This window comes from Crotalus tigris, unplaced genomic scaffold, assembly GCF_016545835.1.
Source record: "Crotalus tigris isolate CLP2741 ecotype Arizona unplaced genomic scaffold, ASM1654583v1 scf7180000023746.1698619, whole genome shotgun sequence".
NCBI lineage: Eukaryota > Metazoa > Chordata > Lepidosauria > Squamata > Viperidae > Crotalus > Crotalus tigris.
The window spans coordinates 485671-589545 of NW_024100155.1; the positions used below are offsets into that span (position 1 = coordinate 485671).

Sequence of the window (103875 nt, forward strand, 5' to 3'; positions counted from 1 at the left end):
AGCAAATGAAATAAAGAAACTTGGGAAAAATGGAAGGAAGGAAGGAAGGAAGAAAGGAAGGAAGGAAGGAAGGAAGGAAGGAAGGAAAGAAGGAAGGAAGGAAAGAAAAAAAATGGAAATTATCCCAGATGTTAATTAGGGAGGGAAGGAAAGAAAGAGGAAGGAAAATGAGAATGAGAATGAGGAAGGAAGGAAGGAAGGAAGGAAGGAAGGAAGGAAGGAAGGAAGGAAGGAAGGAAGGAAAAAATGGAAATTATCCTAGGTGTTAATTAGGGAGGGAAGGAAGGAAGGAAGATGAGAATGAGGAAAGAAGGAAGGAAGGAAGGAAGGAAAAAATAGAAATTACCCTAGGTGTTAATTAGGGAGGGAGGGAAGGAAGGAAGGAAGGAAGGAAGGAAGGAAGGAAGGAAGGAAGGAAGGAAGGAAGGAAGGAAGGGAGGGAGGAAAAAATGGAAATTATCCTAGGTGTTAATTAGGGAGGGAAGGAAGGACGGAAGATGAGAATGAGGAAGGAAGGAAGGAAGGAAGGAAGGAAGGAAGGAAGGAAGGAAGGAAGGAAGGAAGGAAAAAATAGAAATTATCCTAGGTGTTAATTAGGGAGGGAGGGAAGGAAGGAAGGAAGGAAGGAAGGAAGGAAGGAAGGAAGGAAGGAAGGAAGGAAAAAATGGAAATTATCCTAGATGTTACTTAGGAAAGGAAGGAAGGAAGGAAGGAAGGAAGGAAGGAAGGAAGGAAGGCTGAGAATCAGATCCAGAAATTCTGAAATAATTGAAAGTTAGAAGTTATTGGTTCACTTAACAAATTCAACGATCCACTTAGCAACTGTGGCAAAAAAGATCATAAAATCAAATATGGCTTGCTTAACAGCCATCTTGTTGAGCCACTGAAATGCTGGTCCCCGTTGTGTTCGTTAAGTGGAGAATGAGAGCAAGAGGAGAGAGAGAGAGAAGAGAGAAAGGAGACAGAGTGAGTGAGAGAGAGAGAGAATGAGAGAGAGAGAGAGAGAGAACAAGAGGGACAGCAAGAGAGAATGAGAGAGAGAAGAGAGAAAGAATGAGAGAGGAGAGAGAGAACAAGAGGGACAATAAAAGACAGAGAGAGAGAGAGAGAGAGAGAGAGAGAGAGAGAACGGGGGGGGCTTCCTGCCAAGCCTTTGAGCCCTCAGATTTTTTTCCCCCCAACTTTCTTCAAGAGCAATCACATGCTGGCATGCATTCCTTCACATTAATGCTTCCTTTGGGACTCCTGACTTCATGGAAATTTGAGAACGGAGCGGATTTGCAGGGGACTTTTGGAGAAAGCTAGCTGTGTGTTTCCTTGTCCACGGAAAAGCAGAGGCTTTTTTTTTTTTTAAAAAAAAATTCTTTGAAAGATACAACTGATTCCTGGACACCTTTGAGGCTAATTTTACATCTTCCTTTCACCAGTCGGCGAGCATTTTGTTCCTAGCCGAAAGTCAGAAAAAGAGACCACCACCCCCCCCCAGCACCAGCCTTTTTCAAGATCTGATTTGCTAATGAGAAAATAAAATAAAATAAATCCAGGTTTTAAAAAGGGCGGCTTCAGAATGGAGCCGCTTGGGCCATTGCAAAGGAATTTCCAAAGTGGGAAGTGAAAATTTTGAACCTATTGGCCACCAGAAAAATGGGCACATGGTAAATTCTCTTTGAATTATTTCTGGAGGCTTGTTGGTCACGTTCCTGTATTCTCTGAAGAACACATTTTGTGACCTATGGGGGATATTTTTTCAACTATGTCCCTTCTAAGCACTAATCCAACCTTAAGGATCCTTGGCTTTTCAAGATCAGCCGGAGTTTACACATTGGTTGCGTATTGGGGGGAGGGAGTTGGAAGAAAAGTCTTCGTCATGGTTCAGTCCAAGCCGGGGATAAACAACCTGGCAACTGCTTTAGAAAGAAGATTGCAGTTTATTGGCGAGGAGAGTCAGACAGAAAGATGGCTATGGAAGAAAAGAGAGAGTGAGCACATGTAGGGAGTGGGTTTTGATACCCTCTGGAGCCTGTTGTTTGGAGTTGTTCCTGTGGCATGAACTTTGACCTGACTCTGAGTGTGGCCTTTGGTATCTCTGTGTTAATCCTATTATGTCCTGTTTTAAGAGTTTGGGTGGGGTATGTAGATTTTAGGAGTGTTTGTCTTTCTAAGCTTCTAGCTTCAACCTTCCAATCAGGAAGGGATTATCACCATTGCAAAACTTGGGTCTCTCTTATGAAGGAGACATGAATTTCAGAATGACGTTTTCTATCTCTCGTAACAAACTTTAGAGATTACTAATGTGGCCATTGAAAAGTGATTAGCACTCAACCTTCCGGTTTTTTCCAAAAGCGACTGCAGAAAACATCTTTTTTTTTAAAGGTTTTATTGAGTTTTATAGGGTTAGGGATAAAACAGGGTCGGGATAGGAATTGAGGTTTAGGTTTTGGATCAGGATTGGGATTATCCCCCAGTAACATTTTCAATATTTAGCAAACAGACTATTGTCCGGGTACGTATGTTCAGCTAACAATAGTCGATATAGTAATGGACAACTGTAGTAAGTATGATAAACAGTAATCATAAACAGCATTAATTAACCAATGCATATCATTCTTCTTACTGGCATGTATTCAAAATAACATATCACGTTCATTTTCCTAACCATTGATAAAAGTTATCCCATGTTCTAAAATAAACTGAATCTTTTTTCTCTTTCATCTCTAAAGTCAATCTATCCATTTCTGCACATTCTAAGATTTTCTTAATTAAAACCTCTTCAGTTGGTAAGTTTGTATTTTTCCGGTATTGGGCAAATACTATTCTCGCTGCTGTCAATACACGCAATATTAAATATTCATTCTCCTGCTCATGATTAGGTCCTAATATTCCTAGCAAAAACAATTCTGGTTTGAATTCTATCTGTTTTTTAATCATCTTTTCAACCATGTATGTATCTTACATGGGCACGTCCACCAGACAGAGAAAGTGCTTTATTGATGCAATTGTGTTGCATGTTTCTTTCTTCAAATTTCTCTGTTTTTTTTTTTTTTTAAGCATGGGCTAACTTTAAAGTTTCATCATGTCGGTGCTTCCACACTCTTATTAATTAATGCTGTATTCGCTCTAAGGCAGTGGTTCTCAACCTGTGGGTCGGGACCCCATTTGGGGTCGAACAACTATTTCACGGGGGTCGCCAAACAACGCAGTCCGCCATTTCCCCCCCCCCTTTTCCTTAGCTGTGCTACTCCCTTTTATTCTATTGGCTTTTGAAAGCCAATAGAATAGACTCTCTTGAATAGAGTCTAATTCGATTGGCTTTCAAAAGCCAATAGGAATGGTCCAGGCTGTCTCTGCCCTGCTGAGCCCGCCAAAAGTTCCATTCTGCAAACGGTGCTGCACCCGTTGAGTAGTCCTCGACTTACGACCGGTTGAGTAGTCCTCGACTTACGACCGGTTGGGGGTCGCGGCATTAAAAAGGTTGAGAACCACTGCTCTAAGGAAATATCCAGGAGACAATGGAGGGCAGGAGGGCCTGGCCTGCTACGAAGTCATGAAGAGTTGGATACAACTTGGACAACAAGAAATATCAATTTTGACGTGATGCTCTGCTTTGCCACAATGACAAAAAACCAGCGTTCCTTGAGCTGGAGTTGATGGCTCCCTTACCGTTCACAGGGAGCGCACCAGCCATAAACCGTGGTTTACAAAAATCTCAGCGGCTTGTCAGCAGATTCAAACCCAAACAAAGGATATTATGACTTAGCGTGAATGCTTAATGCAGTAATTGCAGGAGGGTTAATGTGTGTGCATTTCCCAGCTCAGTCACTCTACAATTAGCAGGAGATCAACCGGAATGCAGAAATTACATGCCTCTTTCTTTCTAATGAATACTGATTCAAAGATTGTGGTTGCATGAGCTAAGCTTTCTTCCCGTTTTCCTACGGCAGGCCGGGCACGGAAACCAAACAGGATTAATTTTGCACTGTTAGGGTGCCACCCAAACCTGCCAGATCACCGATAGAGCTGCAAAAAAATCCTTCCGAGTTCCAGAAGGGTTTTTGCCTTGTTATAATAATAATAATAATCTTTATTGATTAGCCCGTGGGCCATATCAACATGCAGCGTTCCAAACACACGTTCCACTAAAACGCAGTAAAAACAATTTAGAATATAACTAGCTAAGATATAAAATAGTAATAAAATACAATTGAAAACGAAATTGGGATAAGGCACATCTTTGAAAGGAAATTAGAATCAAAGGCGGCAGTTGAAGATGTCGATAGATAAAATATGACAAAATTATATTTCACTAACAGCCCACCAATGTATCCTAATCAGTCTCACATATGCCGATTTCAGCTGAACCATTTTGCTGTGTTAAATGTAATTTTCAAATTCTGGCCGCACGTAAGGTAAGTTATTTTGATATGGGGGGGTCCCCAATGGGTCGTTTGTTTAATGCAGGGATAGGCCACCTTGGCTCTTTTATGACTCGTGGACTTCAACTCCCAGAATTCCTGAGCCAGCCATGCTGAGGGGAAAGGTAGAGGTTTCCAAGCTGAGCCGTGCTGGCTCAGGAATTCTGGGAGTTGAAGTCCACCATTCATAAAGCAGCCTAGGCCTAGGCCAGAGTAGGCAACCTTGGCTCTTTTATGACTGGTGGACTTCAACTCCCAGAATTCCTGAGTCAGCCATGCTGAGAGGAAAGGGAGAGGTTTCCAAGCTGAGCCATGCTGGCTCAGGAATTCTGGGAGTTGAAGTCCACGAGTCAAAAAAGAGCCAAGGTTGCCTACCCCTGGTTTAGTGTATAGGCCAAGGTTCCTCTCTCTCACCCTCTTATGCAGGCAGCAGATGCAGGGACGTCCATTATACTTATAGGGTATAGAGTGGAAACTCCCATATTTAACCATTGTGTCCAGCTGTTCAAATCTCGCTCGCGTGAATATTTCCCTAAGATGTTTGGGCAGTTGCAACTTCAAATAGCTGTCTGCTTGAAAAGTGCCTTTGTATTGCTCAGCCATTTCAAGTTACCCACCTTATTAAAGATGGCCCTGTTGGTTTTGTGCTTCAGTATCCTTAATTCTTTGGGCAGGTTTTTTTTTAGATCGTTCCCCTGTTACGCAAGAGACACAGGGAGGCCACAGCTTCTGACCAAATCTGTCAATTTAGTGAACCAGGAAGTTTGTGATTGAACCAGGAAGTTTGTGATTGACTTTCTTTTGTGGACAATTGATTGCCCAGCCACCACGTTGTTTCTTAAGCACTTGTTTGTAAAATGAAAAAAACAATAAAACTTGTTTTGTTTTGTTTTTAAAAAGGGAGACAGAAGTCAGTGTTATCACCCCATAAATAGCACAAAATAGGAGATGATGTTCGGTATGATGGTATTACCCATCATTATGCACCTGAAGACAGTAACAATGCATGAACATCTTCTAAGTCAGTGGTTTTCAACCGTAGTTCGCAGACCCCTGGGGTAGGGGCCATGATGTCATCACGGAGGGTACCCCAAGGCTGGAAGACACATTTAGGATTTAAATCTTAGTTGAGTCTTTGGGGGTCTGTGGCCACAAAAGGTATTTAAAGGGGGTCTGCAGTGAAGAGAAAGTTGGGTGATAGTCATTTTGTAATGGAAGAGGAATAGGAAAAAAGAAGAAATGATATTAATAAATGTTTATTGAATATGTTAAGGGAAAAGGCTATGGGGAGACTCCCGAACTTTGACTAGGTATTTAGATTAGAAATATGGAATATAGCAAGCGAAATAGTCAAACTTAACACAGGATCTAGATTTGTGGATTTGTTTAGATCAGTGGTTCTCAACCTGTGGGTCGGGACCCCATTTGGGGTCGAACAACCATTTCATGTGGGTCGCCAAACAACGCAGTCCGCCATTTCCCCCCCCCTTTTCCTTAGCTGTGCTACTCCCTTTTATTCTATTGGCTTTTGAAAGCCAACAGAATAGACTCTCTTGAATAGAGTCTAATTCTATTGCCTTTCAAAAGCCAATAGGAATTGTCCAGGCTGTCTCTGCCCTGCTGAGCCCGCCAAAAGTCCCAGTCTGCAAACGGTGCTGCACCAGCTGAGTAGTCCTCGACTTACGACCGGTTGAGTAGTCCTCGACTTACGACCGGTTGGGGGTCGCGGCATTAAAAAGGTTGAGAACCACTGGTTTAGATGAAAGATTATTGAGGATTGTTATGATGGACTTAGTTGTATTGAAATAGATCCATTCGAATATAATATGTCATTAGAGGGAAAAGAGAGGAGGTTTTTAATGACTTAATCTGAACTTTATGAGTATGACTTTGTTTTGTGGACAATTGATTGCCCAGCCACCACGTTGTTTCTTAAGCACTTGTTTGTAAAATGAAAAAACCAATAAAACTTGTTTTGTTTTGTTTTTTTTTTTTTTAAAAAGAGGAAGTTGGGAACCAGCGTCCTAAACTTATTTGGAAACTCTTGGGCCCAGCCTGCAGGATTGCAGTCCCAATAATGGGAATAAGAATAAGAATTACTGGCTTTGGGCAAAGCGCAAAACCAAACCAAACCAAACCCAAAACGCTACCACGAATCCATCCAACAACACACACACACACACACACACACAGACAAAGTGTCCGTCTTCAAAGTTTCCGAAATCTTTTCGGAAGTCTCAAAAGGCTACATTTTTGTTGCGGCAGCCAAACAAACACAAACACACACTCCAAAGAGATACTTCTGTTGCTTATCGTTGCCCAAACTTCCTCCGGAGCGCAAAACCTTCCGCCCTTTACGCACCGAGGTTCAGGGGCGCAGCGGGGAGGGGGCGCCTCGCCAGGAGCGGGGGCTCGCCTCGGAGACCCTCCCCCTCCTCCCCCCCCGGCAGGACACCCCCCCCAAGAGCTCCGGGGCTGCTCCTCCCGGACAGGAGGGCCACCCCCCCACCGAGGAGAGCCCCGCGAGACCCCGGCCAGTTTTGGAGAGGGTGGAAAGCACCGTGCCGCAGCCACGGATCGGCTGGAGAGTGGGAAGGAAGGAAGGGGGGGGGGGACGCGCGCGCCCGGCACCAACGGCGCGGGAGCGCGCGCGCACGGCTCCTCCTCCTCCTCCTCCTCCCCCCCCAGCCTGGCGCGGGCGCGCTCGTCCCCGTGGAAAGCTGCAGCGGCGGCCTGCGTGGCAGCTGGGGGGGGGGCCGCCCGGAGAGGCGTCGGGGGCGCGCGTGGCGCGGCCTGCCACCCCGAGGCTCCCTCCCTCCCCCCCCCTCGGCGGGTGCGGGGGCGGGAGCGCGCGGCCGGCGCGACGGACGGAGCAGCAGCAGCAGCAGGAGGAGGAGGAGGCAGCCAGCGCGGGGACGCGCGCGGCAGTGGGGCCAACTCGCGCCCGACTCCCGCTGGAGCGACCCGGCCGGAGCCACAGCCGCCGGAGCGGACGCGCGGGGCCGGGGGCCAGCCGCCCCACCGGCGAAAGAGGCCCGAGGGCGCCCGCTTGGCAGGTAAGCCCGGGACGGGAGACGCGGGGGGGGGGCGCCCGGGTCCGAGGGGGGGGGAAGCACCCGGAGGCGGGCGGGGGCCGGCCACGCCCCCTCCCCGCCATCCACCCCCCCCGGGGGGGAAAGAACACCCCACTTTCCCTTCTTCCAACTCTTGCCCCCCCCCTCCCCAAAGACCCCCGTTGGCGGAGCTCCCGGAGCGAACGTTAACTGCCCCCGCGGGGCTCCGCGCGGCCCTCGGCGCGGGTGGGCGAGCCGCGGGACACCGGCCGGGCTGTTTCCTACCCCCCCCCCCACGAAGCAGCCTCCCCCTCCCCAAATCACGCCTCTCCTGCTTCTGCCCTCTCCACGAAACGCGCGTGGCTCGCTCTCTCTCTCTCTCTCCAGCCTTTGGTTGCCCCGTGGGATTTGCTGCTTTGGTTTGACGGGGGGGGGTCGGCTGGCTGCACCCCCTCCTTCCCCCCCCTAAATCGCTCGGGGGTCCTGGAGAAGGGAGAATGGCCCTGGGGGGGTTTCGTGGGTTTTTTTTTTTTTTTTTTTTTTTTTGGCAAGGCTGCCGTTGGTCCTGCCTGCCCCCCGCTTCCTGAGCCAGGTTCCCCCCCCCCAGCCAGGCCCGATTCAGGTCTCGGCCGAGGAAAGGAGCCCCCCCCCCGACTCAAAATATTTCACCAATTTGCACCTTGGAGTGGAGGATAGGAAGAACAGCGCAGCAGCTGGCTGGCTTGGGGGACCCTGGTTTAGCATAGCCCCCCCCCGCAGCCCATATGGGATATTTTGATGGTGGAGGGGGGTCATCCCTGCCCCCCCTGCAGCCCAGTTCCTCCTGTTCCTCTCCCAGCTTCTCATAGGTAGAGGCGGGGGGGGGTCAGCAAGCAGGAAGGGTGCTCAGGTGAGTGGGCTGCCTCCTCCAAAGCAGGTGGCCTGCTCTCCAGAGCTGAGCCAGGTGAGCCCCCCCTGCTGCATTTGGTTATGGCAATGTTATAATGCTACAGGACCTGCATGTTTTGTGAGCCCCCCCACCCCCGGCCTCACCTGCAGGGCTTTTTTTTTCTCTCTTCTTGTTGGGACAGGTTTCTCTTCATTCCTGTCATCCAAGGTTGGGGTAGGATACCTTTCCTGGGTCTGGATTTATGTACATATGACAGAGCTGTGTTTACACACCTATTTTTTCTGGAGGAGCTTCATGGCGGAAGAAAATCTTCTGATTAGATTGCTATAAACATTGTGTGTCACTCTGTCTGTCTCTGTAATCTCTTATCTCTAGATCTCTGTCTGTTTTCTCTCTATCTAATCTCTCTCTCTCCTTCTGTCTCTCTGTAATCTCGTGTATCTATGTCTTCTATCTAATCTCTCTGTGTGTCTGTATCTATCTATCTATCTATCTATCTATCTATCTATCTATCTATCTATCTATCTATCTATCTATCTATCTATCTCTAATCTCTCTCTATCTAATCTCTTATCTCCAGATCTCTGTCTGTCTTCTCTCTATCTAATCTCTCTCTCTCCTTCTGTCTCTCTGTAATCTCTTGTATCTGTGTCTTCTATCTAATCTCTGTGTGTCTCTATCTATCTATCTATCTATCTATCTATCTATCTATCTATCTATCTATCTATCTCTAATCTCTCTCTATCTAATCTCTTATCTCCAGATCTCTGTCTGTCTTCTCTCTATCTAATCTCTCTCTCTCCTTCTGTCTCTCTGTAATCTCTTGTATCTGTGTCTTCTATCTAATCTCTCTGTGTGTCTCTATCTATCTATCTATCTATCTATCTATCTATCTATCTATCTATCTATCTATCTCTAATCTCTCTCTATCTAATCTCTTATCTCCAGATCTCTGTCTGTCTTCTCTATCTAATCTTTTCTATCTGTGTCTTCTATCTAATCTCTCTCTGTCTATCTATCTATCTATCTATCTATCTATCTATCTATCTATCTATCTCTGTCTATATCTGTCTTCTATCTAATCTCTCTAATCTCTTGTATCTGTGTCTTCTATCTAATCTCTGTGTCTATCTAATCTATCATCGTTCTAATATCTTATATCTTTCTGTCTTTGATCTAATTATATATCTATCTATCTTATCTATCTATTTATGTCTGTCTATATCTGTCTTCTATCTAATCTCTCTGTGTCTATCTAATCTATCTATCATCGTTCTAATAATTTATATCTTTCTCTCTTATCTATGTATCTAATCTATCATCCATCGAATCTCTTGCATCTATCTGTCTGTCTTCTGTCTCTCTAATCTCTATCTTATCTCCCTCCCTCTGTTTGTGTGTGTCTCTCTCTGTCTTATCTATCATGTCCTGACTGTCCACACAGGCCTTTGCTGACTAGCACTATTTCTCTGGAACTTGCTGAAACCTCATACTTCCTAACAATAAACTTCAGCTTAATGTGAGGTTTTAGGAATGTGGTTACTCTTAACCACCCTTCTGGAATTTTTATGCCAACCTCCCTGTGTGGATTGCGCCAGCAGTATGATCATTTTAAACCAGAAATGATAGGTGGAAGTAAGCAAATGGGCCTCCATAGAGGAGTAGGCAATTCACTCTGGAGTTTACATAAAATCATTTAAATGCAATAAGAGCCACCTCTGTGCACCAGGAGTTCTTTCCCAGTGAGGGAGGTTAAAATAGGCTTGCAGGAACCCATCTTCATAATAATTATTTTCACTTCGGATAACAGCAGGAATACTGTATTTATTCTCCTTCTGTATGCTCTTTAAATAGATAAATATCTATTGCACGTACCTTTATGGTTTATCTCCACATAGTATAAACCTTACTCAGGGTGATTCCTTTTTAATCCTAGGCTAAAATGGAAATGACATGTTATCATTTAAGAGATAATTTTGCAAATCTGAAGATAGCTGGCTGTAGTGGTGGGCCATTGGATACTGTACCGCCATCTCCAGCAAGTTTATTTATTTATGTTCTTCTGTAGAATAGAATAGAATTATAGAATTGGAATAGAATTATAGAATTAGAATAGAGTTATAGAATGAATAGAATAGAATAGAATTATAGGATTATAGAAAGAATAGAATAGAATTATAGAATAGGATAGAATAGAATAGAATTGTAGAAACAATAGAATAGAATAAAACAATAGAATAGAATACAACAATGGAATAGAATTATAGAATTAGAATAGAATTATAGAAAGAATAGAATAGAATAGAATAGAATAGAATAGAATAGAATAGAATAGAATAGAATAGAGCTGGAAGGGACCTTGGAGGTCTTCTAGTCCAACCCCCTGCTCAGGCAGGAAACCCTATCCCATTTCAGACAAATGACTGTCCAATCTCTTCTTAAAAACCTCCAGTGATGAAGCACCCACAACTTCTGGTTGCAAGCTGTTCCACTGGTTAATTGTTCTCCCTGTCAGGAAATTTCTCCTTATTTCTAGTTTGTTTCTCTCCTTGATGAGTTTCCATCCGTTGCTTCTTGTCCTGCCTTCAGGTGCTTTGGAGAATAGCTTGACCCCCTCTTCTTTGGGGCAGCCCCTCAAATGTTGGAAGACTGTTTATCATGTCCTTCTTTCCATTAAATCAGACATACCCAATTCCAGCAACCCTTCTTCGTATGTTTTAGCGTCCAGTTTCTAGGAATTAAATGCTGACAGAGTCAGACCTCAGAGCTTTGCTTCCAAAAATTTCTCATTCTGGAAAAGGCCCTGAATCCTCTTAAGCATCTTTGCTGTGTCCTAGGCAGGTCGAATTCTGCTCTGCAAAAATAGACAAGAAATCTTAAGAACCGAGAAAGGCATTGATGGATGTTGTAAAGGGGTGCTTTCCAAGTAAACTTCCCCAAACTGAGTAGAAGTATTTTTTCCTCTCCCCGCCCCCTCCTTTGGGTAACCACACGGGCATCCATAACCCAATCGCAACAGGAAGTTTCTGATAAGTGATTTTGACAAACGAAGCGAAACATTTAGGGAAATACAGGCAGCGTGTCTCAATTTCGCCATTTCTCTTGCGAAGCGGGACGTTGGTTTTGCCCCGTTTTACGACCTTGTTGTTAAGTGAATCACCACGGTTGATAAGTTAAGGAACGCGGCTGCTAAGTGGATCTGGCTTCCCCCGCTGAGGTGGCAAAACGGCGATCACGTGACTGTGGGACACAGCGGCCATCATAAATACGAGCCAGTTGGCCCAGCGTCTGAATTTCAATCACGTGACCACGGGGAAGGCCGCAATGGTCGTAAGTGTGAAAAAGGGTCCTAAGTCGTTTTTTTCCCAGCGGCGTTGCAACTTGGAACGGTCACTAAATGAACTTCTGCAAGTGGTGCAGATAGGTCTTCACTTACATCCATTGGTTTAGTGCAGGGGTAGGCAACCTTGGCTCTTTTATGACTCGTGGACTTCAACTCCCAGAATTCCTCAGCCAGCGTGGGGGAACTATGGCCCCCTCATGATTCGTGGACTTCAACTCCCAGAATTCCTGAGCCAGCACGGGGGAACTATGGCCCCTTCATGACTTGTGGACTTCAACTCCCAGAATTCCTGAGCCAGCATGGGGGAACTATGGCCTCTTCATGACTGGTGGACTTCAACTCCCAGAATTCCTGAGCCAGCATGGGGGAACTATGGCCCCCTCATGATTCATGGACTTCAACTCCCAGAATTCCTGAGCCAGCATTGGGGAACTATGGCCCCTTTGTGACTTGTGGACTTCAACTCCCAGAATTCCTCAGCCAGGCATGCTGGCTGAGAAATTCTGGGAGTTGAAGTCCACAAGTCATGAAGGGGGCCAAGTTTGAAGACCCCTGCTGTAAATAGTTACGGTATTCAGCCTGGACTTTCCGATCAACGTGTTCATTATTAAACTTTTGAGAGAGATTAGCTGAAAACAGAATGAGGCAAGAAAAAAAGGCCAGCTAACTCGGAGGTGACTTCGGCCAGATCCACTTTAAAAAAATAAAGTATGTGTATGTGTATATATATAGGTTTTTGGTTATTCGGGTTTTCTCCCGCGTAAAATTGGAAGTGTCTTGGCGACGTTTCGACGAAGTCCCATTCGTCATCTTCATGCTGGTGTTTTCGGCTTCGTGCTTCTAGGAGCAAATATATAATATATATATATATATATATTACAAATTGAGTCAGATCCAACAGAAGGATTCTGGGCATTTTGAGCTAAGCATTCTCTCCTCCAGATTCCAAAATACACAAGTGGAAAACCGGATTTTGAATTAGTTTGGCTCATGGATTCGAATTGCTGAAGGGTGAGGGCCATAAAAGGAAACTTTGATGGTTTTGACCCCTAAACTGGGCGCCAGAAACCTCGGTTTAGTGATGGCTAATTATTTATTCCCCTTCCAACAGGTTTTGAGCTACCTTGCAGCTTAATGGATTAGCCCAGGCCAAGCCGGGCTGTGTCTGGGAGAAGCTGTCAATATTTTTTTTTATCCCTCTAATGCTCTTTGTCAGGACACGGAAAGCCATGGATCTCATTGTCCTGAATTCTTTGATTAACGGCTGAAGGAAAGAGATTGCTCTCAACAAGAAGGCGATTTTTTTCATTGCTGTTTGTGGTCGGAGCTGTTGCAAGATTCGATAAGATAACTTTTATTTTCTCCTGTGGGCGCAATGGCACGCATTAAAAATGGAAGTTTAGCTGCTTCCTCTCGAAGTGTACACATACATAACACACATTTAAAACATACTGCCTTCAAACTTGGCCCTTTTGTGACTTGTGGACTTCAGCTCCCAGAATTCCTCAGCCAGGCTGAGGAATTCTGGGAGTCGAAGTCCACAAGTCATAAAAGGGCCAAGTTTGAAGACCCCTGGTATAAACATACGTATAGACCTACACCCTTACATATAAGTAACATATAAAAAGACCAGAGCGTGCTTGAAATTTCGCTAACCTTTGCTCACCAACTCGTGTGGTTTTGTATCAGTGCATTACTTTTATTTTTATTTTTATTTTGATGGAATTGGTGCCTCTTTTTCCATTTACGAATGACCTCAAAATGGAAGAAGTAGAGCTTTTAGATCTTCCGGCGTGTTTTCGATCCCTCTGTCTTAATTTTCCAGCTAAGGGGAATCTAGGGACCCTGTAGCATGTCTGTGCCTGGCTGTCATGTCTTTGGTTGTGATCCCTGGGAGTCAGTCCCTCTTGCTCTCCTTAGCTGCCCCATGGATAGGATTAGGGTCGGATTTGGGTGTGGGTACAAGGAGAGGAAAACAGCCTGTCCTGGATTTGACTGAAGTGCATTGATGATGTTACCTAGTTTGGTAATGAAACGTCTGCAAGAAAACAACCATATTCAGAGAGCACCAATCCTTCTTGTTTTCTTCCTCCTGCTCCTCCTCCTCCTCCTCCTCCTCCTCCCCTCTGCAAACCTCACTCCCTTCTAGCACTGATGATGTTACTTAGTTGGGTAAGGAAACATCTACAAGAAACAACCAAACTCGGAGAGCATTAAGGACCCTTCATTTCAACCCTGAGCTAAGAATGTTCTCTTCCTTGCACTTATTATTCTCCTTGCACTTCTAGACGTGTGTGGAAGCACTAAGGAAGCCCCCTTATCTTCAGCTCCAAGGCCTGGACTGTTTGTTCAGTCTTCTTTCAGAAAGCCCAGCTGTGTTTAGTTGGGCCTGTGTTGAAACCTCTAGTTCCAGTCCAGTTGGAAGAATCACCTTTGGGGTGTGTGTGCAGAGTTGCGCAAGGCCAGAGGTTTCATCTCCTTCATCTTCCAGGGTGAAAAGCCACCCAGGCATCTGTGTGCCTCTTCCTGGAAAGCAGCGATCCAACCGGCCACGGTTGTTCGGAACGCACACAGGCTCAAAACACAAAGGATCCTCTCTTTGTGAATGTTTTTAGTTTCCAGTCTTCCCATCAGCCGTAGAAGGAGCCTCTCCTGAGTATTGGTGGGGAGCCCAGGGATAAGCGTGCAAGCCCTGTGTTGTAATTACTTGTTGTGAAAAGAACCTCTGGAGATAACAGTTCACTTCATATTTACTTCTCAGCCTTCCCCATAGCAGCGGGAGAAGCGAAGCGTGCATGTAAAATTTTGCGCTTTCTTGCAGGCCACACACACACACAAAAAAAAAATGTTTCCCAGATTCTGTGGGCTAAGCCATTTGATCGGGCAGATTCCTGCCAGTGAAATATATATATATATATTTGTTTTCTGAGGTTTTCGCGGGTATTTGTATATAGGTCTTTGGTTGTTCGGGTTTTCTCCCGCGTAAAATTGAAGATGACGAATGTGACTTCGTCGAAACGTTGCCAAGACACTTCCAATTTTACGCGGGAGAAAACCCGAACAACCAAAGACCTATATATATAAAAAAAAAATATATATATATATATATATATATAATGTTTTCTGAGGTTTTCGCGGGTATTTGTATGTAGGTCTTTGGTTGTTCGGGTTTTCTCCCACGTAAAATTGGAAGTGGGAGAAAACACTTCCAATTTTACGTGGGAGAAAACCCGAACAACCAAAGACCTACATATATATATATATATATATATATATATATATATATATATATATATATATATATACACACACACACACACACACACACACACACACACACACACACACACACGGGGTGGTGGTGGATAGCACAGAAGAGAGAAGTACTGTTTTAACAAGAACACACACACACCCTTGCAAAATGGCAAGACTTTATTATTTCTCACACACCCCTTTTTCATGACGAAGAGTGGCTTTGATTTTGTACACAATCAGTTCATTTCTGGAAGATATTTCTCCTCCAGGTCCATTTTTTTTTTTTTTGTTTCCTCTTGGAAAATAACCTTTTTCAGCCTTCTAAACTGACAATGAAACATTAACACGTGACACAACACGAGACATAACAACTATTCTGGAATCGAGAGACTTTGGGTCTCTTTCTAGCTTCTACTTTAAAGCATCCATTTCTCAACTGCGGCTAACTCTGCTAAACGGGGCATTTGCGGGTACCTCGTGATTTAAAATCCTCGTGATTTAAAAACCCCTCCAGTTAGATTTTTCTCAAGCCATTTTATTTAAATGAACCTACTAATTTCCTGTTCCTGCTTATTATAATAGAATAACAGAGTTGGAAGGGACCTTGGAGGTCATCTAGTCCAACCCCCTGCTCAGGCAGGAAACCCTGTACCATTTCGGACAAATGGCTGTCCAGTCTCTTCTTAAAAACTTCCAGCGTTGGAGCATTCACATCTTCTGGAGGCAGGTTGTTCCACTGGTGAATTGTTCTCACTGTTAGGAAATTTCTTCTAAGTTCCAGGTTGCTTCTCTCCTTGGTTAGTTTCCATCCGCTGCTTCTTGTCCTGCCTTCAGGCGCTTTGGAGAATAGCTTGACTGCTTCTTCTTTGGGGCAGCCCCATAGATATTGGAACACCGCTATCATGTCCCCCCTGGTCCTTCTCTTCATTAAACTAGACATACCCAATTCCAGCAACTGTTCTTTATATGTTTTAGCCTCCAGTCCCCTGATCCTCTTTGTTGCTCTTCTCTGCACTCTTTCCAGAGTCTCAAATCTGAATAATGGCTAGCTCTTTCTTTCGTCCTAATTGTCGATCTTCAGAGCTGATCTAAAATCCGTTTTATTGAAATGGGGGGGACGTCTAGGCAGCTCAGCCTGTTGATGCTGTGAGGAAACCCAGATGGTCGAATCCTGCTTCTTATTTTGATAGGAAACTCCCAGAAAGTGTATACCGAAGGGGGCTTTGAACTTCAAAACTCCCTTTGACCAGTGCAGGAAAAGGAAAGAAATGGTTCTTTTTTTCAGGACTTTCTAGGTTTTTTTTGGAAGACATTTCTCATCCAAGAAGCTTCTTTACCTCTGACTGGAGAGTGGGGTAATTTAACAACGTGGAAGGAGGGGCTTCCTTCTCTGAATCCTAAAAGATCTGCTGGTGTGGTTCTGTGTGGCATAGGAAAGGATCAGCGGATAAGATGTGACCTCTTTTTTTTAACCTCATATTCCTTTTTTTATTCGTTTATCGAAATATAAAGTACTGAAATGCAAAAACTAATGGGAAAAGAGGGGAGGAAAGGGGGAAGGGGAAAAAGTGTAAGGTAAAGGAGAGAAGGAAAAAAAAAAGCATTTGCTTTCCGACTCCTTTTGGCGCCGTAGCATAAGGTAACAATGTCCAAGCTCAGTTTTTTTTTTTTTACTTTTACATTATAATATATGCTGGCCATTTCTGTAACAACAGACCTACTTCATCAGTAAAAACCCAAGTTTTTTTTTTTTTTCCTGCCTTAGGCACAAAGTCCAAGAGCGGTTTCCAAGTAGAAACAAAATGAATTGTATTCTTTTCTTTAATCCTGGCTGTCGATTTAGCCGTCTCTGCTAACTCCATTGGCGTTTGCAGCCATTTGTGCATTGTGGGATTCCAGATAGGATGTGAACTCTTGGGCCCAGCCTGGGGGAGGGGGCTGGGGGGTCAGGTAAAAGCCCCACCCACCACAAGGGCTGCAGAGGGTCCGTTTCCCAGAAGGCTGTGCTGCTGACTAGTCTCTTAATTATTTTTAATTATTTTTCATCTCTTGGTTTGTTTCATGAGAAATGTCGGTCAGCTGCTGGAACAGCCAGCCCTTGTGCAGTTCCAGGAAATAAGTTGGTTGAATTGCTCAGGCCATTGTGCATCCAAAGCCTTTTCCTGGGATGTGCGGAAGACAGGAACAAACGGAGGCACTTCTGCTTGTCGGGGCTTGTCTCTGAGTCAGAAGCCTCCCGCTGGCTCCAGTGAGTGGGCGGGGGATTGCTCAAGTTGTGAATTTCCCCGCAGCCGTTGCTGCCCGGATTTGTATCAAAGAGGGACTCTGAGCACGCCAAGAGTACCTGCTTGCCAAGTGGAAGGAGCATTTAAAAAGAAAGGCAGGTGTTACAGGAAAGAAAAGAAAGAGAGAGAGAGAGAGAAGAAAGAAAGAGAAAGAGAGAAAGGAAAAAGAAAGAGAAAGAAAGAAAGAAGAAGGTAGGAAGGAAGGAAAAGAAAAAGAAAGAAAGAAGGAAGGAAGGAAGGAAGGAAGGAGAGGAGAAAGGGGAAGGAAGGGAGGAGGGAAGAAGGAAGAAGTTGGGAATTAGAGGAAGAAAGAAAAAGAGAAGGAAGAGAGAAAGAAAAAGAGAAAGAAAGAAAAAGGAAGGAAGGAAAAGAAAGAAAAGAGAAAGAAAGAAAAAAAGGAAGGAAGGAGAGGAGAAAGAGGGAGGGAGGAAGGAAGGAAGAAGTTGGGAATTAGAGGAAGGAAGGGAAGGAAAGGAAGAAGGAGGAAAGCATTTAAGAGAAGAGTCTGTAAAGTGGAGAAGAAACAGGAGGACAACATTTTAAACTGTTAGCGCTCTCTCTCTCTCTCTCTCTCTCTCTCTCTATATATATATATATATATATATATTTGTTTTCTGAGGTTTTCGCGGGTGTTTGTATGTAGGTCTTTGGTTGTTCGGGTTTTCTCCCGCGTAAAATTGGAAGTGTCTTGGCGACATTTCGAAGAAGTCCCATTCGTCATCTTCAGGCTGGTGCTTTCAGCTTCGTGCTTCGAGGAGCAAATTGCTTTTATCGTTTGTATCTGTTAAGCCACCGGGAGTCGCTCAAGATAGTGAGATGGGCGGGGTCTAAACTTGATAAACACATTAAATCATTAAATAAAAATCCTCGCCCCCCCTCCCCCTCCGAAGTGCCCAGGGCGGTCTTTATAATGAATTAGGCTTTGGAGAAAAAAAAAATGCAGCGGATGGATATGTAAAAACATATTTGATGTTTGAATTCAGTTCAAACGGTGTCGTAGCTCCCACCCCCCCAGCCGCTGATCTATTATTTTTTCCCTCGCTCAGCAATCTGCTTTAATATCTTCTTTCCTTTGCAACTGATATTAAAACAGACTGCTGAACAGTGTGTGTGGGGGGGATCTTTTTCTTGGAATTGGGCTGGGGCCTGGGATCCCCCACGCAGATTTATCTAGCTCTCTTTCTCCTCCAGATGTTTGCGGCCCACCCAGTGCAAAGATAGGACAGCAGTGCAGGAATCACTGAACCAGACCCCTAAATTTATAGCAAAAGCTTCTTACTTATTGGCTGGCTTTATGAGAGTGAAAGTTGACTCAGCCTCCCATCCTTCCGAGGTTGGTAAAATGAGGGCAATATGCTGACTCTGTAAACTGCTTAGAGAGGGCTGTAAAGCACTGTGAAGCGGTGTATAAGTCTAAGGGCTATTGCTTCTTGCCTGCCTGCCTGCCCATCTATCTATTTCTCTAGTCTGCCTATTTCAATCTGTCTGTCTGTCTGTCTGTCTATCTATCTATCTATCTATCTATCTATCTATCTATCTATCTATCTATCTATCTATCTATTTCTCTAGTCTGCCTATTTCAATCTATCTATCTATCTATCTATCATTTCTCTACTTGTCTGCCTATTTCAGTCTATATCTATCTATCTATCTATCTATCTATCTATCTATCTATCTATCTATCTATCTATCTATCTATCTAATCCTCGTCTGCCTATTTCAGTCTGTCTGTCTGTCTATCTATCTATCTATCTATCTATCTATCTATCTATCTATCTATCTATCTATTTCTCTAGTCTGCCTATTTCAATCTATCTATCTATCTATCTATCTATCTATCTATCTATCTGTCTATCTATCATTTCTCTACTTGTCTGCCTATTTCAGTCTATATCTATCTATCTATCTATCTATCTATCTATCTATCTATCTATCTATCTATCTAATTCTCGTCTGCCTATTTCAGTCTGTCTGTCTGTCTATCTACTCTACTTGTCTGTCTGTCTATCTATCTATCTATCTACCTACCTACCTACCTACCTACCTACCTACCTACCTACCTACCTACCTACCTACCTACCTACCTATCTATCTGCCATGGTAGCTCAGTGGTTAGAATGCAGTATTGCAGTCTAACTCTGCCAACTCCCAGGAATTTGATCCTGACCAGCTCAAGGTTGACTCAGCCTCCCATCCTTCCGAGGTCAGTAAAATAAGGACCCTGATCACTGGGGGGGGGGGGGAAGAGGCTGACTCTGTAAACCGCTTAGAGAGGGCTGTAAAGCGCTGTGAAGCGGCATATAAGTCTGAGTGCTGGTGCTATTGCCCAACGTTCTTGTCAATGCTTTAAGCTCGGGCTGTTCCTATGCACAAAAATCATACATTACAGTACAGAAAACTGCCTTTAATTTTCATCCCCCGGTGCAGATTCATTCAAGATTCAGTTTCTTAGAAAAAAAAAACCTCTCTCTTCCTTCTCTACCATTGTGGTCTGCCGTGTCCTTGACCAGTTTCCTGCTTCCGGTGGTGGGGTGGTTTTTTTTTTCTTCATTGTCCTTTTTTAAAAAAAAAAAAAATTCTGTGCTCCTACAGAATCTCTTTAGAAAAAAAAAATATAACCAGTTGCTTGTCCTTTGCTGAACTTCTATTTATTTTGCTACGGCTGGCAGTTTTAAGTCCAGAAAACATGGGCGAAGAGGAGCGGGAGGAATGCTTCTGCTTTTCAACAAGGCAAGCTTTGAGGCTGGTTGCGGGGAAATGAGAGATGGGTGGGTGGGTGGGGATGGCCGGGCCTTGCAGCCCCTCGTTTGCCCGCAGGGATGAGCCAGGTGTTCGGGTCTTCCCGTCCTTCGAGGATGCTTCCTCTTCTACCTGTGCTCGGCCACTTGGAATCTGCAGCTGGAATGGGTTGGGGCAATCACCCACCCCTGTGGCATGAGAGCAGTCTTAAGGTTGGCACCAATGGGCAGATTATCTCTGGGTACCCCCTCAAGAACTGAATGGCCTTCCTTCCTTCCTTTCTTCCTTCCCTTTCTTTCTTTCTTTCTTTCTTTCTTTCTTTCTTTCTCTTCCTTCCTTTCCTTGCTCTTTCTTCCCTTCTCCCTCCCTCTCTCCCTTCCTTCCTTCTCTTCCACCTCCCTCCCTTCCCTCTTTCTTTCTTTCTTTCTTTCTTTCTTTCTTTCTTTCTTTCTTTCTTTCTTTTCCTTCTCTTTTTCTTTTTTCCCTTCTCCCTCCCTCTCTCCCTTCCTTCTCTTCCACCTCCCTTCTCTCTTTTCTTTCTTTCTTTCTTTCTTTCTTTCTTTCTTTCTTTCTTTCTTTCTTTCTTTCTTTCTGTCTTTCTCCATTCTTTTTTCTTTCTCTTTCTGTCTCTTTTTTCCCTTCTCCCTCCCTTCCTTCTCTTCCACCTTCCCTCCCTCTTTCTTTCTTTCTTTCTTTCTTTCTTTCTTTCTTTCTTTCTTTCTTTCTTTCTTTTTCTTTTTCCCTCCCTCCGTTCTTTCTCTCTCTCTCTCTCTTCCCTTCTCCCTCCCCCCTTCCTTCTCTTCCACCTTCCCTCCCTCCCTCTATCTTTCTTTCTTTTTCCCTCCCTCCTTTCTCTCTCTTTTCTTCCATTCTCCCTCCCCCCTTCCTTCTCTTCCACCTTGCTTCCTTCCCTCTTTCTTTTTTTCTTTCTCTTTCTTTCTTTTTCTTTCTTTCTCCTTCCATCCTTCTTTCCATCTTTCCTTTCTTCCTTAACCACCCATCACCCTTTAACTTTTGAGGCATCGCTAGGACCAGCAATCTCCTGGCAGAAGCTGGAGAGGCTCGCCCTAAAACCCAGAAGTTTTTTCTTTTTTCATATGGTCTTCCCCTGGGCTCATTCAAAATAGACAAACAAGAAAATCCATCTTTTCCTTTATTTGGCAGCCCATGTTTTCAAAGTCTTGGAAGAAAAGAAGGATCTGTCGGGACAAGATGCGGAAAAAAACGGGTTCAGGAGGACTTTTCACAATCACATTTCCCTAGAAAGCAAAGATAGGGGTGGAAAAAAAATAAATCCAGCCGAGATGGTTGGGATTGCTTTCTTCCCATCTCTTTACCGACTGCATTTAATCAGTCTGGAAAATCTTAAGCGGTGATTTCAGCTCTTGAAAAGATGAAGAGTGGTGTGTCTTTCAGCACAAGCTGAATATGCTAAAGGCATTCTTGCCCCCTAAATGTTCTGCGTTACCACAATAATTCTAGCGGCGAAAGAGCTTCTTGGAAGGATAGCAAGGATCTCTTCATCTTTATGATATTTATAGAATAAATTTTTAACTGGTTGCAAACCATGCAAACCACGAATGTTAGGCTAAAACCACCTACCAAGGACCTTGATTCAGCATGCAAACCACAAATGTTAGGCTAAAACCACCTACCAAGGACCTTGATTCAGCATGCAAACCACGAATGTTAGGCTAAAACCACCTGCCAAGGACCTTGATTCAGCATGCAAACCACGAATGTTAGGCTAAGACCACCTACCAAGGACCTTGATTCAGCGTGCAAACCACGAATGTTAGGCTAGAAACCACCTACCAAGGCGAGTCGTGCCATTTGCCCAGGACGGCGGTAGTGAGTTTTAATGGGGAAAAAAAGTCTTAAAGCAGCAAAATTATGGGCAGGCGAATAAGGATTTGCTGCTCAGATGCATTTCTGCCATTATCGGAGAACGCCGGAGTCCAGTCTTCAGGGTGTTCCTCTGTCTTGCCTGGGCTTCGTATCCAGCTAAGATGAATCGCTCTGCCGGCAAACATGGCTTTCGGCCGTCGCTGAAGCTCTTCAAGGATCTAATAAGTTCCCTCAGGATTTGGCACTGTAGTTACTTTTCTTCCTCTTCTGTGGAAAACAGATTCTTTCTCACTAAGCAACTTCTCTAATATTCTGCGGTACGGCAGACCACAGAGACCGTTGTGTTGGTTAATAGAAGTACATTTATAACTCAAAGGAAGCCTTGTTCCTTCAGCTCCAGCGGTGGTGTAAACAGCCTCTGAGGAAGGAGACGCCATGAATTTGTGTTTCCACATATGTTTAGGATAGGATAGGATAGAATAGAATAGAATAGAAAAAAGAATAGAATGTAGAAGAATAGAATAGAATAGAGTAGAGTAGAAAAAAGAATAGAATGTAGAAGAATAGAATAGAATAGAATAGAATAGAATATGGAATAGAATAGAATAGAATATGGAATAGAATAGAATAGAATAGGATATGGAATAGAATAGAATAGAATAGAATAGAATAGAATAGAATAGAATAGAATAGAATAGAATAGAAAAAAGAATAGAATGTAGAAGAATAGAATAGAATAGAATAGGGAATAGAACAGAACAGGGAAGAGAATAGAATAGAATAGAATAATAAGAATGGAATGGAATAGAATAGAATAGAATAGAATATGGAATGGAATAGAATAGGGAATAGAACAGAACAGAGAAGAGAAGAGAAAAAAGAAGAGAAGAGAAGAGAATATGTAATAGAATAGAATAGAATAGAACAGTGATGGCGAACCTTTTAGAGACCAAGTGCCCCAAAACCGCCCCCCCCCATCCCTGTTGTTGCTCCACTGTGCCTGCTGGGCCACTTACCACCTCAACGACCCGCCACAGATCACCCAGGCAGCCCAGCAGCACCATGGCGGCCACGTCCTCTGCCCGTGCCCTGCAGCATCATCTGTGTGTGACGGGGCGCAAGGGCAGAGACTTGTCCCCGCTGCCCAGCTACCATGTCCTTGGCTGCGCTGCTTTGCGTGGGCCGTGCCTGGGGGCGACTACGGGGGACTGCTGGTGAGGAGGGGGCCGTGGGAGGAGGCAAGGCTGGGGCAACGGTGCGTGTGCCCACAGAGAGGGCTCCGAGTGCCGCCTCTGGCACGTGTGCCATAGGTTCGCCACCATTAGAATAGAAATATAGAATAGAAGAATAGAATAGAAATAGAGAATAGAAATAGAGAATGGAATGGAATGGAATAGAATAACAAGAGTTGGAAGGGACCTTGGAGGTCTTCTAGTCCAGCCCCATGCTCAAGCAGGAGACCCTATACCATTTCAGACAAATGGCTGTCCAGTCTCTTCTTAAAAACCTCCAGTGATGGAGCACAACTTCTGGAGGGAAGTCCTTCCACTGATTAATTGTCCTCCCTGATAGGAAGTTTCTCCTTAGTTCCAGGTTGCTTCTCTCTTTGGTCAGTTTCCAACCATTGTTTCTCATCCTTCCCTTTCTCATCCATCCTTCTTGGTGGCAGCCCCTCAAATACTAGAACACTGCTATCATGTCTCCCCTATTTCTTCTTTCTTTAGACCAGCCAAACCCAAGTCCCGCAGCCGTTCTTCGTATGTTTTAGTCTCCAGGCCTTGGATCATCTTAGTTGCTCTTCTCGACACTTTTTTCAGAGACTCAACATCTTTGGTTTGAGAGTTCAGCAGAAGTGTCACTGTTTGTGTTTCCAGTTGTGTTTCCAACTGCTTCCTAAAATCTTATTCCAACCTCTGAAGGCCTTTCAAGGTTAAAGGTGGTGGGCCCCAACCTTCATTCATCACGAACAAAGACTTGAAACTCAACTTGTAGAGACAAGCCACTGTTTCTTCAAGCTCCTGGAGGGTTAAAAGAAATGCATCAAAGTCTCTTTGATGCTTAACATGGGTTTACTTTACGGGGAGAAAGGATTTTCAAATGTCCAGAGATGAGATTTGGCACATGCCAAATGAGATTAGGGAATATTTTTGCTTTTGGACAAGGAGCTTATCTTCTTATTTTCATATTTCGAGGATATGAGACATTGTGTACGGTCTCCGAATCTGGGTAGAATCTCCCGGTTCATTATTTTTTCTGTTTGGGCACCATGCAAATACTTCAGCGGGGAATCAAAATACATTTTGAAGGGTTCCTGTCAACTTAATCTTCTGGAGGAATTTATGGAGGCTGATTGGGGCCGTCTCACGGACAGACATAGATAAGAGTGATATGAATAGAATACGGGAATCGTAAACAGTGCAACATATACGATCAGACACGGGCGGTAACGATGCGTAAAGTTTGCATTTTTAGGTGTGGTTTGTTTGAAAGTACCGTTGTGCGAGCTCTCTGTAATTATAGATAGAATCAGAATCAGAACACAGGTGGAAGGAACCCTGGAGGTCTTCCAGTCCAGCCCCCTGCTCAAGCAGGAGAACCAGTTTAGACAAGTGACTGTCCAGTCTCTTCTTAAAAGCCTCCAGTGATGGACTGCCCCTGATTTCTGGTGGCAAGCTGTTCCACTGGTTGATTGTCCTCACTGTCAGGAAGTTTCTCCTTAATTCCAGGTTGCTTCTCTCTTTGATTAGTTGCCATCCATTGTTTCTTGTCCTGCCTTCTGGTGCTTTGGACAATAATTTGACCCCCTTTTCTTTGTGGCACTTCAAAGAACTTCCAGGCATGTTTATCCTAAAGCCTTTATTACCAGTGTTACAAATTGACGGCACATCATGGAGGTTTATGCCAGAATCTGACTTTCTCTTGCTGGCATCTAACTTTTCTTGCTAAACCCCTCCCTTATCTTGCAGTCACAAGTCACATCTTCCAATTAGCCCAGAGGGCAGAGATTCACTTCCGTTTCTTTTCCCGGGCTTTTGTTATTTCCCCTCCCTTTTTTCTCTGTCATCTGAACTAACTCTAGAAATACCAGACAGTTCTGCATATTTTGTCAAAGCAAGAATATTCAATATTAGCAGTACTGACAGAGATCACGTTACCCTGGGTTACTGTGCAACCGTCGTAAATAGGAGTCAGTTGTGCCAAGCGTCTGAATTTTGATCTCCTGGGCGTAGGGATGCTGCAACGGTTGTTAAGTGTGAAAAATGGTCATAAGTTATTTGTAATTTGGAATGGTCACCAAACCGATGTACTCTCACAGACCAGGCTGGTATTGAAGGGACAGAATCTGTCACTTGTGGAGTTCCGATGCTAAACGATAATTTTGTACAGTTACTTAATTAAACAGCCTTACCGGATGATGTTTCGCTTCCAGTGCCCGGAAATCTTTATTAATGGAAAAAGGAGTGCCCTGCAAATGGGAAAACCTTGCCTTTTTTTTTTTTTTCCAACCATGGCTTTGCACGATGCAAATCAGCAAGCATCTAGTTAAATTATAACTCGCCTGCCTTGGGACCTTTAGAAGAATTCGAGCAGATGACAAAGAATCCATTCAAACCGATTTAACAGTGAAACGGTGACTAATACTAACTAGACCAGCAGCCTGAAAACGAAAAAAACCCCAGCAGATAACTCGAATTTATAAATAGAGAGGACGCCAGAAAGGTTAGCACCGTGAGATCCTTCTTAGACTTCTTTGTTGAATTTTTGAAGAGGTGGGCCGTAGATTTAGGTGTGTGGGGGATTAAAAGAAAAGGAATGTAAAATATCTTGGATCCAGATTTCACCCACGGCCGCGCGAAAATCTCCTGGCGCACATCTTGCAGCGTTCCAGTATTTGAGGGGCTGCCACAAAGAAGAATAAGTCAACTTATTCTCCACAGCACCAGAAGGCAAGACAAGAAACAATGGTTGGAAACTGATCAAGGAGAGAAGCAACCTGGAATTAAGGAGAAACTTCCTAACAGTGAGGACGATTAGCCAGTGGAACAGCTTGCCACCCGAAGTTGTGGGTGCTCTATCACTGGAGGTTTTTAAGAAGAGACTGCACAGCCACTTGTCCGAAATGATATAGGGACTCCTGCTTGATCAGGGGGCTGGACTAGAGACCTCTAAAGTCCCTTCCAGCTCTATTCTGATTCTGATTCAACTGAACTGAAATTTTGGGGGAGTAGATGACCATGCAAATTAGACTAGGGGTGCCATTGGATCTGGATCTTCTCGGTCAGCGAATTAATCAACCTCCCCCTGCCCAATAAATGCTGATTTAAATATTTATCCTTGTTTTCAGGCCCCCAAATATGCATTGATTGCAACTCTGGGCTCCTGAAAACGAGGCTTGGCCTAACTGAAGTGGAATTTTATTTTTTATTTTTTTTGTGAATGAAGGCAGTGTGGAAACATCTTCCCGTCTTTCTGTTGAAAGCTGAATCTTGCTGACTAAAGGCAGGAACATAAACATGAACTACGTGGAGAATTTATTTCAAACACAAACGGGAAGCTTGCCACGAAAAGCTGAAACATAAGGGAGCGAGCGGGGAGTGAGTGGCGTTGTTTTTAATTGATGGCCATGTTACCGTCATTGGGGGGGGGGGACTTCCAGGGACGGAGCAGAGACTTCACACCCTCCTGAAACAACACCGGTTGCGGTGAAGAGCCAGGAGGAAGCTAGTGGGGGCTGTGAGGTCATCTGCTCTACCTCATTCCGAGTAGAACTGGGAGTTGAGTGAAGAAGTTTAGTTTTCTGAGTCACGTCAAAGCGACATTAGTGGAAGGACTTTATCAGATCTGGGTGAGGTTCTAGAGCTTTTCACGGTGAAGAGCCAGGAGGAAGCTAGTGGGGGCTGTGAGGTCATCTGCACTACCTCATTCCGAGTAGAACTGGGAGTTGAGTGAAGAAGTTTAGTTTTCTGAGTCACGTCAAAGCGACATTAGTGGAAGGACTTTATTAGATCTGGGTGAGGTTCTAGAGCTTTCAAGACTCGGGAACACTTTATACTCTGCCCCATGTGCAAAATAGCAGTGGCCTTGATTGCTTCTCTTTGGAAAAGACTTGCTATCTTCAAGGGGTGTGTAAATTGCCTTATGTTCTTCCTGTTCAATGGCTCTGTTTTGAGTCATCTCGGATTGCCTTCCGAGAAAGCCCAGCTAAGGACTTCAGACTTCAGGCGTTTACAGTAAATAGGTCCCTGTGTCTGAAAAGGGCCGTCAGATGCTTAATTATTCCAGTTCAGGACTATCTGGCGTTTCCTGAATAACATCCGTCTGCTTCCAGCGGTCCAGTTTAAGGTGAGGAAGAGAGCTTCTGCTCCTGTCTTTTACTCTTTGCTCGCTGTTTACAAGAGGAAGGGAGAAAGTGTAGGGTGTGTGTGTGTGTGTGTGTGGTTGAACGTAGCTAAGTAATTAGACCCCCGCAATGGATAAATGGCTGCCAAAGTCAATGGAGTTAGCAGAGGTGGCTAAATTGAGAGCTTTGATTAAAGGGAACATAAAACACAATCACTTTGGTTGCTACTGGGAAACGGCTTCTGGACTTTGTGCTCGAGGTGGTTAAAAAAATGGAAATTTTGAATTTGGGTTTGGCCAATTAGCTAGGTTTGTTATTAAAGAAAGAGCTAGTTTATACTATTATGTAAAAGCAAAAAAAAAAAGTTGAGGTTTGATGTCACTGTCATATTCCACCGGATGTCAATGCTTTCTCTTAATTTTCCCCCCTTCCCCTTCCTACTATTTTCTTTTGCACTTTTATTTTACATTATAAATTAATTTTTTTAAAAAAAGTTTTAATCGTAGCATGAATCAGCCACCGACAGGTGCGTTGTTACAGAAATGGCTGCTTTATATTACCGCGTAAAAGTAAAAAAGTTGAGGTTTGACGCTACTATTTTCTTCTGCGGCAGCAAAAGGAGTCGGGAGTCCATGCCTTTTCTTTCAGGTTCATTATTTTCTTTCAGGGTTTTTTTGGGGGGGGTATTTTATACTATAAACTACCGTATTTTCCGGCGTATAAGACGACTTTCTAAAGCATGCAAATTGGCGCCGAAGTCGGGGGTCGTCTTATATGCTGAGTTGTCTTATACACCGGAAATTACGGTAATAATAATAAAAAGAATGTAGCTAATAATTAGGCTGTATCGGGAGGAAGTGTGTATTACTATCGCTTTCGTTGCCGGGAATTCTTCAACGTGATGGATATGATTTAAAGGTTGAGCTGGTGAAATTGCCAGGAGAATACTAAAGACCGGTGAAATTTTCCTTCGAAGAGCTCGTGGCATAAACTGCTGCAAGATAACAGACTGTCAAAGTCACCCGGAATAAGCGGCCTAGAGTAGGTGGGGTGTTTTGCGACGCCCATCCAAAGAATGCAGACTCAAGTTGGGGGAGCATGTTTTTAAAAACATTGGGAGCCTTGCCAAGCATCTTGACACAGGATGGTTTATGGGCAAAATGAGAAGGTGTTATTGAATAGGACAGTGATGGCGAACCTTTTGGAGAATGAGTGCCCAAACTGCAACCCAAAACCCACTTATGCATCGTCAAGTGCTGGGTAGGTGTGGCCCATTGGGTGGGCGTGGCCCATTGGGTGGGTGTGGCCCATTGGGTGGGTGTGGCTGCGGTGGTAACGGCAGACTGGGTGGGACTAAAAAGTTCAATCCATTCCAGCTTTGCGAGATCTTTTTTTTCCCGCGAGAAGTTGAAATTGACTGATTGATTGAACCTTTTTTTTTTGCACACGGTGGTGGAGGCCTAAAGCGAAAAGGTTTTATAAAACCCAGCTGAAGGCCTAGGACTGGGGCGACGGCGCGTGTGCCCACAGAGAAGGCAGGACAAGAAGCAACGGGTGGAAACTAATCAAGGAGAGAAGCAACCTAGAACTAAGGAGAAACTTCCTGACAGTGAGAACAATTAACCAGTGGAACAACCTGCCTCCAGAAGCAGTAAATGCTCCAACACTGGAAGTTTTTAAGACGAGACTGGACAGCCATTTGTCCGAAATGGTGTAGGGTTTCCTGCCTGAGCAGGGGGTTGGACTAGATGGCCTCCAAGGTCCCTACCAACTTTACTACTATTACTAAGTACAGAACCAGGTCTTAATTCTTGTTTTGGCTGTGTTGTGTTTCGGAACGGTTCCCTTAGCCCTTCTTCCTCCCTTCTCTCTTTCGCTCCTTCCTTCTGACAAGAAGATGGTTTTCCATCTTTCAGACTGCCTGATCTAAAATCAAAATGGTCCCAGTTGCAGCCAAAGGCCTTTAATTTGTCCCCTCGGCAAAGATTTAAGGGTGTTTTTTTTTTCCTTGATTGACATGATAGGCGTGATGGCTTTAATATTGTGTTTGCGAGTTCCTTGGCCCATTTGTTTTGGAGAGATGCTTTCTTAGCCCTTAGCTGTCATCCTCAAAGTGGGAAATAATTTATTTCTTATTTTGCTACCTCCTCTGTTCTGCTATCCCACCCACCCTTGACTTACGTTCTGCGAAGTTCTGGATGGAGGGTCCCTATCAACCACAAGCGAACAGAACTGAGAAAAGAAAGAGAACTGATGGTCTTTTTTTTTTTTTTTTTTTGGTATAACAAGTTTTTATTGGTTTTCCAGATTTACATTTAAGTATTTAGAAAGCAGCGGGGTGATTGGGTAATCAATAGCACAATAACAAAATCTTTAGTACGTATCTCAGGTTACATCGTCAAAAAATTCCTTCTCTATTTCTCTTAACATCTGCTATATCATATTTAAGCTAGTAAGTTTGTAATTCTAACAAGCTCAGTTAAAACATTTACCAATATATTTATGTTTATGCATATCCTTGTCCTGTATTTAAATTTTACCTGATTTTTAATTACAGTTTTCCAATTTAACCTTTAATATCCATAGTATTTAAATTTCGGGTAACCCAAATGTCCTTTATTTCACTACATAAAAATTATAATTTCTAAAATATACCTATTACTTACTTGAAAATTAACGATTAGGAAATAGCTCTGAATTATCGCTTAGCCCAGATAACATAGACCAGTGTTTCTCAACCTTGACAATTTTAAGGCATGTGGACTTCAACTCCCAGTTGAAGTCCACATGCCTTAAAATTGTCAAGGTTGAGAAACACTGACATAGACGATGGATTTGAGACAATAAAGGATACTCCGTTAGTAAGTGGTGATGTAGTAGGATGAGAAACAGAAAATGTCTATGAAATAAAATAAGAATATAACTAATGTTCTTATTACTGACCTTATAAGGAACATTTTAGGATGTTTAGATGCTCATCAGAGCTTTTGGTAGAAAAGCAGTGGAGCTAAGGTTGAATTGTTGAGTTCTTGATGTTCTCCAAGCTTAATGGTTTTCAGACATTGTGGCCAACATTACTACTCCTTTTCCTGCAGACATTTCTTTGTGTTGTCCTTCAGATGTTGTCCAAAAGCCCTTTCATTATACCAGTTAGGTAACGTCATCCTTTCATTGATTGTATGACCTAGGCTGATTGTGAACCATCTGTAGGAAAGTTCCAAGAACACCAAGAACTCAACACCAGCGCTTTGCCAAGGAAAGGTCTGGAAGGAAAGGACAGCTTTGATGCTCTCCTTCAGCTCATTTGCACCCAAGTCTTGGGAATCTCTTTTCTTTGACATCTTGATGTTCTTGTTTCAGTACAGCCGAAAGACGCGGCTTGGCATGTTACAATGGAAGGACAACACAACCATCCACACCATCTGGGGGACCAGAACCTACTGTGTAAAGTGGCAAGCTCAGAATATCAGCATGACACGCAAGTAAGCCCCCCCCCCCGTTTTGAATTCTCTTTTGGGTCGATGGGTTTGAAGGCCACCCCGGTCAGCAGCTAAAACAAAAAGATCCTCAGAATTAGGATTGAAGCACCTATATTTTTATCTCTCTCTCTAACTTGCAAGTGATCAAAGTTACTGGTAGTTCTCTCTCTCTCTTATCTCTCCTCTCTTCCTCTCTCTTCTTCTTTCTTTCTCTCTCTCTCTTCCTCTCTGTCTCTCTCTTCCTCTCTCCCTCCCTCTCCCTCTCTTCCTCTCTCTTTTCTCTCTTTCTCTTCCTCTCTCGTTCTCCCTCTCTCACTCTCTGTTCCTCTCTCTCTCTTCCTCTCTCTCCCTCCCTCCCTCCCTCCCTCCCTCCCTCTCTCTTCCTCTTTCTTCCTCTTTCTCTCTTTCTCTCTCTTCCTCTCGTTCTCTCTCTCTTTATCTCCCTTTCTTCCTCTCTTCCTCTCTCTTTCTCTCCCTCTCTTGACCCCCCCTCTCTCTTTCTCCCTCTCCCTCTTCCTCTTTCTTCCTCTTTCTCTCTCTCTCTTCCTCTCTCTCTCTCTCCCCACTCCCTTCCTCTTTCTTCCTCTCTCTCTCCCCCCTCCCTCTCTTCCTCTTTTTTCCTCTCTCTCTCTCTCTCTCTCTCTCTCTTTCTCTCTCTCTCTCTCTCTCTCTCTCTCTCTCTCTCTCTCTCTCTCTCTCTTCCTCTCTCTCTTCCCCCCCTCTCTCTCCCCGCCCCAGGAGAAGAATGGTCAGTTTCCTAAATTGTCTATGAAGATTCTCAGTCATCCAGGCTGTGGTTGTCCCAAGGGCAACTTGGCATTTTTCCATGAAAATGTTTTACTTCTCATCCAAGAAGCTCCTTCAGTTCTTGGATGAAGAACTTCTTGGAAGAACTCCTAGAACTGAAGAAGCTTCTTTGATGAGAAGTGAAACATTTTCAAGGGGGAAAAAAAAACCCAAGAAAGTTCAGTTGCTTTAGGAAAAGCACCGTTGGGTTTCCTAGACTGTATTTGAACAAGAGTTCCTCCATCGCGTATCACATCAACTTTGCCTTAGCATCTCACATGGACAACCTTGCTGTGATGTTTTCCTAGAAAGAATTGGACTTGTTCTTTTCCCACCTGCTTTCCTTCTCATTTTCGGCCAAGCTCGGTGGAAGTGGCCACCACGTTTTCTTCATTTCTCTAAAGTCAGTTCTTCATCCCTGTGTTTCATTTGGGCCTTGGTAGTCACAACACTTGCAATTGTGCCTTTCTAGCCTGGTCTATTGCAGGGGTCTTCAAACTTGGCCCTTTGATGACTTGTGGACTTCAACTCCCAGAATTCCTCAGCCAGCCTCCATTTTGTTTGTTAGATTTAAGACAGGAGTCTTCAAACCTGGCCCTTTGATGACTTGTGGACTTCAACTCCCAGAATTCCTCAGCCAGCCTCCATTTTGGTTATTAGATTTAAGACAGGGGTCTTCAAACTTGGCCCTTTGATGACTTGTGGACTTCAACTCCCAGAATTCCTCAGCCAGCGTGCCTGACTGAGGAATTCTGGGTGTTGAAGTCCACAAGTCACAAAGGCGCCATAGTTCCCCCATGCTGGCTCAGGAATTCTGGGAATTGATCCGCAAGTCACAAAGGGGCCATAGTTCCCCCATGCTGGCTCAGGAATTCTGGGAGTTGAGGTGCTCAAGTCATGAAGGGGCCAAGTTTGAAGACCCTTGGTCTATTGCTTGATGGGTGACAGGTCATCCAGTTGTTGTTACAGCAGGAGAATTGTGCATTGACTTCGAAGAAGCAGCGGTGTTCGTTTTCCTTCAGAGTGTGAACTGGTCAGGCCATCGTTGCTGAGGGGTTGTGTAAGGCCCACGCGCCCCTCAAGAGTTTGGAGCTGAGTTACCTCAGCTCAGCTGTGGAATTTGTACCAACCATCAATTGCCTACAAATGCGGGCGTTCGGTGCACAGCCCCCTTCTGCAGTGCAGCAATTTGTCTTATTAAGTCATTTAATAGTAATTGATCTCCTTGAATTAGCCAAGTTATGTTTTGAGCAATTAGGGTTAATTACAGCCTCATTTGGCAGAACCCGTGTAATTATTCCACGAACGAGATTAGGATGTGTTCTTACACAACAGACACACACATGGCATTGTGGAGGGCATGCTGTTATTTGTAATAACATGGTTAAGGGTAATTGTCGGTCGATAATTCTGGGGTTTCGTTGGCTTGACTGTAGGAGATCCCATTGTCAGCCGTGGCTATTTTTTTTTGAATGGGTTTCCTTAAGGAATTCTTGCAAAAGCAGCCAGCGACTCCTTAGCTTTGAAGCTCTTATTAAGGAGGAAAAAAAGTGTTAATTGAGGAGAGAAGACGATGGGGTTGACAGTGGGTTGAGACGGGGATGCTAAACACAACAGCCACAAAAATTAGGCTTGAAAACAGAGGGATAGAATCAAGATCACGTGAAGTATTAATACCACTCTTCAATGCCTTGGTAAGGCCACACTTGGAATACTGCATCCAGTTTTGGTCACCACGATGTAAAAAAGATGTTGAGACTCTAGAAAGAGTACAGAGAAGAGCAACAAAGATGATTAGGGGACTGGGGGCTAAAACATATAAGGAAAACATATAAGGTTGCTAAAACATATAAGGTTGCTAGAATTGGGTATGTCTAGTTTAACGAAGAAAAGGACAAGGGGGGACATTTATTTATTTATTTATTTATTTATGAGACTTATATACCGCTTTAAGTGCAAGCACTCTCTAAGCGGTGTACACCAGTAAGCAATGTATATATATATATATTTACATTGCCCCCAACAATCTGGGTCCTCATTTTACCTACCCCGGAAGGATGGAAGGCTGAGTCAACCTTGAGCCGGTGAGATCTGAACCGCTGACCTGCTGAACACAGTCAGCTAAAGTGGCCTGCAGTACTGCACCCTAACTGCTGCGCCACCTCGGCTCATGATAGCAGTATTCCAATATCTCAGGGGCTGCCCCAAAGAAGAGGGAGTCAAGCTATTCTCCAAAGCACCTGAAGGCAGGACAAGAAGCAACGGATGGAAACTCATCAAGGAGAGAAGCAACCTAGAACTAAGGAGAAACTTCCTGACAGTGAGAACAATTAATCAGTGGAACAGCTTGCCTCCAGAAGCAGTAAATGCTCCAACACTGGAAGTTTTTAAGAAGAGACTGGACAGCCATTTGTCCGAAATGGTGTAGGGTTTCCTGCCTGAGCAGGGGGTTGGATTAGATGACCTCCAAGGTCCCTTCCAACTTTACTACTATTACTATTACTTGCTGGGTGTCACCCAGTTTGCTTGTTTTGTTTTTTTTTTAGTCATGTCACCGTTTTTGGACAACTTGTTCCCAGATTTCAGAGGAGGGTTAGTAACTGCACCTTCCTCCTTTCCTGTTTATATATAATTTTTTTAGCCCGCCGATTTCTTTTGGGACAACAGGACCTTCTAATTAGAGAAAACGAGGACGTAACTATATATGGGCTGGTATGTAATTGTTGCCAATCTCATTTCTTACCAGCCTTGTATCGGTGTAGGGAGGTCAACATTTTCCTGGCGGTCAGTAACTCAAATGAGAAACTTTATTTAACCTGCCTTTTATTGTTTTGCTGCCAAAAATAAAATAAAATTAGGGTTGTTTCCTTAGCATATTGAGGTTTTTTTTTTAAAAAGGGCTTGCAATTAATCTACCAAATGGATTTTGATTAATGTTGGCTTGAGTTAAATTTAATACTAGCAAGGCGATAAAACTGGCTTCTGAAGAAACCCTCGTTCCCAAGAGCTGTGTTCAGTTAAACTTTCAATGTAAACATCTTATGTTTAAAAAACAAAAAAACACTTAAATTTACACTGTGTATTTCACTCCTGAGACTGGCGTAATTTCAAAGGAGACACTGATATATAGGCATTTATGGGAGTAAATCCTTCTGATTCTCTTTTTTAATTTGTCCCCGTCTGTTGATTGTTTGGGGACCTGTTAGCCTTCCTACCCGTTTGACGGGTAACTTTCACAAAACTTTCACATAAAATATGTTTCTTCCCTGCTTTACAACATGGCTTCACACACTACACAAAGTCTGGCCCGTGTTCCATATATCCACCACCGATAATGTTCAAATAATCAGGGTTAAACAGATGTGGATTAATGTGGGATGTGAAACCATCAGATGTGTGCTGGTGTGTCTTTGCTGTTTGCAGTGGAATATTTGGCTAAAGAAGGCTTTAAAAGGACACGGTTTTCTCCTCCTCCTTCTCCTCCTCCTCTTCTTTTTCTTCTTCTCCTCTTCTCCTCCTCCTCTTCTTCTTCTCTTTCTCCTCCTCTCCTCCTCCTCCTCCTCTTCTTCTTCTTTTTCTTCTTCTTCTTTTCCTCCTCCTCTTCTCCTCCTCCTCTTCTCCTCCTTTTCTTCTTCTTCTTCTTCTTCTTCTTCTTCTTCTTCTTCTTCTTCTTCTTCTTCTTCTTCTTCTTCTTCTTCTTCTTCTTCTTCTCCTCCTCCTCCTCCTCCTCCTCATTATTGTTATTATTGTTATTATACTATTCTGAATTAATCTGAAGATCGGGACATGGGAATCTTGGCCTCTGCAGAGCAAGAGATGGTATTTTTCATGGGGTTGTTAGACAAAGGAAAATCCGAGCGGAGAAGACACCACTTTTTGCTGTGTCCCACATAAAACATGCACAGATGCAATTGCTCCTTTCCTTCTCTCAAGCAGAGACACCTCTATCGCTGCACTTTAGCAGATTTTCAGATTGAGAAGAAAATTGGGCGAGGCCAATTTAGCGAGGTCTACCGGGCAACTTGTCTCCTGGACCGAAAACCGGTGGCGTTAAAAAAAGTACAGGTAAGAACGTCTGCGGAAGATTCTCAAGTCATCCAGGTCGGTGGCTGTCCCAAAGGACAGCCACCGACCTGGATTTTGTTTCTATTTTTCCAAAGGCAACTGGGCTCTGAAGGTGTTTCGCTTCCCATCCTAGAAGCTTCCTTCAGTTCTGACTGAATAGAAATCCCTCCGTTCCAACCGTTCAGTCAGAACCGAAGAAGCTTCTTGGACGAGAAGTGAAATGTTTTCAAGCCCAGTTGCCTTTGGATAAACAGCACTTTTGGGATAAGTAAGAACCGCTCCCTGAGAATTCGCCGTTGGCCAATTGGGCTGGCCTGTTCTCCTTGCCGGTTGCTGATCCTGTGACCCTAGGGGACGCTGTGACGGTCCTAAGTGTGAGGACCTGTCGTAAGTCGCTTTTTTCATCACCGTTGTAACTTCGAACAGGCCGTTGAGCAAATCACCGCAAGTAGAGGACAAACGTGAGCGTGGTCCATCCACTTTCATAAAATATAGTCAGCTGAGCTCTAAAAAAGGGATTTTGGCGTTAAGAACCTTTGTTTTCCAATTACCACGTGTTACACGCTGACAAAAGCAATTTATTTTGTCAACCGAAAAGCGTGGTAATGTGATAAAATCTGCTAGGGTCTTTATTTGTAAATGTTTTCTTGGTGCATTTAGCATCTTCTCGAAATTTGCAGTCAGCTATGGGTGGCGGTTCTTCGGATTTTCGTGTTTTTGCTTTTTCAGGCTGAGAACTGAGAAAGTAACAAACATGCATGCTGTTCTTTAACAGCATGCAGTTCTTTATATTCTTCTTTATATTGTTCTCTAGTTGTTGTTGTTGTTGTTTTGCTTTATTTGTGGGTGTTATTTAAGCCTGAAGAACTGCGAGAAGTGGGCGGGTTTTAAAATGAAGGGAGTGAGAACTGTGAGACTCTGTTTTGTGTTCGTCTTTCAAAACGTCCAACTTCTCTTTTCCTGAAGATATTCGAGATGATGGACGCCAAGGCGAGACAAGATTGCATTAAAGAAATAGACCTTTTGAAGGTAAGAATCCCTCCACACTTTAATGCTCGTTGAAAGGTATTTTTTTTTCCAAACTATTTCCTGAGACGACGGAAGAAGGTTCCAGTTTCAACGGCTTTCGGCAGCCATCTTTGATTTCACGCCTGTTGACGAAGCTGTTTGCAAAAATAAACAACGGTCGTTTATGATAGCTTATTTGCTCTGGCAGAGTTTGGCAAAAGAGCTGCTGATTCCTGCACGACCTGGGAGTTAATTTCAGGACGGTGAACAGAATCAGATGCCTTGGCAAACTTCCCAATTCAATTCTAAAAATCTAAATTCTGTTTCAGAGGCAGTCAGGATGTCAAGAATGCATTGTGCTCCTAACCTATTATTGTAAAAAGTTCAGTTGCCTGATTGCAGGAGTCTCTGAGGAAATGAGGTCCACTGAGGTCTAGTTCAAGGAGAGTGCACACACACACACACACACACACACACACAACTTTTGTCGTTGTTATTTGGCCTAAGATAACCACCACTCCTTCCCCCCCCCCGCCAGTGGAAGCTGAAACAGACGTATCTTCAATAGTAGAGAAGAGAGAATAGCTCAAGATTGTGTACTTCTTGGTGTTCTTGTGAGCTTGAGGGTTCTCCTGCAGATGTTTAGTGGCTAGGCTAGACAACCTCATCAATGGAGTGCAGGAAAGCCCACCAAGCTCAGAGCACATCAGGACTGTAACCGTCCTGAAATGGAGAATTGGTGATTTTTCCCGCTTTTCAAAGAAGGAAACACTGCAACCTTCCATCAGCGCCAGTTGCCCACTGAGGAGGGTCTAGGACAGTGATGGCGAACCTTTTATAGACTGAGTGCCCAAAAACCGCCCCCGCCTTCCTGCAGGGCCACCCACAGCAGATCACCCAGCAGCATCGTGACGGCCACACCCTCTGCCCGCGCCCCGCAGCATCGTCTGCACGCGATGGGACGTGAGGGCGGAGTCTTGTCCCCGCTGCCATGTCCTTGGCTGCTCTGCTCCGCGTGGCGAGTTGTCCTCCAGGGGGGCTGCTGGTGAGGAGGGAACCACAGGGCTGGCACGTGTGCCATAGGTTCGCCACCACTGTCTAGGCCAGGGGTAGGCAACCTTGGCTCTTTTATGACCGGTGGACTTCAACTCCCAGAATTCCTGAGCCAGCATGGCTCAGCTTGGAAACCTCTCCCTTTTTTCCCCTCAGCATGGCTGGCTCAGGAACTATGGGAGTTGAAGTCCACGAGTTATAAAAGAGCCCAGGTTGCCTATTCCTGATCTAAACTCATCAAATCTAGATCAGGGGTGGGGAACCTTGGCTCTTTTATGACCGGTGGACTTCAACTCCCAGAATTCCTGAGCCAGCATGGCTCAGCTTGGAAACCTCTCCCTTTCCCCTCAGCGTGGCTGGCTCAGGAATTCTGGGAGTTGAAGTCCACGAGTCATAAAAGAGCCAAGGTTGCCTACCCCTGGTTTAGGACAACTCGCCACAGCCAAGTTGCCCCAGCCAACTCAACATGGCCTACTCTCCACGGTCAACTCATGGCTCAAGAGTTACATCAATATCGAAGAAATGGTGGCGTAGAATCGTTAAAAGAAAGCATGCCAAAGGAGGGACGAAATGAAAGGTGGACGACAAAGAGCAAAATAATTATTTTTTAATTACTTTCAATGATTAAATCGAATGGTTGAATTGTCCCGTGGCGAGCTGAGGAGGTTGCATCTGAGCTGGCTTCCTAGAGGCGCTAAGTGGAAGGGGATGGAAAAGCGAAGGTGGACAGATCAAAAACGGGGATGGTGGTCCGCAGCGTGACGGTGCTAATTCTCCGCCAAAGCAAGCTGCGGGGGAAGAGGCTTCCCCAGATGGTGTGGGATGGAACTCAGCCAAGATGTCCACACTGGTTAGAATCAAGGGTGGGTGAAACCGGAGCGCTCAGGGTGACAAGGGAATCAAGATCTTCCCACCCGTGTAAGATCCCTGAAGGCAGCTACAGATCTACTCATGTCAACCTCACCGGGAAACCAGATGTTAAGTTGTGAATATTGCATTAGCCGGGCTGTGAAGAGAAAAACGTACGGAGATGATACGGGGATAATTAGCACGTTCCCCTCCAATGCCTTGTGCAGGATTTTTTTTCCCCCTCTCTACTTTTTGATTTAATTAAGGCCTCCTGCATAACTCAACCATGTCCTTGCTTGGCCAGAGTGAAGATTTTGACCTAGATCTTTGTGAACAAAAGGGGAGTTGGGCCAGGGCTGAAAATTTTACTGAAGGATTGTCTTGTTGGGTCAAGGCCAACCGAGATGGGTGGAGACACTCAAGAGGGGATCTCAAAGATGTTTTTTTTCACGAGGCAACTGGACTTTCTTGGGGTTTCTTTCTTTCTTTTTTTGAAGACGTTTCACTTTTCATCCAAGATGCTTCTTCAGCTGAATGAGAAGAGAAACGTCTTCCTCGTGAAAAAACACCTTTGAGATAACCATGAATAGAATAGAACCATAGAATAGAATAGAATAGAATAGAATAGAATAGAATAGAATAGAATAGGAGAGTAGAGTAGAGTAGAGTAGAGTAGAGTACAATGGAACGGAATAGAATAGAGTAGAGTAGAGTAGAGTAGAGTAGAGTAGAGTAGAGTAGAGTAGAATAGAATAATTAGAATAGAATAGAATAGAAGAATAGAATAGAAGAATAGAATGGAATGGAATAGAATAGAATAGAATAGAATAGAGTAGAGTAGAGTAGAGTAGAATAGAATAGAGTAGAATAGAATAGAAGAATAGAATAGAAGAACAGAATAGAGTAGAGTAGAAGAATAGAATAGAATAGAATAGAATAGAATAGAGAGTAGAGTACAATGGAATGGACTAGAATAGAATAGAGTAGAGTAGAGTAGAATAATAGAATAGAATAGAATAGAATAGAATAGAATAGAATAGAATAGAATATGGAATGGAATAGAAAGTAGAGTAGAGTAGAGTAGAGCAGAGCAGAGCAGAGCTAGAAGGGGACTTGGAGGTCTTCTAGTCCAGCCCCCTGCTCAAGCAGGAGAACCTGTTTGCTTGGGAATGAACTTGCTGGTGGTCCATGGCTTGACCCTAGAAGCATTTGAGCTTCTAGCCTGTGTGAACATTGCCCAAATTAGCTGAGGAAGGAGAGACAGTACATTCATTGAAGACATTTGGGAAATCTAGGGTGGGTGGGGGAGGTTAAGATGAAGAAAAGACACGGGGCAGGCAGTCTCTTTGGACAAACATCTTGGAGACCTCAGCATCTTGGGAACTTGGTGGTAGAGATGGTCGATCTTTAGGGCAGGGGATCGATTAGATGTTTGGTCTTCACATAGCTGAAATGAGATCTGGGAGGGAAACCAGTTTGGCCTCAGGAAGGCAAACCATGAACCCGACAGTCCCATTAAGACACCCAGTAACCCTCACTCAATTGGAAGATCCCACAGAAGACCTCTGGAATTGTCTCCTAAGATCTTTCAGGGCTGGACAGGGGGTCCTGTCAACCAGCTTCTTTCAGCCCCTCACCCTATTTGTTAGAAAGCTTTCAAGAGAGTCATCTCCTGCTTGGTCAAATCCTTAACAGAGCCGTTACTCGACCCACAACGGGAAGTCATACTGGCTTACAGAAGTTCCTGGGATCCATTAGTAAATTCTGCCCATTGGGCATTTCTTTCAAACCCATCCGCGTTTCCGAAGGAAAATCCCAATCCAACCTGACAGATTTGGGCCCAAGATGTACGTGAATCCCTCTTCCGAGGGGCAAGCAAACATCCTCAACGTCAAGCCGGGAAGCCATTTTTAACGATGTGTGGTAAGGTCAGCGTTTTCTGATAATTTTAATTTGATGCCGGTGCCGGAGTTCTTCCCATCGGGTCTCGGAGGGCAAGGCTATTTGAAGTTTTACTCGGAGGCAAGGGAAGGTTTTTAAATGGCTGGCTTGATTTGTCTGCATCAGCAAACTGGACCGCTCTCTCTGCAGCTAATGGCTTGTCAAATCAATAAACTGCAACTCATCTCCCGTAACTGAAAGCCCCACTTGGCCAAAGTACACCTATATGCAGATTTTGCAGGTATAAATCAACCTCTTGCAATGCTCCTCTGAATCAGAGATAAAGGATGGAGAGGCTTAATTTCCAGCAAAAGCTCCAGGCACATTCGACGTATTCAAGACAGCCTATTTACTGCCCGACTTTGAGGCCTTCTAGAACAGTGGTTCTCAACCTTTTTAATGCCGCGACCCCCAACCGGTCGTAAGTCGAGGACTACTCAACTGGTGCAGCACCGTTTGCAGAAGGGGACTTTGGGCGGGCTCAGCAGGGCAGAGACAGCCTGGACCATTCCTGTTGGCTTTTGAAAGCCAATAGAATTAGACTCTATTCAAGAGAGTCTCTTCTATTGGCTTTCAAAAGCCCATAGAATAAAAGGGAGTAGCACAGCCAAGGAAAAGGGGGAAACAAAATGGCGGACTGCGTTGTTTGGCGACCCCCGTGAAATGGTCGTTCCACCCCAAATGGAGTCCCGACCCACAGGTGGAGAACCGCTGTTCTAGAATCATGGTGGAAAAACGTCACGGGAGAAGTGACATTCAGGAGCTCCATTCCCATCCAGCCTGCAGCTGCTTCTTGGTGCCAATTCGGCGGACGACTTGTTCCTTGTCCTATTCTGCCCTTCATCTTGTTTGCAAGGTTTGATCCACAGACCCAAAGCCACCTGATGTTGGTGGGTTTTAGTCTTCAGTTCATTCTTGATGGCTTCCAAGTGCTTGAACCACATTTCCTACCAAGAGGTACAGCTGGGGTGTCACCAGCCCATGGCTGACTTCATGCTCTCCCAGCCTGGAGGTGGAGATGGCCCCGAGTCCATAATTTTAAGAACAATCCAGTCAACTTTTGTGGAGTTTGTTTCAATAGTGTATGTCTAGTCTGATGAAAAGAAGGATCAAGGATGACACAGCAGTCTTCCATTATTGGAGGGGCTGCCCCAAAGAAGAAGGGGTCAACCAATTCTCCAAAGCACGAAAAGAAACAACGGATGGAAACTTAATCAAGGAGAGAAGCAACCTGGAACTAAGGAGAAACTTCCTGACAGGGAGAACAATTAATCATCGGGATGGCTTCCCTCTGAAGTGGTGGGTGCTCCAACACTGCAAGTTTTTAAGAAGAGATTGGACGGCCATCTGCCTCAGATGACATAGTATCTCCTGCTGGAGCTGGGGGCTGGACTAGAAGACCTCCACGTTCCCTTCTGCTATGTTTTTGTCTTTCTCTCCATCTCCTGCTGTGCAACGCGACGCGTCTAATTTTAGGAACCGGAGGGACAAAATTGCACCAAGCCGTGGTGTCTCTCCGAGGCTGAAGACCTTCCGTGAGCAGATGTCTCATTTGAAGAGGCGCTGAAGCCTCCGAGGATGAAAGGAGCCCATTCAGAAGCCAGGGGGAAAAAAGGGAAGCTGTAATCAACTGCCTGCCTATAAGCATCCGGGCTTCCATTTAGTGACTGCCTTTATTTTTGCATGCTTTTTCTCCCAGCGCATTCTTTGCATACAAATGAGACATTCCAAGCAGGCCATCTGATTTTTAGACGGCATTCAAAAAAGGAGGCAACGGTGTCACATCATGCTTCCCTGGGTCCTAAGGCAGCGGCCTGGGTAGGGAGGCCCATAGATTCGTTGCCCTTGTTTTTCCTGGAGGTGCTGGTAGAAGAGGGGAAGAGCAGCGGAGGGCTCTGGGGTCAGGCTGGTGGCGTAGCTTAGCTTGTTCTTGGAAAGTAGGAGAACCACAGATTGCCATCGCCGTGGCCCTTGGAGGCAGCGAACGGAGAAATGCCAAACAGCATAAAATGATAGCAATCTTCTTCTTCTTCTTCTTCTTCTTCTTCTTCTTCTTCTTCTTCTTCTTCTTCTTCTTCTTCTTCTTCTTCTTCTTCTTCTTCTTCTTCTTCTTCTCCTTCTCCTTCTCCTTCTCCTCCTTCTTCTCCTACTCCTCCTACTCCTCCTTCTTCTACTCCTCCTTCTTCTTTTTCACCCATGGCATCCTCCACCTCCCCTCCTCCTCCTCCTCTTCTTCTCCTTCTCCTCCTTCTTCTTTTTCACCCATGGCATCCTCCACCTCCTCTCCTCCGCCTCCATCTCCTCTCCTCTTCTTTTTCCTCCTCCTCCTCTTCTTCTTCTCCTTCTCTTCCTCCTCCTCCTCCTCTTCTTCTCCTTCTCTTTCTCCTTCTTCTTCTCTTCCTCCTCCTCCTCCTCCTCCTCCTTATTATTATTATTGTTATACTATCCTGAATTAATCTGAAGATCGGGACATGGGAATCCCTTCCTCCTCCTCCTCCTTTTTCACCCATGGCATCCTCCACCTCCTCTCCTCCTCCTCCTCCTCTTCCTGTTATTGTTATTATTTTGCCATCCCTTGCAAGACCTGGCTGGAGATGATGGTTTTGGTCCATTAATTTAGCGGTTGAAGGAAAGCAGTGCCAAACATTTGTTTTGGGGGAGATGAAGGCCCATTGATGTGTTCTGCATAGCAGGACCCTATTTTGGAGAGGACTTAGTGCATTCTTAACCCTCCAGACTACAGGTCCCAGAATCCCATGGGGCGCTCACCACGTTCAAAGGACATCTATTGCGCCTACTTGATTCTCATTGGCAAGAATTCTCCATTCTCCAAGTATGTTTCTCCTCATGAGTGACTCAGCTGGGGGATCACAAGGATGGTGATGTCAGTTCAGTTCACTCGGGGAAGCCATGGCTTAGTGCCAGAGCAAACTTGGGTGTTTTTTTTTTTTTTAGCCTTGTTCTTCCCCAATTCTCTTTCGTTGGGTTTTTAAGCAGAAACCGGAAGCTGAGAAGTTCCTTCTTGGTTTGCAAAATGAAATGCCATCATTTCACTGTGCAGAAGTGCCTCAGAACAGAGCTGGAAAGCGTGAAAGTGCATTTTATTTTCATTTGTTCTTCACAACAGGGCAGTGCCCAAGATAGCACAATTTGAAAATGAGGCACATTTCTTATTTTGTGCCTCGTAAGATTTTTTACTCGAGGGTAAAATTTCTTGGGGACATTAGATCGTCAGTTGTGATTCCCAATGCTTCTGATTCTGTCTTGGGAATAACTGCAAGATCTCAAAAGTTAAAAGATCATTTTCAAGGGAGGGAAGAGCGATTCCAAGCAAAATCTACGCTCATTTTTATAAATCTACGCTCATTTTTATCTTGGGAAAACAAAAGTTTGCACGTGTATATCCCTTGCACCTTGCTCCTAGAACCGTGCAGTGAGCTTGATGGCAAAGTTGATTTTCCAGATAATTGGGGGGGAGGCTTTTTCCTCCATTGAGGTAATTGGTGATACCTTGGGATACCTCTTTTTTCCTACCTGTGATGGTTACAGACAAGCAGTTGGAGAATAGCAGAGAAATTCAACGGAGGCAAAATGCTAAATTACACACTTGGGGAACGGCAGTGGAGTGGAGAAATATGGGTCTTGGCAACGAAGCGTCTGGAAAAAACAGTAACAAAAAGAATTAGCAGGAGATTATAAATGAGTCAGCAGCCTGACACGGTTACTAAAAACAGGAATGCAAATTGAAGCTGCCTCAACCGGGGTATTGTTTTTACATGATGGGGAGTCATCCTTCCTCTTTATTCGGCTTTGATCAACGTTTGAGAGATGTCAACTGGTGGAAGTTGTAAAGTTGGCAACCGGGTGCTAGAAATTAAGCCCTGTCAAGAGGAATGGAGGGGGCCTTCCTCAGGAGAAGGTTTGGTAGGGTTGATAGCACCCTTCAAATGCTAGAAAAATGCCCCCTTGAAGGCTAGGAGAAACATCTGAAGAGCTTCAGCAGTTGGGCAGTGGAGTCAGTGATCCAGAGAGAGGTGAATTCCCTTTATTGGGTTGGGGAGAGGACAGGTTGGAGACCTGTCTATCAAAGTTGCTTAATTTGGGTCTTCCACCGCCTGGACCTTCTTTTCCACTTCTTCAAGGGTTCTCCTTAGCTTCCAAAGGTTCTCCTTAGCTTCTGTCTGAGGTTCTTGAGTTCTTCGATGCTTCTCAGATTCCTGTCGTTGACGCAGCCTCTTCTCCCTTCTGCTTTGACAGCAATTGAATCATCCCAACATAATCAAGTATTTGGATTCGTTTATTGAAGACAATGAACTGAACATTGTCCTGGAGCTGGCAGATGCTGGTGACCTTTCTCAGATGATTAAGGTGAGATCAGCTGGTTTGGGATTTGCTCCCCTTCCTTCCTTCCTTCCTTCCTTCCTTCCTTCCTTCCTTCCTTCCTTCCTTCCTTCCTTCCTTCCTTCCTTCCTTCCTTCCTTCCTCCCTCCCTCCCTCCCTCCCTCCCTCCCTCCTTTTCCTTCCTTCCTTCCTCCCTCCCTCCCTCCCTCTCTTTCCTTCCTTCCTCCCTCCTTCCTTTTTCCTTCCTTCCCTCCCTCCTCCCTCTTTTCTTTCCTCCTCCTTCCTTCCTCCCTCCCTCCTTTTTTCCTTCCTCCCTCCTTTCCTCCCTCCTTCCTTCCTCCCTCCCTCCCTCCCTTTTTTCCTCCCTCCCTCCTTGTTTCCTTTTCCTTCTTCCCTTCCTCCTTCCTTCCTTCCTTCCTTCCTTCCTTCCTTCCTTCCTTCCTTCCTTCCTTCCTTCCTTCCTTCCTTCCTTCCTTCCAAGCCAAAATGTTCAGAAGAAGCAGAGAGCAGTTGGAAAACACACCCACGCAGTCCCAGAACCCTGTGTAGCCTCGGCCCTGTCACCCTCCTTATTTATGAGCATTATAAAGCTGATGTAACTGGGGGGGGGGGTTTGCTAACTATACTACCCACTGGAGAACATGGGCTTTACTGTTAAATGTCAGGAAAATCTTTTTGGACATGACATTTAAAAAGATTGCTAATTGTGGTCTGGAGTCTTCTTCTCTAGATACTTCAGCAAGAGCAAACTCACATTTTTTTAGTAAATAACGCCTAGACTTTCTGCTCTTCCAACAATGTCACGGACTGCGTTGCGTTTTGGAACGCCTGTAGAGGTCTTGAACCATCGGCACTCTGCTCATGACCCAGGAAGGTGTTGCTTGGAAACCTCAGGCACAATTTAGCTTCTTTGTCGGAGAGCTCCTGAAAATATACATATATCCACGTATCTCCCCCTTGAGTTGCCTCTTCTCAGAGACACGAATAAAAATCACAAAGAGTTGCCTGAAATATACACGAAGCGGAGTTGGCTCTGTGGTTTGGCCTCCGCCGTCAAAGAAAGAGGCTGTTTTGGAAAACATCTCAAAATAAATACTAGCTGAATGAGTAGAATTGGCAGGACCTCCTTATATAATAGACGGCACTTTCTTTTGCTAAAACTAAATGAACATGTCCTAAAAGCAGGAACTTTCAGGGATCTTGGATCCCCTAAATCAGTGGTCCTCAACCTTTTTAATGCCGCGACCCCCAACCAGTCGTAAGTCGAGGACTACTCAACTGGTGCAGCACCGTTTGCAGAATGGGACTTTTGGCGGGCTCAGCAGGGCAGAGACAGCCTGGACAATTCCTATTGGCTTTTGAAAGCCAATAGAATTAGACTCTATTCAAGAGAGTCTATTCTATTGGCTTTCAAAAGCCAATAGAATAAAAGGGAGTAGCACAGCTAAGGAAAAGGGGGAAAAAAATGGCGGACTGCGTTGTTTGGCGACCCCCTGTGAAATGGTCGTTCGACCCCAAATGGGGTCCCGACCCACAGGTTGAGAACCACTGCCCTAGATCCAGGAACTTCCTGAAGTTCCAGCTTTCCATCCCATTTCCACACACCTTAAAAGTGCTGGCTGGGGAATTCTGGGTGTTGAAGTCCACACATCCTAAACAATTCTGGCTTTGAAATTCTGGGAGTTGAAGTCCACACCTCTTAAAGGTGCTGAGGTTGGTAAACACTGATGTCAAAGCTTCACGGTGCATTTTTAACCCAGTTTGGGCTGCACCAGTGATGGAAAAAACCTGGAAATTAGCAGGGAGAGAGGTGGGAGTAGGTCTGTAGCCTTGGCTAGCTCCATTGTCAGCGCTGGAGAAATCTACGTGTAACTTGGAAGCACGCTGGTTCACGTTACACAAAGCTGCACATTTTAAAGAGCGTAATTCTGAATTTTAGAGAGAGGATCCGGCTTGGGGGTTAAGGTCCGCACTACACAGACCCACTGAGATTGGGTTAATTTAATGCCATAGCCAAGGATCCCTTGGAGCCCACGTTCTCCAGGATCTAGCCCCGTGTTTGCATGCTCGATCCGAACCTCAATTCGGAGGGGTAGACAGAGCCATCTCAGTCGGAGCAACCTGCCTGCATGCAAATAGGCATTCTTGGAGACGCTAATAACCCGCCAGGAATATCTGGGACTCGTTTGTTTTTTGTTTTCCCCTTCCTGCACACACTCACATCCTTTGTTCCTGAGGCAAAGCTCTGCAGACATTTGCTGTTTTCCGGCATTAAATATGTTCGGCAAGGTAATTAACAAGACGGAGGCTAATTATAATGGGTGTCCGTTTCGAAATGTCAAACCTATTGAAGCTTCGTTTCCATAATGCTCTTAATGAGGCTCTTTTGCACCGGGGGGGGGGGGGTCTGAAGAGGCAAGGGGTTAAATCTGGAATGACCAAAATCCTTTTTCTGGTGGGCTCCAGGACTTTGGCCAGTGGGATCTCTCTCCCCCCCCCTCTTCTCTCCCTTCTCTCTCTCTCTCTTTTCTTTTTTCTTCTCTCTCCTCTCTCTCTCTCTCTCTTCTCTCTCTTTTTCTTTCTTATCTCCTCTCTCTCCTTTCCTCCTCTCCTCTCTCTTTCTTCTCTCTCCTCTCTCTTCTCTTTCTCTCTCTTCTCTCTCCTCTCCTCTTTCTCTCTCTTCTCTCTCCTCTCTTCTTTTTCTCTCTTCTCTTCTCTTTCTCTCTCCTCTCTCTTCTCTTTCTCTCCCCTCTCTCATCTCTCTCTCTTTCTTCTCTTCTCTCCCTTCTCTCTCTCCTCTCTCTCTTTTCTCTTTTTCTTCTCTCTCCGCTCTCCTCTATCCTCTCTCTCCTCTTCTCTCTCTCTCCTCCCTCTTATCTCCTCTCTCTCTCCTTTCCTCCTCTCTTCTCCTCTGTCTCCTCTCTCTTTCTTCTCTCTTCTCTTTCTCTCTTCTCTTTCTCTCTTCTCTCTCATCTCTCTTCTTTCTCTCTTCTCTTTCTCTTCTCTTCTCTTTCTCTCTTCTCTCTCCTCTCTCTTCTTTCTCTCTCTGTCCTCTATCTTTCTCTTCTCTCCCCTCTCCCCCCCCTCTCTCTTCTTTCTCTCTCTCTCACATGTTTGAGGGTTGTTACTTTCATCCGGTGTGTGTTTTGTTTCATTTGTCATTTTATTTTGTTTTCTTTTTGTTGTTCTACCTCTCCCCCCCCCCCCAGTATTTTAAGAAGCAGAAACGGCTCATCCCCGAACGGACCGTTTGGAAATATTTTGTGCAGTTGTGCAGCGCGGTGGAACACATGCATTCCCGCAGGGTGATGCACAGAGGTAACCCAAGTTCTGCAGCTTTTTTTTTTTTTTTTTTTGCGGCATAATAAAGGCAATTAGGAAGCCTCTGCATTCCGAAACAATTACGCTGATGTGCAGGCATTTCCCGCTTTTGGGGAGGGGAGGGGGGCCGTAGTGCCGACGAAATGGATCTTTTCCTCACGCCAAGTTGGGTCCAGTCTGCACGGACCACCACCACGATGAGTACGGAGACAAATTTCCTCCTGTTGTCAGGCCAGAAATTCAGGGGGAGCCTCACTGTCTCCTTGGTGTAGAGGGGGGGTCATGTTGGGGGACAGCAGCGAGCCCTTACCACCTCTTTCTCTTTAGGGGGAGCTTCGAGGCTTTAGACCCTCCCCCCCAAAAAAGAGACATTTTGGGAAGACACAAGCGCCAGGAAAACTTACCCTGGTTCTCTTCATCGTCCTTCTGACGTTATCAAAATTAAGCAGGGGGGTTTAATATTCCGTGCAGGGATGGTGTCGAGTTTCCGACAAAGTTAAAAGGCTGGAGGGGAGGGGGGGGTGGATAAAAGCGTTCCTCGGAGCACTTCAGTGCTCGGTGGTCTCGGGCTATTTTAAGCCGAGTTTTAAGCCCCGTTTTCCAGGGAAGTTCTTCGTGGCTCGTGGACCCCCCCCCTTGAGCCGTGGGGTGGTGGGGAGTCATCTAAACTATTTTAAGCCGAGTTTTAAGCCCCGTTTTCCAGGGAAGTTCTTCGTGGCTCGTGGACCCCCCCCCTTGAGCCGTGGGGTGGTGGGGAGTCATCTAAACTATTTTAAGCCGAGTTTTAAGCCCTGTTTTCCAGGGAAGTTCTTCGTGGCTCGTGGGCCCCCCCCTTGAGCCTTGGGGTGGTGGGGAGTCATCTAAACTATTTTAAGCCGAGTTTTAAGCCCCGTTTTCCAGGGAAGTTCTTCGTGGCTCGTGGCCCCCCCCCCTTGAGCCGTGGGGTGGTGGGGAGTCATCTAAACTTAATAAATCAAACGAATAAACCTTTCAGGACAGGGGGGGGGGGCTGTGAAAAGAGGCTAAAGAGGGCCTGTTTTAAATCAGCCGTGAGGGCCCCCCTCCCGTGCGGATCAAAGCACCCTCCTTGCTCATCGTGTAAGTCGATGGATCGCGAGAGAGTAAGGCTGTCAGATCCAGAAATCTACCTCTGATCTCTCTCTCTCTCTCTCTCTCTCTCTCTCTCTCTCTCTCTCTCTCTCTCTCTCTCTCTCTCTTTCTCTTTCTCCTCTTCCAGACATCAAGCCAGCCAACGTGTTCATTACTGCTACTGGAGTGGTGAAGTTGGGAGACCTGGGTCTGGGACGCTTTTTCAGCTCGAAAACCACTGCTGCACATTCCTTAGGTAAAGCAGGGGAGACCCCTCCCCACTTAACACCTGGTTTGACCTGCATTGTGGGTCATCCTCAGCCCTTCCTTTCCTTCTCTCTTCCCATTTCCCTTCTTCCTTCTCTCTCTCCTCTTCCTTCTGCCTTCTTTCCACCCTTTCCCCTTCCCCCCTCCCTTTTCCCTTTTCCTTCCCTTTCCTCTTCCTTCTCCCTTCACTTCCGTCTTCCTTCTTCTCTTTTCTCCTCCCTTCTTCCTTCTCTGTTCTTTTCTCCCTTTTCCCTTCTTCCTTACCCCTTCTCTTCTCCCTTCCCTCTTCCTTCACTTCTCCCTTCTTCTATCCCTCTTCTCCGTTCTCTTCTCCCTTCCCTCTTCCCTCTTCCTTCTTCCTTCACTTCTCCCTTCTTCCTTCACTTCTCCCTTCTTCTAATCCCCTTCTCTGTTCTCCCTCCCCTCTTCCTTCTTCCTTCACTTCTCCCTTCTTCTGTCCTTCTCCATTCTCTTCTCCCTTTCCCCTTCTTCCTTCTCTCTTCTCCTCCCTTCTCTCTTCCCTCTTCCTTCTTCCTTCACTTCTCCCTTCTTCTATTCCCCTTCTCCCTTCTCTTCTCCCTTTCCCCTTCTTCCTTCTCCTCCCTTCTCCCTTCCCTCATCCTTCTCCTTTCCCTTCTCCCTTCTCTTGTCCCTTGTCCCTTCATCCCCCCTTTAAAAAGCACCTTTTTCCTTCCAAAAATCCAGCGCTTTCCACATGTGTCATTCCACCTGAGTCTTTGCATCCCCTTTCCCAGCGGCGTAATCTTGGCGGATCAGTTTAATCTGGATTTTTTTTGCAGTTTGATCACCGGCAACGGCAGACATATCCGCGGCCTGATTTTGTGTGTGATCCTGGCTCCTTTCTATTTCCCCGGTTGCCTAGGCAACCGCCCTGAACTCTAATACCGAAGGCTGGCAACCCATGCGCCGAGCATGGAGCTTATGCAAATAAATGCACCTAATTTTATTATTTCCCCCCCCCCTTCCTTCCTTCCTCCCTCCCTCCTTCACCCCTTCGTATTTGCCAACATCAAGCCGGCATAAAAGGGCATTAGGCAATGCCACAACTTGTCTGACAGGTGTACTCCTAGCTCCGGCAGGGCAGACGCCTCCGTGTCAGAAACAGAAGCCGTAATTAGAGCAAGGAAGAGGAGGCACGTCAAACACATTACCTGCCGGCGGATCAGATTTGTCAGGAAGGATCGCATACATAAAAATTAAGTGACAGTACATGCCGGGGTAATGAAAGGAAAACAATGGAAAATTTGCCCGCGTGCGCTTCTCTGCGGAGATGCGGGAGACGTCTCGGCTCAGCACGGCAAATTACGCAGATGGATCGGGAGGCTGGGGTGCCACCCGCCCGGATTTGGGGGGTGAGGCCGGCTCCAACCAACAGTCGGGAAGAGAAACTTTGAGATGCATCCTTTTGATGCCTTGTCAACTCCAGATGTTCCGATTGCATCCGGGTTCGATCGCCCGGCAAAAAACTCAGGCTCTCTCTTGGCAGAACAGACGATATCGTGCACTTTGGAGGGGTGTGTGTGTGTGGGGGGGGAGATTATGGGAATGCATCACCCCGGTCTTTTGTTAAACCGAAGGTGGCGCGGTGCCAGGCAAAAAGGCAAAAAAGTCAGGTTTTCCCTAGAACGAAGAGATGACGTCGTGCAGTTTGGGACCAATGTCAGTGGAACGCAACATTACATCACCCTAGTCTTTTCTTCACCACCACCACCCCCCAGCTGGTTTGGTGCCAGGCAAAAAGTCAAAAAAAAAAAAAATGTCAGGCTTTCCCTAGAAAGAACAGACAATGTCGTCCACTTTGCGGGAGACGTCACTGGAATGCAGCATTATGTTGCCCTAGTCCAGTGGTTCTCAACCTGTGGGTCGGGACCCCATTTGGGGTCGAACGACCATTTCACGGGGGTCGCCAAACAACGCAGTCCGCCATTTTTTCCCCCTTTTCCTTAGCTGTGCTACTCCCTTTTATTCTATTGGCTTTTGAAAGCCAATAGAACAGACTCTCTTGAATAGAGTCTAATTCTATTGGCTTTCAAAAGCCCATAGGAATGGTCCAGGCTGTCTCTGCCCTGCTGAGCCCGCCAAAAGTCCCATTCTGCAAACGGTGCTGCACCCGTTGAGTAGTCCTCGACTTACGACCGGTTGAGTAGTCCTCGACTTATGACCGGTTGGGGGTCGCGGCATTAAAAAGGTTGAGAACCACTGCCCTAGTCTTTTCCGAAAGCCAAGCCAGTTTGGTGCCAGGCAAAAAGTCAAAAAAAAAAATATATGTCAGGCTTTCCCTAGAAAGAACAATGTTGACACTTTGGGGGTGATGTCACTGGAATGCAGCATGACATCACCCTCGTCCAGGGGTGTCAAACTCACAACGTCACGTGGACGTATCGTGACTTTTTTCCCCCATTGCTGGCAATGGGGTGGGTGTAGTTTTGCTATGATGCATCCGGCCCGGGGGCTGGCAGTTTTGACACCCCTGTCCTAGCCTTTTCCGAAACCCAAGCTGGTTTAGTGCCAGGCAAAAAGTAAAGAAAAAAAAAAAAGTTCCCTAGAAAGAACAGACAATGTTGTCCACTCTGGGGGCGACGTTGCTGGAATGCAGCATGACGTCACCCCGGTCTTTCCTTAAAACCAAGGATTCTAACCGCGTTGTCTTGCCTTGTCTATTACAGTGGGAACACCGTATTATATGTCGCCGGAAAGAATACACGAAAACGGCTATAATTTTAAATCAGATATTTGGTCTTTGGGCTGTTTACTGTACGAGGTAAGCTTCTTCTTTACTGCTTTTCTGTAATAACGACGATATATTCTCTGCCCACCGCGGTCATAAGTCATGACGGTCGTAAAATGGGGTGGCCCACATAGCCAGTCTTCAGTTGACAGCCTTTACCCTGGTCATTAAGAAAATGCCGTGTTTCTTAAGCAAAGCAGTGGTTCTCTATGGGGCAGTTTTGCTGAAAACGTGGAAGTTCTTCTTTGTTGCTCTTCTCTGCACTCTTTCTAGAGTCTCAACATCTTTTTTACATCGTGGTGACCAAAACTGGATGCCGTATTCCAAGTGTGGCCTTACCAAGGCCTTGTAAAGTGGTATTAACCCTTCACGTGATCTTGATTCTCTCCCTCGGATGGATGGATGATGGATCTTAGATTTGGAAAAATTTCTCCCAAAGCGTTTTGGTCCCAAACGGTTGCAATTACACTTGGCCTTTTTTCTGCCGGCACACGGAACATGGACAAAGGACAACAGATCTGCCCAAGAAAAATAAAAAATCCAAGACCTTTGCTGGCTTTTGAGAAGGGACATTCTCAGGAGAACTCAGTTGGCAAAAGAGCTGCTGGAGGGGTCCCAGGGGTAACAGATGCTCGTTTAACAAGGCGGTGTGCTTGCCGTTGTGAGCTTCAGGCGCCATCATCCAGCAGTTCGATAGGTGCTGATTAATTTGTTGGCAATACACCAAAGCTTCATGCGGGCTTTGGCGAGGAGCAGAGAAGTATCAGAGCAGAGAAGTCGATAGACAAAATCGATGCGATATGGCGGCTGGGGTTAAGGGAGAGAGCACAGCGTGACTTTAATGGTCTTCTACTCATCTGGTTACAGGTCCGGCCCTGGGGCTTTCTGGGCCAGACCCAGCCAAAGACAGCCTTAGTTTCTCCTAATGTGGTCATCAGATGTATCAGGAAAAGGGTCCAAAAAGGGAATCACACATGACTCTGGGCCACTGTGACCGTCATAAATGTGAGTCGGTTGCCAAGCAACCAAACGTAAATCCCGTGAGCGCAGGGAGGCTGCAACGGTCATAAAAGTGAAAAAAAAAAGGTCCCACGTCCCTTTTTCAGTGACACCGTGACTTCAAACGGTCACTAAATGAACTGTTGTAAGCCGAGGACTTATCCGTACATCCGGTCCTTTGATGTCCACTTCCCCAGAGCTCTCTTCTCATCCTTGAAACTGCCGTCTGGCTTTTTTTTTAACAACAACAACAACAAAAAAAAAAGACGAGAAGAAGCTGCGGCGGCAGGAAAAAAGTTATTTTCCATGCCCTGCTTTCTCGTCTCTTCCCTCCTCGCTATGCCGAATCCGATAAAGCGGCGAAATTCTCATCTGCAGATCGCTGGGAGGCAGGCATGCCAGTCGGGATTGACTTCCCTGTTATTTCAAACTGGAGGGGGGCCTCTGCACGATTTGGAATTATGCCCCCTTATCTTGACGTTTACGAGCCCCCGGTGGATGTACGAGGACGCGTCTGATCAAAATGGTGTGTGTGTGTGTGTGTGCATGAAGCTTTCTCCCCCCTTTTCTGTCGGAGAGTGTCATCCAGATAACTTGCAAGAGATCAAAGTTAGTTCTCTCTCTCTCTCCCTCTCTCTCTCTCTTCTCTCCCTCTCTCTCGCCCCCTCTTCTTCTCTTTCTCTTCCTCTCCCTTTCTTTCTTTCTCTCCCTCTCCCTTCCTTTCTTTCTTTCTTTCTTTCTTTCTTTCTTTCTTTCTTTCTTTCTTTCTCCTTCTGATTCTCTCTCTCTCTCTCTCTCTCTCTCTCCCTCCCTCTCTCTCTCTCTCTCTCTCTCTTCTCTCCCTCTCTCTCGCCCCCTCTTCTTCTCTTTCTCTCCCTCTCCCTTTCTTTCTTTCTCTCCCTCTCCCTTCCTTCCTTTCTTTCTTTCTTTCTTTCTTTCTTTCTTTCTTTCTTTCTTTCTTTCTTTCTTTCTTTCTTTCTCCTTCTGATTCTCTCTCTCTCTCTCTCTCTCTCTCCCCCCTTTGTATAAAAATAAAAATAAATAAATAACTGGAAGCGTCAGCAACTTTCGCGGTTCTAACCAGACAGTCTGTTTCCGTGGGGAGGAGCGACTGGGGTATCTGTTAGCCCCCCCCCCAAAGGATCTTGGCAAAGCTTCTCTTTGATGCTTCTCACTCAATGAAGAGAAGGACGAGGGGGGGACATGATAGCCGTCTTCCAATATCTCAGGGGCTGCCCCAAAGAAGAGGGAGTCAAGCTATTCTCCAAAGCTCCTGAAGGCAGGACAAGAAGCAATGGATGGAAATTAATCAAGGAGGGAAGCAACCTGGAACTAAGGAGAAATTTCCTGACAGTGAGGACAATTCACCAGTGGAACCACCTGCCTCCAGAGCGGTGAATGCTCCAACACTGGAAGTTTTTAACAAGAGACTGGACAGTCATTTGTCTGAAATGATATAGGGTGTCCTGCCTGAGCAGGGGGTTGGACTAGATGACCTCCAAGATCCCTTCCAACTTCTTCTTCTTCTTCTTCTTCTTCTTCTTCTTCTTCTTCTTCTTCTTCTTCTTCTTCTTCTTCTTCTTCTTCTTCTTCTTCTTCTTATTATTATTATTATTATTATTATTATTATTATTATTATTATTAAATGTCAGATTGTTCTTAAGAACATCATTTGGGGGTCTCACCCTGGTCCCACCCAGTAGCCTCTTGGCAGAGGTTGAGGTGTTTGTCTAGAAGACAACATCTGGATGGTTCTGCTGGACCAGTTCTTATTCAGACGACAACTGGATTCTAATGGGCTTTTTTTCCCCCTTGAGGGTATGATCTGAGTTTGGAGGTCCTTAAGACAGGGATGTCCTTGAGTTGAAAAGCTTGCCTTAAGTGCTGCTCTCCAAATCTTAGACAAGTAAAACTCTTCCTCTTCCTTGAGAAGATGGAACCAGTATGGACCATTGGTGACCCATTGGCTAAGAAATGTAGAGTCTAGAGTAGAGTAGAGTAGAGTAGAGTAGAGTAGAGTAGAGTAGAATAGAATAGAATAGAATAGAATAGAATAGAATAGAATAGAATAGAATAGAATAGAATAGAATAGAATAGAATAGAATAGAATAGAATAGAACAGAACTAAGGAATAGAATAGAATAGAACAGAACTAAGGAATAGAATAGAATAGAATAGAATGTAGAATAGATGATAGAATAGATGATAGAGAATAGAATAGAGTAGAATAGAATAGAATATAGAATAGATGATAGAGAATAAAATAGAATAGAATAGAATATAAAATAGAATATGGAATAGATGATAGAGAATAGAATAGAATATAGAATAGATGATAGAGAATAGAATAGAATATAGAATATAGATTAGAATATAGACTAGACTAGAATAGAATCGAATAGAATAACAGAGTTGGAAGGGACCTTGGAGGTCATCTAGTCCAACCCCCTGCTCAGGCAGGAAACCCTATACCATTTCGGACAAATGGCTGTCCAGTCTCTTCTTAAAAACTTCCAGTGTTGGAGCATTCACCGCTTCTGGAGGCAGGTTGTTCCACTGGTTAATTGTCCTCACTGTCAGGAAGTTTCTCCTTAGTTCCAGGTTGCTTCTCTCCTCGATTAGTTTCCACCCGTTGCTTCTTGTCCTGCCTTCAGGCGCTTTGGAGAATAGCTTGACTCCTTCTTCTTTGGGGCAGCCCCTGAGATACTGGAAGGCTGCTATCACGTCCTCTCCCCCCACCAATCCTTCTCTTCATTAAACCAGACATGCCCAATTCCAGCAACCGTTCCTTATGTTTTCGCCTCCAGTCCCCTGATCCTCTCTGTTGCTCTTCTCTGAACTTTTTCCAAAGTCTCAACATCTTTTTACCTGCATGGGTTCCTCTCCGTTCTCACCTTTCCCTTGACCTGGAACCATGCCTGCAGCAAATAGCAAGGAAGGCTTTACGCAGGGTTGGATATGAGACCCCCTCCCCCCCCTTTAAAACTAATCTTTCGTTAGGAGGTGCTCTTTGTAGCTGGGGGGGGGGGTTGAACTGCCCATGACTTAACCACGATCAAACTCCTCATTAAAGCCGGGAGCGCGAAGGATCCGCAGAAGAAGACAAAGCTTCCCAATCTGTCCAATCGAATTGGGAAAAAGGATTATCTGGCCAGAGTGCATAATATCCACAATTATCCAATAGTGCTTAATGAGGAAGAGGGGGGGGTGTCTTTCATTGTCTTGGGGGGGGGGGCTGGGAGCAGGGTAGGATAGCAAGACTGACAGGGAGCCCTTGAATAGCATTAAGGATTAATAAGCCGCTGGGCCTGCCCAGGAGACCGGGATGGCGGTGGGGGCTGCCTTGCCCACCAAGCTTGGCCTGGCTTGCTTGCTTGCGGCGTTCCCTTTGAACACAGACCCAACTCTCTGCGTGCAGGGAAGAGAGAGAGAACTGGTCATTCCCTTGAAGAGAGACCGCTTTGAATCCTCCGAGCATCTCTGGGGGTGGTGGCAGAGCTCACCATGGCTGGCGAGGAACACAGGAACCTGATAGACATCTCTTTGCTTAACGTTGGCTTTCTTCAATGTTTGGACCTGGCCAAGCCGAGTCTTTCATTTTGGGAGTCATTATTCCTGTCCCGGGGAGGGTGGTCCCCAATCAAGGGGAATATTCTTGTCTGGGTGGGCTTCCCTGATTCGTCTGCATGGGCGAATTAGTGGAATGGGATGGAATGGAATAGGGAATAGAAAGAATAGAATAGAATAGAATAGAATAGAATAGAATAGAATAGAATAGAATAGAATAGAATAGAATAGAATAGAATAGAACAGAACTAAGGAATGGAATAGAATAGAGTAGAGTAGAGTAGAGCAGAATAGAATAGAATAGAACAGAAAAGAACTAAGGAATAGAATAGAATAGAATAGAATAGAATAGAATAGAATAGAATAGAATAGAATAGAACAGAACAGAACAGAACAGAACTAAGGAATAGAATAGAATAGAGTAGAGTAGAGTAGAGTAGAGCAGAATAGAATAGAATAGAATAGAACAGAACTAAGGAATAGAATAGAATAGGATAGAACAGAATAGAATAGAATAGAATAGAATAGAATAGAATAGAACAGAACAGAAAAAATAGAATAGGATAGAATAGAATGGAATGGAATGGAATAGATTCCAGTATCTGAGGGGCTGCCACAAAGAAGAGGGGGTCACATTATTCACCAAAGCACCAGAGGGCAGGACAAGAAACAATGGTTGGAAACTGACCAAGGAGAGTAGCAACCTGGAATTAAGGAGAAACTTCCTGACAGTGAGGACAATTAACCAGTGGAACAGCTTACCCCCAGAAATCGTGGGCGCTCGATCACTGGAAGTTTTTAAAAAGAGGCTAGACAGTCACTTGTCTGAGATGGTATAGGTTCTCCTGCTTGAGCAGGGGGCTGGATTAGAAGACCTCCAAGGTCCCTTCCAGCTGCTCTTCTATTCTGTCCTGTTCTGACTGTCCCAGCCAGGGATCCATTCCAGCCAATCTTCAAAGCATAGAGGTCTCATCAGCCAAACAATCTGGGCACCGCTTGCTCAGAGCGAAGTGAGCTTTAAGGCAGACCTCTTCCGCGGCGCCCCTCATTCCTCAAACTCTTGTCTTCCCAGATGGCAGCTCTCCAGAGCCCCTTCTACGGTGACAAAATGAACCTTTTCGCCCTCTGTCAAAAGATCGAGCAGTGCGATTACCCACCTCTGCCAGCCGAGCATTACTCCGAAAAGGTAAGAGAGATCCTGGCAGAATGCTCCCTTTTGCCTAGTATCGAAGTCTCAGTAGGGGGGGGTGGGGGGAGAAGCTTGCAAAGTCACGCCAGGAAAAACGAAAACGAAACACCTTAAAACTTTCCCTGTTGGTGTTTTATCCCAGCCTGTAGCCGTCCTTGTTAAAGGCACAAGGACCAAACCCCTGTTGATAAAACAGGCTGGAGACTTTAAAACAAAACAAACCCCTTTTAATATGGGTGACAAACCTGCCAAATAGTCCAAAACACAAACAGCAAAACTCAGTCCAAAGGAAGGAAATAGTCCACAGGAAACACGATGCAAACAAAAGAGTAGCCACAAGCAAGATGAACAGACCAGGATTCCAAGAAGCACTTTGCAAACGGTTGCCTTCAGCCACCAGCACCGCCCACCCCTCCTCTTTTTATACAGCACTCCTAAGGCGTTGCCTCTCAGTGCCTTCTCCTTTTACCCTGGAGTTGCCGTGTTGACTGCTGATTTACTCTCGCTAATTGACGACGTGTGTGAGCATCAATTAGCATGTCCATCAGGTGTGAGTCCTCCGAGTCTGACTCATTCTCCTCACACAGCTGAGCTTCATCAGGAACACGACTGGAGGGCCCAGGCTCTGCATCCAACCTTGAGTCCTGTAATTCATCAGAGCCTCCCTCTGCCCTTGATGGCCCTTCAAATGCCTCCTCCACCTCCTCCTCAGATTCCTCAGACTCCGCTGTTGGGAGCACAGGCTGGCACGGAATCATGACACTTGGATTGCTCAAGCTGGGCAGGTGGTCTTTGAAAGCAGGGAGGGTTCGAGGATGCCAGGGGAAGGAAGGAGGGCACAAGGAGGGCATCCTAGCTGGGTTTTACTTTCCCAGGTGTGTCGCCTAGCGTGGCCTCCAGGGCGATTTGGATAGCTCTCGTAATCTCATTAAGTTCTGGATCACTTCAAGTCAGGAATGGCTTTCCAGGAGGTTCAAAGGCCCAGCTTTGCTTGATCTTAATTGCTTGCGAAATGTACCCGGGGAATGCGAAGAGGGCATGCTTGGGGAGTTGGCTGGCTGCTGCTTTCCTGCGTCCAGCAAAAAAACAGAACCAGTTTGGACTTGGCAAATGCCGTTGAGATGGCTACTTCTTTGAAAGTCCACCAGCTGCTCTCCGTCAATGCAAAAGGGTGTTCTTCTCAGGACCCTGTTCCCAAAGTTCCCCTCGGATAGGCCTAGCCTCCTTAGGAAAAACCAGGATCTGGTAGCTTGTGCAGAATCCAGGTTGTCTCTGCAGTAAAAGCCACCTTGGTCTCCACAGCTGCTCACCTCTGGAAGTGCAAGAATCTTTGCTGCTCAGCTCCTGATCTATTGGCTTACTAATTTACTACTTACTATTACTAACTTTGGCCACCTAATGAGAAGGAAGGACTCACTGGAGAAGAGCCTAATGCTGGGAAAGATTGAGGGCAATAGAAGAATGGGACAACAGAGAGTGAGGTGGCTGGATGGAGTCACCGAAGCAGTAGGCCTGAGCTTCAATGGACTCCAGAAGATGGTAGAGGACAGGAAGGCCTGGAGGAATGTTGTCCATGGGGTCGCGATGGGTCGGACACGACTTCGCAGCTAACAACAACTACTAACTTAGCTACAGGGAGTCCTCAGCTTATGACTCTAATTGAACCCCTATTTTGCAGGTGTTGTCAATCAAACACCGTGATCATTGAGCAAATCCTTTGTCCCCGATGGGCGTTTTGCCAAATGCCCAAAATATCATTACGCGACTCCAGAGGTGTGTACAGCCATCGTAACTCCAAAAGTGGGTCATAGGTAGCCTTGGGGAGGTCCTACCTTTGAACAGTTGTTAAGTGAGGAGTTGTAAATTGAGGACTACCTGTCTTAACTAAATAATGTGGGCTTCCCATCACGTGGAATTTTGAAAGCGTTTGCTGATGCACAAACGGCCCGCTTCAGCCGTCCAGGTGACCCACAGACCTGACTGTGGGTTCCCTCAAAGAATATCCCTAGCCTTGGCCAACCGGTCATTCCAGCTCTTTTGGAATCTGCCTTGTGACAGGAGGAATTAGTTCCGGTTGATAGATGCCACTGCCTGCTTCTCCAGTTACGACCAGTTGCTTTCCCTCTGGCACTGCTGACCATACAATCCAGGGTGAGAAGACCGTACAATCCAGGGTGAGAAGACCGCTTGGCAGCTCCAAAGGGGCTTTGAGCAACCAGATCTGGAACGTGGCTCACTCAGGCATGGCGGAGGACGTTCACGATAGAGCGTCCGTCAGGAATTGTCTTGCTTCCTTGTCTTGTGTTCCACTGCCTGTAGAACAATTTGTGCAATTTGAGCATCAATATAGAACAAGGCAGTTGCTTGAACCTCTTACAGCTCCATCCAAATTGCCCTTCCCCCTCCTGCCCTCAGCCCTCCTATGCCATTGACCTCTGCCTGGAGAGCTTTGCCCGATCCACCAGGCCTGGATGTGGCACAGCCATCCTTCTAATTACCGTTGAAATCATTCCCTCTCTGGCCGCCGAGAGGAGAAGATCAAGCGGTTCACGGCTGTTTTTCCTCGGTGCCACAGGGTATATGCGCCGTTTCCTGGGGCTTGTAATTAAAAGCTCCCGGTCTTTCAAGTGGCAAATGAAAAGAGCTGAGGGGTGGCTGTTCTCCATCTCTGATTATGCGAGCAAAGGAGCAAGTAGGTCACCACGGAGCAGGATGTCCATCTCAAGTAGCTTCCCAGAAGCAAACTTTTTGCAAGGAGGAGCTTCCGGAGAACGAGTTGATTCAATCAGAAGATGCTGGGAAAACCTCTCTCTTCTTATGACCGCATGGCTCCCGCCCAATAAATATCTGGGAAGCGGCCCAAAGCCCTGTTTCGAATCCTGCCAGAAAAGCCAGCCAAGCATTCCTTGGGTTGGAGAACCTCTTGTTGGGTGTCCTCCAAGCATTCTCTCTCCTGGAAATTCTCTTTTTGTTTTTTAATAGATATAGAATGCTTTATTGGCCAAGTGTGGTTGGACACACACAAGGAATTGGTCTCTGGTGCAGAAGCTCTCGGCGTACACACCAACAACAAGTGATAAATCATGGTCATAATCACGAAATACAATCGTCATAAATCACAAGATACAGCCCCTAGTGAGAGTCATCGGATCCTAAATAAGAAATGAGCGTAAATCATAACAGGGTGCCAAATCAAAGCAATCAACCTGAATCGTAAGATACAAGCAACAAAGTGATAGTCATAAGGTGCTAAAGGAATAGGTAATAGGAACGATGAGAAGGATAATAGTCATACGGCCCTACTACGTGGTTTGACATCCTTGGGCGTAAGCCAATGTGGTGGGAATTAATTGTTTAGCAGAGTGATGGCACGGGGGGGAAAAAAACCTATCCTTGTGTTTAGTTGTTTTGGTGTCCAATGCTCTAGAGCAGTGGTTCTCAACCTGTGGGTCGGGATCCCATTTGGGGTAACAAACGACCATTTCACGGGGGTCGCCAAACAACGCAGTCCACCATTTTTTCCCCCCTTTTCCTTAGCTGTACTACTCCCTTTTATTCTATGGGCTTTTGAAAGCCAATAGAATAGACTCTCTTGAATAGAGTCTAATTCTATTGGCTTTCAAAAGCCAATAGGAATTGTCCACGCTGTCTCTGCCCTGCTGAGCCCGCCAAAAGTCCCATTCTGCAAACGGTGCTGCACCAGTTGAGTAGTCTTCATCTTACGACCGGTTAGGGGTCACGACATTAAAAAGGTTGAGAACCACTGCTCTAGAGTGGGAAGAAGTTGACAGAGTTTATGTTCAGGATGTGAGGGGTCTGAACATATTTTCATGGGCCTCTTCCTGGCTCGTGCAGTACACAGGTGGAAGGCAAGCTGGTGGCTTTTCTGCACTCCTAGCTATCCGTTGAAGTCTGTGCCTGTCCTGTTCGGTTGTTGTGCCAAACCAGTTATAAAGGTGACAGACTCAATAATTCCCCTCTAGAACTGTGTCAGCAGCTCCTTGGGTCGTCTGAGCTCTCCGAGTTGATGCAGGAAGAACATTGTCGTGCTTTTTTGATGACATTTTTGACGTTAGGTGTCCGTTTCAAGTCTTGAGCTACTATGGAACCTAGAATCTTGACAGTCTCTACTGTCGATTAGACTGTTGTGGTGGCTTTCCCCCCACACACACACACATCTGGATGGTCCAGAGGGATGGACCGTTGTGTGTTCACCACCCTCTTTCTTTCCTCACAGCTGCGGGAGCTGGTCAGCATGTGTATCTACCCGGATCCAGATCAGAGGCCCGATATTGGTTACGTGCACCAGTTAGTGAAACAGATGCACGTCTGGACGTCCAGCACTTGAAGCGTGGCTCCGCGCGCTGCAAGGAAAACGGTTTCCAGCTTAGTCTTACTTAACTTCTGTCTCAGACGAAACCAAACGGTGCCTCATCGAACTCAAAAAAGGGTTGGAGTTGAGCCTTCGTAGGAAGATCCTTCCATGATTTCTGTACAGGCGCCCGGCGGGTGGATCTGCTCCCAGCCACGGCGGCGCGATGCAGCAGCCAGCATGAGTTGCCTCTTCCGGAACCGGATAACATGTTACCGATGTAGATCTCTCTCTTTCTCTTTCTCTCTCTCTTTTTTTTTTTTTAAAAAAAGATCCTTTCTTCAAACCGTTGTGTGTAATCTAAGTTAGGCTATATAGCAAGGGTTTCTGATTGGTGTATTTTGACATACCCCTTGTATCTTAACTAATGTGAAATATTGGGAAAATTAATTCCTCTGGGAAATCACTTTAATCCTAACGTAAGAATTGCAATAGGGTTTTTTTCTGGGGGGGGGGGCTGTAATGTGTATAACTGCTACTTTGCTTCTTCTAGCAGTGGTTATTAGCGAGTTCAGTTTTTAGTTCATGTATTACCTTTTTTTTTTTTAAACAAACAGACATCCGACCTGCGTTTTAATTTGTATTTCCTTCTGTTGCAAGAAAAGTGGTATGGGATGAATTTTTTTTTTTCCTTACGCAAACCCTTAGAATGACTATTTTGCGGTGTGTGTTGTCAACTCTGGCTCCCGAGACCTGGGTGGGCTTCAAACCAAAGGAGTGTCGTGTTTTGTCATGTGTTTTTTTTTTTTCCTGGCTAAGAGATTGCCACGGCCGCTACGAGACTCCGTAGCCAATGACCGCTGGGTACCGTTCTATAAATCCCATCTCTAAGCAGGGTCGAACCCCTAAAATTCATGTGGCACCCCCACGGGCCACAAAACCAGGTAGGTCCAAAGGAAAACGGTTGTGAATTCCCTCCTTCTTTACTGTGAAAACTCATTTTACCAATGTGAATACATTTTTAAAACAAGCTGATCTGAAGGAAAAGAAGAAAGAAAAAAAAACCAGACTTAAGCGTTCTGGAGACGCAAGGCTTCAGTGTTTTAGACGGAGCCACTTCCGGGGGGATCACCATCCCTTGCAACCAGGATTCTCGGCCCCAGCTTCGGGAAGGGTAGCCATTAGCTTTTTTTTCTGCAAGCACTTTTTAGAAGGGGAGGAAACAGTGAGGGGGGGGGGGAGTTTCTCCTGGAAAGAAGATTAAAAGATACCACCTACCGGCAGGGGATTTGGGGTTTTTTTTGCATCTCCGGGGGCCTTTGAGAAAAAAAGCAGCGGTGCTAATTAAGTCCCCAGTTTGGAACAAAGGACTTTTAAGAACGGCTGCCCAAGTGAGAAGCAGGATGGGTGGGATGTGGGCTGATGGGAGGCCCAGGACGGATTTTTCTCGCCAAGACCCTGCAAGTGTCTCCCAACTGCTTAGGCTTACTCTTTCCTTCTTCCGAAAAGCTTTCCACTGCTTTGCAGGCGAGTTTGTGTGTGTGTGTGGATTGAGTGGGAACGCTACCTAGTTTTGGGGTACAACTTTGAAAACGTTTTGGGCTTAAAAAGATCGCTCTGCTCCACCTGACTGCACTCTCTCTATCTCTCACGCGCCACCGTTCAGGTCTCCTGTTAGTGCTTAAGTCGTCGTCCTTTCGCAGAAAAAGGGAAGCGGGGAAAAAAAAGGCAACTATGCATTTTTAGGCAAGACTTTCAACCATTTACCAAATAAAAGTTTCCTTTGTAAAAAAAAGAAAAGGGTCCGCTGAGTTGGCGCCGATGAAGGGCTTGAAAACCGGTATGCCCGTTGCGTCCCTCTTGACGTTGCTAAGCGGGAGAGTTGTTAAGTGAGCGTTGCCCCACTTTACGGCGTTCCTTGCCCCAGTTGAGTGGATCACCGCAATTGTTCAGCGAGTGACACGGTTGTAAAGTGAGACTGGCCTCCCCCTTAACTTAGCTTGGCACAAAGGCCGCAAAGGGGAACTCGCCTGACTGTCCCGGGATCCTGCAACCGTCTTAAGTACATGTCAGTTGCCAAGCCTCTGGATTTTAATTACGTGACCATGGGGAGTTTGCAACCGTTGTAAATAATAATAATAATAATGAAGATGATGATTTTGGAAGGGACCTTGGAGGTCTTCTAGTCCAGGCAACAAACCCTGCTCAGGCAACAAACCCTAGTCCATTTCGGACAAATGGCTGTCCAGTCTCGTCTTAAAAACTTCCAGTGTTGGAGCATTCACCACTTCTGGAGGCAGGTGGTTCCACTGGTGAATTGTTCTGTCAGGAAGTTTCTCCTTAGTTCTAGGTTGCTTCTCTCCTGGATTAGTTTCCATCCGTTGCTTCTTGTCCTGCCTTCAGGCGCTTTGGAGAATAGCTTGACTCCCTCTTCTTTGGGGCAGCCCCTGAGATATTGGAACCCTGCTATTATGTCCCCCCTCGTCCTTCTCTTCATTAAACTAGACACACCCAATTCCAGCAACCGTTCCTTGTATGTTTTAGCCTCCAGTCCCCTGATCATCTTTTTTGCTATTCTCTGTGAAGTGTGAAAAACAGCAATGGGATGCTTTTTTCAGCGGGGGTGTAACTCCGGACGGTCACGAAATGAAAGGTTTAGAACTACCTCTATCCAAACCCATAAAGTTGACATCCCAACAGGTAGAGCATGATGGGCTTGGAGACTCTTCTCTGCCCCCCCCTCCAAACTACAAGAGCCAGCTTGTCTGGTTTCTATTATTTGTTTTATTCATGTGGTGAATTATAACATCGCAAAAGGTTATTTCGACTTCGAAGGAATACTCTCGGTCTCCGAAACGTGTCCTGGCCACTCTCCGCCGGGAATCAGGAGGTGTCCATGGTCTGCACCGTCTCCTCCGCCACTTCCAGTTCCAGACGGATGACCTTTTCCGACAGGACACCCGTGGTTCCCTTCTCGCACCGGTATTTTCCTTGCCTGTCGGAGAAGCAAAGCCAGCAACGTCACAAAGCCTTGTGGTCTGAGTATCTCTCCCACTCTGCTATCCTACACAGCGGACCAGCAAACCTTTTCCCGGAGAGATTTAGGGAATCTTAAGGACTAGAAACACACGCAACACTGTTCACGCCTATGGAGATTCTCCATAGGCTTACGGTTACCCCAAAGGTGCTTTTATGAAAAGGTGACTGGACTTCCTTGGGGTATTTTTTTTTTTTTTTGCCTTGAGGACGTTTCGCTTCTCATTCAAGAAGCTTCTTCAGTTCTAACCGAACACAAAGCCTTCCACTCCCCACCGTTCAGCCAGAACGGAGGAAGCTTCCGCGATGAGAAGCGAAACATCTTCAAGCAAAAACAAAGGAGGTCCACTCGCCTTTCCATTTTCCGTGCATCTCCTTCGGAAGGCGCTGTGGGAGGAAAGGTCTCCCCTTGGAGGAAGATGGGGGGGGGGACACCAAAGACTTTGGAAAATGGGTCACGAAAAAAAAAAGGGCAGATTGAGACCACTTCAAACGTTTTCGGCCCGCATCCTGGACAGGAGCTGAAGGCTTCACCTGGCCTGTCCAGCCTCGTGTCCCACAGCCTTTGTGATAGCTTACGTCAGGGGTCTTCAAACATCAGCCCTTCGGTGACTTGTGGACTTCAACTCCCAGAATTCCTCAGCAGGATGTTGTTCTTCCTATTCTCCTTAGCTCAGGGGTCTTCAAACCTGGCTCTTTGGTGACTTGTGGGCTTCAACTCCCAGAATTCCTCAGCCAGGCGAGGAATTCTGGGAGTTGAAGTCCACAAGTCATCCAAGGGCCAAGTCTGAAGACCCCTGGTCTACGTTGATGCACTGATTAATCACTGACCGGTTATCCCAAAGATGTTTTTTTTCAAGAGGTGACCGGATTTACTTTGCTTTACCGTGAAGACGTTTCGTTTCTTATCCAAGAAGCGTCTTCAGTTCTGACCTGAGCTGTTCAGATTCAGTCAGAACTGAGGAGGTTGAGAAGTGAAACGTCACTGAGACCATCTGGAGGTTTATTTTAGTACAGGTGGCATCAAAGACACTCTAAAAGGGTGCAAATAACCAGCGGTCTGCAAGAAGGATAAATCCTTCCATTTCCCACCATTCCAGTCAGAGCTGAAGAAGCTTCTGGGATGAGAAGCGAAACGTCCTCGAAGAAAAACAAAGTCCAGTGGCCTCGTGAAAAAAAAAGCACCTTTGAGATAACCACAACCTGGGGGATGGAGAATCTCCGTAGACTTGGTGTCAGAATCCAATTATATTTCAATTCTAGCTACCGACTCTGAAACAAGATCCATTTCTTACTCTTGGTGGCTTCTGTCATACTACGAAAAAGGAGGAAGGAGCAAGGGGTTTTATGACTCTCACTTCCTTCATTTCAACTACAAAGGACTGGATGTTGATTCTCATCAAGAGGACTGACCATAACAATATGGCCACCGCCTTTCATCTACTATCTCTCTGAAGTCTCCCTTCTGCCGCTGCAAGGAAAAAGGGGGTGGAAATGTAACGTCTGGGATCGTCGGTGGAAGGATAGTGGGGTGGGGGCTGCTGGGGACCCCTTAAAACCTTGAATGGTGGGGGTTGGCCCCTCAGATCCTGTCTAGAACGCCTGCAACCATCTTCTCTTAATAAAGATGCCGGTTGGAAGAGATATCTCAAGAGTTCTGTCTTCTTAAGATGTAAAGTGGAGTGGGCCCTTACACTTGGTAACTCTTCTCCAGCAAAACCCTGGCTGGCTCACGCCAACACACAAACTCACCTTTCCCCCTTTTTGTTCGGGGTGCTGTACGGACGGAGGAAGTCCAATTTGCTCTTGTTGATGACGCAGAGATCGATATTACTGCCAGAGCCCAGGTCATTATAGATGCCAGCTGCAATAGCATCCCTTACCAGCTGTTTGGCCTCTTCTTCCTGGGGGGGGGGGCGGAGAGGGAAGGGGAAAAAAACCACGCAAAACGTAAGAAATCCAAAGTTCAATGGGGGGGGGGAGGGGAGGGGAATTCCCTGTTCCCGAGCTGAAAAATAAAACAAGTATTTGGTATTGCTCCGGCCTAAAATGATTATTTTTTTTCCCCACGCATTTAAGGAAGCGCCGCCCGCAATCGCTTTGATATTCACAAGGAGAACGAGCTACAGAAATTAGAATAAAAATAAATTTAAAAAAAAAAACCCCGCAAAATCTGCAGTCCTCTTTGATTTTTTTTTTTTTTTCCTTTCCAGGAGAAAACAGACACTTTTGGCCACTAAAATGCCTGCAAAGTGGCTGTATTAACACACTATCAAAAGCAACTCCCATCGCATCAGCACCCTCTACACCAGAAAAAGGGGGACAATATTTCCAAAGCTGTCCTGGACAATCCCGTCCGGAGTGAAAGCAGTGGATAGGGACCCGTCGGTCAGCGTTTTGAGACCCAGCCCACAAACTCAATCAACTGCTGCTTTTTCAAGTCTTCCTTTTTTCCAGGATAGCAGATAACCAAGAAGACGTGGTGTGGTGGGACTCCCAAGCAGATGTCCAAAGTTGTCCTCTTTTAAGAGGGCAGGAGAAGGGCTCAGTTGCTGAAGATCCTCTTCATCGGAGTTCCAGGTTGCTTCTCTCCTTGATGAATGTCCACCCGTCGCTTCTTGTCCTGCCTTCAGGCGCTTTGGAGGATAGCTCCCGTGGCCCAGTTTTGAACAGGATTGGGGACCTCGGGGCCTTCACCGTACAAGGCCGAGTGGGGGAGGGGGGGGAAAGGCGCGTTCCACATCCTCACGGCCAAAGCTTCAAGTCCTCATGTGAGTTGAGGAACAGACCCAGGCCATGTGCTCCTCTTTAACCCCAAAGGCTCTCCTTTTCTCGCGGCAGCAGCTGTTGTGCGTAGCAGCGAAGAAGAGGGCCCCAGTGGGCAATTGAGCGCCTTCCCAGCACATGTTCCGGCCTCTCGGGAGACCCTCCAGACAAGAGGCCCAGATTCTCACAGCTCAATTATTTCAGCTGCAAATCTCCGCCGTGCAAAAAAGCTGGTGCAGGAGTGTGTTGTGCGTGTGCCTGTCTAATTCTTCTTTGCTCGTTTGCAGGAACCTTATTACTCCTAATTTGGAGACACACACACAGACACACCGAGATGGCTCTCGATTCAGGACCTAGCTTGTCAGATCAATACCCCCCAACCTAATTCTGCTAAGCCAAGTGATGTGGTGGGACTCCCCAGCAGACGTCCAAAGTTGTCCGCTTCTACGAGGGCAGGTGAAGGACTCAACTGCTGGAGATCCTCTTCATCAAGGTCTCTTTTTCAACTTTAGCTCGGAAGTCACTTCTCCTGGGCAATCTTCACTGGCCAATTCTGGGTGGCCTTCAACTCCCAGAATTCCCAGGCAGCACACTCAGAATAACAAGAGTTGGAAGGGGACCTTGGAGGTCTTCCAATCCAACCTTCTGCTCAAGTAAGAGACCCTATAATGTTCTCGTTGGGGAACCCTGGAAGTTCAACTCCACGGATCCGCAAGTGGCTAACCCCAAGTCCTAACGAGATTCAGACAGACCCGCTTAAAACCCGGGCGGTACTTCAACCAACTTCCTTAAATCCTTCCTACAGACCCACGGAGCAGCTGCACAGGCCAGGAACATTATCTAGACCTGGGATGTTGATTCAGACAACCCTGAACAACCTTCTGGAGGAAAAAACCCACCCGGTGGTTGAGCCTTCAAGGTCATCTTAACCACCGAAAGTTTAAAAAAAAAATGGTCCAATCAGGAAAACGCTGACAGCCCCTCTATAAAACTCAAAATGCACATTTGACGACGGTGCTGTGCTGGCCGAGGAAACCGCACAATAATTAATTGGGAAAAAGCCTCTTAAAAGTTTGGGGTTTAATCTCAAAAGAGGAGACTCTTCTTCAAGGTTGCGGGGTCTAAGCTACCCTGGGAACGCAGTCCCCAGCCCAGAAATAACCCAGAAATGAGATTATAGTAACAGTCGTGCACTATATTTCAAGTCAGCTGCGACAAAGCAACTCTTTCCAGGCCAGGCGGCTTGTGTGCTGTTGCTGCATCGTGTAATGTGTCCCCGGACCCCGATGTGCTCCGCCATTTACCGGCGCAAGACAAATGGGCCGGGCTTGTAAAAGGCGCAAAGAGGTCCAGGCCAGCCGCTTAATGGTCACCGCAGCTGTGCCAAACGGCGGGAAGAGGCCACGGCAGACCCCCCAAGTTCATTAAAACTGACCAGTAATGGATCCGCGACTGCGCGCCGGAGGAATTGAGCAGTAAAGGCTAAAATAAATAACTCAGCGTGGAGAGCTCCTCCGAAATGGTGTTTGATAAATTATTTATCACGGAGGGAGATTGCCTGCATTTAATTTTGGAGCTACTGGTAGCATCTTTAAAAGATGATTTATGCCTTGTAATGCCATTAAACTCTATATTGGCCCTCTGCTGGCTATAAAGTCTGCTGAGATTTAAAGAACGAGTTTTAAACTGTCACTGCAGCATCACGGTGGAGAGGCCGTATTAAATCTTGACTTTAAACCTGCTATCTGGAGAGTTGCATTCGGTACACGCGCCAAAACTTGATATATTGCCTCGTTCCAGCTCTAATGACGAGAGGCCCAAACTGTTGGAGTCTCCTTCCTTACCCCAGTCCACGTTTCTCTGCCTTTTGTCTTGCAGGCACTGGGTCAACGTGGTTAGGAAGAAGGACAGGGGAACGGCCAAGATATTCAGAAGAAAATCTACAAGGGGAAAAAGCTGGACCAGGAAGGGCCAAATTGAACCTCCAGCTCACTCAAAAGCCGAGTCTCTTTCAAGACGACCCAAAGCCAACCCAGGTCCAACAACCACATGATTTTCCTGTATGCAGTTCAGAAGTGGCTGGTCCCCACCTTCTTCCAGATGTTTTTCTTCCAACTTACCAGCTGAACTGACAAACCTGGACCAAGTGGCTAACCAGATCTGGCCCAGCTTTGCTTCTACGCTTGACAAAGTCAAGACCAGGAGCTGCCTTCTACACTTCTCAAGCTTGGCAACTTGAAGACGATGGGTCTTCAACTCCCAGAATTCCCTAGTAAGCATGGAATTCTGGGAGTTGAAGACCCATTCCATGCTTACTAGGGAATTCTTGGGGGGGGGGGGTTGAAAAGGCTGTGTAGAAATAGAAGTCAATAAAAGAGACTATTTGTAGCCAAGATTAAGCTGAGAGGTGGTTGGTGCTCTCCGAGCTTGGTGGTTTTCTTGAAGGCATTTCATGAGAGCATCATCGGCGCTAGTCATCTGATGTTGATCTCATCAACTAATCCTGATGTTAGCTAGTCTACCAAGGACCCCACAATCCTCCTCCTCCTCCCACTGATGATGTTACCTAATTGGGTCATGAAATGTCTGCAAGAAAACCAGCAAGCTCAGAGAGCACCAAGGACCTCAGCTCAATCTTGGCTACAAATATTCTCTTTTATTGACTTCTATTTCTACATAGCCTTTTCCTTATATGAAATTCTTTGAGAATGCATCAAATAATTATACATTATTTTTTCTTTCTTTCTCTCTTTCTTTCTCCCTTTCTTTTTCTTTCTTTCTCCCTTTCTTTTTCTTTCTTCTTTCTTTTTTTCTTTTTCTCTTTCTTTCTCCCTTTCTCCCTCTTTCTTTCTTTCTTTCTCCCTTTCTTTTTCTTTCCCTCCCTCCCTCCCTTCCTTCCTTCCTTCCTTCCTTCCTTCCTTCCTTCCTTCCTTCCTTCCTTCCTTCCTTCCTTCCTTCCTTCCTTCCTTCCTTCCTGCCAATTTATTGCAAACTGGTGGAAGTAATTCTGGCTTTTGAAAGAAGACCTATCAATTCACCGGCTGTGATATGGATTGTATCTACAACTTGATAAAATATATATATATATCCTTGTTTATGGCATTTCCCAAGCAGGCCAGCAAGACTGGAAGATGTTCAAATTTCTTACAAAACCGGGGGGGGGGGGAGGGAGGAGGGGAGAAAGGGAGGGGAAGGTGGAAAAATAAAGGCAAAAAGAGAGATGAAAAGACAAATTACTTTAAGCAGGAATCTGAGAGAAATAACCGGGCTGGGGAAAGGGCAGCGTGAGGGAGATCAGACCAGTTGTAAAAATCTATAGAGAAGTGCTGGGGATTTGAGACTAGGAAAAAATGATCGTTCTTGAAGGCTACCTAAACCGAGGGCAGGATAATTAAAGCGTGGAAGAATAATATGGATACCTCCGTCTTCCGGGAGAAATTGTGCGCAGATCAATATGTAATGGAGAGCAGGGCTTAAATCTGCCGGGAAGTTTCACGAGAACTCACCTGACACAGATACTAAAAATCAACACAATCTCGTTTCTTTCTCCTGCTTTTTTTTTTTTTTTGCGCCCCACCTCCCCCAAAAGGAAAAAAAAATTAAATAAAATGGGTCAGAAAAGGGAATTCAAGAAGTCAACCACCTTGCCTGCCCAAATGTTCTTTCCGCTTTTCCCAAAAAAGGTAGAATCAAGGCAAGTTAACCCAAGAGTCAAAGTTTCTTTCTGCTCATCTAAAGGAGAGCTCAACCAAGAGGTATTTTGGAGTCTACATAGTCTAAACTTTTCTTTTTTAGCTAACCAAGATATTTTGGAGACCTCCTAGAAGCCCTGGGAGGTCTTCTCAAGTCCCACTCTTCCCTTTGGACTTTGCTGAGGTCTTTCTTAAACTCGTTGTCCACTAAACTTCGAACGGGAGAGTTCTGTCTTCTCCTATTAATATTATTAATAAAAGTAATTAATAATACTTTTCTTACATTCCACACAAAGACATTTCCAAGGAAGTGTTGCATGACCCCCCAGGCAGCTGAGGAGTCCCACAACACACGTTGACTTCTCCCTTTGAGGAGATGACACGCCTGTCATTTCACAACCCCGGACTGGATTTTAATTCTGCCACAAACTTCACACTTTTGGGACTTTACCTGCTGATCTTCTGGGTTGTCCACAGCTACGGAGGGTGTGCCATACAGGCACGGTGGCCTCAACACTGCGTGATGGGTCTCCTAGTCCAGCCGTCCTTCACACAGGCCTGTTTTTGTGGTGTTTTTCCTCAGAAATTGGGCAGATACGTGTTCCACAGCTTATGTCAGCAGGAGACACAACGTCCCTTCCTAAATAATCTGAGACAAATCCCACACTCGTCCCTCTCATCTGGGGCCAAAACTATCTTTTCACCCCATAAGAAAAGCAAGCCACGATTCTGGCTTAGCCTTCTTCCCTTCAAACATTACTAAATGAAGGAAGGCCTAAAGAGAGACTTACAATACCCATCTTCCACAGCCCTCACAGCCTCAGCCTCTCCTTTCTCCTGTCCTCCAATACCAGTATAATAAACCATGTTAATATTTCATACCGGTGTAAAATATGCTGGAGTATCAATTCAACATCTGTTGTCTTTAGGGTTCGGGAGTCCCGCTGTGGGCTCTTTCAATTTGTAATTGAGTTCTATACTGAATTAATCAGCAGTTTATCTTTCTTTCTTTCTTTTTTTTTTCCAGGGAGGGTGGGAGGGGAGGAAAAGGAGGAGGAAAAAAAAAGAAATCCTCTCTGTTAACCTGAATTTACATTAACAATTTACAGCAAATTACCTGCCGCGGCAGCAACGTACGATCCTGGAATTCCTATTTAGTCCCACTAAACTCCTTTGATTTTTTTTTTGTCTCTGGTGCTCTTATTGGCAAAACGGCCTTTCTATCTTCTATCAATTGAACAATCAAATCAATCCCTACAGGAGAGGGATGGGCACTTTGTTTGTTCCTTATTGTTTCCTGAAAAATGCTCGGGCTTTCACAGGGCAGAGCGTCACAAAAACGGCCAGCGTTGAGCCTTCGTATCTTTTTAGCTGGAGGCGAAAAGCTACGAAGAAACGGTTGCAGGAATTGGGTCTGTCTAGTTTAACGAAGAGAAGGACGAGGGGCGACACGATAGCAGTGTTCCAATACCTCAAGGGCTGCCCCAAAGAAGAGGGAGTCAAGCTATTCTCCAAGGCGCCTGAAGGCAGGACAAGAAGCAATGGATAGAAACTAATCAAGGAGAGAAGCAACCTAGAACTAAGGAGAAATTTCTTGACAGAACAATTAACCAGTGGAACAACCTGCCTCTAGAAGCGGCGAATGCTCCAACACTGGAAGTTTTTAAGAAGAGACTGGACAGCCATTTGTCTAAAATGGTATAGAGTTTCCTGCCTGAGCAGGGGGTTGGACTAGATGACCTCCAAGGTCCCTTCCAACTTTATTATTATTATTATTACTATTAGTAGTAGTAGTAGTAGTAGTAGTCATAGTAATAATAATAATAATAGTAATCATCATCTGTTCCCTCACTTGGAAAATTTTGCAGAGTAGTAATAGTAATCATAGTAATAATAGTAATAGTAATAATAATAATAATCTGCTCCCTCACTTGGAAAATTTTGCAGAGTAGTAATAGTAATCATAGTAATAATAGTAATAGTAATAATAATAATAATCTGCTCCCTCACTTGGAAAATTTTGCAGAGTAGTAATAGTAATCATAGTAATAGTAATAATAATACTAATACTACTACTAATAATAATCTGCTCCCTCACTTGGAAAATTTTGCAGAGAGTAGTAATAGTAATCATAGTAATAATAGTAATAGTAATAATAATAATAATAATAATCTGCTCCCTCACTTGGAAAATTTTGCAGAGAGTAGTAATAGTAATCATAGTAATAATAATAATAATAATAATCTGCTCCCCCACTTGGAAAATTTTGCAGAGAGGAACCTGTCCCAGAAAAGCTGTAAAAAAAAGGGGGGGGTCGAAAAGCAAGAATCGACCCAGAGCAGACCCAACCCTGGGCGTTTGGTTCTTTGGACAAAGGGGTCTTGCGGTGCTGCCCTCCCCCCTCCGCCCCGCCCTCCAGCATTTGCCTAAGCTCTGCCCGCTGCCAACGGCGGCAAGTTAGCGAGGCAGCTCTCCAGCTTAACGCCGAGCGTCTCCTTTGATCTCGGCTGTCTCCTGGCTGCCTTCCCGGGGAAGTCATTAAAACCGGCGAGTGTCAGCTGCGGAGATTAGGCAGAGGAGACCCACACCTGAGCCCCCCCCCCCCGTGTGGTGGGGACCGGGGCATTCTGATCAGCCCCCCGCTAATGAAGGCAGGCTTCGCAGGCAGCTTGTCAACGTTCCTGGGTGTCGGTTGGCAGCCCCGAATCGCCTAAATGAGACTGATGACTTGGCAGCTCTGGATCCAGGTTGAAAAGACAAGCCAGCCTTCCAAAATTATTTGGGGCTGGGGGAGCAGGGGGGGGAGAGGACCATTGGAACGGCGACCTCCACTCCTTTTGCTTTCCTTTCCTGGCTCGCAGCTTCAGAGCTGCGGGGGAAGGGGTTTCTTGCCTCCTACGAGCTGATGGCTGCCAGGACCCTCAGCCCACCCACCCCCCCCAAGCAGAGTCTTCGTGAGCAAGACGTTGGCCCGCTGCAGGGATGGGGATGGGGAGAAAGAAAACCAATATTTGGAGGCGCGTTTTCTCCCACCGGCGGGATGCCAGGGGGAAAGCAAACTGTTCCCCCCCCTTAAATCTGAGGCTGGGGTCTCCCAGGCAGTCCTTTCTGCCTTCAAGCATGTCAGGTGTGCAGCCTCCTGTCTGAAGCCTTGGGGACTTTTAGGGAGGATGCAGGTTGCCGTTTTTGGCAACAATCAACCGTTCTGCTGGAGATGCTTGCGTCTCCATCTTCCCAGGAAGGATGCTGGTGGAGAAAAACAGCGTTTCGCTGACGGGTAGCCTCGGGAACTGTGATTGTCAGGCTTGGCACCAGGATGGGAGGAGGAGGAGGAAGAGGAGAAGGAAGAAGGGGGGGAGCACGGGCCCCGCTGGTGTGAGCTTGCCCAAGGCAGAAGCAGAAACTCCGGCAACTTAACGTGCAGCGGCAGAGCGCCAAGGCTGGCGAAAGCTGCAAGGCTTGGCAAAGCCCACCGGCCTGCTTTGCTTTCAGCCGCCCCTCTTCAAAAGCCCGCTCTTCGCCCTATAGGCCATGCCACAGCTGCCAGCCCCAAGGTTTGATCCTTTCAGCTCTTGGCACACCCTCAACACGAAATTCCGTATATATATATATATAGGTCTTTGGTTATTCGGGTTTTCTCCCGCGCAAAATTGGAAGTGTCTTAGCGACGTTTTGAGGAAGTCCCATTTGTCATCTTCAGGCTGGTGTTTTCAGCTTTGTGCTTCGAGGTGCTCCTAAAAGCACGAAACCGAAAACACCAGCCTGAAGACTACGAATGGGACTTTGTCGAAACGTCGCCAAGACACTTCCAATTTTATGTGGGAGAAAACCCGAATAACCAAAGACTTACATACAAACACCCACGAAAACCTCAGCGCACGCACGCACGCGCACACACACACACACACACACAAACATAGAAATATTGTGCACCCGGGTTCCTGCGGCACCGGCTCTCTTGGGGATGCCGAAAGCACAGCAAAGGCAGGGCGGGGAGAAGAGAGGGGGGTGGGGAAAGACGGGGAAAAAACACCCCCCCAGCAGTTTCCTCGCCTTCAAATAAATGCTAATTTCTTTTTTTAACGCAGAAGGCTTTTGCTGAGCGGCTTCAGGAGCTGGGAATACATATCAGAGGGAAGGGGGGGGTGCAGAGGTGGGGGGGGGGAAAGAAAAACCGGCTGATTGTCTTTTCCAGCAATCTTCAGCTGCGGCTTTCATTAAGCTTGTTTAATTAGATTCCAGATGCTAATTTGCAAGTTGAAACCAGAGGGTGCAGGACAGTCTGCCTTTGAAAGGCTGCTCTGTGATGTGATGGACTTTAGAAGAGGCGGCCGCCAAACCAAACCGCCTGACAATTAGCGGTGGGGGGGGGGAGAAAGGCCCGGCTCCGCCTTGACCAAATATATGGATCTGGTTTTGCATCTGCTTTAACGGGAGAGGGTCTCAAACCCTCCCCCCACACACAAATTGGGAAGTGGGGGAGCGATCGAGGCCTTTTCCACCCCAGGGACTCAGGCCTGGACGCTGGGAAATCCCGTCTCTCGGATCAGAGAAAACTGGCCATCAGCCATCGTGCAGGACTTCCGCAGTCCCACAAAGGAAGGTCTGGGGGAGGAGTGGGTGGGGTTTACCTCCATCTCAGGTTTGAACTTGTCCTCGAAGACCGCCATGGCTGCCAGGGATCCCGAACCTGAAACCCACCAAAGGAGAGAAGAGCCATTAAGTTTGTAGTGTTTTCCCTCTTATTCTTCAATTTCTCTCTCTCTTTCTTTGTATCTACCTATCTCTCTCTCTCTGTCTCTCTCTCATCTATCTATCTATCTATCTATCTATCTATCTATCTATCTATCTATCTATCTATCTATCTATCTATCTACCTATCTCTATCTACATCACTCTATTTATCTATATCTACCTCCCTCCCTCCCTCCCTCTCTATTTACCTACCTCTCATCTATCTATCTATCTATCTATCTATCTATCTATCTATCTATCTATCTATCTATCATCTCTACATCAATCTTTCATTTATCTATCTGTATCTATCTACATCACTTTATCTACCTCCCTCCATCTCTATTTACCTATCTACCTACCTATACATCATTCTCTCATCTATCTATATCTATCCATCCATCCATCCATCTCTATCTATCTATCTAATCTATCTATCTATCTATCCCTGCCTACCTACCTACCTACCTCTACATCATTCTCCTATCTATCTACCTACCTACCATCTATCTATATCTACATCACTCTCATCTATTTATCTGTCTATATCTACCTCCCTCTATCTCTATTTACTTACCTCTCATCCATCCATCCATCCATCCATCTATTTCTACATCACTCTCTCATCTATTTACCTATCTCTCTCATCCATCTCTCTCATCTATCTCTATATCATTCTCTCATTTATCTACCTATAGCTATCTACATCACTCTATCTACCTCCCTCCCTCCATCTCTATTTACCTACCTATCTATACGTCACTCTCTCATCTCTATCTATCTATCTATCTATCTATCTATCTATCTATCTATCTATCTATCTATCTATCTATCTATCTATCTATCTATAAAAGAAGAATTGGGATGTCAACCCTGAACTATATAAGTTATTTTTTTTAAAAAAATAGAAGCATTGCTCCTGCTTATGTAAAGGTAGAACTAACAGAGAGAGTAACATGTAGCCTTGCTTTGACAGGGTGCTGCTCACAAGGCAGCCCAGAGCATTTCCCAAAAACTTTTAAGAAACCTAAGAAAAGGGCCCGGGATGCCATCCTGCCAACATCTGCCAGCCCAAGGTAAGCAGAGGGGTCTTGAAGCAATCCCCTTGGGAGAATGAGCAGGCCTCCCACCCTAACTTGGGGTCCTTCAAAGGAACGGAGTCCACATCCCATCAGGAGCAGCCGAGTCCTTCAGCACATCTGAAGCGGTGCTTCAAATTCTGTTTTAGACCTTCTTGGCTTCAGGATTAAGACACCCATTGCTGGAAGCTTTTGAGACGAGCTAAGCATGAACTTTAAAACACTTTTACACCAGCAAAAGAAACAAGACAGTTTATGAGGAATCTGAGAATGGTCCACATGTCCAGTCAGGGCTCTGCCAGCTTCCAAGAAATTTTAAAATGGCCCAATAAAAGCCTCCCCTCTTTCCTCAAGGGTGACCCCCAAATTCACGCACACCACCAGCAAACACACATTTTAAAAAAATGTCAAAGAATCAACCACCTTAATCCTGCTTCCTTCCAAACCACCCCCCCACCAAAGTTAATCTGCTTTGCGTTGACAATGTTTCAGCCCACTCCAGTTTTTTTTGTTTGTTTGTTTTGAAGATAACACATATCTTCACAATTTTTTATACCAATTAGGCGGGGTGGGGGTGGTTATTTTTTTTGGCATTTATGCCTTTTTAACTTGTTTTGCATACGGCTCTGTCTTTAACAGGGTCAGCTAGCCAGCTCCTTCTCCATTTAAAATGATTTGTGTACATCGCTTGACCACCTCAGACGGTTTAGTCAGACGACGGAAAAAGAGAAAAGACGGCGATTAAACCCGTTTCAAATGAGAGGACCTGCTGGTTTTATCACGTCTGCTGAATGTATAATGAAAAGGCAGATGCTGACAGTGACATTGCTGGAGAAAATGCAGACGATCTGATCTCCACCATTTAAGGGAGCCCAATTATAGATCAAGCTTAAGAGGGGAGAGGCAGCAGATTTACAGACACAAATCAATGAACATGGTAATCCCAGGAAATTTGACAGATTCTCCTATTATGCCAGGCGGCCGTGGCTAAGGACCATTACCTTTTACAGGGCCAAACACGCCGCCGTTTCTAAGCTGAGCATCTTTTCACCCCGTGGGCACGGCTTGTCTGCTTCGGCCACAGATTCATCGAAAAAGGTTTTTAAAAAACGGAAATATTTAGTTTTTTTAAGAAAAGTGACGGCCACCTCCCTAGAAGGGATCCACTGTCCAAAGCTTTCAAAGGAGAAACGCAGATTGAATTCAAGTTTGGGGCAATGTTTATGAGGTTAAAAATAAAATCATTTTTAGCAGGATTTTTTTTTTTAAAAGATGGAGGGAGAAACGGGAAGATATGCTAAGTTTTTAGCCAGTGAGGGAGGGAAATTTAGGAGCCCAACGTCGCACCTATTCCTTTTCAGTTCACGTACTAGCAAAAGTTCTATGTGATTTGTGCCGGGAACAATATAAGAGGTAGAAAAGCGCAACTTCGCTCAGCCACCTTGACACCTGCCCAGGTGCAATGCCTTGATTGCTCTCGTCTTATCTAGGACAAGGCGGCGGGGGGTGGCTTAGGGTGTCCATGAATGGATGGAGGTGGCCTAGGCTGTCCACCCCATTAATGCCCTTAAAATGCAGTGCTGGAGACAAGAACTATGAGGAGCTTTGATCTGGTTTGAAGCTACTGATTGAAGGACCCTCCACCATGTCCGAAAGTCCACAGAATTGCTCCCAAGGCCATCAGCTAAGTTGGAAAGAGCAACCTTGCCATTCCATTTAAAGAACAGTCTAGAAATGCACGTGGCACTCCAAAATCCATTTGGGATCCAGGAACAAAGAAAGGGAGGATCATGTGCAAGGTATCTCCTTTCCAGAGACACGGGATGGGCTTCTAAAACCCAAGAACAGTGCAGAGAAGAGCAACAAAGATGATCAGGGGACTGGAGGCTAAAACATATAAGGAACGGTTGCTGGAATTGGGTCTGTCTAGTTAAATGAAGAGGAGGACGAGGGGGGACACGATAGCAGTGTTCCAATATCTCAGGGGCTGCCCCAAAGAAGAAGGAGTCAAGCTATTCTCCAAAGTTCCTGAAGGCAGGATAAGAAGCAACAGATGGAAACTATCCAAGTAGAGAAGCAACCTAGAACTAAGGAGAAACTTTCTGACAGTGAGAACAATTAATCAGTGGAACAACCTGCCTCCAGAAGTTGTGGGTGCTCCAACGCTGGAAGTTTTTAAGAAGAAACTGGACAGCCCTTTGTCTGAAATGGTATAGGGTTTCCTGCCTGAGCAGGGGGCTGGACTAGAAGACCTCCAAGGTCCCTTCCAACTTTATTATTATTATTATAATAAGAATATTCCTTGGATCCTTCCGCTCTCCTCCATTACACCCCTCCTAAAATCTCCACTGCTCCTTGGGGGGGGGGGATCTCATTTTTGAAGGAGAACCACTCAGAGAACTGAACTTCCTAGTTCCCCCCCCCCCAGCATAAGCCCCTGCCCTCAGCTCCCCGGGACCTGTTTGCGGCAGCGCCCGCTGGCCACCTGCTGGGGATCGCAACCATGTGGAAAGATTAACACGTTCAGATTTGTCTAATCCATCAGTGTCGGCAGCCCCTGACAAGGCACTTCTTCACCTGGCCTCATTGTTATTCAATTTTCGGCTCAAATCCGGTGCTCTCTGCAGACCCATTGATCGGTATCATTTTTCACTCCAGTTGCTGAATGAGAAGCAGGGTCTCTTGGTGGCCCTGGCTGCATGGCAGACAGCCATGGCCGACGGAGGAAGGGGAGATTTATGAATATCAAACGACTCCGGTGCCCAGAGACCAGGCTGAGCCACTGGAGATGTTCTCGCTGCTTCCCGAGGCCTCCGAATCCAGACTTCCGAGCGCTGTAATGTTATGCACGCATTTCATTACGGCGCCGTGGCCGGGAGCTTTGCAAGGCAGCCTGCAATCAGACAATCCTGCCTCGTTGGCTGAAATCTACATTTGTCCTTTGTCAGCATAAACCCTTTTAATTTGACGTTTTCGCTCCTGAGTAAGCACCGAGTAGGTTTTAAGCGCCTTCTTGAGAAAGGACACGGCGTTGCTCTCCTCCCCGGGCGTAGAATTCGGACGCCCGTTGGGTACGGCGAAGGGGTAAAATGCACGCTGGATGCCTTGACGGTTTGCAGCCACGCTAGGAAAGCAGGCAATTAGCATCCTGAAGATGCTGGAAAATCATTAGCAGAGATGTGTGTATGTGGCATTTAGCATCTCATCAGTTAGTGCGCGGTATCCGTGCTGTAATGTCTACAATTTCCAGGTGTACACAAAAGCACCCGGTGCGTCACCCGTGGTGGCCCTCACTGCTTCTGAGTCAACGAAAGGTAAGGGTCTTCCACACATCTACCAGGGATTTAATAAAGCCCTGGTTGTGTAAATGTCTAGGGAGATTCTCAATCATCCATGTCATGGTTGTCCCAAAGGTGCTTTCCCCCCCTTCCCCCCCAAGAAGGCAACTGGACTTTTTTGGGGGGTTTTTTTCCTTGAAGACGTTTCGCTTCTCATCCAAGAAGCTTCTTCAGTTCTCCAGCTCCTTGGATGAGAGGCGAAATGCCTTCAAGGAAAAAAACAAAGCCCAGTTGCCTTCTGAAAAAAAAAAAAAAAAAAAAAGCATTGTGGACTTCAACTCCCAGAATTCCCTAGCCAACGTGAATTCTGAGAGTCGAAGTCCACTACGTCTTAAAATTGCACACACCCCAGGCCCAAACACACAAGCAGGTGGAAGATGGAACCAGCTGCCGTTCTCTTGCAGACACGATTTTGTTCCCCACAGTTCTGGAACCCCACAACTTCTAAGGAGAGGCCGCTGTCGTTTTAATAACAAAGAACACGATGCATTTACTATCTAGATCCCGATAAAGAAACTGGGAATTGAAAGACTTTCCTGGCTAAACTCTAAAACTCTGCCAATGTTGAGATAACAAATCATTAATTTTGCGGCGAGATTGCTCTCGGTGGTATTTGAATTTTCTGCAGATCCTGGAAAATAAATAGCCAGGTTTCTGAATCAATGCCTACAAACTTCGCTTCGGTTTCATATTGCTTCCTCGTATGGAGAGCCCTGGGGGGATCACACAAAGACAGTCTTCCCAGAAATTCTAAAACTCAAGACAATTTTGGAAGCAAGTCCTGGTTTAAAGCTAACTGTGATGAGCGTGGGTGAATTATTTAAAACGCTGCGTTTAAAAAGTAGCATTCCACTTTTCCTTCTTGGGGTAGGATTCCTCAAAGCAAACCCACTGGAAAGCTAAACAACACAGTTTCAATGTAAACTCTTTAAGTAAGAGTTTAGAACAAAACAATAATAGAGCAGCACAGTGAAAATGCTTGGAAGCATTTTCAAAAATAGGGTTTTTTTTTTAAAAAAAAAAAATCAACGGTCTTGGACACTAAGGGGATTTTCTGCTTTAAAAAAGGAACGTTCTACATCATCTCCCAGAAGGTCAGCAATGGAGAAGTGAAAAGAGATCTGAGAATCTGGATACAGAGGAGAAAAAGTCACCAGTCCAGAAGAGAAGAGAAGAGAAGAGAAGAGAAGAGAAGAGAAGAGAAGAGAAGAGAAGAGAAGAGAAGAGAAGAGAAGAGAAGAGAAAGAGAACAACACCCAGCCCCAAGTGGAGAAGATCTTTGCCGTTTTGGTTCACTAACCACTTACTACACACACTCATCCTACATTCTCACACGCACCAAGATATTGTAGGGTTCGGCGGCTTAATAATTCATATGTTTCAGGACACATTTATAAATATTAATCCAATTTCATCTTTTATGTTAATTCACGTAAGGGGCTGGGGAGAATATTACATCATAAATCCTATAATAGCATTCTTTCAAAAACAAGGGGAGGGGGGGGGAAGAGAGGAGAAGACTTGTATGCACAGAATAAATAATGCAAATACTTTGCAGGGGACCATGGCACCATCTATTGGCGTGAAGAGGGTCTCGCTCGATTAAACCTCAGATCTGGAGATCCTGTTGATCCCCGGGCTGGTTTGAACGAGTGCACGGAAAAAAGAATTCCGCAAAAACGTACCGATAATCTCAACTTAAAATGACCAAAGGGGGTCACGTGACCCTGGGACAGTCATAAATAGGAGTCAGTTGCCAAAGCGTCCGAATTTTGATCACGTGACCGCGGGAAATAGTGCAAAAGGCCGTAACTATGAAAAACAGCCACAAGGCCCTTTTTTCAGTGACGTTGTGGAACTTTGAATGAAGTTGCTAAACTAACCGTTGTAAGTTGAGGGCTGTCTGCAGCCCATTATCCAATTATCATTTCCGTTTACAACCTACCAACAGAGGAAGAACTAATTAAGAAAATCTTAGAGTTTGCAGAAATGGACAGATTGACTTTAAAGATAAAAGAGAAAGAAGATTTAGTGTATTTTAGAACACGGGATAATTTTTATCAATGGCTAGAAAAACGAGTTAGAGAGAAATTGACTTTAAAGATAAAAGAGAAAGAAGATTCAGTGTATTTTAGAACACGGGATAATTTTTATCAATGGCTAGAAAAACAAGTTAGAAAGGAATGTGATATGTAACATTGAATATATAGTAGTAAGACGACTATTGAGCAATTAATTAACATATTGTTTATAATTATTCATTGTTTTTTAAATACATGCCCAGACAACATGCTGTTTGCTAAATATTAAGAATGTTATTTTAAAAAATCCTAACCCTAACCCCAACTCTAATCCCGACCCCACCCTATTCCTAATCCTATAAAAATTAATATATATATATATTATTAAGGATAAGTGTAGGGGGAGCTGAATTCAAGGAACCAAGCTCAGAGAAACACACAAATAAATGACTATATTCTCATTTATCCAACCATCTCTTGCATCAATTCAATTCCGTCAACAAGAAAAAAAAGCCCCCCCCCTCGCAAAAGCAGCTACCCACCAATGCCAAAAAAAGAATTTCAGATCTCTTAAATGCTAGACTAGCGTTTCTCAACCTTGACAACATAAGATGAGTGGACTTCAACTCCCAGCGTGCTAGCAAGGGTATTCTGGGAGTTGAAGTCCACAAGTCTTAAAGTTTGAGGACCCGTTTTAAATAGTTGGTCTACACGCAGTGTTTCTCAACCTTGACAATTTTAAGGCATGTGGACTTCAACTCCCAGAATTCCACAGCCAGCAATGCTGGCTGTGGAATTCTGGGAGTTGAAGTCCACATGCCTTAAAATTGTCAAGGTTGAGAAACACTGGTCTACAGTCTGCTTTTTTTTTCTTCTAGAAGACAAAAACAACTTCGGACTGTGCAGTTTCCGCTCCAATTCTCTTCAAGAGTCTGGACTCTGGAGGGAAGATCAAAGCCTCTATTAGAGCAGCTAAGAATTTCACTTTCATTTCCTGCTCTATTAGCTGAATCATCGGGACGAGGCAGGGTGGAAAAAAATTCAAATGCTCTGGGTCCCCACTAGCAGGCAGCACAGACACCGCACCCGGTTGTGCCAAGGAGCGTGTGACTCACCCATCGTGACGTAAGGCAGCTTGTCGGTCGAGCCGTGAGGATAAATGCTATACAGGTGAACGCCGGTGACATCGACCCCACCCAGGACTAACGCTGCCCCGATATATCCCTGGTACCTGGAACATAAATCAATGAACATAAACGAAGAAGCACAGCAGCACGGAGAACGCAAGAGAGACAAAAAAACAGAAGAGGATGGGGATCTCTTTCTTGAGGTGTGGTTGCACAGGACTTACAAGCACAACTGAGCAATTGTTGTTAAGCGAGACCTTGGTCAAGTGAGTTTTGCCCCACCTTCCTTGCCACAGCTGATAAGTTAGCAACCGGGTTGTGAAGTGAACACGGCTTCTCCCATGGACTTTGTCAGGTTGCAAAAGGAGATCACGTGACACACACACACACACACACACACAAAAAAAAAGGGACGCTGCAACCGTCATAAATATGAACCAGCGTGAATTTTGATCTCCGTGATGGCAGGGATGCTGCAACGGTCCTAAATGCGAAGCAGTCGCAACTGTGAAAAAGGATCTTAAGTCACTTTTTTCACTGCCATTGTAACTTTGAACTAAGTGAACTGTTGTTAAGACGAGGACCGCCTGTATTGGCCGTTCTCCAAGGCTTTGTAAATTTTCTTGGTTTAAAAGCAAGGAAAAACGGGGCTGTGGGTTTAAACCAGGGGGTCTTCAAACTTGGCCCTTTGATGACTTGTGGACTTCAACGCCGTGGTTTTTCATGCTGCACGCTGCCCAGAGTCTCTGCGTGTGAATTGGGCAGCTCTACAAAATAGTTTAATAAATAAATACAATTATAAACCAAACGGCCTTGGTTTTCCATACAGAGCTTTGAGTGCCTCCAACCGGTTTTACAGGCAGATCTGACCCTATAGTTCAGTGGTTCTCAACCTGTGGGTCGGGACCCCCTTTGGGGTCGAACGACCATTTCACGGGGGTCGCCAAACAATGCAGTCCGCCATTTTTTTCACCCCTTTTCCTTAGCTGTGCTACTCCCTTTTATTCTATTGGCTTTTCAAAGCCAATAGAATAGACTCTCTTGAATAGAGTCTAATTCTATTGGCTTTCCAAAGCCAATAGGAATTGTCCAGGCTGTCTCTGCCCTGCTGAGCCCGCCAAAAGTCCCAGTCTGCAAACGGTGCTGCACCAGTTGAGTTGTCCTCGACTGACGACCGGTTGAGTAGTCCTCAATTTACGACCGGTTGGGGTCGCGGCATTAAAAAGGTTGAGTTGAAACCCTCTTTTATCTGCATAAATTGCGCTCACGTCTTCACTGTCTTGACCCCTCCCCAAAGAAGCCTCTGAAAGGTGGGAACGGAAGGCTTCTCGGGCCCGTAACAATCTTGCCCCAGGCAACAACCAAGGTACCTGAAAAGCATCTGCTTGAGCATCCGGTTAGCTGTCACGACCCTGGGAAGCCGCCCGGTTGAGAGGGAATGAAGCTCCATGTTTGAAGAGATCATCTGAGTGGTCATTTCGGTGTCTGCCGCCGTTCCGGCCCCACAGCAGCTGCAAGGGTAAAACAGCAGCATTTTAGGCACCTCCAAACCCCAGTGAAACCCATCGGCTTTTCCCACCCCAAGGAAATTTGCTGCCAGGCGTCTACGGAGATTGTCAGTCCTCCAGATCCCAGTTGTCCCAAAGGTACACTGGACTTTCTGGTTTTTCTCTGAAGGCGTTTCGCTTCTCATCCAGGAAGCTTCTTCAGCTCTGACTGGATGATCTTTCCCTGCCCCAGCATCCAGTCAGAGCTGAAGAAGCTTCTGGGATGAGAAGCGAAATGCCTTCAGAGAAAAACGAGGAAGTCCAGTTCCATCTTGGAAAAAAGCCCCTTTTGGGACAACTGGAGGACTGACAGTCTCCATAGACATCCCCATACATGTTATTTGCCATTTGTTCACCCCATGCCTTCTTGCTCCCCCCAGCTTTTGACAGCAGGATGCCAGCTGGGCACCAAGCCAAAGATGGCGGAACTGACACTTGGCTTTACGTAACACCCAAGAGCATTCGAGAGGCTACTGATCGTGTCACTGCATGTTGTGTGCCACAATTAGAATTTAGAATTAGAATTAAGAGTTGGAAGGGACCTGGCAGGCCGTGGAGTCCAATCCACACAAGGCCTAAGCAGGAGACCCTACACCAGGGGTCTTCAAACGTGGCCCTTTTATGACTTGTGGACTTCAACTCCCAGAATTCCTCAGCTGAGGAATTCTGGGAGCTGAAGTCCACAAGTCATAAAAGGGCCAAGTTTGAAGACCCCTGCCCTACACCATTTCTGACAGATGGCAGTCCAGACTCTTCTTGACTAGCTTCCAGCGGTGAAGCTCTCACAACCTCTGAAGGCAAGCTGCTGTTCCATTGGTTGTTTTGGGTGGAAATTGCTGGACCCCTCCACACACCTGCTCTGAGGTCACAGCATACCTGGCCACCCTACCTGGCGACGCATTGGGATCTGTTCTCAAGCAAATCCAGGCAGGACTGGGGCTTAGTCGTTGAACGAGGATACGTGCATTAAGATGGGGGTCATTTTAGTTATAGTAATAGTAATAGTAGTAAAGTTGGAAAGGACCTTGGAGGTCATCTAGTCCAACCCCCTGCTCAGGCAGGAAACCCTACACCATTTCAGACAAACGGCTATGCAGTCTCTCCTTAAAAACTTCCAGTGTTGGAACATTTACTGCTTCTGGAGGCAGGCTGTTCCACTGGTTAATTCACTGTCAGGAAGTTTCTCCTTAGTTCTAGGTTGCTTCTCTCCTTGATTAGTTTCCACCCGTTGCTTATCGTCCTGCCTTCAGGCGCTTTGGAGAATAGCTTGACTCCCTCTTCTTTGGGGCAGCCCCTGAGATTTTGGAACCCTGCTATCCTGTCCCCTCTCGTCCTTCTCTTTGTTAAACTAGACAGACCCAATTCCTGCAAGCGTTCCTCATATGTTTTAGCCTCCAGTCCCCTAATCATCTTTGTTGCTCTTCTCTGTACTCTTTCTAGAGTCTCAACATCTTTTTTACATCGTGGTGACCAAAACTGGCTGCCCCCAGAGACAGTCTCTTCTTCAAAGCTTCCAGTGAAGCTGAACTTCCGAAGGCAAATTGTTCCACTGGTGGATTGTTCTCACGGTCACAAATAACTTCTTCTTCTTGTGCCCTATCCATTATCGGACGTTGGCGATCTTGTTTTTATCAGCCGCCACACGAAAAAGAGCTGCTGAGTTTTGTCCAAACCAGTCCCTTAGATTTTTGAGAAATGACTAGGAGGCCCCAAGGCATAAACGCCAGCCCTTCCCCACCAGGCAGACTTACTAGATGTTGGGAGCAATGAAATGGATCTTGGCACAGTTCTTGTCGGCCACCACCATCCCTTCGGTGGCCCGGGTGTCCGCCCCAAGCACGATACCGTCCTGGGGGGAGGAGAAAGAGGGTTCAGGGTACATCTGGGCACGAAACCCCAGGGCGATTCTCCAGGAGAGCCGCCACCTCCTCGGCCTTACCTTGTACACCACGCCAGCTATGGTGGTGCCTGTCTTGCGAGCGGTGGGCAGTCGAAGACCCTTCTGAGCCCCCTCTGCTTCCAGCTGGGCATTCCTGCAAGAGGAGAGAAGACACATTAAGATAAGCTACTGCCAGCGTTCCCCATTGATCAGGGGTAGGCAGCCTCAGCTCTTTTATGATGTAAGGTTTTCCACTTAGCCTCACAATCGTCCCAGCATTACTCAGGAATTTAAAAGAGCCAAAGAAACTCCTGAGCCGAGGTTTCAGCAAGCAAACAACTTTTATTTCGATCAAAACAGAGTTGGGTGACCCCATCTTTCTTCATGGCTGGTAGAGAGATGAAGGCAACAACCAGAAAAGATGTCTTCCACCTTTTATACCTTTTCAGAACAAAGAGATCAGGTCTTGGTACCAGGCATAAGATGGCACTTAAAAACAATTCCTAGATGATGACTCATACACAGCAACCGAGGCTCCATCTGTAAATCCTTTTCCCCCTCCCCTTACTGTGCTCTTTTCATATAAGCAATCACCTATACCTAAAGCATGAAGCCCTTACTTTTCATATATATATATATATATATATATATATATATATATATATATATATATATAGCATCTGATCAAGCAATTTACAAAATAATGATTACAAAATAACAAAACAATGATTACATGATAACACTACAAGTATCAATATAAAATGGTTACTATATATAAAATAAATGCTAATGTCAAACTTAAACATACTAAAATCATAAGCACAATAAAATCCCTTCCATGACTCGTGGACTTCAACTCCCAGAATTCCTAAGCCACAAGTCATCAAAGGGCCAAGATGGAAGACCCCGGCCTTAATGGAAGGAAATCCCCCCCACACACACACACCATCCCATTTTGGATTTTTGCCTGGAGAGGCTTGTGCTGATCAGGGGAAGGTTTTTTTTTTTTTTTTTAATTTAAATTGCCTCCAGAAATGGTGGGGAGGCTTTTAGGAAGAAACTGGGGAGGCCTTTATCAGACATACAGCACAGAACTCTCTTTGTGAGAGCAGCGGGTTGGACTAGATGACCTCAAGGTCCCTTCCATCTCAATTAGTGTTGCAAGCCAGCAATTCTGTAAACTCTACCCTCTGCATGCCTGGTTGGAAACTCTTAAGTGTTGAAGTCCACGAGTCCTAAAAGAGCCGAGGTTGCCTACCCCAGCCCATGATGGGCTTATTTTTTGGGGGGGAGGAAACCTTCGCCCCCTCCCCACCTGGAGCCGAAAAAGTGGGGATCCACTCCAAGGGGGGGGCTGCTTTGGGAAGGGAGGGACAATCCTCGCATCCCCCCCCCCACCCCACCCGGCTGCGATCCCCAACGCCGCTGGCTGCCCAAAGACGCCCCTTCCCTGCCCGGCGCGCCGGACTCCAACTCCCAGCATGCCTCAGCGCGGCCGCCAAGGCGGGGGCTTCTGGGAGGAGTAGTTCCCAGCGCGCCCGGGGAAGCGCGGGCCTGCCCGTCGGTCGGGAACGGGCCCGACCCGCCCGGGAAGCGGCGAAAGGGAGTCGGCCGGAAGGGAGGAAGCGGATCGTGGACGGACGACCGGGAGAGGCCGCCGGGAGCCCGGATCCTGAGTCACGGCCGGCCCGGCCTCGCCCGCCGCGGGCTGCGGGGCTCCGCCGCCTCTCCCGGCCCCTCGGCCGGCTTCCTCGGGACGATCGCCCGCCTCCCCGCCGCCTCCCCGGCCTTACCGGGCGCAGTTGTGGAAGGAGAAGCCGCCGGTGGCCGGCATGGAGGATCGGAGCAGCGAGAGCGACGCCATCTTGCCCGGCTATGGCGGAGGCGGGGCGAGCGCGGCGGCCATGCCCCGGAGGCCACGCCCCCTCCCGGCGCCGGGCCACGCCCCCCCACTGCGCGCTTGGGCTGGTTGGGGTTGGGCTCGTCCGCGGAGGTTGTGGGGTGTGTTAAGCGCCCATCGTCCCCAGCCGGAGCTGGGAGAGTCACACTATCTCATGCAGGGCAAGGGGACCATCATCCCCAGCCGGAGCTGGAAGTATCATACATCCACATGTAGGGCAAGGGGACCATCATCCCCAGCCGGAGCTGGGGCTATCGGACAGCCCCATGCAAGGCAAAGGGACCATCATCCCCAGCCAGAGCTGGGAGTGTTATAAATCCACATGCAGGGCAAGGGGTCCATCTTCCCCAGCCGGAGCTGGGAGTGTCACCATCTGATGCAGGGCAAGGAGACCATCATCCCCAGCCAGAACTGGGCTATCGGACAGCACCATAAGGGCAAGGGGTCCATCTTCCCCAGCCGGAGCTGGGAGTGTCACACCATCTCATGCAGGGCAAGGGGTCCATCTTCCCCTGTCGGAGCTGGGAGTGTCACACATCCTCATGTAGGCCAAGGGTACCATCATCCTCAGCCAGAACTGGGCTGTTGGAGAGCCCCCTGCAGGGCAAGGGCCCATCATCCCCAGCTGCTGGCCCATCACCCCAGCTGCTGGGTGCTGCATTGCCAACATCCCGAGGATAAGATGTTGCTGTCCCCATAGGCCAGTAGGAGAGAGGGAGCATTGGGACCCCCATCATCCCCATCCACAAGAGGAGTGGTTATGCTCTTGGGAGGTTCCATGGTGCTGTTGCATTCAGCACCCATCCTTTCCAGCCCCATTGGAACTAGCCCCAAGGGAAAGGAAGGGTGCTGGACCAAGCTTCCATCATCCCCAACCACAAGAACTGGACCTGGGCAGATTAGGGAAACCCTGGCCAAACTGGAGAGGACACCAACTCCCACCAGCTGCCTGTCTTGGCTGGGGAGGAGGGACCTTGTAGTCCCACCCTAAGGGAAGGCAGCAAGTTGGAGAAGGCATTCAACTCCAACGCTCACTTCTGACCAAGGCCAAGTTGGAAGAAAACAGGAGAGCAGGACTTGGCGCACCCCAAATTGTCCATTGCAGAAGCTGGAGATCTGGTGGCTTCAGCCCCAGCCGAGGGGACCAGGCGCCTTTGCGCCCTTAGTGAGATGTCTAAATTGGCAAAACCATCTTGACTGCTCCGTCTGATCAAGTTATGCACAATCTTTAATGCTCCGAGGTGAGTGACAGCTACTTCTTCGGGCAGAAAGCTGCAGCATAAATCTTGCATGGGGTCCAGCCGGGTAGCTAAGCCCAAGACCCTTGAAGTCTGGCTACCTGAGGAATAGCTACGAGCGCATGGCCCTGAGCACCTAGGCAGCCAACGGCGAGCCAGCCTCTAATTGGCTAAAGGGGGCATCCGGAGAGAGTGGCGGTTAGCAACAATCTCGGCTAACGTTGACCTTCCGGTGCTGTTGGGATTTGTCCAAGCTTGGGAACAATTGTCTGGCTCCCTGAGAAATCTATTAGAGCAAAAAAAAAAAAAAAAATTAAAATTATATAAATATATATATATATATATATATATATATACATATATATATATATATATGTTTTCTGAGGTTTTCGCGGGTGTTTGTATGTAGGTCTTTGGTTGTTCGGGTTTTCTCCCGCGTAAAATTGGAAGTATCTTGGCCAAGATACTTCCAATTTTACGCGGGAGAAAACCCGAACAACCAAAGACCTACACACACACACACACACATATATATATATATATATATATATATATATATATATATATATATATATATATATATACACACAGGATTAGTTCAGTTTCCATTCCAGCGGGAACGTCCGTATTCTCAGATACGGCCAACGAAAGCTTGCGTGGCTTTTAAAAAATCACATTTGTGCTTGATGTACCCTCATTTGCCAAAGCTTGGACAAGACCCCTTGGTCATGTTAAACTGTTGAATAAATGCTTTTGAGATTTAAAATAAGAGTTCCATCTTCATTTATCCCCCCGCCAAGCGGTGTTTTATGCAGATTCAGGCAAAAATTGTCTCCTGATTCAGTTCTGTTTTCTTAACAGAAGTATGTCTGTTTCACCTCTTATTTTGTTACGGACAAAATTAATGAGATGGTTTTTATAAGAATAATATAAGCTGATTAAAAAAATATTATACATAGATGTTGTCGTTATCTGTATAAATATGAAAAATATGTCTACATTTAATCATTTTTACATTGAATATATTAAGAATTATATTTGTTTAAGGCTGAAGAAGGAGAATACAATTGGAGGAAGGGAAGATCAAAGAAATATTTGTTGTTGTTGTTGTTAGTTGCGAAGTTGTGTACGACCCATCGCGACCCCATGGACAACGTTCCTCCAGGCCTTCCTGTCCTCTACCATCTTCTGGAGTCCATTCAAGCTCACGCCTACCTATATTAATTAATACACTAATTAATTAATTATGTTAATTACTAATTATGGAATTATCAAAATTAATCATTATTGACTGTTAATTAATTATTATTGCTTTTTTTCAGACATATAAACCAAGACAACACACTGTACACCAGGCACTGGAGATTGTTATTGTAAAAAACCAATAAAATGTTTTTTTTAAAAAAAATATTTCTGAGATTTAAAATAAGAGGTTAATCTTCATTTGTTTCCCCACCAAGCAGTGTTTTATGCAGATTCAAGCAAAACCATCTCCTGTTTAGCTTCTGTTTTCTTAACAGGAGTATGTCTGTTTTACCTCCACCTCCCAACAATCTATATAAGGTCCACACTTTGTAAAAATTATCCATCCTTTTGGAAACTTATTCTTGTGTTCCACAAGTTTTTAATTTTACTGCAGGATGGAAAGCTAGGATTACAAGCTGACCGATTAAAAATAACATTTCATCAACAATGGAGACATTATACATTTAGTCCTCGACTTAACAACAGTTTGTTTAGTGGCTGTTCAAAGTTATAACGCTACTGAAAAAATGTGATTTAGGACCGTTTTTCACACTTACGACCAATGCAGCATCCTCATGATCACGAGATCAAAATTGGCAACTGACTCGTATTTACGACCGTTGGAAGCCAGATGGATAAGTTACTAACTTATCAACTCCAGTAACTCACTTAACAAATGTCCTACTTAACAACAGAAATTTTGGGCTCAATTGTCACAAGTTGAGGACTATCTGTAAACCGGGGGAATTTTTCTACTTTCAGAAATGTAGTAAAGAAATGTAAAAAAAATTGTTTAGCGCAGCCAGCTTTTTTAAAATATTCTTTTCCATCCCACCTTGTTTTTTTATAAACAAGGTGGTGTCTGAAATGGTAGGGGGTTGAGCTGGGGGTTGGACTAGAAGACCTCCAAGGTCCCTTCCAGCTCTTGTCATTGTGATAATTGCCACATTTTTCATCCCGGAAGAATCTGAATCAAACCAGTTTGAGCCTTAAAGGGTTTGAATCAGATGTTATTGGAAGCAGATTGCTTTATTTATTTAAGAAATTGAACATGGGTGTGATGGAAAAAGTGCCACCAGACTCCTGGTAAATAAATCCCATTTATTACACTCTTTGATACGACGGCGGGGTAAATAAACGTAATAAATACTTCAAATGTAAAGTCTTTTTAAAGTCAAGTTCTGCTCCTCGCAACCGTATATAGACCCATCCAGAGAAGCGGTTTGCAAGTCCCGAAATTCATTTAAGATTTTAATTTCAATTTTAATTCTGTATTTTAACCTTGGAAATGAAGAAAAATACACACCGAAAAAGAAACGAAACAAACAAAAAAAGGATTTATTTTAAGTCTTCTCCCCAAGCTTAGTACTTTGGGGCACAACTGGGACTGACCCAGATTCTTTGACAGGTGGGAAAGGACCAGCTGGAGCATCCGAGGTCGAACAAGTGTCTTTCAGCTATTCCCAGGGAACAGCCAGCGCGGGGTTGCAAAATCAGCAGCTTTTCCGCTAAATTAGTTGCCGAAGGCTTAGAAATACCGCAGCTTAATTGAGATGAAGTTTTCCTAGCCACGGGGACCCCAGCCAGGCGCTGAGCAATGTGCTGCAATTCTGGGGGGGGGGTGGGGAGTTGGGGGGGGTGTCTTTGCAGCTGCCTCGCTCTCTCTTGCATTATGGGATTTTTTTTCCAGAGTTGTAGCTTTGGAATTTAGAACAGAATAGAATAGCCGAGTTGGGAGGGACCTGTAGGTCATCTAGTCTACCCCCCAGCCCAAGTAGGAGACGCTCTGCTTGGGCTGGGGGGAGGGGGGGGTAGACTTCTGACAGATGGTGGTCCAGTCTCTTCTTGGAAGCCTCCAGCGACGAAGCTCCCACAACGTCTGAAGGCAACTCCTGTTCCATCGGTTGATGGTTCTCACTGTCAGGAGATTTCTCCTTATTTCTAGGTTGAATCTCTCCTTGGTCAGTTTCCATCCGTTGTTCCTTCAGGTACTTTGGAGAATAGGTGGACCCCCTCCTCTCTGTGACAGCCCCTCAAATATTGGAACTCTACAATCATCTCTCCCCTGGTCCTTCTCTTCATTAGACTAGCCATGCCCAGTTCCTGCAACCGTCCTTCATATGTTTTAGCCTCCAGTCCACCTGATCATCTTTGTTGCTCTTCTCTGCACTTTTTCTAGAGTCTCAACGTCTTTTTTAATAGTGTGGAGGCCAAAACAGGTTGCAGTATTCTAGGTGTGGCCTTACTAAGGCTTTCTAGAGGGGTATTAGTACCTTATGTGATCTTGATTGAATCCCTCTCTTAATGCAATTTAGGATTGCATTGGCCTTTTGGGCTGCCGCCACACACGGCTGGCTCATATTGAATTGATTGTCCACTAGGACTTCAAAATCCCTCTCACAGTTACTGCTGTTAAGCCTGGTTTCACCCAATCTATATGGGTACTTTTTAAAAAATATATATTTTATTGGTTTTTTAATTTTAACAAAAAGTACTTAAGACACACCGTGGTGTTTGGGTAAACAAAGATCCCAAAATAAAAACATACATAAACAGCTCAACTTAGTACATTCACTGTCATCTCTCTGTTTCTCTCAAATAACATAATATATTTAATATATTCCATTTCTAGCTTAAATTTCTGTTACTACTAAACCTGTTTTAAAACTTTATCAATTTACAATTACCATAATCAAATAGTGTTTTACATCAACAGATTATCACTTCATGTATCTTTTCTAAATATATTCAAGCTCTTAATCTCTCTCATCCTTCTTTTTATCACCAATCTCATTTATTTCTTCTTCCAATAATAACTAACTTAGTTTAAAAAAGCAATGTTCAACCTTAATTCATTTCAATTCATTACACAAACTTCAAATTTGATCCAATTAATTATCATAGCTTATCAAATCATATTATTATACACAAAAATCTCCTAATTAATTAAGCCTATATGTGTACTTTTGATTGATTGATTGATTTTTGCCTTAGTCTAAGACTTTACTTTTCTCTACATTGAATTTCATTTTGTTAGATTTTGTTTCCTTGATGCCAGGCGGGTAGCAGTTGGGGAAAGGTCTGGTGTTGGCAAGGGCGCGCGCGCACACACACACACACACACACACACACACACACCAGGCTCTGGAAATAGGAGCCCACAAAGAGCCTGCAGCAGGTTTTGAACCCAGGACCTCACCAGAATGGGCCATTTCATTTTCTTAAATCGGAATTTCAATCCTGGTGCAATTGCTGGTTTTTTTTTTTGCATTCTGGGCTGGGGTGGGGGCACTGGGTTTCCACACCTCCAGTTCTCTCTTGCAATTATGCCCCCCACATTTACAGTATTCCTCCCTCCTCCCCCCCCAAGTGAAGGTATTTTGGACAACACCAAAAATACTCTGTCCGTTTTGTGCCCTTGATTAACCAGTGGAACAGAAGTTGCCTTCAGAAATCGTGGGCGCTCCATCATGGGAGGTTTTTAAGAAGAGACTGGACAGTCCCTTGTGTTGAGATGGTATAGGTTCTCCTGCTTGAGCGGGGGGCTGGACTAGAAGACCTCCAAGGTCCCTTCCAGCTTCTATTCTATTCTATTCCATTCAATTTTCTACATTTTATTCTATTCTATTCCATTTTCTATATTCTATTCTATTCCATTCCATTCCATTTTCTATTCTATTCTATTCTATTCTATTCTATTCTATTTTCTATATTCTATTCTATCATTATACCATTCTATCATTATTCTATTCTATTCTATTCTATTCTATTTTCTATATTCTATTCTATTCTATTCTATTCTATTCTATTCTATTTTCTATATTCTATTCTATCATTATACCATTCTATCATTATTCTATTCTATTCTATTCTATTCTATTCTATTCTATTCTATTCTAATTTTCTATATTCTATTCTATCATTATACCATTCTATCATTATTCTATTCTATTCTATTCTATTCTATTCTATTCTATTCTATTCTATTCTATTCTATTCTATTTTCTATATTCTATTCTATTCTATTCTATTCTATTCTATTCTATTCTATTCTATTCTATTCCATTCCATTCCATTCCATTCCATTCCATTCCATTTTCTATATTCTATTCTATTCCATTTTCTATTCTATTCTATTCTATTCTATTCTATTCTATTCTATTCTATTCTATCATTATTCTATCATTATTCTATTCTATTCTATCATTATTCTATTCTATTCTATTCTATTCTATTCTATTCTATTCTATTCTATTCTATTCTATTCTATTCTATTCTATTCTATTCCATTAAAATTGGCTTGCTGTTTATAGCAAGGCAGAAGCAGCTGGGGGAGACGCTTTCCAATTTTTACAGGGTTTTTATTTTCGTCGTGGGGCTGTGTTTTCCCGTCCTCCCCCCCCCCTTCCTTTTTATTTTTTATTTTTCACACGATGAAGTTAAACTACCGTCTCCTCCAGGGTGATGGAGGGGCATCAGAAACGGCTTGGCATCCAAACGGCTGAGCAGTTGGTGGCGAGAAGTCTGGGGGGGAAAGAAAAACAGCAGGTTTTTGCTAGAAGGGACAACGGTGTTATTTCCCTCTTGGTCCAGAATAAGGAAGCAGATGTCGTCGGATTATTGTTTTACCTCCCAGTAATGGAGCTGCCTCTCTTCCTATCCTCCCAGGTAGGACGATGTTTTCCAACAAATGTGCAGGTATGGCTGCCTGGCTGGGGCAAAGCGCCTCCTGCTGCCACCTGCTCGTCCTTACGTCCATCACAAATGGAGCCTGTTTTAGAGTTCTGGATTTAGAATAGAGCAGGGAGGGACTTTAGAGGTCTTCTAGTCCAGCCCCCTGCTCAAGCAGGAGGACCTATACCACCTCAGACAAGTGACTGTCCAGTCTCTTCCTAAAAACCTCCACTGATGGAGCGCCCACGATTTCTGGTGGCAGGTTGTTCCACTGGTTAATTGTCCTCGCTGTCAGGAAGTTTCTCCTTAATTCCAGGTTGCTTCTCTCCTTGGTCAGTTTCCATCCGTTGTTTCTCGCCCTGCCCTCTGGTGCTTTGGTGAATAAAGTAGCCTCCTCTCCTTTGTGGCAGCCCCTCAAATTGGCCTAAAGTCACCCAGCTGGCTTTCATGGCTAAGGCAGAACTAGAACTCACCGTCTCCTGACGATTGGCCCAAAGTCACCCAGCTGGCTTTCATGGCTAAGATGGGACTTAGGCTTGACTTTTCCATTTTGGCAACAATTGTCCGAGGGATGTGTTCCCGGTCTGTGGACAGCCAAAGCGAAAGAGTGTTGCTGGAAAGCCAGGAGATGGCAGCCTTGCTTTCTTCTGCAGAAACAGAAAGAAATTATAAAATTGGCCAAACAATGGAATATGCTGTCCATTCAATACAGCCCTTTCGTTAAGCATCAGGTTGACATTTCAACTTCCGCTTAGCTTATCGCTCCTGGCCAGCTGGACAGGCAGCTGATCATTAAAAGGTGCTTAATAATCGAGGTGTGGGGTTGTCTGAAAGGATCTTTTTCAGGCCAAAAGGGACACTCAAGGAGCAGGGCGGAAAAATGATCCTGGAATGCACAGATCCATTATATTCACCTATATTTTGCTTGCAAACATAAAGAGTTTTCTGGGAACGAATTGCTGATGTTAATCTAAGAATCTCAGCTAGGAGAGTTTTTACAAAATCCAGGGGCTTTTTTTGCAGATACCTTCCCAATCATTGTCCCCCTTTTTTGAAGATGATGGGGCGATGTTCACTCCCAAGAATACCAAGATGCATTTATCAGCAGGCATTAATGGAAGGGTTTCAATTTAATCCGGGTTAAATTAAATGAATGCAGGTACAATTTAATTCTACGGTGTAAACCTGGATTGCATTTTATTCTTCTGAGCAACCTTAGCGTTTCTTTCAGAGAGATTCATGGCTGTTCAAGAATAAGGACACTATTCAAAAGATTTTTAAGAGAAAGATAACGTTTACCCCGCAGTTATTTTTGTTGGGTATTATTGTAGATTTTGATGTTAAAGAAATCAATTTGATGTTGAATCTTATAACAGCTGCAAGATTATTAGTGGAGCAATATTGGAAGAAAAACTCTCTGCCTGCTATGGAAGAAGGGATACTTAAGGTGTCTAATTTAGCAGAAATGGCGAAAATCTCCGCCTATTTAAAGGACCATTCACAAGAAAAATATATTATGGTTTGGAGAAGATGGATTGATTACATTCAAGAGAGATATGAAACTGAAAAGTATTATCTTGCATATGAGTAGATTTTAGGTAATTATTAATAGTTTTAATTATATCATTATTTTAGTTTATAATTTGTTAACACTTGTTTTGAAAAGGAGTTAAAGTGTGTTATGGTTTTGATTGATAGTATAGTTGGTTAATGTTAGTTAGATTATGTTTGTTTATTTGTTACCCTGTAATCAGCTCTGGGAAGTGGGGGAGGGGGGGAAGGAGTGGGAGGGGTTTATATTGTATTAAATTTGTAAAACTTTTAATTAAAAAAAAAGAATAAGGACACAACATATTTGAGTTATTAAACCCTATTTCTTATTGGCATAATCCTTTCTTAAGGCAGGAAAAAACAGTTTAGGAGACTGCAAATTAGTAAATATAGATCGTTACTTCCCAGAAATCTACAGCAGCAAAAGAGAATTGTATTTATTTTTTGGAAAATTCCTGTCTGAGTGGGATTTTGCTAATATTGGTGGCAATTTAAAGAAACCATAACTTTCTTGGTTTGCATGAAGTCCTAATGGGGCATTTGTTGGGCAAGATGCATTATTTAGAAGGAGAAAATTAGTGTTTAAAATAAAAAGTCCCGCCAAATACTTCAAAATAGGTAATCTCCAGCTGCAGAATTAAAACATTTTTCTCTCTGGTCTCTTTTCAGCCTCTCAAGGAACTGAACTCTCGTGATTTGCTATCCAAGTTCACAGGTTGTAGTACACAAAATACTTTTCGGCATGGCCAATGGAGCCTGCACCGAACGAAATGGGAAAAGACTGGGGAGGGGGGGGGGTTTCCACTGAGGTCTGATCTCAATGGAAAAATTTGTTTGCTCCCTGTTGAGACATACAGCATCCAATTTTGGTCACTCTATCACAAAAAAGATGTTGAGAGTTTGGGAAAAAAAAAAATCAGAGAAGAGCAACTAAGATGATCGAAGACCTGGAGACTAAAACATATGAAGAACAGCTGCGGGACTTGGTTTTGGCTAGTCTAAAGAAAAGAAGAAATAGGGGAGACACGATAGCAATGTTCCAGTATTTGAGGGGCTGCCACAAGGAAGAGGAGGGGGTCACATTATTCTCCAAAGGACCAGAGGGAAGAATGAGAAACAATGGTTGGAAACTAATCAAGGAGAGAAGCAACCTGGAATTAAGGAGAAACTTCCTGACAGTGAGGTCAATTAACCAGTGGAACAGAAATTGTGGTCATCCCATCACCGGAGATCTTTAAGAAGAGACTGGACAATCACCTGTCTGAGATGGTGTAGGTTCTCCTGCTTGAGTAGGGGGCTGGACTAGAAGATCTCCAAGGTCTCTTCCATTCTATTCTATTCTATTCTATTCTATTCTATTCTATTCTATTCTATTCTATTCTATTCTATTCTATTCTATTCTTTTTATTAAATTTTTATTTTATTTTTAACCAACAAAACAAAGCAAAACATAACACACATACACACACAGTATATACTCCCCCCCCCCTTTTTTTAACAGCAATTACGTAACGGTAATCTTCTATTATTTACATTTCCCCCCTTATTCTTCTTTAAAATATTTATCCTTATTGCCCCGTTGTTTCTTATTTACATTTTTCTTCCTTCATATTCTACTTCTTACTAAGAATAATTCATATTATTATTCTTATACATTATTATACACATATTTTCACTTTTGATCTTTCCATATTTATTCTCCTCTATTATTTCTAGTCTCCAACCAGTCATACAACTTGTTCCATGTTCTATTCTATTCATTCCATTCCATTCCATTCCATTCCATTCCATTCCATTCCATTCCATTCCATTCCATTCCATTCTATTCTATTCTATTCTATTCTATTCTATTCTATTCTATTCTATTCTATAACTTTTATTCTAGATCATCTATTCTATTCTATTCTATTCTATTCTATTCTATTCTATTCTATTCTATTCTATTCTATTCTACTCTACTCTATTCTATTCTATTCCTTTCAACTTCTATTCTATTCTATTCTATTCTATTCTATTCTATTCTATTCTATTCTATTCTATTCTATTCTATTCTATTCTACAACAATCTCTCTCTTTTTTTAGCCCAAGCACCAGGCTATGGGCCAGGCGAAAGTCAAAAACCACACTTTTTACGGCTGCCAAATAGCAACCACATGGATCAAGAATTTGTCCTCTTTGTGGACTAAGAAAGAAGCCGGGATGGGCAGGATTTACGGCTGTGATGGGCCCGCTGCCTGCCCTGAGCTCAGAAGCAGACTATTGTGGGTGAAAATCTTAAATTCAACGCTGGAGGCAATTTTTTTCTGCCTGATGTTCTCTCTCCTCCCATCCGTCTTTCCAGTTATCCTATCGATATATTCTCCTCGTGTACCTTTTCACTGTTTATTTTATTGTTCTGTTATTTTACCTCTGTTCTGTTTACACGCTTGTCATTCCTTCCTTTTTATTGCTGGGAGTCGCCCCACGGCGGGATACATTTTTAAAAAGCAATAATGAAAAATGCTCGTGGGAACACTTGATTAGATTTCTGCCTTCTCCTTCTCTTTTTCCCAAAATCCAATCCCTTCTCCGTAACCTTTCTCTAACCGCAAGAGGCTTTTAATTTAACTTTTTAATTGCCCCCCCCAAAAAAAGTTTACCATCGGCAGAAATTGGGAGCACAAATCCTGCCTCGGTTTTCCAGGGAAGTTATGTTCCCGTCCTCCCCCTCCATCCTGCATCTCCATAAATCAGATCTTTCCTTGTGTGTTTTCAACCCTGGATAGCAAACTATAAAACTATGGCTGGCTTTTTTTTTTTTTCTTCCGAAATTACTCGCAGTTGCCCACACGGTGTGCCAGTGGGAGAACTGCCTGGTTTTTGCTTTAAACATGATAATAATTTTTTTTAAAAAAAGAATTATTAGGAAGGGGAAACAGGCTGAGGTGTGTTTCCTCTGGCACCCCTGAGTGCCAGGGAAGAATGTGGGCAGGGGACCTCATTTTTTCTTTACCCTTTGGAGAAGTTCCTAGGTTACGCCGTTCTTAAGCGAGAGGACAGCAAAGAATTCAACCGTGCCCACTGCTCCCTTGCCTCTTCCCCCCCCCCCCCACAAAAGGCTGAATCAACAGCTGGTGTCCTGCCACAACGGGCCCACAATGACTCCTCTTTGGGCAGACAATATACTTGTCATGGGAAAACATAAAACCTGCAATTAATGGAATGGTCTCCTGGCTGCTCTTTTCAGCCCGGACAATGAGAGGCAACTGGAAGAGAAAGATTAAACCTCCCCGGGAAGCCAGCTAAATGGCCCCTGTCGAGATTTGTTTTTGCAATAAAATAAAATAAAATAAAACTCCCCAATCGAAAGCGCAGAGGGACAGCAACGGCGGAGCCGTCCACGGAAGGAGGCGCAGATCCGTTCCGAACCCCCCGGGGGTTTATGCCATCGATGGCTAATAGATCAAAAATAGATGGGCGGCTTTTTTTTTTAATTTTATTTGGGATGGTTCAATTAAGTCATTTTAGATGGCAGGCTTAATTAGGCCAAGCCTCCAGAAGCGGTGAATGCTCCAACACGGGAAGTTTTTAAGAAGAGACTGAACACTATTTGTCTGAAATGATGTAGGGTTTCCTGCCTGAGCAGGGGGTTGGACTAGATGACCTCCAAGGTCCCTTCCAACTTTATTATTATTATTATTAAGCCAGGCAGGCTGCCTCTTCCCTCTGGAGGTCCAGGTTCAGCTTGGATCGCTTGGTGTCTGTTGCTAAGCAAAGCGCCATCCATCGTCATCATCATCCTAACCATTGTCCATCCGCTGCGCGATGAAGGCCTTGTGGGAAGTCAGCTCCTCCCCAGAGAAGGAAATATTAAAAGGGCAGAAAAACATATTTCCTCAAAGGAGCTTAAAGAGGCAGAAAAACATGCCCAGTTTTTCTTAATAGCCCCAAGTCTCCCTCCCCCAAGCAGAAAGCAGCTCTGTAGAAATGCAGGCGTAAATAATCCATTCAGGAAGATAGGAGGACTCCAGCTAGAAGTTTAGGAAGATAAAGACATCCAACATCTACATACCCTACCCATACTCTAAGACAGGACATAATAGGATTAAACCACAGATGCCAAAGAGGCACACTGGGCAGCCATTTGTCTGAAATGGTATAGGGTTCCCTGCCTGAGCAGGGGGTTGGACTAGATGACCTCCAAGGTCCCTTCCATCATCATCATCATCGATGGATAACTTTTCTCTTCAAGCATAGAGGGAGACTGTTCTTGAAAATTATGCTTAGCTTGCCGAATCCCTGCCAATCCCATTTTGCACTTTCATAGGAATACAAAGGGAAGGTGCTGAACCAGAGGGAGATTCCTAGTTTCCCGAGAGATTTTGGCAGAGACCTTTGTGGAAAAAGGAAGCGAGGGAGAGGAAACAAGCAAATGTGCTGGAAATCTGGCCGTTGTAGGGCCAGCTCACCTCTGTCGCAACCTTGCTTTTCCAAAACACTTGCAAGGAGCCAGGAATTTGAGGGGGTGGCAGGGAATCCCCTCTTAACCAGAAAAAGTTTGAAAACAAGGGCAGCCAGAAAGTTTTTCAGATTTATCCCATTTATAGATTTACCCTTTGTTTATTGTTACGGAGAGCCTGTTCGGTCTGAAGGTGTAAGTGTGCTAGCTAGGAACCAGGAGACTCCGAGTTCAAGTCCTGCCTTAGGCCTGAACGTTGGCCGGGAGACTTTGGGCCAGTCCCTCTGTCTCAGCCCAACCCACCTCGCAGGGTTCTTGTGAGGAAAATTGGAAGAGGGAGGAGCGTTAGGCATGTTCACCAGGCCTTGAGTTGAGCATGAAAAAATAGTAGGATGGAAAAGAGTATATTTTTGGGTAAGGTTTTTATTATTATCAATAATAATAATAATAATGATAATAAAGTTGGAAGGGACCTTGGAGGTCATCTAGTCCACCCCCCTGCTCAGGCAGGAAACCCTATACCATTTCGGACAAATGGCTGACCAGTCTCTTCTTCAAAACTTCCAGTGTTGGAGCCTTCACCGCTTCTGGAGGCAGGTTGCTAATAATAATAATAAAATCAGAAGGGACCTTGGAGGTCATCTAGTCTAACCCACTGCTCAGGCAGGAAATCATATCCCATTTCGGACAAATGGCTGTCCAGTCTCTTCTTCAAAACCTCCAGTGTTGGAGCATTCACCACTTCTGGAGGCAGGTTGTTCCACTGGTTCATTGTTCTCACTGTCAGGAAATTTCTCCTTAGTTCTAGGTTGCTTCTCTCCTTGATGAGTTTCCATCCGTTGCAATTCAGTAGTAATTATACAACAAACACGTTTTCTGAGTTTATCATTCACTAATACGAATTTAATTTCTAATCCTTTATTCTTGGAAAAAGAGCATTTTTTTAAAAAAAAAACCTGCTGTGCTAAATAAACAATTCCCTACGTGTCTTTTTTAAATTTCTGAAATAAGAACTATTCCACCAGTCTACAGGTGAAGTCCCTGACTTACGACCACGATGGAGCCCATTTCTGTTGTTAAGTGAGACCTTGGTCAAGTGAGTTTTGCCCCATTTTGCGACCTATCGCCACCGTTGTTCAATGAATCGCTGCAGTTGATCCGTCGGTAACCCGGTTGTTAAGTGACATCCGGCTTCCTCCCGTTGACTTTGCTTTCCGGAAGGTCGTCAAAGGGGATGATCCCGTGATCCCGGGACACTGCGACCGTCCTAAGTATGAGTCAGTTGCCAAGCGTGTGAATTTTGATCACGTGACCGTGGAGGCATGCTTCAAAAGTCATAGCTGGGTGAAATGGTCGTAAGTCACTATTTTCCAGTGCTGTTGTAACTTTGAGGACCACCTGTACTTCAAAGGGACATCGGTGTGTAGAA

The 103875-nt window shown here is 45.2% G+C and overlaps 2 protein-coding genes and 1 long non-coding RNA gene across 4 annotated transcripts; 1 reads left to right on the forward strand and 2 right to left on the reverse strand.

Annotated features, from left to right (window-relative positions):
• Positions 1-7154: 7154 nt before the first annotated feature.
• NEK6 (NIMA related kinase 6) lies at positions 7155-63975 on the forward strand. 2 transcript variants are annotated; one of them, XM_039321462.1, is made up of 10 exons: positions 7155-7468; positions 30526-30647; positions 35367-35495; positions 36462-36524; positions 44604-44714; positions 47897-48005; positions 49246-49353; positions 52052-52146; positions 57752-57865; positions 62106-63975. In XM_039321462.1, the coding sequence occupies exons 2-10, from the start codon at positions 30558-30560 to the stop codon at positions 62214-62216; spliced, it is 930 nt and encodes a 309-aa protein (XP_039177396.1). In that variant the 5' UTR covers positions 7155-7468; positions 30526-30557; the 3' UTR covers positions 62217-63975. The 2 variants fall into 2 exon arrangements, with proteins under 2 accessions (XP_039177396.1, XP_039177395.1); XM_039321461.1 differs by having other exon boundaries at positions 7341-7468; positions 30531-30647.
• On the reverse strand, positions 20888-22131 carry LOC120298111. Its single transcript, XR_005553951.1, has 2 exons — positions 21792-22131; positions 20888-21175 (listed from the first exon to the last, which is right to left on the reverse strand). It is a non-coding gene; the product is annotated as an uncharacterized LOC120298111 (long non-coding RNA).
• A 969-nt stretch (positions 63976-64944) lies between the features above and the next one.
• On the reverse strand, positions 64945-89326 carry PSMB7 (proteasome 20S subunit beta 7). Its single transcript, XM_039321527.1, has 8 exons — positions 89194-89326; positions 87461-87554; positions 87273-87370; positions 85345-85485; positions 83963-84078; positions 76307-76365; positions 66969-67120; positions 64945-65175 (listed from the first exon to the last, which is right to left on the reverse strand). The coding sequence occupies exons 1-8, from the start codon at positions 89262-89264 to the stop codon at positions 65064-65066; spliced, it is 843 nt and encodes a 280-aa protein (XP_039177461.1). The 5' UTR covers positions 89265-89326; the 3' UTR covers positions 64945-65063.
• Positions 89327-103875: the final 14549 nt, after the last annotated feature.

What these genes read in the sequence shown, in the direction of transcription:
- NEK6 (XM_039321462.1), top strand. Translation starts at nt 30,558, where the DNA reads ATGGAAGGACAACACAACCATCCACACCATCTGGGGGACCAGAACCTA. An exon ending in AATATCAGCATGACACGCAA is followed by an intron (nt 30,648 to 35,366) that starts GTAAGCCCCCCC and finishes TCTCTCAAGCAG; the next exon opens with AGACACCTCTATCGCTGCAC. An exon ending in TGGGCTGTTTACTGTACGAG is followed by an intron (nt 52,147 to 57,751) that starts GTAAGCTTCTTC and finishes TTGTCTTCCCAG; the next exon opens with ATGGCAGCTCTCCAGAGCCC.
- PSMB7 (XM_039321527.1), bottom strand. Translation starts at nt 89,264, where the DNA reads ATGGCGTCGCTCTCGCTGCTCCGATCCTCCATGCCGGCCACCGGCGGC. An exon ending in TTCATTGCTCCCAACATCTA is followed by an intron (nt 85,486 to 87,272) that starts GTAAGTCTGCCT and finishes TTACCCTTGCAG; the next exon opens with CTGCTGTGGGGCCGGAACGG. An exon ending in CTCAAGCAGATGCTTTTCAG is followed by an intron (nt 84,079 to 85,344) that starts GTACCTTGGTTG and finishes TTTATGTTCCAG; the next exon opens with GTACCAGGGATATATCGGGG.